At 40.6% G+C, this 144,179-nt stretch overlaps 2 protein-coding genes across 4 annotated transcripts; one reads left to right on the top strand and one right to left on the bottom strand.

The window, feature by feature from the left end:
* Nucleotides 1-1,022: 1,022 nt before the first annotated feature.
* Nucleotides 1,023-45,441, bottom strand: SS18 (SS18 subunit of BAF chromatin remodeling complex). Of its 3 annotated transcripts, XM_076329810.1 has the most exons (11): nt 45,306-45,441; nt 42,014-42,090; nt 40,619-40,703; nt 26,684-26,837; nt 21,063-21,284; nt 12,041-12,208; nt 11,230-11,334; nt 8,958-9,050; nt 8,119-8,241; nt 4,873-5,006; nt 1,023-2,705 (listed from the first exon to the last, which is right to left on the bottom strand). In XM_076329810.1, the coding sequence occupies exons 1-11, from the start codon at nt 45,372-45,374 to the stop codon at nt 2,679-2,681; spliced, it is 1,257 nt and encodes a 418-aa protein (XP_076185925.1). In that variant the 5' UTR covers nt 45,375-45,441; the 3' UTR covers nt 1,023-2,678. The 3 variants fall into 3 exon arrangements, with proteins under 3 accessions (XP_076185925.1, XP_076185926.1, XP_076185927.1); XM_076329811.1 differs by lacking the exon at nt 8,958-9,050; XM_076329812.1 differs by lacking the exons at nt 8,958-9,050; nt 11,230-11,334.
* A 24,929-nt stretch (nt 45,442-70,370) lies between these two features.
* Nucleotides 70,371-143,467, top strand: TAF4B (TATA-box binding protein associated factor 4b). Its single transcript, XM_076332220.1, has 15 exons — nt 70,371-70,680; nt 86,393-86,541; nt 87,307-87,414; nt 91,704-91,871; nt 91,977-92,099; nt 94,299-94,388; nt 97,731-98,309; nt 103,296-103,431; nt 104,034-104,139; nt 109,524-109,696; nt 112,199-112,329; nt 118,039-118,164; nt 119,187-119,243; nt 131,589-131,708; nt 143,100-143,467. Exons 1-15 carry the CDS (start codon nt 70,371-70,373, stop codon nt 143,265-143,267), a joined length of 2,544 nt encoding a protein of 847 aa, XP_076188335.1. The 3' UTR covers nt 143,268-143,467.
* The last annotated feature ends 712 nt before the right edge of the window (nt 143,468-144,179 follow it).

Below are 144,179 nucleotides of genomic sequence, written 5' to 3'. Positions count from 1 at the left end.
TTCATTTGAAACAGTGAGCCAGGTTCTCCGTTCTGTGAGTCATTCACAGAGCAGAAAGGGAAATAAAACCATCTGAAAAGGAAGAGCAAAATACTATGGCAAAAATCACAGCGCTATGATAACTAGAAGTCACTTAATTCATTAACTCCTCCTCTTTACTCTTTGATAAAGAGTTCTGTTCATGTATTTGATTTGCTGTGTCAGTCCCCCTCTTAGGTCTTATTTTCTACATTCTACATGTAAAATGCCAAACGTAGTACCTTTTTTACTAGTCTCCTTTTGGTTGGATTTTATTTAATAAAGAATACTTACTAAAATGAACCTTGTATCTTGCTATTTCATCCTGGTCCTGTCATGCATTCCTGCTTCTTTTTTGTTTAGGGAAAAGGTTCTTTTTTTAATATCTAATTTTAGTAGAAATACTTTCGCATGGAGCTATCTCCTCTCAAGTTGTTCTTCTGGCATAGTATCAGAGGAATAAGGTAATTTTTGTCACCACCAATTAAAAAGTTTTACGAAACAGGACCGTTATAAAACAATTAAACCTTGCAAATGCAGTAGTCTCTAGGAGGGAAACCCTGGAGGAAATTCTGCTTATTAAAATTGCAATTTTAGTTTCCATTAAAAAGGAGAATAAGACAACAGAAGATGGGCTGGCAAGACAAATTATTTCTTAATGTCAGTTGAGCTTATTTCAAATGAGATAACATATCTACACCAGGTTGGGTTCAATACATTTTTGCCTCCTCAACTCATTTATCTAATTCAGTCATCTTGATTATAGCCTCATGGACCTTCATTTTCAGAGGAAGAATTTCGTAACGAACAACCTACACAACATGCTGATTACTGAACAGTTAATTCTAATTAACTTGGCTATGGCAAGAGAATTTTGATAAAGTCCTAGAATGCAAATACAGTTTGGTTATTCTGGCCAAACTTCTACAAAATAAAAACCCACAGCAGAGTCTCCAGACGAGACAGAGTGATAGGGATCTAATTTAAAGAAACAAATGAGAAAATTAAAATCACAAATAATTTATTCTTCCGTTAGAATTGATGGAGTACAGTTTTAAATAGCAATGAAGTACACAGTGGTAGAAAATTGGCACAGAACCTACAAGCATTTCATTCATAATAATGTTCCTCATGCCATATCTGTTCAAACCTTGGTGTGTATTTTCTATCGACTTTAAGAAAATTGTTCTCCCTTTAAAAATGATGAACAAATTGAAAATCTTGTCTTCCATGTATAATGTCATACATATTACGAACACCAGTTGTTTTTCTCCCTCCCCCCGCCCCCCAACATGATCGGAAACTGAAAAAAAAAAAAAAAATTATTTTACTCCTGGACTAATTTTAATTTTGTCCTTTATAGAAGTTGACAGGAATTTTTGAACGCATATATTCCCGCACAACAGAATATCCATTTATCTGATATACAGTTGCAGGACAGTCTCAAAACCAATTTTTTGTGTACTATGCTATTGATCAAGGTGCTGCCTCTACCTCACATGCAACACTATAAGCATTAATGCAGTTCAAAACAAAATTTGGCATTTACCTCATCAACAGGTTTTATATTTGATGTTATAAAACATCCCTTGGTCTCATGTTAACCAATAAGAAAAATGGACACACACAAAAAATGCCCCCTTTCTAAAGATATTAACTCCCAGTTAGGAAAGTTTAGATAGGTTTTACAAAAGTCTTCTAGGCTATTTTGATACATACAAATTATTCAACTAAAAGTTAAAATACACTTATACAATACAGTCCTGTCCTCCATATTCTTTTTCAAGTTCTTTGCATATTCAAGCCAAGTAAAATTAACACCTGTCATTTTCTTTGTTATTGCAATTATTAAGAGGGATTACAGCTTGCTTATGCAAAGCTGTGACAAAACACTTGAGAAATAAAACCCAAACGTTTATCTTGCTACCCCAAAAATGTTGCAGAAAATTGTCAAACTATGTTAGAAACAATTTTTACAAAAATGCTTCACTCAGAAAAATTGGAAAGCTTAAAAAATTAATCTTTGCACAAGACTATATTATACTGTCCTTAATTATGTTCCCGTTTAGATAACTGGGATTCTTATTCTTTGTACATGAACCTATCAGTGATATATGATGCTCGCTCTCTTTTTTCCACTGTTATCTTTACTGTACACCATTTCGAGACTTATACAATCAAGCGCTTATCATGCCCCAACCCATTTCTAACAGTAGTGTACTGTCTTGCATATTCACCCCATGAAAAACATAATATACAAAATATTGCTGCTGTAAAAAGTGTGAATTTCCCCTTTCCCCTTACAAAAAAAATCTGTGGAAAAAATATTAAATTCCCATAACCTTCATAAACATACAAAGCTGTTCGCACCTTTCAGTCTGTAACAGTCTATTTGACATACAGTTCTCAACTCACTGCAAATTGTTATGTCACATATTTTCTGTCCAATATTGCCATCTAGAGTAGAGATGTGAAATCAGTTTCTGAGAATCTACAGTCTTTAACAATTAACCCATAAAGACTGTATACCATAAAACAGCCACAAGATTTTTCCAAAAGCTAGATGGAATGGGAGGTTCTTATCTCAGGAAGATGTCCACAGTGCTGAGGAGACAGTATGGCTGCTAACAGATATTGCCTACCGGAATGTGAGTACTTTTTCACTGCTGATAATTTCCATACTGACCCTAAGAAAGAAATTCAAAATACATAATTAGACCACAAGGCATATTTTCCTGTATTAAAAGCTGAAATCAGAAGACCATCCAAATAAACTAGGATGTTAAAAGGTGGAAACAAATAACATTAAATGATAAACCAGTATGATATACCAATACAGCATTTCATCTCACTAAACATCCTTTGTGTTTTAATGTAAAAGTAAGACTGATGATACAGATTTAAAACCAGGAACCTAATTTGGTCAGAAGAGTATATCTTTCAATTCAATAGACTGCTGTGAAGTTTGCAGAACACTGTCAAAAATAAAAGATGGGAATTACTTCCCAGCTAAACTTTGAAAACGATTTCAAAAAGACAAGGTCACCTAAATTCAAAGTAATTTAGGAAACTAACCTGCTTTCAGAGATACCTAAAAATATTCATATATCAAGCATCACAGAATGGACTGATATATGTATCTCAAAAATCAAGGCACACCCCAGTGAACATGAGGAACTAGTCAACATATCCTGTGGGAATCAATTATTCCATAGATCCAATACATAGAATTATTACTCTTATTGATATTCTCTATTTCTTTTGACAGAACGTCATGTAGTGCAGAGGAGGGCAGAGGTGAAAGCATCCATGCTACATGCTTACCATGATCCTTCACCACAGGGTTCAAGGCTTGCAGAAACAAGTAGCGTGCTACGAAGTGAACATTCTCCAAACTGCCGTCCCACCACCATTCCATGTTAAGTACCATCACGATAAGGCAGTATTTTAAATTCCAGTTTTATGTTGCAATGCCAGTTTTTTCCATTGTACTATGGCAATCAGTCAGGAAGAAGAGTTTCAGAACAGCTGCCAGATGAGAATTTAAGCAGCACAACTGCTATGAGAATGGCTAGTATGAAAGAGAGGTCTTCTATAATTGAGTTTCCCAGTGGAACTTAGATCACACAAACTGGAGGAGTAGAGCCTATCTACAGAGAGGTTATCCATTTCTACTGCAAAGAAAGCTGGAAGAAACTCAGCAAATTGAGATTAAGTTTCCTTGACCCTACATTGGCCACAAGCAAAGCATTTTCCTGTAGCTTATTATTTGCAGGAGGAAGCTGTTAGTTCAGTGCATGAGCATTTTGTTTATCTGTTAAATAATCAGAAGTAATTGCATCTCTAAACTACCACACTGAAGGAGTTTGTTCCTTCTTCCTTGTCTTTTCTAATTTCTGCAGAAAGGAAGCCAACTGTTCTCCTTTTAAAACACAGGCAATTACGGCTATTCACACTTCCAAGGGAAAGTTCTTGAAAGTTCAACTGATCTTCTACTGACATATCAGGATTTTATTTCAACACTAGAACCTCAACTTGATCATAAGGTATATTTAGTTACTCTCCATTTTATTTATGCCGAGGAAAGTAATAGTGTACGTTTTAATGACATTTCTGAACGATTCATATCGCAAAGATTAGATTTTTACAGTTTAGCATCTTCTACAGGAATAAAACCTCTGCTTCATCCTTTAATTAGAAGAGAATTTTTTACAGGAGTCCTCCACTACAACTCCAGCTTAAGAGTTTTGGTGGTTCTTGTTTGTTTTAAACTTATCTTAGTCGTGATAGGAAAGAAGCAGTTGATTTTTCAGGTCACTTCCTTCCCATGTTCAGTGTTCCTTTATACTGCTCAGAGAAAATGTGCGCAAAAATAAGCTTCATGTCTCCCCACACAGCTCTACAGTAGAGGGACTTCATTTGCACACCGGTTCTGCAACTGGAGAGGAGGATTACTGGATTTGTGTTCGTGGAAAATTAATTCAACCATTTTTATTGCAAAGCAGTAATGAAGAATGATCCACCATGAGATTTAGGAACCTCACCTTTCATATTAGTCATTCACCATGAGGCTATGAAACAGATCACCTTAATTTTTAAGGTCCAAAAATATTGTCTGGAGTGCCTCACTTTGCCAAATTGCATTAAAACTTTGTAAACTCAGAAGAAAATGACTAATCACACCTCCAGACAAATGATTCTGGGTAACTTACCTGGAAATAAAATCCGTGAGAATTGTATATACATGCCTGAGAGACCATGTCCTCAAATTCATTAGTTTAAATGTTCACAAGAAACTGAGATTATCAAATGAGCGTGTAAGAATCATAACTTTCTCATCAAATGAAAGAATACCTGGTCATATCCGTAAGGCCTCTGCTGTGGTGGCTGTGGTGGTCCAGGCTGTGTAGGTCTGTATCCCCCATACTGCTGACCTTGTCCTTGTGGATAATTGGGATACTGAGGTCCTGGACCACTCTGGGAGGGGCCTGGAGATCATTAAAATGTAAATGAAAAAAAGAAAAAGAGATTGCTTAAGGTGTTAGGAGGAAGACAACAGTAAAAGCATGGAATTTTACAACTGAGCAGGGCTAAGAAGTATCACTACTGTGCAATTAGGTCTTTTCCTACCTAAAAACATACCAGGGATCAGTGGTCCTCCTCTCACCCTGGAAAGCATCTTAGCTGACAGGGCCTGTGCTCCAACCGCAGAAATGTTTGCCTTTATTTATATATTAATTATTTATTACCAATGCACGTAGTTCCACACATGAGGTCATAGGACAGGGAAGAACAAGGCAAGAAATGACAAATCATAAACATGAGCACTCTCCAGGATTTAGGGAGGCACACTCTCCTCCTGCTGTATGCTGCTCCAGATCCAGAACTTTGTAATGCCAGGAGCAGGCAGATGATCAGCTGCGTTTAGCATTTGGACCTTTTGAAGAGACTAGAAGCGCTGCACTGCCAGAAAGTCAGTTCCACAGCAGGCACACACCACAGCAGGCAATCATAAATGGGATGTCAGGCAAGCAAGTTACATGCATAAAATGCGAGATGTGACAACCAGTAAATGCTATTGTGGGATGGAAAAAAGCACCCTCTCCTCCATACTCCTCTGGTCATCTTAACTTTCCAGGAAAACGATGCGGGGGGGGGGACGGGGGGGACGGGACCAAAAACCGACAAACAACTTTGGCTCCAGCCTTTTTTGGCTGTAAAAGGAAGCAGTTCTTTTGTCAATACAAACTCTTTCTGTTACTATTCACAGGGACTCAGCCTGTCTACTATTGGAAGCTGCACGTTACTGCCATCAGACAGCGCAGACATGTTCCAAACAAAATGAACCTCATCCCCTCCTACCTTGGGAGAGATGGTGTACTGTGTATTTCAGTGACACTCCATACGGATCTTTTGCAGAGGATCTAAGTTAGCTTTTTCACCACCACCCCTTAAAAACTGGCAGAGTCAGGAAGATTTGCAAGTCTTCAGAAGTGCTTTGTTTTAAAACAAACCAACACCTTCCTCCTCCTCCCCCCAAAGAAACAGATCTGTTCTAGCAATAATGTCATTCAGTGCTGGAGAGGGCTAGTTTTAGCTACAGGCGCTGGACATTAAGATGACATCAGCTGGTAACTCTTTCAGTAATTCTGGATCTATGAGACAGTCAAAAAGACGACCTGGAGAAGAAAAGCTCCATAAGCTATTACCGTTCTCCTCAGGCCTCAAATCCCCTTGAACTATGCAGTTTCAGCTTTCTACAGTGGAACAAAACCTTAAAGATTGATAATAATGACTGGGATGCTGATTTATTTTTGCAAATTAGAAAGCAATTAAGTATTAAATTGAGCAAGGATACTACATCCTAAAAAGTGCTGTGTACATCTGACACATGAAACTTGGTTGTATTTATTCACAGTAATCCTTTATAGTTGAAATCTAAATATTCAGTGACAGATTTTATAAAATAAAAATGGAACTTCAATATCTATTTCTGCTAAAAATAGCAATTGAGAAGTATGCTATTTGGGTTTACAGATTACAGTGGGTAAGTTGCTCCAACAGATTTCTTCATCCCTTTCCTCTAGTATTTCCTTAACCTAAATTTTCAGAGTGAGATTTTATTTCTTTACCTACAAAAATTAGAATAGTGAGCTAGATGGACCTTCACTCTGATCTTCATTCTGTTCCTATGTTACGTTTAGCAGAATACAAGTACAGGAATATAATAATAATGTTATAAGGGGGCTTATAAAAAAGACAGCGGCAAACTTTTTAGCAGGGCTTGTTGCGACAGGACAAGGGGGAATGGCTTTAAACTAAAGGGGGGGAGATTGAGACTAGATCTAAGGAAGACATTTTTGACACTGAGGGTGGTGAAACACTGGCACAGGTTGCCCAGAGAGGTGGTGGATGCCCCATCCCTGGAAACATTGAAGGTCAGGTTGGACGGGGCTCTGAGCAACCTGATCTAGTTGAAGATGTCCCTGCCCACGGCAGGGGGGTTGGAGTAGATGACCTTTAGAGGTCCCTTCCAACCCAAACTATTCTATGATTCTGTGATTCTATGCTTCTATGATTATTTTAGAACTATCAATTCATCCATAACCTCCAAAAGGAGAAAACTTGCTAAATCTCAGTGGATCTTCTTAAAACTTAACTCTGTCTCAACATAACTGGAATTTAATTAATTGAATCTGGCATTTATCTACATGGCAAACAAGTTAGCCATGTACTTCCTCGCATACCCACAATGCTGAAAGTTTTAGCACTTAAACCTGCAACAAAGCTAAAAGTTAAAATATATGGAATTAGATTTCAGAGATTCTTTCTTCTGAGATAAATATGTACAGCGTTACAATATGCAAGCAAGTAAACCTTACAAGAGCCGTATTTTCAGTATGCTCTTCTGACCTCAAGTTTTCAGAAGTAATGCACAAAAATTACATACTACTACTTTAAGTTTCTCGTGTGGGAGGCTTTCCTTGAATCCAAGGACTACGTTATCTCACTTGTGGCAGAGGATTTCTCATTCCTGCCGTATATCAGAAGGTTTGCACTACTAGTGCAAATTTATAAGACAAGCTCTATTGAAAGCTACATTGGCAATGCTTATATTCATATTTCCTTATTGATCAGTACAAGCATTTTAAAAGAATGATTCATGTATGTTGGATTAAATTTTAAACTAGTTTTTAAAAGATTTTGTTCTAAATGGCAAATCCAAGGTATGGATACCATTCCTAACCAAATGAAAGGGTATAAATGGCTCTTTGCTATCTTTGTGCCCACCTGTCTGTGTTCACCTACAGAGGACAGAAAATAGCTAATTCTTTCTGGGTCTTTCTAAATTACAGACATCTGTTATAATATTGTCACCTTTGGTTTTCTGTGCTACCACACTGTCCTAGATTGCCAAAAGATCTACTTCCCAAAATACGCTGTCTTCTACACTTTCTTGTTTTGGCTCAGTGAAATTGCGGGCACACAGCTTTTTTGCACAAGCCTGGCCTTTCCACCCAGTAACACAGGGATGGAGTAACATACGAGGATCCCTCTTAGTCTTTTCTGTGATTGCTGTCTGTGTCTTCAGGTTCTTACCATAACCCTGCTGTTGTCCTGGATAGCCTTGTTGGCCTGGATATTGCTGCTGTTGTGGTGGATAACCCTGCTGTTGGGGTGGTCCTTGATATGCATCTTGCTGCTGACCATATTGCGAGTTTCCTGCAAGATGATTGCAAGAAAGCAAAAACTTATAAAGATACCTACTTTATTAGGTTTTTTTTTTCCTTCTAAGATACACAGCCAACAACACAAGAACAAAATGAAAATGCAATACTGATTTCAAAAACTAAACAAAACAAAGAAAACTCAAACCAAACAGAAGGAATTCGGCCAAACAAACTGCAGTTAAAGCCAATTTTGCAAAGTTGAACTGCAGCATTTTCTCTGCCAAACGAGCATTACATTTACTGGAACATCACAGTCATAAGATCATGACTATGCTAAATAAAATTAAAAAAGACAAAATTAAGGACAGCTACAAGAGCACAGACTAGCTACACAAGATCAGCAAGCTGTTTCCTAACGGCACTATAATTATACAAAATATATACACACACAAAAAAATATACAACTGAACCAACAAATTTATGTTTAAACAAAAATTTCCATTGAGGTAAAAAAAAAAAAACCTCTAGAGTGTTTTAGTCATTTTACTGTTGTTAGAAATGGCAAATTGTGGTTATATATTTTAGGTGTTTGCAAGAAATTATTCTGAATGCTTCAAGTTCCCTGCAATTTTCAAGACAGCCAGCAACTAGTATTCTACAAGAGCTTTGCATGGGTATAAGTCGTGTTGTGCAAGAATTTTTGTTCCCGTTGCGGGTGGGGGAGGAAAGGGAATGTATGTGCGTATGTGCGTGAAGGTATATAGATACCTCCTTCGTAGTAATGTTGTGAGGAATCCTCATAAGGCCTATCGTAGCCTTGTTCAGGATACGACGGTTGCTGATAACCGTAATCATTATGACCTACATCAATTCGACAAGAGACAGGAAGAAACGTTAATGGCCTCTGAGTGAAAACCCTAAAAATATTTCATTTCTCAGAAAAATGAAAAAAATTTCAACTGGATATACATGAAAAAGAATTTTCAATTGTATTAGCCAAAGATTTATTAATATGATTTCCTTTCATATTGAATTAACATGTGACAGGAAAAAAAAAAAAGGCTTAATGCAGTAGTTTTAGCAACATCACAGCAAAGGATGGTCTTAACCGTCTGATAATTGGGGGGGGGGGGGGGAAGTACTTTATCTTTCACTCAGAAAAAAAAAGAAAGCATTTAGGCCTTTCACATGTAAATAACCTGAATTAAATTAGAATGAACAAAGAAAGCAATTATCATACTTTGTCTAACACCTGTTCTGCTGATCTCCAATTCAAAAGCATATGCTAAAAGCAGTGTGAAATATAACAAATAAAGCTCAATGAAGTTATGAACCACAGTCTACATTAAATTTTGCTTTTAAGTGACAGAAAAATAACATTCTCAAGGTTTTCCCTACAAACAGAATTCCTACAAGTCTTAAGAAAACTCTTCCCGTTACATTCCAGTCCTGAGTAGGATCATTACAAATGAACCTTCCTTTTCAGAGACTACAGGTATCTCTGATTAAGAAACCAATACGTGCAGTAAGCACCCCACCTGTTGTTGTTTTTAGATCAAATACGTTTTGTCTTACAGATGACCAAAATATATCTTATTGCTAACTTGGTCAAGAAAACAAGCCAAAATTTTGTTTAAATTTGAAATAAAATTATACAAGTTATATACATTTGGAATAAAATTTTGGAATAAAAAAGGAAAGGAGAAAAATAGTTCTAAAACTAAGTGGTCTTTGTAATTAGTTCTGCAACTGTACCATACGTCATTGACTGAATCTAATACAAATACATAGCCATTAACACAAGTCTTATATTCTCTTTACATTCTATATAAGAGTAGTAATGAGGTAATGATAAAGAATGAATCTTTAGAAGGAATAGGTCTTAGAGAAGTAATCTGTGCTGCCACTGAGCTGTCGATGTTAACATCCAATTGCCCTTACTACAGTAAATTGCCTGTAACCATCTAAACTTCATGTATGTAACATAAAAGTTCCAAACTGAAAGCTTAATAATTCTGAGTTAATGCAACTTGTAAAATAACTCTGCACATATATCTCCAAAAATAACATATGTAAGCTTATATAGACATGGCTTGATGTATCTTAAAATCAATTTAATAGAAATTAAAATTCAAACAACTAACTTGTATCCTTTTATTTGCAATGAGTAGTTGCTTTGGCAATTACATAGCTTTGCTTTGTATACAAAATGTTAACATCTACCACATTCCTTGAACTTCGTTAGATAACAATTAAGTTGCACACACGGTTATCACAGTAGTCATGAGTCAGCATCTTTGTTCTCCCAGTCTCTGCTCAGCCTAGACAGGTTAATTGCAACTTTTCTAACTTATAACACAATCCAATAGACTTCAGCACTCTAAATTCCAAGAGGTAGGAGGACAGATTAATGCAATTCGAAGTTATGGTCTTGTCTTGAACGCACTGGGGGGACTTCTAAAGAGGATTCACAATTACAAGCTCCTCAGGGCAGGGACCATTTTATTCCTTTGTAAAAATTAAGCTCAAGGCCCATACCATCCATAGCAGCAATAACACATTTGTGCGACTTACATTAAAACTAAACACTAATTCAAAAAATAGAATATTTACAGAAAAACCACATCTTTTTAACAAGTTTTTCCAGTTCAATAAAATCTTTAATAAAAGGATATTGCCCCCTCTCTTATTTATAATAAAGTTATGACTGTTTTAATTTATCTCCATTACATTAGATATGCTAAGGAACCCTCCATACTTTTAGATAAACCAATTACAGAATTTTCATTTTGAAATACTAAAACTGTTGTTAAGAGTTTCAAATGGGAGTATTACAAATTACATACTTTGAGTAAGTTGTAAAATTAACTAGTCATAGTAACTTAAACTGTAGCAACAATTCTGAATTTGGAAGGTTTTGTAAGTGTGAGGTATGATATCCAATTACTGTTCTTGCCCCATTCCCTAATTTTGGGCATATGACTACATTAATATTGGGCAGGTATAGAAAATGGGAAAGTTAACATTTATGAGAGATTACCATCAGGGTAATATTGCTGGTTCATGCCTTCTGGAGGACCTTGTCCACCATGACTGTATTGGTCCCCATAATAGTCTTCCTGGCCTGAGTACTGCTGTGGTGGGCCTGAAAAACCACAACCAGTCAATACGTAAATAACTTGTTTTCTCTGTTATAAAGCCTGCTAATTTCTGATTTTAGTATGAGAATACTTCTCAAATGTACTCCCCACCCATATCGTTGCATTTCAGACAACATATGTAATCTGGTTTACTTAAAAAAAATAATTAAATATATCTATCTATATATACACACACAGTTGTTTGGCTGCACTAGATTGAGCACATATATATCAAACTTCAGTTTTGAGCTCCTTTTAGGAACATGCGTATAACAGACGAAGGTGTTAAAAATAAAGTTATTCCTTTTCTAAAAGGACTGGGAAAAAAAAAGCAGCAAGATTGTGGAACGCTGTTCCTTTTTTGTAACTGAACGAATTCAGAAGCAAGCAGGTACTCTGTTCCTTTTCTATACCTATCATTTAAGTATCGAAACAGAATTCCGCATCAGCATATCTGAGATGTGTATTTTTAGATACTTTTTGTTGGAAAGAACTCAAAACATAATAAATACTTGTCTTCACGTTTCATGGTGATACCAGTAATCTGTTGCTGCAAGAACCACTCTTAAGAGGGTAACAAAAAGAGTCTGCAAACAAAGTCTGTGACACCCAACGATTTGATTGAAATTTGGTGTAAGCAAGGAAGTGATTTAAATAGTTTTAAAGATGGTTATTTAAAATCAATGTAAAAACACTGAAGTGAAGTCCTACCTTGCTGTGGCGGCCTGTATGGAGGAATCTGTCTCTGACCCATCATGTGATTTCCTTGGTTAACTTGGCCCATCATTCCCATAGGTGGCTGCTGCCCCTGGTAATGCTGGCCACCTGCTTGTGGCATGTTGTATTGCTGGGAGGGAGGCTGCTGGTGCATCATTGGACCTGTAAAAGGAAAAGCAGCAAATAAGTCTTCTGTAACACATCATTTGTGATTAAATCTTTCAACAAGAACACGGAAAACCCAACCTTTAAAAATGGATCAAAAAAGGGTCTGTATTTCTCGTGCTGACATAAGGATTTGTTGTTTCTGGACTTCTGCAAACGCAGGCGATCGATTCAGTAACCAAGTTACAAAATAGAACTCAGCCTAAATAAGGCTGCTTCCTAGATGATTTTTCTTCAAACTACACAGACATTAGTTTACTCGTATACAAAGATAAGTGAAACACTTTTACCATTTTTGTTGTTTGTTTTAAAAAGCATCTGCAAAGAAAGTGTAGATGAAAACCTGATGGTGAAACTTTGATAAGTCACAGAAAAATTATTTAACATTGTGAACTCCTCGGGACATAGTTTTAATACACATGTAGTTGTTGTTACAGTCCATCAACGAGCCACTTAGCTGTTATAAACAAAATAAACAATTTTATTTAGCCTGTAAAAACAAACCACATGTACCAGTGAGTCAGGCAATCACACAACAGGCAGTATGCAGAAAGGCCCACAGGAATACATGCTCTGCCCACCACGGAAGAGTCCCAAGCAGCCAGTAACAAAAATTCTCTTTCATACTAAGCTGCACTAAGTTTCTATGAGCCACAGGAAGAGACCGGAAGAGATCAAGTACCGTCCACGTTTTATCAACTGAGAAAATCTGGTTAAGGCTGAACTCAGAAATGCAAACTTCAGTAATGAAAACAGACAGTTAAGGAGCACCCTACTGACACCATACAGCAGTGAAAATGATCATTAGGCCATTTCTTTATATGGGATTGCAGGTTAGGTTGATATAACTTTTAACAAAGAACAGCTTCCTAACTTCCTCTGTAGTACCACTTCATATTTTTAATACTGGAGTAACCTTCTGAAGAGGAAAGAGTTGTGACAAGGAGCTTAACTTCTTAAACAATGTGTTTTTATGATACATTAATTCAAACCATTTAACACATATTGCACACTTTATAATGGTGAACCCCAAGGCTTATTTTGCCCTTTTTTTTTTTAAATTTATTTTATAAACTACAAAGACAAGTAAGTAGTCTCACCAAAACCAAATCAAATCAAAACATCAAACTAGCACAGCCACTCCTTAGCCCCATCCCAGGAGAAAAAGGAAGGTATCATCTCATTTTCTGTATGCTAGATTTTGCCATTGCATTTAATATTTTTAAATAACTAGGTGCTGGAGCACAAGCAGAAAGTCCTACATAGAAACTGAAGTACTGGAAAGTTACCTAGATACAGTCAATACCGAAAATGGATTTATATAAGGAAAGGAATACATAGTCACTTAGATCCTGCCTATGTGGGGTTATGAGAGGAAGTTAAGCCAAATTAATTAATGGTATGAATTCAAAGTGCGTTAGTTAAATCCCATTAAGCCCCTACGTGAGTAGTAAAGTGGCCTTAGTTCTGTTAAGCTTCATTTTCCTCTGAAGATAAATATTGGCCACTCTTAAAATGATCCAGTTATGCTTCTATCCTTCAGCATGGCAGTGTCTGTGTCCCAATTTTAAAGTAAAAAAATTGTTTAAATTGTGATACTGTAATTACTTTTCACTTAGCAAAAATATATTTCATTTTTTGATCTTCTGAACGAGTAGGTAATTTAGATCACTCCATTTCACTTCTCCTCTGTTTGGAGGTACTGAGAAACAGCAGTTTCCCAAGGCAGCCTTGGGAAAAAAAAAAAAAAAACAAATAATAAAAACTTGTTGCCATAATATTCCTAGATCTCAAGAAAGCTCGTTAATTAACAATATTAATATTAGTCACAATACAATGTGATAAAATGTGTTGAGTCCCCATGGTGCAATGTAGAGGTTTTCTGTTTGCTTTTTAAATTAGAACTTCATTAACGCTTTGCAGAGCCACAATGAGAATTCACTATCCTGTATCAGACTGTGTATTGTGTTAATAACAGAGTGCCTGGCTTCCTTCCAGTTTGGTTCACGTCTCTCTCTTATTAAGAAGATACCTAAAAGAAGAACCATGGTCTCTATCGTCTCACGCAACAGAATCATTTTATGCGGTAGTTTTGAGGGGTGAGGGAACTTGAATTTGTTTTTTCCTTTGAAAAAAATCAAGCCTACAATAAAGCTACATTTATTCATCGTATAATACTTAATATAACATAAAACTAACCTAGAAAACCCCTTCACAAAACTTAAGTCAAAAACTTAAGACCATTAGTTCATGATCTAAGACTTTCTAATATTTGTAGCACATTTTTACAGCCCAATTAAAATACAGCTCTTGAATCTCCAATCAGGTCACAACAAGCCACACTCAGTGGAAGTCATGATCTCTTCCAGACTTGGAGATAAGACCTCACACACAGAAGTTCACAAAACTGTGTGCTGCAAGAGAATGCTTACCGCTTTCAAAAACTCTCCTTAGACACTCTTATTTTTTGGTGAATTTCTAGAACTATTTATTCCAGAGAGAACAAAATATCTGATTTGTACAGAGTCCAAAACGAGTCCAAGAAAATATTATGCAGGACTACCCCTGTAAATATGCAAGTACACAAGCAGACTATTGTCTTTCTAAGAAACTATTTTAACTTTGGTAGTACAAAAGCCCTATAAATGTTTCTGTATATTCAGAAGGCAGCCTTCACATGTCAATATACTCGAAGCGTTCTTGGGATAAAAGTCTGAAGAAAAAGATGCTAAGAAGTAATACTGTAGGTCCTGTGAGAGTGCAAGCAATTTTGGTAGTCATTAAACAGGCATTTGAAAAATGCCCAGTGTAGACCAGAATCAGTCTTATGGAGTAAGTGAATGTATAAAGCAAGCCAGACAATAGGTGAAAACTGAACTGCTCATTGTTCAATTCAATTAAAAAATAGTCTAGATTATCAAGAATACACAACATTTTCCTCAGCTGCTCATTTCAAAGTCTTCTACGCCTACTAAATGAAAAAAACCTGTTCCTGCTCCAGCCAGTGTCTCATAAGGAGGACTCGCGTATATGGAAGAAAAGGTATGTGGATTTAAGTAAAAATGGGCTGGTACCTGATCACCTTATAAATGCAGTGACCCGGTGGCAGTCTCCTGACAAGAAATGACTTCAGGAAACTGACAACCTAGTCTTCAGACATGTAAGATGAATAGAGAGAATCAGAAATGCAAACTAGAAGTGGGTCCCAGATAAACCTAACAAATTTGAGACTAGAAGTGCACTGAGGATGAAAGAGCTGCAGAAAAACTTAGCGGTTTAAAAACGTCTTCTTAGCTTTGTCTCTTCTGCTGAAACTCAGATACTGGTGGCAAATGCTCTTAGACGGCAAGAATAACTGCTGGTTGAAACTTCTGAAGAAGCAGAGAAGTGAGGAACCACACTCACAAATGAACTGGTGGCTCTGCTGTTCTGATTAAAGAGCTATGGGAGCAGCGGAGTATAACCAAAAAGCAACAGTACAAGCTATTGTTTCTTCACTCTTCAAAAATACGTTGGTTTTGTTGCTAAGAAGAGGTCTATTCTTTAGGCATTTCACAGTGTGCACTCATATCGATAAAGCAATCAGATAGCCACATCTAGAGTATCAGCAAAGTACACCATGCCAGATTTACCATGGTAAAACTCGTCATTGTGTCCACTGTTACATAAACAACAAAATATATACCTAGCAACGCAGCAGTCCTCAGCAAAACTTCTTTGTTGTTTTTCTTCACGTTTACAAAAGAAATGCTTGTTTTTAAACGTAAGTGATGGTGATAACTTTTGCAAGACCTAGCTTAGGAACTCTACCATAGGGTAAATTTAACTTTCAGTTTTCGCAAGATTCTTGACAAAAGCTACAATTCAGATGTACTTGGTCAAATGAACCAAAATCTTAAAGGTGTTTTAACGTGAAGGACAGTTTAAACACTAGCTCAAAAGACTTTGAGGATACAAAATTTTTTGCTACTCCTAATGTATGATTTAGGCTGCAAATTAAAGGTAGTAGAAACTTCTCCACACTCGCTTATTCCACAAAGTTCTCATCTCAAACTGAACTGTAATTTCAGGTGTCATTTAAGAAAAAAGTACATAAAAATAGGTCATACAAAAAAATTCCTTAGTTATCAATGTTGCCTTTCCTGTTTTACGCTAGGGAAGAAAGATGAAAGAACAAGCACTGTGGCACCTGTTTATATCTTTGTTTTTTCAAGATAGGAGAACTGCAGTGTCTTCTACAGCTAGACATCCTACAAATCCAGCTACGGCATGATGGCACTTCAGAATGTGAAGGCAATTCTTATTTTTCTTTAATAGGTTAGATGTCCAAAAAAATTGAGACTGCCCTGCTCTGTCCATGACATCATGGCTACTGTAAGCAGTTGAGGTACTGAAACTAACACCCTCTGCTTATATGGGAATGAACAGATGGCAAGACATTCACAAAACGCTGTCGATCTCAGAAATCGTTTTATCTTGATCTGTCATACCCTGAATATGTTTATATTTCAGATAACATTGGATGTTCCTATCTTTATGTTCCGTTATGTGGACAACAAAAGAACAGGAATTCTGCACCTGCCCCATCTCCGCTGTCTCCGTGATCTCTTCATAACTGCTTGTAATTGAAAGAGCTCTGAAACTGTAATGGATTTTTTGTAAGTTTATATAAATGAAACTGTCATTAAAAAAAATCTCAGCACCAGATTCGACAATCGGTCTTCTGCAAATGATCGAGTTAACATGATATTCTCATGTAGAGTTCACATGTTAAAAGTAAACTAGTTCCCCTCCCTCACCCCAAGCAACATATAAGGCTCATTAAATACAGACTGGAGAGTTTGGCAACTTCGCTTCAAGCACTTCTGCCAAGGGAACAGAATCCCAGCAAAAGGATCTGAGAAACAAAGTTTCTGAGATGGCCAAGCATAGCAAAAGAATCCGAGAAACAAAGTTTCTGAGACAGCCAAGCTATGACTTCTTGGTCCTTACTTTTAAAGTATTTGAATTCTACTGTTTATTATCATTCTCTGACTGTGAAAAATCTGTTCAATATAAATAAAAGGAATTTCCATGTAAGTTTCAGGTTCCAGAAAATCATGCTTGCACCTCCCCTCTGAAAAGTCAAAAACTGGCAAGACTTGAAATATTTCATTCAACAGAAGTAGCTTCCCATACAAAAGAAGAAATGCACCCATTAGAAAGGAGTTTCTTCTGCATTCGCTCAGCTCCTGCTGCTTCTTATATTTTCCAAAAAGGTAGCCAATATTCCTTGCAGGTATCCTGGGCTGCTACAGTAGCTTTTTTAATCAAGAGTCATCTACAGAATCTTCCACTTAAAGCATTCTGCTTCTAAGTCCAAAATGACTAAAATTCTTTTAACTGGACTGACTATATAAAAACAATACCGTGAAAATTTTGCTTCTCATTTAACATATTCCTCTGGCTAGCATTTTATAAACTAGTGTAAATCAATAATGACTACAAAGTGGAGACAGAAAGTAAATCCAACAATGGGTTCTGTTACTAGGCATTTTATTTCTGAATTAGCACTTTTTCATTTTTTCTTACTAACACCATCTGCCTCAAAATGTCTATGTACAGCAAGATGTTTTGCTAGAAAACGCACATAAAAAATTGTGCTAAACCCACCCAAAAGTTAGATCAAACCTTTCTGCGTTTTATGGTGTCTTTATCTACATTACATGATAGCATGCTTTTTTTTTCCTCATTCAGGACACAGTAGATATTATTCACTGAAAAGCTATTTCAATACTTTGTTTCCTCCTAATTGTTCATGTGAGATGCCATGCCTAGTCAAACACTGAAGACAGAATTATTAATTTACTCATGGGTTTTCTTATGGCACTCGTAACTAAAATGTCCAAATCCTCATAATGAATATACTTTCACAACACTCCTGTGAAATCAGATGGTATTATAATCTTACCATCAGATTCATTCCTCTACAGATGGGGAACTCATGCAGGGAAAGATTAAGGTCAAAAACATCTACTAATTTTTAACAGCCAACTTGAGATGCTAAGACCTTATCTTGCAGAATATTTAGCATTGTATTTAGCTAGTGCTGTTACTAACTGACAGACATAGTAGGATCTCTCATGCTCCATATGGATCACCCCTTTGTAAGAAACAATGCATGCTCAGGGGCTCACAAATGCCTCTTGACAACAATACTGAGGTTCAGAAAATTTTGGTTCATTTCTGTTTCTGAATGGTAGTACACACTACCAATTAAGAAATCTTCAAGTCACAATCTGTTTATTCCCTTTTTGTTAAACTGCATCTCAATGCATTTCCTAGCGGCTCATTCTTGTTTCTTCACTTAGATGAGAAGCCTGCAGTGTCCATGCTTGGCTGAGACCCTCTGCCCAGCTAGACTGGATCTTGGCTACCTATCTAAATCTCTCATGGTCTCACAGATTTCTCTGCCATTCTCTCCCCTGCTGTCTTGGAGTCACAAGAGAGTGAAGATACAAAAATATTTCCTCTAATTTGTCACCAAATCAATACAAATGCAACAACTAAGAGCAGAAAATGGAGGAAATGTAGTAAGTAGACCCGACTGGGAATATTCTTAGGTCAAAAACCTTACCTACCAATACATAACAAACATGCACATCTTCAGACCTAAAGACTTCTTTCCCCACAGATATTTAAAATTTGACTAATTTGGGACAATATTTTCACTGAAACAGCAAATAGCACCTTGCTGGCATAACCGACAAGTTTCAAAGCCTTGCTCTAAAGCAAGGGGCACCTGCACTCCTACATTTACATATGAAATGCTCTATTTACTAATGTTTTTGTGAGACATTGAAATATTTTAAAGAATGTAATTTTTCACCCCACTGTCAGAAATGGCTCTCCACTTCTGTGAAACTTCTGCAAAAAAAAAAAATCAGCCTTGAAGCAGACATTTGGAATGGAAAAAGTCTCAGCCTAAAGGGTCAAAATTTGACAAAATTAGAATTACCTAATGTGAAAGCTTACTGTGGCCCTAAGCGCAGGCAATCGTACCAGCTCCTGCTCTAACTAGAAATTTTGCTCTTGTTCTTGAACATATAAATTTGGTTAGATACTGCTTTATCCTTTATTCCCCAAAGCCATTTCAGTACTATTATTTGTTCAGAACAGAAACCTTTTAAGTATCTTTTTGCCTAATTTCTATTGAGCAATTTTCACGTTTGACAGAGTACTGAAAATACAGCAGGGTAATGAGGAACGCTACTTTGAGATGGAATAATCACTAGTCCTAAATTGTAAGCCAGTCATACAAAGTAAGTTGTTTTCTGTGGAGCAACTTGGTGGATGGCTCCCTCACACATACTGATACGTATTTATTGCTAACTATCTGCAACTAAGAAATTTCAACTGAGCATGCACAGGACTTTTCTAAAGCATCTTACAACATTTGTAAAATTAATCCATTGTGTATTGCCCAGAATACACAGATAACTTGCCAGTTCAGAGAGACAGTCGAAACTATCCCACTTGTGATGGTTTCTTCTGTTATGTGCCTATCTTTTGTTTCCTCTGCTGTTAAATTTTAAGAAAAATGCCATTAACAATGTGGACAATGAAGGACTCAGACTTCCCACTTTCACTACTGGTAAGAAAACTGCAGAAACAGTTGTTTCGTCTTTACTCATTTTTGGTCTCTCATTAACTTAGTCTTTTGTCTGTTTTGAACCTTTCTGTGATCTAATAAGCAAACTGATCAGTTTCAGTTTTCACAGACATGACCTGGTCTGTTTGTAGATCTTGGGAACAAATGGTATCTACCTAACAAAGTGGAGCTTTGGTCTCCAACGAGAGCATACTGCAATAAGAAGAACCTATGCCACTGGAGGATTATTTTTTCTACGATGACCAGGAAGGAAGCCTTAGAAAAAGAGAAAAACACATTCTCCTACAGCATCAGAAAAGAGATGAAAACCTCGACTCAAGTCATATCCTTCAGCTAATATATCCCTAAGAGTTCATGCATATTCGGAAAAAAAACCCCATACTTGCTGTAAACATGGCAGAAGCATTTTTTTAAAAAAATTCTGCAGCACGTCTTCTAGCAGGTGGTATGTCCAGATCCAATGTAGTAACAGACTTAACAGGTAAACTGAAAATACTGCTTGCTGATTTGTAAAGCACATTTATAAGAATATGCAGTATACATACAATTTAATAATTTGGTCTGTTGTGACTCTAATGCAATATTTTAATTCTGCAATGTCCTTGTACTTCAACAAGGACCATACTGTCAACAGGACACATCATCTGTTTATGCTATGCAAATATCCTAGATACAAAATTAGTTTTGAATTTTACTATATACACAAGGACATCTCCTGAAAACAGTAGGGAGTAGCGGATTTGTTCCTGGAACTAAATTTTATTTCTTTAAGATTAACAGACATTCCACGCTAAAACAGCATGCAGCAGAGAACAAAGATTAATTAGGTACAAAAATCTGAAGGCTACCTGACTTTAACTTTTCAATTTACCCAAGAGACTGAAGAGTAGAGATGTATTTTATCAACTTGAGCAATAGTAACACTTAGACAGAAGTGTAAAGTCTGAGAAAGATAAACAGTGGTTCAAACTTATAACTGACGAAAGCAGATCCATTCCCAGATTCTTATGCAAAACCTGAAAACAGTTCAATGTCTGCAAATAAATAAAAGTCACTGACACATAGGAGAAAGGAGACAGAGTCCTCCAAACATGGGTACAAATGCATTTAGAGAAGGAAATCTACAAGAAAAGTCCTTTAAAAAAAAGTCTGTACCTGAGATGTTTCCTTTTTACAGAAGCTAACAAGCACCTCACTCACCTTGGTTTGGTTGCATGTTCATGTTTGGTCTGGGACCATAGTTGCCCATTGGCTGTCCCTGGCTCATAGTCATCTGATTCTGCACTGGCATACTCTGTGAGGATGGCACTGAGTGATTATAGCCGCCCATTGACCCATGGCTACTTGAAGGCATGTTCATGGAACTGTTCGTCATATTGAGTTGGTTAGGTCCAGGTCCTTGCATAGGCATGTGGTTAGGTCCTTCAGGAAGAAAAATGGGGAAAAAAGGTTCTACACTAAGTATCATAAAACAAGCAAATATAGTCATACTGAATCACAAAACTAAATAAAAGTTATTAAATACATTTACATTAAAACAAAGCTAAAACAGAGTTTGCTCATGATGTCCCAACTTAAATTTAAAAAAAAAAAACAACACAGTCAAAGTTCAGCTCTACTGTGCAATACATTTTCTTTTGTTGAGCAGCTGAAGCTACTAAGACAAAGGTGTAAAATATCATACAGCTCATCTTATCTCCATATCATATGCAAAACTAATCTTTTTAGTACTCGCACAACACACCCTGAATTTCAACCTGAATTGCACAGTATCAAACAGCCAGCTTGGTAGCTCTATCACAGCTACACATATAATTAATTGTTACAATAGCTGTAACATTTCTGTTTATTCAAACAAACCATACTAGACACTTTTCTGAAAGTAACAGTTAATTCCCCACCCCCACCCCCCCAAAAGTCAGGCAGTATTAACACTGAGATGGTACAAATACATGTAGAATAAAAATGGTTGAAGGCATATTCAACATTGTTTGAACATAAAATCTATATCCAATATTCAGCAAATTTACAGATTACTAGTGTGGCAGATGATGACTGGAAGGACAGCCATTAAATTACCAGCTCACCTCTCATGCTTGCAAAGATTCAAAGGAAGAGCAACCTGTTCATATACCCATGAGGCCAACTACATCTCTTCACCCTTTATTTCCCCTCTTCTTGACAACACAGGTTGGAATTGAATTGTTCTCTGAATTAAATCTACTCTCAATGGGTATTTTAAAAAGTATAAACATTACAATACCATCTGATCAGTTTACTCATTACTTCAGCTGGCATAAAGTGAGCAGCTACTAAGAGTAAAATTAGTAAGAGGTGTGACTGGATATAAATATGACAAGTGAAAAAAGTAAATGAAATGCAAGGATTATGCATATGACAAGCACCACATGAAGAGTTTATGAAGGTATGTACAACCAGAGCATGTGACAGAGTAGGTCAACTGTAAACAAGGCAACTGTTGATATATACAGAGTTCATCAAGAAGATGCCATTCTTGCCAAACATGCCACAGTTTTATTGTTAAGCTACAAAAACCTAAGAAATACAGAAAACTTAAAAGAGGAACCTAAAAGGAACCATGCCAGTAGAGTTGTAGGAAGATAGTGATTTGGTTACATATCTCTCCATGGCGGGGGGAGGGCGGGAAGTATCTGCCTTCAGATGTAAACAGCTCCCGAGTCCTCTCCTGGCTAAAGAAATAACTACACTGATCTAGGACAGAATGAAGGCTAAAAAAGGACATAGAGAGTTGTACGCAAGGTCACAGAGGCAATACGAGCTGACCTGCAAGCAAAAAGATGCAGAAGAAAAAGATAACAATGATCAAGGAACACGGCTACTAAAAGTCAACATGAAGAAACAGAGAATACGTTTAAGAATATGTTTACCCTCTTGCCCTTTTCAAGACACCTTATTGAAATGAACACATAAGCTTATTTTATCAAGGAAAGTGAAAAAGCTAAAAAAAGGTATCATACGTGCAGTTCACTGTTCCTGCAAAACAAGGTGAGCACAGATTGCTGAACTGTACAAAGGCAGATCCACGACAAATACAGACAAAAATAACTCAGTGAGTAGGATTATGACCATGACAGAGAACGGTAGATGCCTATACTGTCCCTTCTTCAGTTCAACACTGCCTAACTCTGTAATAGCGAGAACATGGAGACAGTTTAATTCTGAAAAAGTGAGATCATCTCTAACCATGAGATCAATCATCAATGTGTTAAAAGTAAAGCTAAGATGAAGAAAAGCTCCAGACTGTAGTGCCAAGCAACTATTGCAGGACTGCTAGAAGACTACTTTCTTAATTTCTTTCCTAAGAAAGGAATACACAGGGTTAGTGCCAGAAAGTCAGGGCCTGGGAGTGGTTTTGTTCCTTTTTGTTTAAAGGAAGAAATTGTCAATAATAGATTTCAGAGAGCTAGCCAAGCATACAGTGGAATAAGTTTTTAAAAACCGGTAATGTAAGAAGCAAAATGGGGAAGGCAAAAATCATCACAAGAGAGAAGCTGAAAAAATAAAACACCTTCTCTAAAAGGCTGATTTATACTTCACATCTTGGGTAGCACCAAAACAAGATAAAGCACTCATAAGAAAAAGCTGGCACATGAAATGTCAGGCATGCGTATGTTCTGGGGTCAAAATCAGGTAGTTCATTAGTCAGAAGCTAGAAGACAAGGACAGAGAAAAAGCTAAGACCGTAGTATCAAAAAACCTTGAAAATGAAAAATAGCAAGAACACACTTTACAAATAAATTTTTTTATAGTTTGTCAAAATACTTCACAGGGTTATCCTGCACATAAGGACACAACAGTTGATTTTTTTTTTTTCCATACGAATAAATGAAATAGGAAGAACGGAATATGAATGAATGAGACATGAAGTGCGTATCTGCCATTAAAATAACTGCTTTAAATGCTATACTAATTAGATTCTGTGTTATAATAAAGTTAGTGGAGTAAGTATCTATCTTGACTATAAACAGAAGTCCTTCTTCCTCTTAACCACTTACAGACAGTATCTTAGCTCTGAGAAGCTGTAAGCCAGCCTAAGCGCATTTGAGACTACATTTGCAGGAAGGAAAGAAGACCTTGAGAGAACTTGTTGGTAATACACAAGCACCTGTTATTCAGGAAGGTGACCTACCAGTTCCAGGACAAAAGTCAGAGAACCTTACAGCTAGTCTTACCTTTCAGCTTTCTACATACGAGAAAACAAGCTCAAGAAATGGGGAAGGTAACTTGCTGCCAGCACAACCCAGTTCATCATCTCCTTCCAAATCCAGACCACCCTTACTTTGCATCACACAAACTCTCAGTCAACATAACACTTCAGGCAGCAATTTTTTCAGGCAAAAGCCATAATCTGTCACAGGTACAGATAACACTCAATTCCACCATAGGCTGAAAAAGGTTCATCATGACTGTCTTCCCTGGTAAGAGGATACATACACTCATTTGTCAGGGGATGTAATTAAGGGCCTCAGCAGCACTTCAGGTCCTTTATTAACCAGAACACAAGTATGACAAAAATCATCCATTGCCCTTTAGGTAATGGGACAGGTCTACAGCAGAACTTTAAATCAACTCATGCCCTGACCATCACTAGGCAGTTCTTTTAATCCTCCCATCAACTCTTCCACCCATACTCAGTCCTGTGGAAGCCCCTACTCAGGTAAAGCCTTCCAGAAATCCTTAGCTGGTATTTTTAAGAGCCTGCTTTTTATTTCTTCCAGGCTGGTCAAGTCATGGTTGTCGACCCTGGAGTCTCTCGGTTTGTACCTTAGTGACTTTATTCCTTTTGGACAGATCATCTCTTCAGATATTTAAGGTTTTGTATCTGGCTTCTATAACAAAGTGTCTACGTAACTTTAGAGTAAGTGCCCTATAAGCAGAAAGCAAATGCATACACTGCAGAAATTACTACAAATACATGTCTATGAAATACACAAAGGCTCACATACAGGCAAACTAGCAAACACTTAAAAAAGAAAATAATCATTCAGCTATCCACTTAACAAGATGATTCCGTTTCCCCTTCTCCAACGCCTAACTATGAAATGATTTTAGCATGCCTTTCCGATATTAGAGATGCCCTCATCCTAAGCTGTTTATCTTCACATCCTCAGAGACAACCTTAAACAGAGAAGGGAAGGAACAGACATTCAAAAAAGGGAATTTGTTGGAAGAAAGGCTAAATTAAAGCTTAGTTGGAAACTGTATTTAAGTATCTGTCTAGGTGAATACCAAAACAAACCTATTTACCTTTCACATATTTTCATAAGAGCTCTTTTCTTATTCTATCTAATTACAAAATATGTATGTTTAAGGAGTGACTTTTCTCCCCCGTGGCTCTGCAGTGAAGTCATTATGCTCACATTGTGACTTAGTAATCCTTCTCCTTGGAAAAGATCATTATAATAACAATAATATGATTACACTAGAGGGTCAAAGAGACTGATTTGTGAGAGGCAATGCTATTCTCCATGGGAGCTGATGGATCTTAGATGGATAGAGGACTCCATAACCAGTATATCTGCCCTACTCAGGGAGCAGCATATATTGCTCTTTCTACTTCCAAATGCAGACCATGACCAACATGTATGATGAAACTAACTTCTTCTCTAGATCTTTTATTACAGTTCTTGCACACAGCCTCTGGAGGCTATTCAGCTACTCGTCTCAGAAAAGCTGTCACACTATCAGGTCCATTTTATCAAGATTTGCACAGAAATTAGAGACTACAGCAATCATTTTTTACTTCATATTAAGTTTTGCATAGTTATTTACTGTGTTTGCTGTCGTGGAGCTTATCCTTGTGACCACTGAGAGATGAATTTTCAAAGATCCTTTGACAGCAGTTTCCTTTCTTGGAAGAATCAATACCTTGAAGAGCTTTTGTATGAAAAGTTCCTCCACACAAAAAAACGAAGGGGTCCTGAACAAAAGCAATCCTGGGAATGCAATTTTAAGCTGAAAGCCAATTCACATGAAATAGGCAGTATGACTTTATGAGTAGAAATTCTGGAAAGCAGCCTCTATATAAAGAAGCAAGCTTTTCCAGGGCCTACTCCATTCTGATCTGACTGCTAAAGGGAATAGTTACCCCAAAGCCAGTACTGGTAGGTACAACGTGGAATTTTATCATCTCGTTTCACTGCTTTGTTTCTGACTTCCCAAGCACTTTTCTTTTTATTACAAAACAGGATGGCATAAAAACTGACTTAAAATTTACACCTAGAACAGTAATCTGGAGGCCATTTCTTTACAAATCCCTTACGATTCAACACATCTTCAGTAATAAAGAACACAGAGGATTAGTGGAAGCTGGATGACTTTCTGTATAACAGATCTTTTTTTTTTTTTTTTTAACATTTACCCACATTCAAAACACTCTCTTTAAGATGTATCTATTTTATTATTATCTAATTATTTAGATACAATGATTTCACATTATCTTTTTATGGAAGGATTTGCGTTCACTCAGCCACAGGCCAACACCTTTCCCCAATAAGCCTTCTAAAGCCAGCTGTACTGCACGGTTTCAAACAGACTAAATTTAGCCAGTTCTGTTCATCAGAGGAATGCTGTGTGTCAGCTACATCAAAGCCCAAGGGCAGCCTGATAAACACTGAATACAGGTCACGTAGCTCTGTAGCTAACAAACTCTAAGAGAGCTTGTACTCGGGGGCATTCAAAGCAGTTTTGTCATCAACAATCTAGTATCCCTTGAGCCCCCATGTCGTTTCAGTTGCCAGGCAACGCTGGTGTTAATGTCTTAGAGGAGAAAAACTTACCAGGCATCTGGCCGTTCATCTGGTTCTGCATGTGTGGTGCAGGAGGGCCCCCACCTACCATACCATCTGAAGACATGTTGTGCGAGCGCGGAGGCGGGGGAGGGCCGCTCTGACTCATCCCTCCCGGACCCATAGGCATATTCTGTGTGGGTGGCTGAAAGGAGACAGTTTAGTCAAACACGAGAAGCAGTTAGTCTGACAAATATATTATATGTACATATGGTACAGCAGTTGTCTATATTGTTAAGTGGGGTATGAAAGAAAGCACTGAAACGCATTTCTTGCTCTTTCTGATATGTTTAACTCCTCCCAGTATTAATTTCAGCAAAACATTTAATATTTCAATCAATTTTACATGAAGTATCACATGCAGACAACACTACAGCACCTCCAAGCACCGCTTTAAAATAAAAAATAAAAATACAAATCAATGCCTCATTAAAAAATTGTATCTGAACAGTTTAAGATTGCCGGAGTTGCTCCCTCCCACACCTGCAAAAGCTTTCCTTCAAAGCAACATTTGGTGAACAGAAAAATAACTCTTCCTTTATAATTCTCTCACATCAACAATTTGTTGCTGTTAACAGACCTTGCACCAGGACAAAACAGGTACAACAAGAGATGAAAGCCTCTGAATGCTCATAGACTAGCAAAAATTTGCACCTGGGTGTGGTAAAATGTTTGCGATCTCTTCCTCTCTCTCCCCCGAAGCGCTGAAGGCCTAGTTCATAATTTTGTGCCAAACACCCCCTACAGACTGGAAGCACATTAGTGCTGGCCTCCAAAGGTCCAGAGACAGCTGCCTAGAAAGGATGTTTTTGGCAAATTTCCTAATGAAATTGTGAGGAAAATAACTGAATAACCTTGAGAGTTCAAAGAGGGAGAGCAAGAAAAACAGTAAATACAAGGGGGAATTTACTATTAGGTTCTACTCACGGCAATGTAAGGAGACACAGAAACGGCTAGTAGCCAGCTTTGTTTTCCTATTAAAAACACCTGCGAGACTATATGATCCTCCTCACATACCTTAGCCAAATGCTTTCAGGGGAATAAAAATCATCTCTGTGAGAGCGAACGCCTGGGTCTCTGGCTTTTGAGGACCCTCTCTAAAAGGCTGTAACTATTCATGCAAAACCCTTCCCGTGAGACAAACGTGTGTATTTTTCAACATTTCTCTTCACAGAATGAACCAAGGGGGTGATCCCTAAGTACCCATCTAGCCCAGCCCCCCTTATACCTATACCTAGTCATCAGGATGTTCATAAAGACAAGATGTAATACAGTAGAAAAGAGTAACGCTTTCCAAATGAGTGTAAGGCAGGATCCCTTTTTGGCCTCGGAGATGGCAACATCTGGGTAATACAGAGACACACATATCTTCACTTCCCAGGGGGAAGGGGAGAATAGTATTAATTTATTTTCTCACCATTTCTTCAAATACCTCCAGCAGGTATTATTTTCCCCGCAGTATCTTTAAAAATTCCTCCAGAAATTAGTGAAAGGCTTTTTTCAGCAGGAGGAAGGAAGGAGATGAAGGAAAGCGCAAGCAAGTAGATGGCTTCTCTTACTAAATTCCTTTCATTCCTCCATGATGAAGAGAATTACCTTTTATAAGCAAGTTTATTCCTCATCCTATAGCAGAAGTGGCAGAAGGTAGAAAAGGTAAGAGTGAAAGGCAGCTCTCTGAACAGTTCTCTGAACTCTGAACAGTGTGAGTGAACTGCTGCTCCATTTTGCCTGATCTTCCTCCACCACTGAGCAACCAAAGTAAGGCCGCTTCAGTTAAGACTTCCTTCCCTTCACCTTCAAAAAGCTCACTAGCACCCTACTTTTGCATCTAACAGAAATCGTCTAAAACTGATGTACAGAGAAACAAACAAAAAAGAAAACAAACATACTATTTTTAATTTTTATTTAGAAAATATTTTTTGGAATACCAGCAAAACCAACACACTTGGTGCCTCCACACGAGCAGCTAGAGCTCAGAGTGTAACAACAGCCCCATTTCAGCAAAGAGAGCAAAGCCAAAAAACATTCAAGTTGAAATATTTTCAGAATTAAAATGAACTTCTTAGATTCCACGTATAAATCATTAGTAAATTCAATGTTCACACAACATGCTGATAACAAAAAATACTATAAAGTACTGAAAAATACTAGATCATACCTAGGCTTTACCTATCCTGCAGGTGTTACTGCACAAACATGGGCATGCCCTTATGCATGGACAGATGGACCAAAAAAACTCCAAAGGTTATTTGAGACAAAACTATATATTCCAACTCTGAAATTTATTCTGGAAGTTTTCAAAACAGCTATTGTTTAACATTAAGACAAACACTGCAGTGATCAAAAAACAGCGTTGAGAGTGCAAACATTCAAGGACAGGAAAAAAAAAGTATTAAGGATATTTAAAATCCCATTAGATACGAAAACCTGCAAGAGACTTCACAAACCACAGGGAACTGAAAGAACTGAGGGAGTAATTAAAAACACCCAAAAAGGTACTACCAGAAAACAATTTAGCAAGACGAGCTTCTGGATATGGAAACAGCCCAAAGACCTGCGTGAACTCATTTCAGATTCTTGAAAATAATGCAAGAAAAAGGTCCAAGCTGCTAAAAGAGTCAATCTTTCATTAAAATAAACTACCCCATAAGATGACTAGAAGGTAGGCGAACACTATACCTCTTTTTATAAAAAAGTAGTAGAACCAATTCTAGGAATCATAAATCTGTGAGCCTTGCTCCCCAAGCTACAAGTAAATTGATGAAAATAATTAGAGTATTATAAAACTCCAAGGATGATAAAAATAAAGATGAGTTAGTAAAGTGTCAATATAGGGAAGTCATATCTTTCTAATCTATTAGAAATTTTCAAATATATAAATTAAACCACTTAGCTGCATATTTAACAAAAACTTCTTAATACAATTTTTTTGACAAAGCCAGTTGGAAAAATACATTGTCTAGGGGTACACACTTTCACTGATCAGAAACTGCCCAAAGGGAAGAAATAAGCAATAACCTTACATGAAGTTCAAAGAATAAAGGAACATATAGAGGTCCCCTGAAAATATTTGTTAGTAAATGTCAACATTTGAAGATGTTGCGACATTAATTACTGAAAACTGTGGAAGAAAGAATAAGCAAAACAGTGCCAGGTGAAATTCAACATGGCTAAATATACAGCAGTTACACTGAATTTTGAACCACTCTTTCTTCAGGAAGAGAAACTCCTATTGCAACTGATCCAGAAAAAAAAAGAATTGACCACAGACAGTTTGGTGGGAAAAAAAAATTAAAAAATAATCCATAAAAACTATTCAAAATACTTGTGTTCACTTTCCGATTACCTGCAGTACTTGATATATCAAAAGCGAGGTACAATATACAAGAAAAAAAAAAACGTGTTATTTGTGATCGTGATACATGTTCGATTTGAGGAAAGCAATCACAAAAGGATACTGTAAAAGAAGAAGGATTCCAAAGACAAGCAACCAGTGATTAAAGACTGAATGTCTTTCACCTGAAACAAGTCAAACAGGACAGGGTTTTTTTAATTTGCCTCCCCCCTTTTTTTTTTTAACATCAAAAGGAAATGAACATAAGAGGATACGACAGAAATACAATTTAATGCATGATACATAAAAAAGGTAAATCATCCAATTTATGCTTTAACAACAAAGAAAACCCCAGGAGAATGGTCAATAAATTGAGGAATAACATTAAACATACAAGACACCACATAAATCACAAACCTGAGGAATTCATCAACATGAGACGCTAGAACAAAGTTTAAATAAGATTCAGAGATAATTACACATACATATATGCAATCAAAACAGTTCTATTATATGTTTTAAAAGTGTTTTCTATTATATGTTTTAAAAGGCTTCATGTCAGGGTCATAAACCAATCACTACCTGATAGTAATTAAAAAGAAATTTCTCCTGCAGATATAATTATTCCCCAGTGAAATTCCTCCAGAGTATTTTTCTACTGGCTGCAGCCAGAAGAAAGAAAACACGAAAAAATTGTTTTAAAATGGCAACTTCCCTATTTCTATCAGAGTTTATCCAGGCTTTTACAGGTGATAAACATCTTTTAAATCTTTAATTTAAAAAAAAATCCAAAACAAAAAAAAAACCCAAAACCCCCTACAAAACCTGGGTCATTTAACCTTTTTTGTTCTTCACAGAAGTTAAGGAAATTGACTGTCCACAGTAGTATGCACTACGCGTGATAAAGACCTTTTAAAATACAAAATGACCACACAGTATTCAAAAGCCAAATATTAAGAAAAGAAAAAAGAAAAAGAAACCCCCCACCCTTTGTGAAAAGAAGGTTACCCAACATGAACCCTACCCATTCAGTCTAGATATGAAGGGTGAAATGACATTCAAATGTAGTTAGGTTAACAGAACCAAAGGAAAGGCTACTTCCCTCTTTCTGCTGGATGAGTTACAGAAAGGAATGGAAATGAAAATCACTGCTAATTTTATTCCAATTATGAAATAGAAAATGCTAAATATTTTACTATCAATAAGAAGTAAATTAAAGAATTAGAAGTAAGATGTCAGACATAGCTTCACTTGCTACACACTAATTTTTGGCTCACTTCTCTAAACACACAGATTACAATTTATAGCCGCTATGAGCATTTAAAATTTATCAGAGCATGAAAAAAAATAAATTATAAGCTATTTTGTCCAACTCTGGAAATCTGAACTGGAAAAAGAGTGAAACTGACCTGCAGTTGTAACCAAAAAAAGAGACAACAAGAAAACCCATTAGATTTTAACTGACAACTTTCAGCAAACAAAATCCTACTAAACCCAGAAGTTATTTTAAAGCATATGCTTAATTGCCAAACTGCATTTTTTTAAAGGATTTTCTTTTAAAAAATAAATTGGATCAAATGCAAGACAGCAAACAACAAAAGCTGCCACGGTGGAATTGTACACCTGGAACTTTCATCTATAATCTCTTCTCTGCCCTACTTCATACTATCAGATTTTTCTTACCATCAATAGCAGGTTTAAAGATTTGTTTATGGAACATTTATTGTTATAAAAACTGAGATGGAATACCAACTCAGTCGTCAATAAAATGTAAAAGACATGATCAATCCAAATAGCAATAGATATTTAAAGTACACTATCAAAAATACAATTTTCTTGAAATTCTCTCAGAATAACAATTAAAAGCTACATGGAACACAAACATAAAAGCCCTCGGATCTTTCCAACAGAAGCTCTAATTCAGGATTTAATCAATCATCTTTGTTTTCAGTTCTTAAACACCATTTTCCGCAAAGCAAAATATCCCATCCCAGGAGGTACCCTGCCCTGCTAATATCACATTGCTAATATCACAGCACCTGTCCCAGTCTCAGAGAACAGTACTCTGTTGATAGGTGGTGATGGCACCTGCAGAGTACTTACTGAGGTGTCAGACTGGGAAATAAGATCATAAAGGAATACATTTCTGAGATCTGAAAGAGGTGAGATTTATTTAATTGGGTTACAACTCTTCTTCTACAAGGTGCATGGTATTCTAGTACTGAGAGTATCTTAAATGAAAAAAATAAAGAACCTGTATCAATTCTCAGCAAGTGCAATACTTGGAGATAGGGAGGCTTTCTACATGAAAAGCATTTACAATCATGTCTAAATAGTGAAGTTAATTACAAATGTAATTTGTGCTCTCACTATTGGAGTACCAGTTGTGACACTAGCAGTAAGGAATTCTAAATTTAGAATGACAACCAGTTTCTAAATCTCGATTTACATCAGTATCTTCAAAAATCAGAGAAACTCTGACTTAGTATTTGAACAGAATGTTAAAATAGTGCATAATGTACTACTTAAACACTTTGTTTAAAGAGGAAATTGGAATCTTTAGTTGTTTCAAATTGCATGTATCACTGTATAAAAATATTTCACTGTACAAATATTCTTCAGCATCATTTTAATAACCAGAAAATTTAACCCTAAAATACTTAATGTCCACATAGCAATAGCTCTTCTGATACTTAAAAACTAATCACACAAAATTCTTAACTCTTGATATAACTAGAAATTATTTAAATCAAAAGTTAGATAATCTAGTACAAATTCAGATGGTTTTATTTTAAGTTAAATAAGTTAACTGTGGACATTAACTTGGGGAACACTGGGCTATAGAAACTATACAACTTCAGAGGTACTCTATAATTCCCCCATAAAATGCAGTTCATATCTGTCCTCAGAAGCAGGAGCTTTCTGTTCCACAGCTGTTTACCTCCTGCCTCTTTGGCTTTTAAGATGGTTTAATGTCTGGTCCAATATTCACAGGTTTTGCTTGCATTTAGGAACCTAAGAGAAAAATTCCACCTCTATTCCAGCTAGAAGGCCTTATGTAAACTCAGTTAAAGCAGAAAGAATCCTGCAGAACTCTCAGAGCACTTCACTGGGGAAACAGCAAAACCATACAGGCTAAAGGACTCGGTACCTGTGTTACCAGACTGCCTGGTACAGCTTTCAGCAAACTGCCTAAGGTTGAAATAGGTTTTTATTGTGCAGATACTGTACTACAGAGAAGCAAATCGCATCTTCAAGTATGAAAGAATGACACTTTAAAGTACACTCCTAATTCAAATTGGCTGCTATTTTTATGATTTCTAAATCAGCCACAGAAGTTAGTAGGCAACAGAAGTTATTTTTTGTATACAGTGCACTAGCTCCCCATGTGGACACACCTGATTAGCAATACATGCAAAGTAGCTTACAGAAGTTAAGAGTGATCCTCTTATTTAAAGTGGAGTACACTGTGGTCTATGAATTCACTAACATGCTAACAACTTAAATATTCTGATATTTTTTTTTTCCTTAGTGGAATTGTTGGCTTAAGAAGTTCCCTCCAGCGGCTCTCCATTTCCCAATGCTACCCTTTCAGTTGTACCAACGGAGCCATTTACACAGCCCTGCAGTTAATCTGAACTAATCCAGAATGAAAATATCCCCCGTCCCACCTAATTAATCCGGACTGATTCTCCAGATTGGTTCATCATACAACTTTAAAACATCATACAGCAGAACTGCAGCTGATGGGTGTACAGCTCTGGTTATGTCAGCATAACCATTACTATTGAAAGAAAATCTTGTCAAACAACAGCCAAACTTCTTTCCAACGTTTAAAAGCCTCTCTGGAGCAAAATGAACAACCCGGAAAAGCAATTTTTATTGTAAGACCATGGCATACATAATCTGAACGTTCTTTTAAAATGCAGCATACCCAATTCTCTTTTGCTAAAGCAGGATGACAACTATTAGCCCCAAAAGATGCGTATCAACACAAGAACTGGTGTTGTTACAGAGATTCAACAAATAGGCTACAGGAGAAACAACCCACAAAACTTAAACTGTAGCAGATTTGGTTGTTTTGCCTTTAAGTCCTCTAAAAAGCTTGCACTACTGCCAATTTTACAAGATTTCCTTCCCACAACAAGCAGTTTTTCAGTTCCCTATTATAAGCAATAGATATGTTCTTTCATGTTCCACCCAAAAAAAAAAAAATCTGAGTAGCTATTTGTAAAACTAGTTCTCTTTTGGTTAATATCCCATTACCACATTTTTAACATACAATAAACATGTAGGCAATCAGAGCGTTCACTGAGAGGTCAGAAGTCAAATAGCATGTAAAGCCTCAAAGAAAGAAAATGGATATAGATGATCACATGCTGGCCTTGGAGCAAAGACAATTAAGTGATACAGACACACTAGACCGCTCTGTAAGCACTTATACAGCTAGATCATAACGCATTGCTTTTATGACTGGTTATTGCAGTCATACCTAAGAACTAGGCTACTGACAGCAATAAAGAATTAAATCTCATCTCTAACAGAGCCGTAATACTGTACAACTTTAGGAAAAGTCTTATTTACTGTTTTGTTCAAAGTGCTGAGTCTCCGAGATCACTAACACAGTGGTAATGCAGAATTCTAAGAGTAATGTGGTATTACAACATGACCTGAATGTCCCACATTTCCCATTCTTGGAAAAAGAATTAGTGACAATTCATTTAGTGACAAAGCCTAACTAACTGGGGGCTAGAGACTATTACCAAAGGAGGCTTACTCCATGTGTTTCTTGCTCTCAAAACACAGAAAATATTTTTTGCTATGCGAAATCAACATAGCAAATAAAAAGGTAGAGTATGAAGAGTCGGAGGAAGGAATAATTTAAGAAATTATGTTCTTCAGGGAAGATGCAAGCACAAAAAGATTAGCTTCTATCAATTATGGATTTACACTAGCTTGATAGTTTCTAATAACAGTACAGGAATGTGAAGCTTAGCTTCTTTTACCCATTCCAACCACAGTGGCTCTACCTGCCTCTCGTTTGAAGAGCAGCAGGGAAGTTCCTTGGAGTGTACTCGCATAATGTGGTAGGTATGAATGCAACATCTTTCCTCCCTTTCTCAAAAAATCTGCTACCTAATGTTTCTCTTTTTAAAAGTCTTTAGAAATTATTATTTTTGAAAACTGTTTAATAAACATTTAATCAGAGCAATTATTCTTCAAAATCCAAGCTCCACTTCTGACTAATAGCTCACTTGCCTCTTGACGGGAAACATTCAACCTTTCTTTTGCTCTGTTCCCTACTAATTCAGTTTACAAATAGTCAAACTTGAATTTGGCATGGACTTGTGTTCTGAAAGGCTGATGCCAAGTAATACACCATACTGCTTTGTGTATCTGCTTTAAAACTAATTTAATCAACACACTAACATTCAATACACACAGAATTAAGCCAGAGGTTTAAAGACCGACGCCAGCTGTGATCAGCAGGAAAGCAGATACCATGAACAGACTTTCTGCTATACTACCATAGATATCAGACTTTCCGAGGCATTTGGTACATAACTGGACAAGAATTTATTAGTTTAGGATTCCTCTCATCTTCAGTAACAGGAGTTTCATTTGCAAATTTTATTTTAAGCTATTAAAACTGAGCCATATTTTTCTTTTCTGCATGCCATCTTGCTTTTTTCAAGAAAAACAGTATCAAGATAATTCAATTGACATATATATTTTAGACAACTTTTATGTTCAAAATGAAGGCTACTAAAAAAGCAGAGTGCATTGTTCAGTTCCTAAGACTCTGAATTGTTTCTACAAACTAATCATATCACAAGTACATTAAAACCATAGATTGAACATTACCCCTTTGAAAAATACTGAAGTGTATTTAAGATCATATGAGACTTTCCACTGATTGAGTAAAACCATTCTTACATTGAAGACTCCTATTTAGACACACGAACTCCACAGCTTTAAAAAAAAAAATCTTCCAATAAGGAACTTGAAGAAAAGTTTTAGTCAGGTGCTGGTAATGATGTTTAATGGTTCTACCTCTTGAAGCAGTTTCTTTGGAAGTAACCAGCATTTCAGTCTTTGTTGATGTTGGGTGTTTATAAAAAGCAGTCACCATTTTATATAGAAGTGTTTTGTAACTAAAATGGCATGGACTCCGCCCTAATCTGTGTGACAAGTTTGGGAACAACATACATTAAGGGATTTCACTAGTCCTACAAAAAGCTTTAGTTTTGAGAGAAGTATCTCAAGCAAGAAAAAAATCATTTTTTTATTAATAAGTTTATTAATAGTCTTTCCATTATTATGAAATTAAGAAAAACAATTTAATGTGATGTGCACATTTTTCTAGAACTCAAGACACAGTGAGTTTTCTTGGAAGTTGCTTTACATACAGAGTTTAGCTTGCTACTGGAAGAAACTGGCACTTTCAATATGAAAGAAAACTGGTACGTTACAGAAGTGAGTAATAATCATAAGCATTTATTTTCATCACCTTCTTGAAATACACACTGAAATCAAGTGCTCTGCTGACAGAAGGCAAGTTGCATTATGTAAGAAAAACTCTCCCCCCCCCCCCCCCCCAAATCATTTTCCTGTGTTTAAAAAAACCAAATGTTCCCAATCAAATAATTCCTGCAGACCTTAATATTTGCTTGTTATAAAACTAATGCCAAAATGAAAAGGCTGGAGTGCAGGACAAAAGTTCCCCTCTACTTTTCCCAATAAAGTCATGGTCATGGGTTGTTTTCTTATAAATATTTGGCAAAATGAAGACATAGGGGGGAGGGAAAACGTCCAAGTGGAAAAGGTTTTTTTTATTCAATAGTTTGCAATGACTTTTTAATGCCACTAAAACACTCTCTCTCAAGAAAACAAAAAATAAGACTCAGGGAGGGTAAGATGCCTGTTCTGCAGTTTGAGATTTCATGTGTTTAGAAACACACGCACACAATACTTGACTACTATTTTTTGGAGGTTCTCTTGGAAGTCCCCGTAACAAACTTTAACTGCATCTTTGCTCTCTACCGTTCAAGGAGACTAATACTTTGCTGTTGCCTCCCTCAAAAGTAGCACCAATGAAAAATCAAAAGAATGCAACAGTGTTGTGTTCCTCATTATACAAGCCCTTTTTGGGAAGCTAGCTTATCTCATGTGGTGGTGGTAAAGACTTTCGACTGCTGTCCAAGAAAGAGAATACCTGCCATAACTTGGAAAGAGGCAGCAAAAAGTTGGCATCAACTTCACACGTGGACTTAGCCACCACTCTCGTCCAGCTGGGAAGACACTCCAAAACAGCCCTGCCCTGAATAATGCTGCTGTTCAGATGGCTGAGAAAAGACTGGTTGACTCAAGGAGATGAACCTCATACTTTTTGTCTTCTGATGTGAAGGAAGGTCTCTTACCCCAGAAGTCATAATTTAATACTCTAAATTTATCATGCATATAAAGACAACAGGAGCTTTATTATGACACTGGAGTTTCAAAGTCTTTCTAGTTCCCTTCACCCATGCCCTGCAACGCTTGCTTCACCCGTTTCACCTTTTCCTCTCTTCCAGGCCCCCTTTATAGAGCATTTCTCTGCACAACACAGTTGGTTCACTATACTTTTGTTTAGTATAAGATTTATCTTGTTCTCTACAGGCAACACCACACTTTCAGAAAGGATGTACAGTCATTTGATTAAAACAGCGCATTCTAAAAGATGTGGACAGAGGCACAGAAGCTGACTACAAGCATTTTTCCCAACAGTATGAAGCATTAAGTCTAAGGAGTATTGTGAGAGAATACAATGAAATTATCATCAGGTTCAAGTCATTTTAGCTTATATTAAAAATTTCAATGAACCTGATCATTTAGCTCTTTTGTTTGGTGTGAATGCTATCTTAACAGCAGCATTCTCTTTTCAACCTCATTTTATCACATAACTATTACTTTTTATAAAATGCTTTAAGTTGTGAAATTTCTTGAGAGTGTATTTACCCAACTATAACAAAAACAAGATAAAATTTAAACAAAAAAGAAAGTATAGCTTACTAGAGGAACAATCTTCCAGATATGAATAGATCAGATACAATCCAACTTCAGAAGCTATGCAGACTCAAGCCCTCCTAAGTTATGTGGGGAAACTACTGCAATGGTAGTATCATAAAGTTGATGTATTCTACTATTAAAAATAGTAGATGTTTACACACACAGTATCTTGCTCCATATTTAACTGTTGCCACCCACAACCCTTGAATTTAGTAAGACTGTTCAACAGCTGACACAGAAGCATGGTGAACAGAAACATAATACTTCCAAGTCAACTTGAGCCTCATCAGTTCTTAAACAGAAAGCCAATAAAGGAAGAGTCTGAAGTAGTTTATCTTGCATTGAAAAAAAAAAACCAGTAGCTCACATGTTCCCAAATTCTTCTGGCTAAAATTTGTTGGGAAGACAGAAAGAATTTAAAGAACATTTTTCTAAAAACACCAACAAAAAGGTCATTTTATCTGATTATGTTACCACATTTCAGGCAAATCTTCAAAGACTTGACTTGGTAGGTGTCGCGGTAGGTCAGAGTGTCTACACTTAGGTAAGACTGAACATCTAAATTTCATTTTGTATTTTAGTTTGAAAGAAAAACCAAGAAGCTACTTTTTTATTCCCCCTCAGTTGTCGAAATGGGACTTACCCCTCGCAAACAAAAACACACTACGCTATTTTCTCACTACTGTGGAATATTCCTTACATTCAAGATCAGAAATGCACTTCAGTCCTGACCTGCAAAAGCCTTTCCCGGCCCTATCTTCATTTTCTTTTAAGAAGAGAATGTCATCACATTCAACTTCAAGAACAGGGCTGTTCACCAGGGACTAGGATAAGGTCAAAATCACTTCCAGTTGTCATCAGAACCAGGATATGAATTAAGCCTCCAAAAACATATTAGTTGAGTAATACACACAGCCCTCTTAAAGGTTTCTTTCCCTCCCCCTCAGCTACAAGCATGGATTTATAAAAAGAGAAGCCTCTACAGGCACAACAGGTTGGACATAATGAAGCACTGTTTCTATAGTCCTCTAGGTACCAACTTGAAAGGATGCTTCGCTAGTAGCAATGATTGGAGAACACTTCTCCAGAGACCAAAGAAAAAGTAATTCAATTTCAGTTGGTGAAAACTAGTACCTAGGAATGGCTGTTTTATAGACATTCTTTTTAGCTTCATATTACAGAAATGAATCAAGACTATATTAATTCAAGAAAAGTCTTATTACCAAAAACCAAAGAACTTCCTTGTGCTACTCACAATGAATTCCCCAAGCTTTCTGATTAACACAAAAAGCAAACAGAGAGCAAGCTATTTTAGTGTTTGTTGTATCCTTCCTTACTGCTCCATAAAGGTGTTAGAGTGTGTCCAGAGAAGAGCAACGAGGCTGGTGAGGGGTCTGGAGAACAAGTCTGATGAGGAGCAGCTGAGGGAACTGGGGTTGTTCAGCCTGGAGAAAAGGAGGCTGAGGGGAGACCTCATCGCTCTCTACAACTACCTGAAAGGAGGCTGTAGTGAGGTGGGTGTCGGTCTCTTCTCCCAAGTAACTAGCAATAGGACGAGAGGAAATGGCCTCAAGTTGTGCCAGGGGAGATTTCGATTGGACGTGAGTAAAAATTTCTTTACTGAAAGAGTGGTTAAACATTGGACCAGGCTGCCCAGGGAAGTGGTTGAGTCCCCATCCCTGGAAGTATTTAAAAGACGAGTAGATGAGGCGCTTAGGGACATGGTTTAGTGGGCATGGTGGTGTTGGGTTGATGGTTGGACTCGATGATCTTAGAGGTCTCTTCCAACCTTAAGGATTCTATGATTCTACGAACAATGGAAAGGAGGGAAAATGTGAGGTATCTTATAAAACAAGGAGTTCAGGAATACAGATTCAGAAAACGCCAAGTTAAAAAAGAAAAAGATAGCAAGTATTATCCAAGAAATGCTTCATTTGTAAAGTGATGCAGTGTTTCAAGTTAAGCCTGTGCGACCCTACTTCTTGCACATTATCATTATCCACCTTAAAAAAAGGTTGCTTTCTGATACAGGAGAGAGGCAAAGAATGAGACTCACCTAGAGTACAGAAAAGCAGACAAAGATTAACCCAACCTCATTCCACTGAGGCAAAAGAATGGATGATATTCCAGGGAAGGAAAAAAAAAAAAAGAAATCCCATCCCCCCACCTTTCCCTAATGTAAGAGGATAAACGGAGTACTGCTGTAGGAGCTGACTAAAAGCCACACCATTAGAGTTCTCAGTTGGGGGGGGGGGGGGGAATCTAAGACTACCTATGAGGCAGGCCAGATATTCTTGAATTGAACGTGCAGTGCACAGATTAACAGTCTTCAGTTAAACAAGTCAGATTTTGAGCAAGACCTAAGCAGTGAGATTACACCAAATACAGCATGAAGAAACATTGCATCATGTATTCACTGTACAGTAAATCAGAGGCTAAGTGTTTGGTCACTACCTCAAACACTTCTGTTTGGTTTGGGTTTTTTTCCCCTCCAGGAACCCAAATGAAATCTATTCCCTACTTTTACACTATTTTGTACTTACTGCTGGTAGCAGAGACTGCATGTTCTGGTTGGAGTCAGCTATAGTGGCTAGGTAAACCAAGTTTGTATGCAGCATCTGCTGGTATCTATCAAAATAAACAAAAGCAAAACAGATCTTAAGTCACAAATACAATAACATCAGAATTTACTTTGATTCTACACATGTAAAGAAAGTTACCTATGTAAAACAAGATTCAAGAGACTTACAAGAATACCATTATTAGGAATCCTAAGCCTTTTCCCTCACACTTACTTATTACCCAATCTTTCCCAATGTCTCCATCAAATCTGTGCCTATATCTTCTCTACAACTTCTATCTTTCTATGAAAAATCTAAAGCTGGGCGACACTGTTCTCACCTATTTCACTTCCAAACTAAGTCACCAGGAGACATATACAGCGTGTGTGTGGCTTTTTGGTGTTATTTCCATCACAAACACTAAGGAAATAGAGCTCCTTCTGTAATGTCCCCAGATACAGGATATAGATCTACGTGAATCGTGACCAAGAACAGTGCAAACATTTCATCAGGACCCTGAGCTTTGGAAGTTTGCTATGGAATGATTTTTCTGCTACAGAACCACATTCCAGAGTCTCAACATCTAGCCCACAGTCACAAAAATAACCTTGAAAGCAGGAACAGATTACGAATACCTAACTACAGGCTTGCAAACAGCTTAATACAGTAGCTGTGCTACAATAGAAGCATTCCCTTAAAGCAAAAATACCTACTATTTATGACTGCCCTCCTGTTCCCAGACTACCAGTTCTCTTAGTAAGGGACTCAAGCCATACTGCAATGCCCCGTCTGCCACATGACTCCGTATCTGTCCGATTACAAGGGTGCCATGATCATCCCATGCCAGAAAAGAATAATGGGAAAATAATATTCCTTAATAATTCACTCCTTCCACAGTTCTCTCAGATCACTCTCCAGAGACCCCACTAGACAGCAAGTCCACGTGGAATATTCTGGCAAGCCATACTTTTAAGACAAGCTTGTTTGCTCTTGGGTAAGTGGTAAGCGGGTAGTTTTCAAACATGCCATCAGGAAGAAAGGTCCATTCCTACATGATTTTGAAAGGTTTGAGGAGAAAACTACCTCTTTCCCAAAGTGTAATTATGAAGCAGAAGAAAAAGATCTTGGTTATACAGTCCCCATTTTTATGAGCGTCATTATCATGACATCAACTTGCAGTAGGCAAACTGCAACATTCAGTGACAGAAGTGATAGTCATATGGAAAATAAAACCCCATAAATTTTAAGTGTAGCATCTGTAGCAATACTTTTCTGTTTTTCACAGCAGTTCTCCTACAAGGTGAGCTAAACAAATCAAGAATGGTGATCTAGATGGAAATTCACGCAGTCCACAGTAGATTTGGATTAATGTCTTACTGAGAGCATTCAGATGTCTTTCCCTTGTTCTGATAGTCCATTATACACTGAATCAGATGGTTATTTTCATCCAACATCTGAAACGATAAAGAAGAAGTTTGGAGTAAGTTTCATGTTCTTTGTGGAAAGAAACTGAAGATAAGTTTGAGTTTTGCTCCTCTTCTCAGAGTTTTTAAAAACAACAACAAAGTAGTATTGCAGAAAGTTCTACTTTAACCAATTATTTATAGAACACTCTTTTGCTCCCATTTTTCCCCCTCCAATTAGTTTTACAGCTTTCAGTTTAAGGGTTTCATATCACTATTACAGCTACATTTGTGGAGCTTCCCATTCAAATACCTATGCTTGTTCTGCACCAGGTTCTTATGAAGTTTTCAAAGTTTTCCATTTCTTCGTTTGATCTCTACCAAGAAATTTACTTAAAAATTTATGCCCCAAATTCCCCTTCTCCTTCTAAAGCCTGCAAGTGTTCATAAATTTAATAATAAAAGGCAATGAAATTCTTATTGATAGAAACTGAGTTTACCAGACAGGTTTGTTTCAAGGAAATGCACTAAAAAGCTAGGCCATATTTACATGAAGAATCTCTAATTAAACTGCACTTCTTAAGTATTCTGTATAATGGGCACAATAGATCTATTATACTTCAGAAGTGTCCAGGAGTATGAATATATGTGAATTAATTTTCTGACAAAACAAAAAAGTAGTCCTAAAATCATGGGAAATTGTAGCTCTCATGGCTTTCTACAAAAAAACTTACGAATTCAAGGTGTTCCAAGCTCCATAAACAGGAAAAAAATAAAGCCTGGTTTCCTAGAGCTGCACATCCCCCACACTAATGTCTTTTTAACCACTCTCACGCTCCCTGATCAGACAAGAGTCAGCAGAACCACGGCTAACCTGAGCTACCAGCCAAGTTACCCAAGTCAGCTGAACTAAGTGGAAAGTTTACTGCCAAATGGAAAATTTTGCATTGATTTCTCCCCTTGCTTCCTCTCAGTGGAGAGCTAGTTTAGATCCCTTTACTCTACCCAGCTGCTGAATTTGACAAAACTAATAGGATCTTAACCACCTGCAAGACTCTCTCCTTCTTCCAGACATGGTTGAGACTAGCCAAAAGGCTCATGCTTCTACAAGGAAAGCACAAACAGTGTTATTACGTCACCTTTCTTTCCCTAGGAATCCAACCTGAACAAATTCTATACGAGGAGGGGAAAAAAAAAAAGAAAGAAGTACTGACACTTTTTTTCTTCCGATTAATCCATCACTACTATGAAACGGGTATGGAGTCAGAAACCCCATGCAGTCCACTCAGAACTTATATCCATGTAAGAATGAGCCAACCAGCCGAGTCTTCCTAAATTCAAACCAGTAATTTACCAGAACTGACTGGAACAATCACTGAGCAATTATTTTGCCTGAAACCGCTGGATGTGGAAACACTGTATTTAAGCACTAAACACAGACAGAACTGCAGCATTTTGAGTTACTGTCTGAGCCTCAGAAAGTAAACTAGGCAGAACTGTAGTGGCACACTCTGAAGAGGATCACAAACACACTGCTACACAGACATATTTCACATGTACTAACATCAAGTTTTATAAGAAACACAGTGACCATTTTCACCAGAAAAAATAAGGAAAAAGGAGCTAATACCTTTGATACCAAAGTCTAATAAAGCACTTACAAAGCAAGCCTTGAATCAAGGCTCTCCTCAGAACATCTCCCACCTTCCAGAGGAAGGCAGCAGATACTTAAAGCTTAGCAGACAGGTAGACCTTGAGACTGCCAGTTAGATGGTTGCATTCTTCACTGCCACCATGTAAGCTGGACCTCCGGGGGGGGGGGGGGGGGGGGGAAGGAATGCTAGGGCCAAGAGGAAAGAAACAAGAAGGAATACAACTGCATCCTAGACGGAGCTGCAGGCACCGTTTTATACAAGTTTGATTGAGCAGTTGCTGATAGAAAATTGAAATAGTTCTTTGAAAGAGTTATAAACACCTACCATCAAAAGAGAATTTAGTTTCCAGCTGGATGAAGACACCTCCAGGGCTTCTGACAGCTTATGTACATTACAAAGATTCTTCAGCTTTAACTATACTAAGGTTTTGCCAGCACACCACCATCAGATTAATGGTTTGACTACAGCACAAGAAAAACTTAATTGTCTGCATTCTCCATAGGCACCGCAGTGACCTGAAGGCTCTGCTGGCTACCTTTAGGCAGCTTTCCACCCAGTGGGTATGTATTTTTCATCTACACTTCTCAAGCACTGACTTCTGCTACACTACCCTGGAGGCCTCCACTGTAACTCTGGGGTCTTCTTTGAGGTCCCGATCCCTGCAACACCTACCTTGTTGACACTCTCATTCTTTACTAAATCACAGGTTAGCTATATCTACCCTAAAGGCTCCTACACAAGGAGCTCGTAGTAATCTGAAATCTATTTGATTCACGGTTATTTACACTGATAACAGTGCAAGTCTTCAGTTAAGTTTCTAAATGCCACCAAGTTACCAGTGAACTTGAACGTGCTCCTTTGCTTCTGCCGATACCAAACATCGTGGATTATTACAAATCCTATATATGCTTTTCTTTGATTGCTTTAGCGAGTTAACTTGCTCCCTTCCACAAAAGCTTAAATGGAGTCCTCCGGAGTCGCCGTCATTGGCTCCAACCATAATGTTCTTCCTCAGTAACACTTGAAGTTTACGGGGGGGAGTCTTACTACTAGGCCGACCAAGTTCGGGAGGTGCAGTCGCCGCTTACCCCGCGGAGGCAGAGCCCAAAGGTAGGCAGGCTTCAGTAACAACCCAGCTCAACTCCGACTTGCAGGCACCCCTCACAGGAAGGGGTTACTCGACTCCTCCGTTTCCCCACCGTGCCAGGCCGAGCCCTTACGCATTAGTTCACGCCCACGGCCCTGGGGGAGCCCCGGGAGCGCTGGGGGCAGCCGGGGGGGGCCAGGGCCATCGGCCGCCCCCCACGCCCGCGCGGCCTCCGCGCCCCGCCCCGCCGCAGACGGCGCAGCCCGCCCGCTCGGCACCTCCCCCCGGCCGCGGGACCCCCGAACAAGTGCCGAAGCGCAGAGGAGCAGCGCCTTGCCGACCGCCCCCGCCAAGGCCGCCCCCCGAGCGCGGCAAGCGCGGCCCGGTCGCTCCCCCGGCCGGGGCCTTGGCGCTCCGGGGCGCCGCCACCCCCTTCCCCGCGCGGCCCGGCGGCAGGAAGCAGCTGCAGCCCCCGGGGCCGAGGCCGGGGCCGGGGCCGGCCCCTCCTCTCCTCTCGCCCTCACCTTCTGGATGGCGGCCGGCGTGATCTCGCCCTTCCCCCGCTGCCTCGGGGCCGCGAACGCCACCGACATGTCGGGCCGCTACCAGGAGGGTCCGCCCCCGCCGCCCGCCCGCTCACGCGCCCCGCGGAACCAGCAGCGGCGGGAGGCGGCAGCGATCCGGGAAGAACGCTGCGCGCGGGGGGCGGGGGCGGCCGCCCAGCGGGACGGCCCATTCCCGTCCCGCCGGGGAAGGGTTAAGGAGGACCGGGTGCTCCTCCCCCTTTCCCGCTGCGAGGGGGAGCCCCGATGAGGCCGTGGCCGCCTCGCACCGCTCGGCCAAAACAACGGGACCGAGAGTCGGCGCTGCGCCGTTTGAACATGACCTCCCCTTGTCACGCGACCTTCTTGGCTACCCCTTTCCCTCCGCGGCGTTGGTATGTTCCTGCCCAACGCGCCTCAAGCGCCGGACAGGCAGCGAAGTGGTACGGCCGGCGGGGGGGATGGGAGCGCTGTGGTGCGCACGTTACGAGGGACGCGCTCCGGCTGTGCCGGGCGGCGCGCTCTCCTCCCCCCTCTACCCACCGCGACAGTTGGTTGCACCCGAGCAGCCCGCTCTGGCGGCCGCGCGGGGCGGGGCGGGGCGGGAGCCACCTCAGGGAAGCGCCGAGCGGCGGCGGCGGGGGCCGGTCCTGGGCTGCCGTGGGGAGGCCGCGGCGGTTTCGGCGTGGCACCATCGGGCCCGCCCGCGAGGGGAGTTGGCAGGCGTGGGCCCGGCGCTGACCGCCGGGGGAGGTGCCGCTGCCGCCGTGACACTTTCGGCGTTTGCGGCGCCGCTCCTTCGACAGCGCCTGTGCTGCCGCTGCTGCCAACGCTGACAGGTGGGGGGAAAAAACAAACCATGAGGAAAAAGTGGGAGGGGAGCAGCTGTGCGACCCCCAGCTCGTTGGTGTGGGGCGGCCGCAGCTTCCCTGTCGTGAGAACGAAACGGAGCAAAGAGAAGCAGTTACCGCTGCAACTTTAAATACATTATAGACGCTGAAAGTGCTAAAAGCAGGCTTGATTTTTTTCAGTGCGGCCACTGGAGGGAATCTGGGTTTCGCCACAGATCCTCTGCAAAGTCTAAGACAGTTCTTTACAAGGGTGAGAGTTTCAAAGGGTAATGGTACAGTAAAGTCAAAAATCCCTAACTAAAGCATTTTAAATGTGCTTTTTCCCGGGCACATCCCCTGCTCAGCCTGTGTGCTTTGCAATGCTGGACCGCAGGCTGTGAGTACTGTCTCCTTCCCAAGCTGTGGCCTTTTTTAAACTGATGTCTGCTCTTGCAGTTGAGAGAAGCATGTACTGCTGGGGCTGACGGGACACTACTTGGTGACGTGACACCACACCACAAAACGTGAATCTTGTTCCTTACTCGGTGCATTGCTTGCTCTGTTTCTCAGCTGTTGCTGGCTGAAGTCCCTGGCTCTTCCCTCAAGCCCTAACCCTTTTGTTTACGGCACACATTTGTCAGTGGCATCCGTGGCCACCCCGTGGCTGTACAGCTGCTTCCCAACTGGCATGCTCTCTCCTCGGGACTGTTTCTAAGCTGGCTGCTTTCCCCCGCCCCATGGAGATTGCTCTTCCTGGCTCTGCTGTCCTAGGATTGACTGTGACTGCCCATCACACCCTGCTTTATTCCTTTGACAACCAGTTCCCAGGCTGCCGACTCCAAGCTGTTCTTGCGTTCCTACAGCATCTCCCTCTCCAAGGGTCTGCCACCTGGGCCTGATGCTCTCTGTTACCAGAATGGCGCTGCTTCTGCCCTGTCTCTTCAGATTATACAGGACCTTGAGTTGATGTGATGCTAATCTGGCTTGCTCTCCTCCCCAGAAAATGTCTCTGGCCCAGTCCTTGCACTGTAGGTCATGCTAAGGAGGAGGAGTGATGCCAGCATATCCATTAGGCTGTTTGCGTTTCTAACCATTTCACTCATCACCATGGTATCTGGGTCCATTTTTTGTACTCGTAGGGTTTTTTTTTCTGTCTCCCGCACACTTTATCATCATCATCACTATTGTAGGAAACCAAAAGCAAAAAAAGAAAGGGCTCAAGAAACCTATTTTTTCTGAAGTTGATACACTTCGTGGTGATTCATGGTTATTATTGTATGTTCTTGGAGTGCACTCGTAGGATAACTGTTGTAATAGCTCTGTGCTCAAATTGATACTATTTCTAGTTCTTACAAACGACAGCAAAGAATCCTAGGAATGAAGAATGCAAGACAGCCGTGGCCAAATCAGCATGTAATCAGAAGGTACCATCTCCTAGCCATCTGCAAATAGAATCACGAGGACTTAACTTCTTTAGCAGAAGTACATGCTTGGCTCCGGAGAACTGGTGAGGTGTCTGAGAAGTGTCCCAAGGCTGCAGGCATCTTCAGCAACTGGAGGGCAAGCATGTTCTCATGAAATACTCTGAACGCTGGGAATTCCACAAAATGTTTTTCTCTTCCCATAAGTATAACTTACCTTGCTCTCATCCTCCGGTTACCCAGCCACTGTTTATAAAATATTTCGCATTGGGGTGTCTTGGTGATCACAGCATTTGAGACAGTGTGGGTTAGATGTCAGCCACATAAATACTGCTTTTAAGATCTGAATGTTCCACCATATTCTCCCACATTTTCAGGTTGCTTTTGAGTAGAGGAGAAAAATAGCCTTGTGGGATGCCACAGGTGGGGAGCCTTAATATGAAAGGAGTAATTGCCCGCTGTATTTCCCAAAAGTGGTCCAAATTAAATATGAGAAACTTTTCAGTACATTCCTATTTCCATGCAAAATATGGGAGAACAATGTTTGGAATTCAACTCTTTAGAGGAAGATACACGAATAAGACCATTCACTCATAATAACTAGAACCATCTCTTTTGCCTGATTTTGTCTGATGATTAAATCCATTTATTCCCCTTTGTCATGATTTTTCATTCATATGTTTAAAATTTTGGACTTCCATACTCATAAATAGCAACAGATCTAAAGAAACAATGAAAAAAGAGTTTGCGGGTCCATTTTCTACCATGGAAAGGGAAATTCACACTCAAAATCAACATTTAAATAATGGCACAGATGCATACGAGCAGGGAAATAGATAGCTACAATGGAAATGTGCCACATGTCTCAGAACACATAACCACAACAGGGTGTCTCTTTTATGACTTTCTTAATGTACTGCAATATGCCTAGATATCAAAGGACATATGGTATATTTTCTCTTTAATTGCACATTTCTTTGCTCTTGTGAGTTACTCACAACCTTAACATTATTTAATTGTAATTTAGATGCATAAATCTAGATCATCACCAAGAGTTTCAAATGCAAATATGTTTCAGTCAGATCTTCTTCCACCTCTGTTCCAACTTTTGTCAGTGTAGTGTCTTTTTTGTTGATGTGCATTTCAGTATGTCATATTTTTTGGAGAGAAAAGAATGCAGATAGAGAAGGATAGGCCCTTTTCTGAAAGGCCCATGTTTCCAACTCATATTTCTCAGTAACAAGTAGTAGGTAAAGATACAGTGCCTGAGTCTAGAGTCTGGAAAGCATTAACATTTAGTTCCTAGAGAAAGCTATCTGTTTGAAATGAAGTGCTAACAGTAGAGTGATTTTAGTCTTCTCAGGATTGTGTCAATATTCCTCATTGCAGAAGAATTTATTTAGTTTTAGAGAAACCTATAACATTTGCAGTGATCCAGTCTTCCAACAGTTCTGAGAAAAAATGGTAAGTGATCTTCAGTTTCTGTCTGTATTTTCTGCCATTTTTATTATATAAGTTTCCATAAATCCTCTGGAATAGGAGAGAGAAGTAAGAGAAGGAACCCGCAGACATTCCCGTCCACAAGCAGGACAATACAGAATGCTGATTCATCACCATTTTGAAATTTACATTTAAAATTAAAATTTCAAACTTGGCATTTATGAAGCTATATATACAGGAAAAAGAACAGCAAAGAATTTTATGGTAGCACCATCTGCTTAAACCTGCTTGACTAAAGGTCTCGGTATCAAAGTTGAGAATGATTCCTGAGAGTTAGACTGTTAGACTGTCTGTTTCTCAGACAAAGCCTTTAACATGTTGGTGACAGCACCTCATTTTGTGCATTTACTTCAAACTGACAAAAAAAACCCCACTTTCTTTACTACAGTAAGTATGATAGCTCATGATTTACCCCTAATAGGATGACAGGGTGAATTTGAGCCTCTTTTTCAGGGTAGACTACTTTTTCATCTTGCAATTAAAAAAAAAAAGGGATGTTTATGCATGTGTTTTGTAACATCAGCAATACAATCGGGTAATGGAACAGATCCCAAGGAAGGAGCATCTTTTGGTAGATGAAGAAGGAAGATAGGAAAAGGAAGCAATGCTGGTCTTGGTTTAGTATTTCTTCACCAACTGAACTTGGTGTGATCTCGTAACTTTGGTGGGATTTCCTACATGCCATGTCTCCATGTTAATTCATCTTGTTGCGAAAGGGAGCTTGCACCTGAAGGTCTGCCTATGTAGATGGTTGAGTCTTGAAAATGGTTCAGATTCTGTTTATTTAATAAACTATTTTGTTATAAAAATACACAACAGTATCAGACTGTTGGTAGGGTAAATGGTGCTTTTTGCTTCCTAGAAGAGATCACACTAACAGGATAAATTTGCCTTCAGTTTATTCTGTCAGCTTCTTGTCTGTTTTTTTTTTCAATTTTGCCATTTATATTCTGCACTGGCTATTGTAAAGGATATTAATAAGAAGTAGCACCTGAAATGCAAGCCTATATGTTCTGATACAAAGTGAAGTACCCAAACAGCACTGCCCGCTCTAAGGATATTGGTGGCTCTGCCATGTTGTAGAGGGGCAATAGCACCCAGAAAAAAATCATTGGGATGCGAAATTTTTATTCTAGTATCTGTCATTTTAGTCCGCAAATATCAATATTTAGAATAAAGAAACTCACAGCAGGTTCAGCAGTTTGCACTAATGGGAGTAAATGCAACAGCTGCGGTGAGAAAATCTTTCTGTGTCCTGATTTTATTCTTCAAAAGGGAATCTCCAGCTACTAGGAACGTATGCTATAAATAAAGAATAGCAGAACATCTAATCTAAGCCTCCTTAGAGCTGAAAATTCTTCAAGAATTCTTAGAGGTTAATATTTTATTTTAGGACACAGAAGCAAAGCACTGCAGTTCACTAACTTCCTCATTTTTTGAATGTCAAAAGCAAAGCAGAAAAGAGAAACATGAGAAGGCAGTGCCAAGCAGTGCTGAAGAAAAGGTAGCAATGATCTTGATGATCTGAATATTCATACCTGTTAAAGGCAATACATTTGCAGTGGAGAGGTATACTATTCTGGAGATGCTTCTGGGGATTCTCACTTCTGCATCATCTGCATCATCTTCAGCTTCTGCCTTCTGAAGACTCATGACCGTGAAGGACAGAGGAGATGACTGAATGGCTGCAGCACAGTACTTCTACCTTATTGTCATAATCCTAATCAACAACTTGCTGAGGGAATATAGAAAGAGGACCGCCTTACAAAGAGGAATTGAGTATAATTTTCTCTGAGCAACATATGAAACCAGAAAAAAATAGTGACTGTTGATTTCTAGTATTTATTTTGCTTCAAGGATGTAGCAATGCTTTTTACCACTCCCCATCTTTTCCTTTTATTCAGCATGAAATTTTAAAGCATGACTCTAGTCTAAAAAGATACTCTAGAAAAGGCTCACAGTGTTATTCCATAATTGCTATATATGCTTTTGCAAGTAAAATAGCAATGTATCTTACTATTAAATCCATCTGAAAATCAAGCTGAGTTTGCTCTGGATATTAGTAAGAAAAATTCTAAATTAAAAGGCTAATTAGAAACCTTGCTGATGGGAATGTGGGCCATAATAATACCTATGCCTCTCTTGTATTGATTTTATAGGAATAAAAAAGAAGTCTTTTATTCAATAACGTAATCTACACTTTATTATTAAATACTACTAGTCTTTGATAAAATGTGACTTTGCATAGCTTTCTAAATATGTTCACATATTAGTGTGTATATATTTTTGCAGGAATAAGGTACTGTTGCTCAAATAAATTCATTATGCAGTTTTCTAAATGCTACATTCTTTCCTACTCATTCCAAGTGGGCCTTTGATTCTGCCATATGTGATGCATCATTTTACCCTGCTGATTTAGCTATCGGGAATAATTCAGTTTGGAATAATTCTGTTTTGTAGGATTCAGGGTTTATGTGTTTATTGAATATATTAAGTATAGATTTTATTTTTTGTTGATATTTGTCTTTCCCAGACTTCCTCGTAGTGTTTGGTCAGCATCAACTTGAAAAGTTGATTAGACACTGGCACGAACAAGAAATTATAACCCATGAATCAAGAATAGAGGTAATTTTGCTCTCTGGGGATAGGAAACAAAAACCTGAAATTAATCAGAAATTATGACAAAGAGAGCCAAGTGGAAAAGATAGTGGTCAAATCTGGTGAAGAGAAGCAGATGAAACCTCCTATGTTTATTGATATTTATTGGTTCAGATATAATTTTTGTAAGCAAAGTAATAAATTGTAGAGCTAGAGCAGAGGACAAAAATTGTAATGGGATTGAAAATGTAACAAGAAACTGCCTACGAAAACTTTTGCTAGCCTATTTAAAATGGAAGTTATATGAGCTCTAAAAGAAGTAGAATTGATGGCTAGGTTGTATGTACCTTTTGGTTTGGATTTTTTTAAAGAGCAAACATTTTATAGTAGAAGTATGAAACCATAGTCTGTTATTCTTCCTAAATGCCTAAAGATATCAGCTTACGTCTTTTTAAAATAATGTACAGTTTTCTGCATTCATTTATGTGATATTTTACCCTCTGTGTACTTTATATAAAATAGTCACAGAAACTGAGAAGTTTGACGTTGATTGTGATGTAGCAAAGCTTTGGTCTTAGGTAAGTGATAAGGAAAACATCACAAGGAAGTCATGCAACAAAGGGATGAGTTTTGTATGTAGTGTAGTCAAAGAGCTTTTCTTTCTTGAGTGCTGGATAAGTTGATAAATTTCTGCAAGGAAAGGACTACTTGTGTGTTCCTGTAAGCCCTCTTTTGCATCAATTCCTTAGTGTTGGTAGGAGAGCATCTTTGAGGAAGACTGAGAAAGCAAAGGAGGGAGGGGATGCCTATGTGCTATTTTGGTCATGCTTGAGACTTTCAGCTCAAAATCCTAGTTTGTCCTGGTTTCAGCAGAGATAGAGTTAATTTCCTTCCTAGTAGCTGGTACGGTGCTGTGTTTTGGATTTAGGATGAGAACAAAGTTGATAACGCACTGATGTTTTAGTTGTTGCTAGGTAATGCTTACAGTAGCCAAGGACTTTTCAGTTTCCCGTGCTCTACCGACTGAGAAGGCTGCAGGTGCACAAGGAGCTGGGAGGGGGCACAGCCAAACCGGCCAAAGGGACATTCCATACCATGTGACGTCATGCTCAGTACATAAACTGGGGAAAGCTGGCCGGGGGGGCCGCTGCTCGGGGACTGGCTGGGCATCGGTCGGCGGGTGGTGAGCAATTGCACTGTGCATCATTTTGTGTATTATTATTATTACATTATTATTATTACTTTATTTCAATTATTAAACTGATTTATCTCAATTATTAAACTGTTTTTATCTCAACCCACGAGTTTTTCTCACTTGTGCTCTTCCAGTTCTCTCCCCCATCCCACCAGGGGCGGGGGGGGGGAAGTGAGCGAGTGGCTGTGTGGTGCTCAGTTACTGACTGAGGTTAAACCACGACAATTTATCATTGATCATATCGTTTATTTATTTTCTTCAGCCCATTGTCAGACCTGACACAGTGCTGGTCAGTTTTTCTTTCCTTTTCAGCATTCATTGATTTGTGTATTCTAAGAAAAAGGTTTTATGAGGGGAAATGCTGAGTTTCAAACCAACTGAGAAAGAAGCGAAGTTCTCATCTGCTCTTGAAATGTTGACCCTAACATCCTTTCCATTAGTCTTTCTTAGAAGTTTTCAAAGCAGCTGTCTTCATCTTTCTTTCTACCTGTGGATATGAAAGGAGCTTCTCATAAATGTCCGCGGTATGTCATTGTCTACCTTCAAAACTCTTCCCCACCAGAATACCTATGAAACCAGGGACAGCATTTAAGTTGCAGTCTGGCATTATCTTATAGCTAAGTAAACCTCACAGCTAGCTGTTATCAAAAGCCATGTTTTTCCTTTGGCCCCCTCTACGCTCATGGCCACGTGTTCCCACTCTGTCTCCTGTGCCATCACTTTTACTCATCTGATCTTGTGGTGAGACGTTTAAGGAAGCTAAATTAGTAGAAAAACAATTGCTTTTCTATAAAGCAGTTTTCTGCCTATTGAGTTTCACATATTGGGAGCAGATGAGTTTCTATGTTAAAGCAAGGGAAGACAATTACTGGGGCACAAGAGTGGAGCAGCATTACCCTTCCTTGTCAGCAGTTAGCTTTTAAATCAGCTTAGCCATGATTGCACCTATAAACAGCGAGTATACTGAGAATACTGCTTATCACATTGATCTGTGTTGTCTTGCTATGTCCCCGGGCTCTTGTGTCTGTAACCACCTTATTTCCTTTATTTTCTACTTTGGTTGTAAGCCTTTTGTTCAGGAGCTGCCTCTCTGTACTGTATTTGTAAACCACAACTTTTGCAGCTTTGAAACTTTTCACTGTGATGTTTACCGCACCGTATCATCTTTCCTTCCTAACAGATGTCAAACATTATTTATTGTTCAGGGAGGATGATACAGCCTCCACATAGCTGTTTGCCAATGTCCTTGTGAAAAGACTTAGTATTATAACATCATCTCTGCATAACATAAATAAAGTTAATATTGGAAATAAGAAAAAATTCTTTATTCTCATCTAACAGGTTGGAATTTGAGGGGTAGATACAGCTTTGTTGGATACACAGAAAAAAAATCTGTCACCAAGCTTCAAGAGGAACGAACGGTGAGGAAAATGTATGCACTTGATCATGTCTGGCTGGCTTTTGCAGGTATCGTTCCTAGTGTTATTGCTCCACAATTCATTTCATTGCATGTATGGAGTATGTAAAAGTCCTTTAAAGACTGGATTTATCAAAAACATTGTGAAGGTGGACGTGGTGGTTTGGGAGATTGGTACCAGGATATGAAGGCTTGGGTTCCTACATAACTGATTTGAATATAGCTGAAGGATTCTTATGGAGGCAGTGGGAATTATTTTGATTTTTAAAACTTATTGGTCCCTCTTTTTTTAAATCATCTTATGTGGGTCTGTTTGCATCTCATCATCAGGGACAAGCCACTTGGATAGCAGAAGCTGCTCTGTACTGGTTGCAATGGCAATAGGCAGACTGAAAGGAACAAGAAAGGCAAACCTGGAGATCAAATTCACCAAAACAAACCAGGATGATATTGGAAATATTCCTGGAGAGTTGCAAAACAAACCAGGATGATCTTGGAAATATTCCTGGAGAGTTGCAAGACAACTTTGGGCTTGAATCTGTGCTGCCGTCCTCCTCCTCTGCCCTAGAAACTACCTCTTGACATGCGTGTCTCATTTATGAGACACCTTTTCCACATAGGAACTAACACTTGTGAACATTTTCCTCCGCAAGGAATATTTTCCTTCAGATGAGGATTGAATGAAGGCAAAACTGCATGGAAACTCAGCAAATTGGTTAGGAAAACTGCCTAGAGCATACGTCCGATCTCTATGTACAGTTCCATGTGACCACTGAACTGACTGGTCGTGGCTAGTTGCCACTGTAAGACAAAGGTCTTACTCCGGGCTGTGCTCTTCTGTTGTCACTTTTGTGCTGGCTTTGCTGCCCGGCTGAGGCATGGTAAGCCAGGCTGGAAGCCTGCCCGGCAGAGAGATAAGGCAGGAAGAAAACGTTTCTTGCAGTGTCTGACCAAGGTCAGGTGAGAGCCAGTAGAAGCTCAGGGGAAAGGGGAGCAATTCACAGAGGAGAGCCAGCCACAGTAGTGCGGGCTTAGATCAGTCTAAACTCTCATACGAGTGTGTGCTCCTGGATGGTGCCACTTTTTCCTCCTGTCTCTGCTGTACCCTAGGCACGTTCGTCTGCTCCCTGGTGCCCTTTCTGATGCTTCTTTGACCCCTTGTGAGTTGACTCATCTCACCAACCTCACAGAAAAAAACCTCTTCATTTGCTTGTTGAATTGATTCAATGTGCAACTGTATGAACCCCATAACTCTGTGAGGGAAGGGGGGAGTGAAGGAAGAAGTTGGTGGAGGAGATGGAACTGTCCTTTTTTGATAGTGAAACCATTATTAACACCCACTGAGGGTACACTTTGATGTTACACCTAACCTACTCTGCATGCAAGCTGCTACTGAGGAAAACAGTCCTAAACTCACTGATCGGATGCAAAGTGAATTCTTTTTTTGGTGAGTTGCCACAAAGTTGTGTGATTGTTAAATCCAGTTCAGGGGAAGCTGCAGGAATGTCTACGTGGAAGTGGTTGGGAAGAACAGAACTGCTGCTTTTTGTGGCAATCTCCATTTAAGTCATGCTATCAGGATGTGAGACTGTCCTCTTTGCATGCTTTCAGAAGGAACGAAAACAAAACTCAGCTTGTCAAAAAAAAATTAGTTTTGAGTTGGGTCAACACACTGATCGGACTTAACAGCTGCAGAACAGCTCATCCTAACACAGGGAGAGAATGAGAAGATGCAGTGAGGGACAAGAGGTGGGAGAATCTCCTCTTTTGATAGCAGCGTGCTCTTAGATTGGCTGATCCTGAACATGGATCTGCTCCCTAAGAAGGGGATTCCCAGTGATAGAAGAAATTTTCAGCTTTTCATAGTAAATGGGTCATCAAAATGATCCAACTTAAAAAAAATTTAAAATTATCTTTTACTTTTGGAAGCTGAGTATTTTCACTGGTCTCACAAGCAGGTGAATTTGTGGGAGAATGGGAGGATGAAAAACTACACCAGTGAGTGAATAATTGACTAGGAAATTGGGAAATCGGGAACCTACTCAACTGGCTTTACCGTCAGGAAAGTTATAATGTGAAATGTGCCTTCGATTTTCTACAGTAGCTTGTAATGAAGAAGAATAAGGATGTACCTCAGCAACCCTCTCTTCTTACATGCTATTATGGTGCTATAACCCCAATTTCCTGGTACTGTGGGGTGGAGGGAGTTGTACAGTACCGAAACCATGACGTGTGGTATGGTAGGGAGCAGGGTACTTTTCGTATGTGTTTTTGGAGGTGCTAAATCCACCTTTAATTCTGTAAGTTAACTTTCTAGAAACTTAAAAACTGTTACGGCCTGAAATTTACTTAAAATTGCTGTTTCTCCATTAGAATAAAGTTACTTCTGTGTGCTGTTTTGAATTTGTTTCTGTCTTCACCTACATTGCTTTTTCAGCAGTTTCTAACTTAAAAAAAAAGAAGTTGCAATGGTTTGCTCCTTCTTGAATAATAATTTATTGCTAGTTAATAAAAGAGTCTTTGTGATGACTTTATCATTATGATTATGCAGACCTGGCTGCTGGTGCCAGAATAGTGATTAACAGCACCATAAACTGACTCCTGAGAGTCCAGTCTCAGTAGAACGCACCACACACTGCTTTGCAACTTTAGCAGGTAAGCAGTTTGACACTTTTAGGTTTCCGCTTAAAAGCGTCAGATGATCCTGAGTATTGAAAACAAACCGATTGTTTCTATTATTAACTGTAAAAAAAGGAAGTCAGGTTAAGTTTCCTTTGCATGACTTCTTAAAAAAACTGAATATCGCTTGAGAAAAATAACTTTTTCACAAGAAAATAATCACCGTTATGAACTCTTTTATTTTAAGGAGCACCAGCAAACATAACTGTTCTTCATATGTATAGATCTGTGAAGAACTTCATTGTATAATTTGGAAATAATAATGCAGAGACCAAACGATATTACTGTATGAAAGAGTTGAGATTAAAATATAAACTTAAAAAGAAAATGGCAAAATCCTTTATAGAAGAGAGCAACGTGAAAGGCCAAATTGAATGTAAAACTCACAGATACAGATTCTTATTTTCAAATACTAAAGACTAGCAGAACACCTGTGAGCAGGCTGATTGATTGCAACCATCTGAGATGTTCCTTCAAATCTGTTCACAACTGTGCCTGAGATCATGGTAAAGGACAATCTGATTAAGCCTTAATTCCTGTAGTCTGTGTGGTTTTAACAGGGAGTAGTTTCTTTACAACGAAGCCTGTTTTGCCTCAGTTACTTGTGTGTGACTTGAATGGAGTTGTGCAACTAGAGCACTGACCACAAACTAACTTCTGAAGATCAGAAATAAGCTGTTGATGTACTGGAAAGGAAGAGTTTTACGGTGAATACCTGTATCCAGCCTTTTCAGTTTTGTGCTTTGCTTGTGTATTAGGACAGTAAATTTCTTTATTTTCTGGGATGCCAAAACTGGTCAGCTTTCCCGCAGTGCTGCATGCGAAGCAATGGCTGTAGACCTTTTGGTATGTCTGCCTTGACTGTGGGCTTTGATAGCAGCAGGAGTCCTGAACTGCACCAGACAGATCTATCTGGTACCTAGCCGTCTTGGAAGGCAAGTGTCAACTTAATATATGTATATTGTCTGTAAGTATGTAAGTACTGCATATATGGACTGTATGAAGAATCAATTTTATGCATTAGAAGTTTTTGCATAGTCAGTTGAGCTGGTTTTGGCTGGGATAGGGTTAACTTTCTTCATAGAAGCTAGTACGAGGCTATGTTTTGGATTCGTCTCTGACATTGGATGTTGAATTCTGAACCAAACATCAACAGGATCAGAAGGAAGGTTCAAGCTAGGTAGGTCACTGAAACATTCTTGGTTTTGGAAATAAAGCTATAATAAGCTATAGCAAAATAAATAAATAAACAAACAGATGTAAAAGTTTTACAAAGACTTGATACTTGCTGCAAGAAATGGTAGCCTGTTCATACAGGGGGAAAAAAAAAAACATCCACCTGAAATGTGTCTTGTGTTTCTTTGTGATTCTTTTGTTCACTTGTCACTTTTTACAGAAACTTTTCTGTATAGATACTGAAAACTCGCATATTGTCTGTATTTGAAAGAACACAAACAGCAACCATACCATTATTGGAGTTCTTATGCCAGAGAATTTTGAGCCATACTTTGCTCTTGATCAAGGGGTTTTGTAAGTGACTCAAGCAGGGCTGGAACAAATATGGTGAATCCTTCTGTGTACGGTCTGTTGACACTAGAAGCTCTCCCTATCAGCGTTGCAGCTGTGTCTCTGGAAGCAGTAGCAAGAGAGCACTCTGGATGATTATATTTAGGCTTCCATTCCAATTGCAGGGAAACTGTTGAATATGTTGGTTGGTCGGTCATGGAGGCAATGATGAAGAGTACTATTATTATTATTAAATGAAGACAAGTAGAGGCAGGGTTGAGGAAGTCCTCTGGCTAAAGGAGTGGTCACACCTGACTGCAGCTGTTGTTGTCCATACTTTGTACTCAGTCAACCAGATATCTACCGCTTTAATTTACTGGAGTAATTTCATTGCTGAGTTTGTGCCTAGTGGTTGCTGAAAGCCCTTACAATGCATGAGCTCATGTGAGAGAGCTCACTCTTAATTAGTGAACAAAACTGCCAAAGCTCACTTTTTGTCCCCAAGACCACATTTGTACCAGACTGTCCTGGCCTCCAAAATGGACTAGCTGTGTCCTGGCCGCCTGCTCCCGATGTGAGCCAGAGACCATTGCAGCGGTAGAGATAACCAAGCTCCAGTGTCTGGACCCATGCTCTGACAACGTTTCTGTTCTGGCATAGGTATAGCTAAGGCAGCTGAAAGCTGCTGCAGTGGAATTGGCCTCCCCAGTGCAGACAGGAGCGGTGTCCACCTTTACTGCTCAGAAGGCTTTGGATTAATTCTCTTTGAAAGTAAGTATCTTCCAAACTTAGTAGGAGAAGAGGAGGGAGGAAGATAATATGCCAGCATGTTGTAATAGCTTCTGTGCTTTGGTTATGTGTAAATTGGAACAATTTTTCTGTAGAATGGATTAAAACTCCCCCAGACCTGTAAATGTATGTGCCTCGGTGAAGGCAAAATCAAAGATCACATTTGCTTTGAGGCAAAGGGCTGAAGGGCATAAGGATCCTTTTAAGTCTTACGCTAGTTTTATGTATGTTCTGCGTATTTTATGAATTTCTCTCTGCCTTTAGCCACCAATGAAATAAAAATTCCAAAGAGAAAGTTGAATAGTGAGTATCACTTCTGTGTTGACCTATCTTTGTTTCCAAGTGGATAGTTTTATTATATAAGTATTTCTCATTACTGTGTTGATACTGTAAATGCTAGTTTTATCAATTAGATATTTTTTGCCATTTTTCTTACACCTCTTAATGCTATTGATGGCTTTAACGTAGCTGCTAGAACTGGCAAGTAAGTAAACACTTTGCATTGTTTCCATTTAAGAAGCTTTGTGGGGAAAGTTGCCTTTTAGATAATTTAATACGTCAGGTAATAGCCATTCTTGCTGTTAGCATTATCTCCCTTCCAACTCCCTTTCACTCTGAGATTTGAGTTCTTAACTTGGAGGTTGTGGACAAAAGGTAAGGAGAAGTCCTAATTTCTTCTTTCCTCCTTTCTTAATTATTGCATGTTTGTTTGTTTGTTTTTATTTTTCCCAAGGTGAGCATAGAGTTACTTACCAATGCAAGCGGTAGAGTTTTTGCGTTGCAGTCTGCTATTGTTCTATACTGTGATGTGCTCATCACACTGCCACCTTGGTTCCCTGTCCTGCTGGGACCTGCCGGTAGTTGCTTCTTATTGCCTAGTTTTTACCTCAAGGGTGTAGTTAATTGGATGACAGCTCGTGTTCTCTGCTTGATTCCCAAGATCCAGAAAGCAGGGAAGTCCTAGCCACCATCTGCTTTTCCCCCGTCCTGTGGATTTCTTTCATCTCTAATGAACTCGAACCAAAACACAGACCACTGTGCTCATGAGCTATCACAGTACTTCAAAGGCGTTTTTGAGCTAGCTGGGAAAGAGTCCTGGGACATGCAGATAGACATTGGATAGATCAAGCAATGAGCCTGTGAAAAGCTGAGGATTTACAGAATCTGCCAACTGCTTTATTAATGACAGTATTGTAAACATGAAAAGAAAAACAACTTCCTGAATGTACTTCTTCCACTGTAAACAGTGCAAGACACCATTCTTGCCATGCTCATTTTAATTTGAGAAAATGCTGATGGAACCTTGTCTGCAGGATTGGCAGAGGTGTGTTGGCAGCTGGGCCACCAGGAATACGGTTAGTTGACAAAGTCATGGCATGGGTGGAGATGGTCATAATCAGCTCCTCAGTAAACCCAGATGAAAATTCTGCCCACCTTCTGCTTCCCTTTTAAATGAACGAATGTTAGTGATTTTTTTATTATTATTACGTTAGAATTTTTTTTATTATTATTAAACTTCAGAGAGGGGAAGATAATCCTTGAAACACTACAAATATTTATTCACTAGGTATTGCAAGAAAAGGCAATAGCTGCAGCACGAGAAGCCAGTCTTGCCCACCAGACCATGTGCACACTCCTCAATTCACCAGGAAGCTCTGATAGCAGTTTAGATGCCAGTGAAACTGAAAAAAGTTTTGAATTCCATTTGGGAGAAACACTGTGTATGCCTTTTTTTCCTCTCTGATGTAAAGAAATAGGTACCAAACTTTAGCAGTTCTTCCAAACAAAACTTCTTGGGTTTTAACTGAAAAAAACACCACAAACAACATGGCATTTGTAAAACCCTGAATATAGATCTACATTGGTTAGATGAGTATTCTACATCCTGGCTTACTCAGAATGCCTCTCCCATGGACAGAATTTAATTCGAGTTTCTTCAACTATTGCTCACAGGACTGTGTTAAGTGGTTTTGAGATTTCTGTCCTTCCCCTAGCTCTACATCAGAAGAGGTTTTAGCAAACACAGAGTTGCTAGAATAGTTTACGTAAAGAAAAAGATACCCTAAGGTCAATTGAAACATTAGCAGAGTCTGAGTAGAAGCTGCAAGGGGAAATCATTGATCTGGCAGACAGACAAGTTGTGCGCTGCATATTGCATCGTGATAGTGAGGGAGTCCCAGTATGAAATGTACACAAGCCTTTATAAGATTAACTTAACTGCTGTAGTCAATGTATGTTGTGGTGAGATGTCTAACTTTCTTTCTGTCCTCCACAGGCCAATGCAATCGGTGGCAATGCTAAAACTGGGTAAGAGTTTTTGGAAAAGAATTGCCCAGAAGAAGCTACAAGAGCTCAAAAGGACACCACGGAATTAGCAATCAGCTTTGCTAAGAAGTAATCCAGTACAAAGCATGTGATAAATGCTTCAAGAAAAGCTTGGGCTTCTTTCCTTCATGAAAATGTGAGGTGCTTGGTAAATATACTTGGTTTTAATGATTTCATTGTATGCTATGCTGTGAAATCTGGTGGAAAAAACATTAAACTTGCTGTAATGAGGAGAAACCAGCTACCACAGGTATGTGTTAATGACTTTATAGGAAACAAGTATGTAACTGGTATACAAAATCTTCTCACAAAAATTATTCCAGGTGACACCTGCGCATTCAACTTGATGTATGAAATCTCCCCTAGCATCTGGTGGTACAATGTTAGGTGACTTTTGTAGTGTCTCTGTAGATTGATAGTGCTGGGAGCTATAGTGATTGCTGCTAATTTATGATCGTGTGAGACACTGTTGGGAACATTTCATGCAGGAAGCAGTGTGGGAAGGTGTATGGCAACATGCTACTTGTGTGGGTTGTGTAAGACATTATCATTGTCTTTGAAAATGATGAAAATGATAGCAATGTTTTATCCTGTAGTGATCCTTATCACAGTATTTCTGACATGCTGTGGTTCCTTTGTAGCTTAATAGCTTCTGTTTCTATCACAAGTGGAAAATACAGGCTTTAGAGTATATACAAAGATTTACATTAAAAATATTATCAGAATAAAGTATTTTCAATTTTTAGCCTTTAAGTTACTTCAATACTTACTACATACTACAAAGTATTGCCAGCAGGTCGAGGGAGGTGATCCTTCCTCTCTGCTCAGCACTGGTGAGGCTGCACCTGCAGTGCTGTGTCTGGTTCTGGGCTGCCGAGTACAAGGGAGACATGGACATACTGAAGAGAGTCCAGCGAAGGGCTCTGAAGATGATGAAGGGACTGGAGCATCCCTCCTATGAGGAAAGGCTGAGAAAGCTGGGACTGCTCAGCATGGAGAAGAGAAGGCTCAGGGGGATCTAGTCAATGTCTATAAACACCTGAAGGGAGGGTGCAAAGAGGTCGGAGCCAGGCTCTTGTCAGTGGTGCCCAGTGTCAGGACCTGAGGCAATGGGCACAAACTGAAATGCAGGAGGTTCCCTCTGAACATCAGGAAACACTTTTTTTTTTTTTTTTTTTTTTTTTTTTTACTGTGAGGGTGACCGAGCACTGGCACAGGTTGCACACAGAGGTTGTGGAGTCTCCCTCCTTAGAGACATTCACAAGCCGTCTGGACATGGTCCTTGGCAACTGGCTCTAGGTGGCCCTGCTTGGGCAGGAAGGGGTTGGACCAGAGGACCTCCAGAGATGCCTTCCAACCTCAACCATTCTGTGATTCTGTGACAGTTGGTGGAAAAAATGAAGACATAATCTTCAAAACTGTTCATTGTTCCAGTTCATCATGTTTTGGGGTTTGGGGTTGGTTGGTTGGTCGGTTTTTTTCTCCAGTAGCTCTCAGGTGCGGATGGAGAGAAGGGGTGGACTCAAATTTACCTGGCCTAACGACAGGTACCTAGGGTTTCCTATTGACTGTCTCTAGGCCTTCAGCTTGAATCAGAAATTTTAACAATGAGTGTGTTCTTTGAAATTCAGTGTATGTTTCATCTCTCCTAATACAATAGTACAGTAAGTGACTGACTTGGATGTTTAGGAAAACAGCACAGAGAAAATGGGGGAGGGAGGGAACAATATGTAAACACATTTTCCCAAATATTTAAAGAAGTTGAGCAATTAATTTGCTTTGCATTAATGCTTTTGACATTGATTAGACTAAATTTTTAGTTTTAACATTTGTTCAAAGTTTAAAATACCTCTCTGCCCCTTCAAATATGAGAACAGTGGGGGGGAGGGAAGAGAAAGGAAAAAAAAAATCTCAATCTTTTTATTATTCACCAAAAGAAGTAAAAAGATAAATCCGGGTGTTCTTTGCAGGCACTTTTTATTATTGATGAAGTAAACCAGCTTGTTTGAAACACCCATGGAACTAAAAGAAGGGAGCGAGATTGCAGTTCCAGGTTCAGAAGTCATGTATTTCCATGCGTTTATGCTTTGTGTGGGTTAAGGGTGAATCAAATTATGAATTCCCCCTGGCAGGCCAGCAGTTCAGCTAAAAACTATGCACCTGCTTAATCCAAGATGATATGCACGCACAGGGAGGTGGAAATTAAACACACCACTCCAGCAATAGTTTCCTACAACGTGATATTTATGAGGATAAAGGAAAACAAGGAGACAACCTTGTCATTTGAAGGAGAATTCATGATTTGCCCTGATGAAACTGATTTGCTATGTCCTTTTTCCAGTCAGTAGTGCGTGTTTTGGTTTTGTTTTGGTTTTTTTCCCAGAGAAAAAATAACTGTGCTGGAGGCTTATTTTCTCAACAAAGTTGGAGTGCTCACCAGAGAATTAATTCTTCAGTGTTCTGTTTTCTTTTAGAAATAAAAATTTCTAATAGCTGGCATAACTACCTGTGTGTTTATGAAATGCTGATAAACACAATTAAATATAGTCCATATTTTTAAATTTTGGAAAGTACCTAGTGGAGTATAGTTCTGACTGACATCTGAGCTTGTTTAATACTAGGGCACAGCATGAAAGAACAGGAAGACATCCTATATGCTACAACAGAATTCTAGTCTCTGTTTAAGGGGGTAGGTAAACACCAACACCAGTTTTAACTTCTCTGCAGCTGGATTTCAGATTTTACTGGTGTAGGTTGTGTTACAGCTTTCTCTCAGCCTTATCGTGGCTGGTGTTAAGTAGTGAGAAGGGGATGCAGCCCCTTTTAGCCCCTCCGGTAACTCCACTGTGGGTTGCCGGCGGTCTCTTAATTCACCATCACCTGATTTGTAAGTCTGATTCTGACTGTTTGCATCGCTTTGAAAAGCTTCACAAATATTTAGCAGCACAGTTTTTGCTATGGAATGTAACTGAATAGATTAGAGCATCACAACTGGAAATCGGTGGTATTAGTCATTTTGTCTTACTCAGATTTGATGTTGAAATGTAAGTTGCAGAAACAGAGAAGGGAAAAAGAATCTGAAAAGAAAAAGAGAAAAATACCTAAGTCACAGAACAATTATGATAGCTGTTACAATGTTTTTGAAGTTCTAAGAGGCAGTAATTGTCTACAGTGCACAGAGCTGCTGAATGGACTTGTTTCTTCCTAAGCTGAGTTCTGTAGTTTTCCTGAAACTTGATGGAGCTACAGTTGTGCTAAACCCAATGTGCTCGTTCATCCTGCACTGTGCAGAGGCATATATTCACATATTCTTCTTCTGTTCTTGCACATGTATTTGCGACAGAAAGTTACTAATGTGTTTTCCAGAAGCTGATGATTGCCCCCGGTTAGTGTTGGCCCAAGATATGTAAAATCTGTCAGAACCCCTATTTTTTTTTTTCCTTTTCTACTGTAACTTTTTGTAAATGGGATAATTACTGCTCAGTGGTATTACAAGTCCAGTAAAGTTCTGATTTGTGTTCTGCTTCATTTACTAAGTGTTGCAAAGCTGTACATTATTCATGAAAAATAGATTAGCAATGTCACTTTACATAATGCTGTATTGTTATAGGCCACTGCAGCTTCAGTGATAGAACTGCTTTCTTTCAGTTAATTTTACTGGATAGCAAGTGGTATCCAGTACGACTTCTTAATACAGTTATGTAATTCTTAAAATGTTAAGTCTTAGATCTTTTTTTTTTTTTACTCTGTGTTTCATTGCGAATATATTTGTGCCCAATGACTAACCCTTTAATGCTGTGAATCTTTTTTGCTGAGGCATTTTAACTGTACCTATTCCCTGTTACTGTATATTTTCAGCTACCCGTTTCTACTGCTTGTGCCCATTCCTCCCTTCTTTCTCCCTCTGTTCACTTAGTCTTCTGATCCTTCTTCCTCACTCAAAGCCTAGCTTGTGAGCTGCGTGTGCTTCCCTGACCTTCCCACCTCATCAGATCACTTCTGTGGCTTCATGAGGTAGCTTTGGGTTCCCCAGACCAGGAGGAACCTGCAGGTGCGCATCCAGATAGGCTTTCCTCTGCTGGGATTTAACATGCCTCACCGTATGGCTAAGCTCCGTGTTCAGTTAGCTCTCTTGTTATTAGTAGCTCAGTACAGTCCACCAAACTTTATAGCTTAGAACAATATAAAAGTATGTGCCTAATTCTTTTGTTGTACCTTCGTGTTGTACTTTTAAACGTTTTATAAGGTTTTGAAGCTGCAGGGTATTTTACCTCATGGAACAAAGAGTTTGACTTAATTATAGTGTCATGTTTGGTTTGGCATCTGTCACCTGAATGTCCAAAAGAAAGAGGCACCTCTGTAACAAAGACCATCAGTCAAGACAGAAAAAGCAGGGCAGACTGTATCACTGACTATAAATTTAGAAAAAATCTACTCAAATGGCAAACAATGTAGAGGTGTGGTTACTGAGGATAGTAGCCAATCGTGATTTCACTTGATAGTTTTCATTACTAAATAAATTCACATTTGCGATTGTATTCCTATTACTTAATCTTTTTGTTCATATCCTCTATTTCTGGATTTCCAACTAGCTCGTTCTCACTTTTTTTTGTGTGTGTGTGTGAAATTTTCTATTCCCTGATTTTTACTGCTCTTATCTACAGTATCTTCTTTCAGCATCTTTTCCCGAAGAGCTAGTGTTCTTTGTTACTATTTAACGTTTCATGGTAAGCTTTTCATTTTTCCCATTAAAATTAACTATTTTAACTAATGAGATGAAATCTTCACACATATTTCTTCCCTTCATGTTGCAGTTACGTGCTTAAGTTAATTCCGTAGTGCTGCCAAGTCTCTGTCATTTAAGAAAAGCTTAAGGCAAATACTACAAGGTTCGCATTCCAGCTAATTTGCTGTTTGTATTTAATTGATGATTTATCAATCGGAGAGAAAATAAAACTTTTGTAAAAAGGATCACTGGCAGATTAAAAACCCTGAAGCATATTAGATGGATTTTATAGGGTTGTAGGATGCTAAAACCAAAGTGTTGGATGTGAAACTGACTTAACATCTGAGGACTTTATAAAGGTCTGTCTTTGGAAGTGTTAAGGCCTGCTCTCCGGACAGGAATTTTGGAGGGTGGGTAGTTGGTTTGTGTTTTAAATTCCTTATTTGACACCCTGGAGAAAGCTTAGTACAGCAGAGACCGATTCGGTGTGCCCTGTGTAAGTCTCAGCTGTTGGAAAGGGGTCATGCAGACCAAATTATGGGCGGTATCTCACCTAATAGCTCCTGGGAAGGAAATCTGAACTGTTGTTTGCAGTAATGCTTTCTTATGCCTGGAAGGTAAGGAAGATGCTTCTACGTGAATGTCAGAGGAGTCCGTTCATGGGTTATTTGAAGTAGCAAAGCAGGTCAATTCTCCAAGGCTGGAAATGAACAGCTAGATATATCTTCAACTGACTTTTGAAAAGCAGTTCCCCTGCTTATCAGTATGTCCTGGACAAGGTCTTGGGGAAAAAAGCTGTAGACAAGAATGACGACTTAATTCAAAGTTTTTCAATGCATGGGATTTTTTAGTGGTAGCAGTCACCCAAGAAAATAAAGATTAAAAAAACCCAAAACTCCAGGTAGTGACAAAAGTAACTTTCCTTACGTGTGCTGTAACCTATTCAGTTATGAAAATAGCTTCAAAATTCCAGATTCTTCGTTCCTGGTTATTCTGACTGACTTTTTGCATTTCTTTTGCTCTGGGTAATGAACACTGCATATGGTAATATCCAGTTCTCTATTATAACACATTTTTCCAGTGTGAAAAAAGGACCCTTCCTTTTATTTCCTGTGCTGTTTCATAGAATGATAGGTGCATCTGCTTTGTTTGGAGAGGACACTTACGGCACTTTAACTTAGCCCAGTGTGTATATATATATATATATATTTTTTTTTTTTTAAGATACGCATATTTCTGAATCTTATGGGCTTTGGTCAGTGGTGGTTCCGCCCCCCCCCCCCTTTATTATCGTTGTGCATACCTTTTCCTGTGTTGTCTTTCATATCACTTTGTTTGCTCCTTTTGCAGCCTCCGTATGTTTTTCTCTCACTATGCTGTATTTTCTTCTTCCTCTTTTCACGCTCTACTGTGCCTTGCAGCTTTAGTGCATACACTTCTGTCTTCTTCAGCTGTTTCTTTTTCTCTTCCAGATACGCTTTCACTCCTGAGTATTTGCATGGGGGTCTCGGAGACTGCTTCAAAAGTTGAACAGCCCCAAGAAGAGAAAAACTTGGTCTTAAGTAATAAGCCAACCCCGTTCTTCCTGAAGTCCAAGAACAGTGGACAGCGTGCCTTCCCTTGCATCCTCCTCCTTCTGCCGTCAGTCACTGCTGGTCTTTGCTGGAAGTGAAGTTTCCCTGTCTCCTGGTCTCTGAGCATCCTTTGGCATGCGGGAGGTAACTCACTGTACCCCGGTTGTTACTTTGTGCGTGTAACACAGCTTCATATGCGTAAGAAGTGATGTAACTTGCTCAGACTTGGCCGAGCTCTAAGGAGTGCAGAGACTGCCTCCCTCCTGTGTTATCCCATCGCCTCCTCTTCCACCGTGTTCCTGTACCCTGCTCTCACACTTGGAAACTGTAACCATTGCTGCTGGTGCCACTTTGGGATTCTGGACTGTTTGTTCTGGAATGGTAGGCACGGTGAGAGCTGAGGCAAGGCGAGAGCTGCAGCGATGAGGGAGAGGGGATGCTGTGTGAGAGAGCAAATACTGTGTTTGGATCCTAAATAGGGTTTTTTTGTGTTCCTGAATATAGGCTTCTGTGGCACTGTGTTTCTTACCTGGTGTGTTGCAAATGCAGGTGTGATAGGTGCGCTTTCTGCAATCTGTTAAAGCTACCGGTGTAACAACAGCGGTAAAAGCATGGTAGAATGAACTTGACATGCATGTGAAAGATTAAGGCGCTTATCCAGGTCATCCATGCGACTTACCTTCATGCCTGTTGTTACCTGTGCTAGTGGAGTTCGGGAGGGTAGAGTTACCGGTGTTGTGACCACGCTGGAAATTAAGCTGTGGCCATATGCTTTCAGTTCTCATCTCAAGCGATTTCTGTTCTGTAGCTGTTTCAGCTGCTGCTGGCAGCATTTTAAAGCAGCAATACTGTGAAATCGAGCAAGGTTGTGAATGGAAATGGTCCAAAAGAGGAGTGTTTCCTTTGCTCCTCCAGTCTGACAAACCCTTAAGCAGCAGCGCATGTAACTATCAGGGCATGGGAAAAGTGTTGTATGGTTTCCTGCATTCTGTTCACATTTTACATGATTTTCACTGTATCCTCAAGTATTAGAATTTGTCTACATTTCTACCTGAAAAACATAGTTGCAAAGGGTGTTTACTACAAGAGTAATTAAAATGAAAATTATTTTTTGCTCTCCTAACACTTTGTTGGATTTTGTGCTTTTTGTACCGCTATAATGAACTGTACACCAGGCCTTGGTTTTTGTAATCATTACGCTGTGCTCGAGTAGATGAGCAATGCCCCTTAAATTTTATGGGTAAAGAGAAGCACGTGCGTAAGTATGCTTCAAGACCTATTTGAAATTTAGCCCAAACTTAGCTATGATACACAAAAACCTCAAAACAGAATTGCTGAAGGTCATGCTGACGTTTTTACCAAACAAGCAAAAACTTTGTTATGCTGTGAAAAACTGTTTAAAAAAGCTATGTTGTATGTATCCTGTAACGATTATGCTTGCTTTACAAGGGGGGCAAGCTGCACATCCTTCCTCAGCCCTTATTCAAATGGAGCTCTGGGTGTGAAGGTCAAACGGGACAACTTTGTCCCCTTCATCCTTACAGGTAAGCGCTGCTTTCGCCTTTTCGGCCTGTCAGCAAGTTCAGCTCCGGTCCTGAGCTGATGGTGGTACGGGGAACTTCCTGCACTTGCTGGAGCTCCTTTTGTTTCTAATGGAGGCCCCAAGGACACCTGCAGCCCCCGGGTACAGTCGGGGAGGGCTGGCGCAGGTAGGCGGGCCGGAGGATGATACGGCGGGAGGAACAGCACCCGGCCCGCTGGCTTTCAGCTTCGCGGCTCTGCTGTGGTCACCCACGCTCTACCTACTCAAGGTGACTGAAATGGGGGCTCTGAGAGCGGGCGGGCAGCCGGTGCTACCCGGCGGCGGCTGGGACGGCAGCCGGGTCCCGCAGCGAGGCGGGGGCGGCGTCGCCTCCCGAGCGAGTCCCGGCAGGGCCCCGCAGACGTCTCCCCGGGGCGAGACCCGGTCCCGGGGCAGCGTGGGCGCGTCCCCCTCCTCCCAAGCGTGGACCCCGGCCCCCCAGACCCCTGCCGCCGCGGGGACCCGTCGGGTACCGCCAACTTTCTCCTCAGCGCCGGCCCCACCCCGCGCGCGGCCCCACCCGGTGGGGGGCGGGGGAGCCGGGCCTCGGCGCCTGCGCGGGGGTCCGCATGGCTCTATAAATACGGCGGGCGGGGGCGCGCCGCGGCCGGGCGGGCTCTGAGGGGCGGCGGGGCCGGGCCGGGCTGGGCCGGGCGCCGCCGCAGTAGGGCGCAACGGCGGCGTGGGCCCGCCCTCCCTCCCTCCCGCCGCCGGCAGGGGAGGCCGGGCCGGCCGGGCCCACGTGCGCGGCGCCCGGGAGCCGGCAGAGCGGGGCCACCATGTGTTTCCGCGAGCGCACCGGCGGCCGGGGCAGCGCCTGAGCGTCCCCCGCCCGCGATGCTGCGGGGCGGCGCGGGGCTCTACGCGACGCGGCCGCCTCCCGTCCCCTCGCCGCCTCCTCCTCCATGAGCACCTCGGCGGCGGCCCCCGTCAGGCTGATGCCCGGCGGGCACCCGGAGCAGGCGGCCGCCGCGCCGCCCGCCGGGCTCCTCTGCGCCCCCGCCGCGGGCCCGGCGCCCGATCGGGACAGCCCCGTCGCCAAGGTGCCCGGCGGCCCGGCGCCCTCCGCCGCCCCGCCGCCGCCGCGCCTGGCGGCCGCCCCCGTGGGGGCCCTGGTGGCGCGGGTGGCCGCCTCCGGGGGCCCGCGGCCGGTGGCGCCCAAGGGGCCGCCCACGGCCACCCTCCAGTTACCGGCCAACTTCCAGCTGCCCCCAGGTGAGTGGGCGGCCGCCCTGCCGGGCTGCCCCAGCTTCGGGCTGGGTCCCGTGTCGCGACTTCCCTGGCACGTCGCGCTCCCCGCTGCCTGGGAGCGGGTCGGCAGGACGGGGTGGCAGCCGGGCGTCCCCGGCAGCCCGTCGCCCTGCCCTTGCTGCGGGGGACGAGCCGTAGCGAAGAACGGGCAGGGCGGCGGGGGGAACGGCAGCTGCCGCTACGGGAGGGGGAGTTTCACGGGTCTGCCGAAAGTTTGGGGCGAGTTGCTTTTCTGCCCCGAACTTCTGGGAGTTGGGGTGTTTGTCTGTCTTGCAGGGCATTGGAAACGTCAACGGGTTAAGTCATTTAGCACTTGGGATGCTTATAGCATCTGGGGTGCTTATGGCATATCTGGAGGATGGATCTGGAAGTCTCTGGATTAAGGCAACTTTTTACTGTGCTGGATAGCACGAGGAGCAGGAGGACTAACCAAAAACTCAGTGGCTGAGTTACCCTAATTTGTGACTTGAAAAAGACTAATTGAGGCTTTCGTGGAACTTGGGTGAACGAGTAACACGGGGAAGTGTGAACGTGGGATAGCGACTGCAAAGTAACTCCCATTTATGGTGCAAGTCGTACTGCTCTTACTCCCCCTCCAAGCAAGCTGTTCTGGAGGAATTGTTTTCACTGTTACAACCAGGCCGATGTGAACCGTGATTGAAACAAAATATTACCCTGCATAAGGAGTGTAATGTTGAAATTTCATTACGTGTTGTCCTTTGAAACGCTTTTTTCTATAAAGCATACGTGGGAAACGAAGAGTTTAGAGAGGTACCACACTTAAGGATGTACTTCCTATAGCGGTAAAGAAAATACTAACGTAGGAATTGCGTAGTGCTGATAAAGATGGCTTAATACTTTGGATAGCAGCAGAGGGTTAGCCAGGGCTCCTACCTGCACCTTCTCACAAGAGGAAGAAGGTGGTGTTGCTCTTCCCTGTCAGGCTGTATTTAAATGCTATTTGAAAAAGAAAGTGACTTTGATTCAACTGGTCTTGGTCTCACTATATTGAGTCCCCGAGATACGTAATCGCTTTATTGCTATTGTTGCTATAATGATTTCCTGCCAGGACAGTTCCTTTGTTGGAGCATCTGTTGCAGTTACTTTCAGGTAGGATGTTGCTTAAAAGGATGACTGGTTTTACATTAATTCCTGTGCTGCTGGTACATATTTGCATTTTTTTCCCTTTTTTCATTCTCTCTCTCTCCTCTTCCCCCCCCCCCCCCCCCCCATGTCTTTGATAAAGACATGCACCTCTTGAGGAAATATATAATGCTAATGTAATTTAAAAAAACATTGTCTTTAATCAGTAAGTTTCATTGTAGATTTCCCAGCACTCACGTGATGCTATAATGTCTGGGTAGTCAGCAGTCAAGGATGAGTCTAAATTCTTGCCAACTTTCCTCTGAAATGAAGCACGATGGAAATATATTAATTTTTTTGTAGTAGGGCCCACCAGATCTTCAGGTTTTCTATCTAATATTTTGGCTTTCTGAAATGTATTGGCATTCAGTTAAACATCTTTCCGTGAAGGTGAATGCTCATGCGAGTTGCCTGTAGTTTGGGAACTTGACAAGTTAGCAAAACTTCTGTTTTTCCTAGTAGCTTGGGTTTGATTACATCAAGGTATACTGCAGAATGTCATCTGACTTTTATCGTGGCAGTAGGCAAGTGTAACAAAAGTAGCGTTACCCTTCAGTTGCATCAGCTTGTGTTCCTTGCTCCTGGGATAAGAAACAAAGCAAGCAGAGTTTGTACTGGAAGGTCAGAGGTGCCGGTACTGTGCAGCATTGTAAACTGAAAGTAACTGTATGGAGTTTAATGCTCCAGAAAGAGCATAGAAGTTGTCAGATTTCAAATGGATCAATGTTTGAGGGAAACTTGTCTAAATAATTGTCCTAAGGATGATTTAAAAATGCATTCTGGCTTGAGTAAGTGTTAGTATTCTACCTCTGTCTTCTATGTGGATTCAATTTCTAAGGAATAATAAAATCATTCAGAAATTTGAATGCAAGATGAATAGCATTAAAACTACAAGTGTTAGCGTCCTTAAAAAAGAAAGTGGAATAAACCACCAAATTCTTAGGCTTGAAAAGTTTGTATTTCAAATAAATTGCAAAGTCGATCTGTGCAGGATAAAATACAGAAGGGAAAATGCACTTGGCTTTAAAATCGTGGCATTCAACCTGTGGCACCTGCTAAGAAAAATGCATACAGAAAGCATCCTCCCCCTGAGATTCAAAGGGAGATATTTGAACTGGCTTGTTTTGAGGAAGGCTGGACAGCATTGCCCTTACTCGTCATCCTGAAGTACTCGTGAACTGCTTGTGACCTGGAGCAGGCATTGCTCCTGTGCTTCTACAGGGCTGCAGTCTGGGGAAGGAAGGGCACCAGGGGAGCTGCGTTTGCCCCCGTGGCTTGGAGGGCAGTGGGGGTTCATGGAAGTCATGGATTTAGGCCGTTCTTTCTCTTCCATCTCTACCTCCTCCTCCCTCTTGCCCAGAATAAAGCCAGGAGGTGGGAAAGGCAGATGACCAGGTATGACTCCTCACCTCTCCGAGCATGGATTGTCCCTCTGCCGAGTGCCACTTTACCTAGTTACCCAGGAAAGATCACTGAGCTTCGCAAGTTTTCCAGGTCTTGCAGGACCCAGACTTGCTCATGAGTAACAGGGTTTTTTCATCACCTTCCTGTGTTTGCCTCTACAAAGTACTGCTTTTCAGCTGAGTAGCCAGCTGTTAGACCAGTGCTGGTACTCAAAGCATTCCTCCTTCACCCTCAGAGTATCTCCTGTACTAGCAGTCAGGAGGTGTGAGCCCACCCCTGGCTTACGGCTGGCCACCACTGGGGGTTTTAGCACGCAGTAGGACTCCAGCTGGGGACTGTGTCCTTTATACACCTTCAGCTGGACAGATTCTGCCTTGAAGGTTTGGTTGGGGCATTTTGACCTTACATACCATCAGCTCTTAGACTGAACGGTTGGGCTATGTCCTCCTAAATGGAGGGAACTTGTATGATTTACCAAAGGGACCCTTCCTCAGTTGCCCTCTTTGACAAGAACACATTAGCAGCATTTCAGAAGGCTTTGCATGTAGCAGTACTGCCTCAGTCCTGAGCTCTGCTGGTTGTGTGGTCTGTGCTGATGCTCACAAAACTGCAAAATGTCTTGTGTCATGGACCATCTGCTTAACAAGAAATTGTGTCCTTGGTTAACTTGAGCTTAATGTTGGGGGGGAAAAATGGTTGGACTGTGCTATTAACAGGAGGAAATAGTTAAAGGCTTGGGAAGGGGAAGGAGTGACAAGGTTTCCATGGGCCATGATGAATGTCTATAGCTCATCTTAGTGTCTTTGGGCCCCACACCGCTTTGGAGAAATGGAGGGTAGAAAAAGAGCATGAAAATAACAAGGACAATGTTGTTCTTTGGTTTCCTTTCTTCTTTACTTTTCTTGAACTTAGTTTTTTGTCACTTCTGCATCTGTTTTTGTGGCTTTCATTCTATCACTGGCCCTGGAATGCTCGTTACAGGTGGGCGTTGAAAGGACAATTAGCAGATGTATCTGCCTCTCTTGTGGAGGGATGAAAAAATACAGAACTTGACTGGATGCTAGGGATCCTCCATTGTTACCTTAGGATCTGCTTACAGCAGGAAGCTCTTCAAAAAGCTCATCTGATGCCACTGCTGCTGGTTACAGGGCTATGACAGCAGCTGCCGGCGCTCTTCACTGTAGCGTCAGCTGCCTCTGGTGTGTGTATTTCTGTTTTACGCTTTCCGTTATTGCTAACGCCAATGGGCCTGAACAAATATGGTGTCAGCAAAGAGAAGTTGCCCCAAGTCTGCCTTAATTTGCACTAGTAAGCTGGTGCAAGGCATGTCCGCCGTATAAAGTTTTCTTTGCACCTGACTTAGAGGGGAATGGCAGCAGGTACAGGTTCTTGGTTTCTGTTTGCAGCTCAGTTGTCTTCGCTTGGATATTTTGGCTTGTCCCTGGCAGGTTTTCCACTGCCTGCAGCTTATCTGGGCTGATAGTGGCTGTTCAGAAAGCACAACCACTGTTAATGGCCGGTGGCCAGGGCTGCGTGGCAAGAGGCAGGCAGTCGGCATGCGGACACCTGTGGGTGGGAGGGAGACAGCTGATGCAGGTATCCCGAAACTGCGATGGGATGGTACGGAGCCTGGTCTTGTGGGGTTTCTCTTAATTGGATATAGAAACTAAGGTAACCTGAGGAGGTAAGGGCTGGTAAATGTCTGGATGCTGCCGCCTTCTGCTTTTGAAGTTGACCTAATACCTCTCAAGTACAGTACTCTGAATCTCCCTCGTCATGTTCTTGTTATTTCTCGGTTGTAAAACTGCATGAGGAATTTGGTATTTTCATATTTGCATCTGGTCCTTCACTTTGGAATAGGAGGAAGCGCTGATTTTAAAATACTTCTTGGTTTGTATTATGTTTGGGTAAGAGGAGGCTATCTAAAGATGTCTTGTTTCAACAACAACAACAAAAAAACCTAGAAACTCCTTCAAAGTCTGCAATTTCTGGATGTTGATAATCTCATGAAGTCTGAGCATAATACTTGCTGTGTAGGATGACCAGTAGAGGCTAAATAATACATGGTTGCAACCTTTTATATCCCAATAGTGTCCTCTGTTTAGCAGGTTTATCAGGATGGGTTCTTTGCAAACTTTTCTCTTCACATTAGGCGACACCAGTCAACTTTTTTTTCTGAGGACGGGTCAGCAAAGCTTTGGCCAGCTTGAGGAACTAAGTCAAACTTAAAAAATAGTGAGTAAATGTCTTCCACTGTAACAAGTAGAAATTTCAGCTGCTCTGTAGGACTTGATTTTGCTTTCAGGACTGAATGTGTCTAGCAAAACAATGCCTTCATACCATTAAATGCACAGCCCTGTGGGAATTAAGATATAAATCTTGGCAGAAGATATAAAGCTAACTTCTAGATTTATAGTTTTCAGAAAAAAACCCAGATGCATTCTGAATACTGAAGCACTGAAATATGATGCCCAGTAAAATTAATGTTAAATGCTGTACAGATTTTACAATCAACTGGAGTGTACTGCAAAGAATTACAGCTACAGATTGGTGAATAGTAAACTTTTTTTAATCCTTAGAAGAGAGAGAATGCGAGCCTGACTTCTGTTGCTTTTGCAGTATTTAAAGGACCCTTCAGCTTGTAGCAGTAAAAATAGCATCATCTACACGCAAGTGACAGCTGGAAGAAATACTAATTACATTTCAGTATTCTTTTCCCAAAGATGCTGATAAAGTAGGTAAGCTCATGAGCTTGTTTTGAGTAGTTTGCAATACCAGATTTTTTTTTTTTTTAAGTTATCTTAGAGAACCAAGTATTTGTCATGCCATGTGGTAGAAATCTGTGCTGTGCTTAGTGGGTAGGATTGCATGTTACAGTTGTATATGCGAGTTTTGCTGTAAGTTGCAAAGCTTCTGATGACTATCAAAGATGAAGAATTAGTACTGCAGTAACCACTTAAACAAAAACCCAAAGGCAAATACTTTTTCTGGAATTCTTTTTTCATGAAGCTACTTTTCTGAAAACTATGATCACTTTAGAAGAAAAACGTATATAATTTGCAAAGTGGAAAAGATCACGATAGATATTTCTAAGTGGCTTGCTATTCAAATTGTCAGGATTAAGGTCTGTTCTGCCACCTGGGTCACCTTTGGAACAAAGTCCGCTAATGGATCTTTTCCACCAGTGTCTTGAGGAAATAGTCTCTGATCACAACTGAAGCAGGGTAAAAATGGCAGCAGATGGAAGATCCTTGTTGCTAATGAGCAAATCTAGGGTCTGTTAAGGCTGGAGAACTTGTGAAGCTCAGTGATCTTACGGGGGTGATTTGGTGAACTAAGAACAGTCAGATGTTATGATGGCACTTGGTTTTCATAGCTCGTGTTTGCAGACATCTTCTAGTGTACACTCACAGTTTGGTGGAGGCAGAGGAGATGGCTTTGTTAGTCCTGGCTGCTCCTAGGAGTTGCCTGGGAAATCAAAGTTCCTTGTGTGGATGTCCAGGCTAGATTAACAAGTGGGTGAAACAGCATGCCCTGGTTGGCACAACACCTGAAGACTTTCACTTGCAGCTTGCCAAGTGGCAGTTGCTGTCTAGTTCAAGTGGAGCCCTTGAAGCCAGGTCCAGCTGACTGCTTGGTGGTGTATTACTGGGCAGTCTGCTTGGGGAAGCCAATGGTGTGTATTGAAGGGAGTAAGTGTATACAGAACACCTTTATATATGGCTTGCGTACTAGCCACTTGAAAAATATCACACGGTTTTGGTGACAGTTTCCACACCATCCATGTAGAGAGAAGATAATACTTCTGTGAAGGTTTTGGTGTCTTCTACAAGAATTTTTGTTTGCTCCATCCCACTTAGAGCAAGGTGGTAATCAGTGTTAAAATTCAGTGTTAAGCCCTTGCTTGACCTTTTGAAATAAGTGAAAATCCATCCAACAGAGGGGTGAATATGTACTTTTAGAGGAAATTAAGTGGAATTCAACCTTCTGCTGGTCCCCATGTGAACACCAAGGAAACAAGTGTCCCATTGCGAAATTAATCGGGATTAATTGAGTTGATTCTCCTCTTATTTAAAGGAGACAGAGATTTAAAAGGGGCTGATCTTGTCCTTTATGAGAACTCTACCAAGACACCAGTTATGTTTTTAGCATCTCTTGGTTTAAAATTAAGATTTATAGTTCAACATGCTGTAAGTTTCGGATTTCTCTGTAACAGCTTAATAGCTCATGGTGTTCTAGAAATGTAAGTGCAGAGTATTGGCATACCTTCTGGTCCTTATAAAGCTGTGCGCTGTGTGTATATATATATGGCTGCAGCATGCCAAGCATCTAACTTGCTATTTAAAGAATTTGACTCCAGTGAATACTAGGAGTACACAGCAAACTAGAAGAGGGTGTGGTGCCTTTTTCAGTGCAGTAGGAGTTGTCTTGAAAGTAAGGAAGTGTCACTTTGGTTCCTTGGAGGTACTGTTTCACTGCCATCAGCTGAGTCCTCTGCAAATACTTGAAGCTCCTTCATGAAGTAACTTGGATCCTAGAGAACTCTTAAGTCAGATCATCTTATCTGTAGACAATCCTGGAACTGTCTGGTTACTTGGATAGGAAAGCAACCAAGCCTCAAGTAGCAAAGTTGCAAACCACAAAGATGCTGATGGGAAATGATCCCAGTTACTGAAGGACGTGGCCCAAGAACAAGAGCTGGATGTTCTCACGATATCAAATAAGACTCTGCCTTGTGGAACGCAGCGTTGGCCGGGAATCCCGTATGCCTACCCACAATAAAAACAAACTCTTGGGATTCAAGTGTAATAAATATGCTTTGAATTGGAATAGAAACAGTAGTGCCATCTTGGAACTATGCCCAGAAAACATCTATGACCTGTCAGTTATTTACAGCCCCTCCAAGAATCAATGCAATGTCCAGATTTTCTTTAGATGGTTGGTATGGACATCTGTTGTTTGCTATAAATGGAAGGTATACTACCTTGCAACTGGGACAGTTATATTTTTGCACAAGAGTTCTACTATAACTGTAAAATTGTGTGGATATATAAGTATTCTCAAGTAATGAAGGTCAACTGTGCGTGCAGTCGAGGAGAACTGAGCTCTAAAATGTATGCCTGTATTCTGTGAAAAGGCATCAGCAGTATGGGGGCCCAATTGCTAGTCTGTTAAATAGAGATATCCATCTGGGCACCAAATGCACTGATGAGCAGCTAGCCTCCAACAGTTTGGGTAAGACTTACTGATTAAGCAATGTGTGAAACCTGGCTTCAGATTTTTTCATTTTTAGCACTTTATGTCTAGTTCCTGGAGGAAGGATGGGAGAGGGGATGTTGTTTCGTCTCTTAAGAAAGATGCCTGGTGTCCATTATTCCAGACTATTTGAAACAATAGGTTATCAGACAGTGCTCCATCCTGCCTAGAAGAGATATCTTCATCCCCTTCCTGGCTCCCTATGCTTGAAAAGGCTGTGCCTGTACTGGGTGTCTCAGGAGCTGGTGCCCACTGTTAGCACACAACCTTGCCGGAGAAAGGTTGGAGTTACTGGAGGCAGCAGCCTTCGCTGGGGCTGTATGCCCCTCGAGCTGTTAGTGTGACAGAGTTGTGGGTCCGTGGTGGTTTAAAAAGCTGCTCACAGCAACCCAGGCAATCTGGGAAACAGTAATGCTAGTGAAACAGTGCTATCAACTGGACAGTGTTGTCTGTGAGTAAGGCTAGTTCCTGGCTTTGAAAAGGTGACGTGATCAGACATCTGAAGCTGATGCAACCTTAAAAGTTGTAGGCCAGAGTCTCTACAAGAACCTGCAGTGCAGTGTTTGTGCAGTTGGCAGATGCAATCAACTTCTTTAAAGAACTCGTGGGTATAACATTGTATTTTATTTAGCCTGTCTGTGTTCCATTGTAGCATGAAAGCATATTGGGATTATGGCCTTTGAACTTTTCTCTTGACCTGAAAATGAATGAATTCCATATCTGTGGGCAAAACAAGGTGTCTTTCATTGGAACTCAAAATTGGGCATCTCATTGTGACACTGCAATATTTACATGCTAGTCACTGGTCCTGAGCCATTGCTACAAAGGCCCATTAGTACAGAAACTTCCCTGGAACAGAGGGAAAGGGCACAGAGGGTGATTTCTGAGATATATAATTATTTGGTTAGTGATATGACATGTGAACGGAATGAATTGGTTGAGAGCCTGGGTATGTGGTGAGTGATTCTGGTTGCTGCCATAACAGTGTTGATTATGGGTTGATCATTGCTGAATTCCTCTTGCATTAACTAAAACTGACTTCCAAAGATTGGAATGATTTGTCATATGGAGTAAAATGCTTTGTGGATGTAGTGTACAAGCTGAACAACTCGACCCATGCGGTACAGATGAGCCCTCTACCTTTCTTGTCTGGGAAATCTAAGAGCAATCAGAGATGTTTTCCTAAGAAAAGCCCCAAACAGGCAATCTTTGTGGCTTCCCAGAAGATCAGTTGTCCGAGTCAACTGTATTTGATTTAAGAATAGAAGTTAGAGCTCATCACTGGGAGCCTGTGGTGAAGTAACCTTGGGTGGCCACCAGATCTTCATTGCAGCTTCGTTCCTAAGACAGTGAGAAGCACAGCTAGATGTTGCCTCCAGGTTGGGCTGTCATCTTTGTTTCTTCATCTTCAGTACAGAAATCTGCAGTAGACATCTAGGAAAACTCAAGTACCGAGTGAGGGTCATGGGGAATAAGTAGTTCTCCTGCATGCAGTACAGTCCATACTTCATCTGAAAACATACAGCCCCAACATATTAGAAGGGTTATATAAGTCATGTAAAAGTTAAGTCATTTCAGTATCAGACTTAACTATGGTGTCTTTCACAGTATTTTGTTAACATTTTCTGCCTCTTCAGCAGTCTTTTACAGCCAGTCTACAATATAACGCACCTTGATATGATCACTGTCTAAACAGTCAGTGTCTCTAATAATGTCCGTTCTGGATCTGTCTTAAGTCCTGTAAATGTGTATTTGTAACTTTTAAGTGACCTGTTCTGTGGGGCTCAATAAATGGGGTTGAAGAAGAAGAAAATGCATTTTTGTAAAGGATGCCTTTAGAGAGAAAAACTATTTTCAAAGCTGTTGCATGGATTAGTAGTATTTGGCCCTTTATTTTCTGAATTTCAAGTCATCCTGAATAGTCAGGCTAAGAAACTTAAAACCACTATTCCTTTCTGTTGCCATTTAGTTTCCTACTAAAACATTCCTTTTAAAGCTTGGTCTTACCTTGTAACTGCCTTAAAAGCTATCCCTTTGTTTTGAGTAGTTCAGTGAAAGAGTGAGACTTGTTTAGGAATAGAGAGCACTGAAACATTACTGTTGTTTTAAAATATTTTTGTTGTTAAACTGTTCGCTTACTGATTTGGGACCTGAAAGTCTCAATTAGCCCTGTATTTGTAACTGGTGTTAAAGTGAACTTTACTAAGGTTGGCAACATACCTGTGCAGGCACCCCTTGTTTTGAAATAAGATAAACTTACCTGTCCTTGAAAGCAGCTTTTGTAACTTGTGTTCTCTTAAATTAGTTGGATCTAATGCAGTTGGTTCTTGCTTGTATTTTATTTTAGGAGCAAGAGACTTCCTTGCATTTCCTCGTGTTGCTCCCCAGCCAGCAGTTCCAAAGAGCTGTTGTGTTGAGCAGTTGTGTTGGAAACCATGTAATCGAAGTGGTGGCTTAACGTGACAACGTCAGCTTCACGTGTAACAGGGTGGTGAAACACTGGCAAAGGTTGCCCAGAGAGGTGGTGGATGCCCCATCCCTGGAAACATTGAAGGCCAGGTTGGACGGGGCTCTGAGCAACCTGATCTAGTTGAAGATGTCCCTGCCCATGGCAGGGGGGTTGGACTAGATGACCTTCAGAGGTCCCTTCCAACCCAAACTATTCTATGATTCTATATGGTGTATCTCCACCGGAGCATACCTGCTGGCTGTTTCATCTCAGGAAATTCCTTCTGGATGTTTCCCTTAAGAAGTGGCCTTGGGCTTGTCTTATGTGGTAGAAATTTAATGGTGGAAGTTGCCTTTATGGTGGGATGCTCTTAGCATACATTGGTGTTCAGTGCTGCTGGGTGAAACCCTGAGCTTCGGTTGGCAGCACAGCTTTACGTTAACACCAGTGCGGTTTTTTTAATACTATTCCTTGAAATACAGTGAAGCCCATGCAGGTGGCCTTATGTACAGTGGCATAAACAGATCTCTGCCACGATCCCCCAGCATGTTGTTCACGTCTCTGGTGAGTTTTTGGTTCTCTGTAGTTACAATGAACAGGTTATCTGGAAGCTGCTCCTCCTGCTAACCTGTGTTTCTCCGTTCCTGGATTGGATGCTAAACACAGCTACAGCTTAGAAAACTTGAAGTGTGTTATAACCAAGTTCAGAAAAAGCTGTATTTCCTTGGCTGGTGGTGCTGGGACAGCAAAAAATTACAGTGGAGGTATCTCAGGTTTGAGCAGCAAATGGAAATTTAATAGAAGGCCTCTGGTTTTCCATGGCACGCGCTGTTGGTGTGCCTAAGTAGAGGCTGTTCTGGGTGGTAGCTGCCTGAAGCTTTGCAGGAGTGACGCCGGGCGGTCTTTCTGGAGGCATGGTTCCTGGAGCCCCTGTTCCAGGAGAAGGCAGGTCACTGGAGAGAAAGGGTGTAGATCTCAATGAGACCTCTTCAAGGTGAGAAGCTATAGTGTGGCTCCTTCTGTGTAGCTTTGGAGGAAGCCGAGCTGGGTTTCAGTTGTCAGCTCCTTCCGCTCTGGCCTTCCTGCAGGATTGCAGCCGAAGGAAGGTGTGCAGGAAACAAAGGGCTGAAATAGCTGTTTTTATTTTAACTGCCTTCTCTGGCAGTCAAGAAAAATAAATAACTTTCCAACGGATTTTTTTGGTAGGACAGACAGAATTCTAGAGAGAGAAGTCTCAATTCATTGTAAAAAGGGCTGTTTGTTAATCTGCGAGAGACACCTGAGTCCTCCAGTGAAGCATGTAAGTACTAATTGCTGCTGGTAACTGGTCACTTAGGTTTTCTGTTTGTGATCTGAAAATAGGAACAGCCTTGTAGCCCCAAAGGGATTGTGCCTTACTCTTACTGTCAAAGTGCACGAGTGGTGAGAAAGTCTTTCCTGCTCTCTGAAACAACTTCAGTAAAACTACCAAACTGTGTATCCTGTAAACAGTGCTTTCTTGGAAGTGCTGCCCAAAAGAGGGCACCTTTTGGTGTTACAAAGATGCCTGAGTACTGTTCAGTAACTACAGTTGGTGCTGATATTTTGGTGAGAGGTCGCAGATATCTTCTCTGTTTTTAAATGCTGTGCTGAGCGGTGTTAGCTGAAACTTCACTATTTCAGCTGTTCAGAGGTTCCCCCCACCCCCATTTTCCTATGGAGTTGCAATGACTGCGAGACTTGATGTGTTTTCACATTTAGTTTGGCAAAAATTGCCTTCTAGTGAATGTGAAAACAGCTTTTGATAAGAAATATTATCTCTCCCCCCCGCCCACCCCCAAGTGAAGAATGTGGATTCTTGCACTTACTTTCTTCATTTCTGATAGTAGTATTTTGGTAGCTGCACGAGTCTGTTTACATGACCTTTCTATTGAGAACCTCAAGGTTACCATCACCTGCTGTTCCCTCATTTCACACTTGTGCAGCTGTACATGGTGTATGACACTTCAGGCATTGGTTTTGAGTGCCGTGGAACCTCTTGGAGCGGCAGAAAGGAAGTATCAAAAGATTGGGGGTATTTTTGAGTTGTGAAAAAGTACAAGTAAATTGCGGCAACCAGAAGTGAAAAATAAATGCCCTTCTCAACAGCTTTCAAACTGTTTCAGACAATCCATGTGTCAGTTTACTGTCACTTCGTGACATTAGGTTGTAACTGCCCAGAACTGTGTGGTTCATGTTTGAAGTGATGTCTTGTGGCTCTTCACTGTATGGATCTGTAGCTATGACAGTTGTTTCAAATTTGCCTTCAGCTTTATTTGTGCTAGCATCAGGCAGTTATAGTATTAAGCCTACAAAAGCAGTAGTTAGTAGATTACCATAATATTGGTTTTGTTGGTTTTGGAGTTCTAATTTTGCTAGCCATCGCGAAAAGCTGCTGCCATGAAAAGGCTACCACCACATTAAAAATTCTGCCAAATGGAACAAATATAGGGAAATTAATGTTTGTTCCAAGTGGCACAGGTTCTTACCATAACTTACATGGAAGTGAACAGGCATCATCTTAGTCGTATGTTCCAATCAAGGCTATGACCACTGGAGTGGCCTTAGGTGACTTCTTCTGTGGATGTTCTCACCAAGAATAAGCCTAAAGTTATTTTACAGTGTTCTGATGAAGTATGGCTATCTTTGTATTGGTTAATCCTGTTACTAGGAGGAAAGTGGATTTATGTTTCAGGGTACAGTGCTGTTGGGGATCATTGTAGTCATGGTCAAATGTGAAAGGGCTACTGGGACTTGTTAATATTTGTGGTAGTTGTTTTTTGTTTACTTTTTTAGATGTTCGTGAATTTGCATATGATCTGTATTGTGTTTGCATAAGCTTGCTAGCTGTGTTGCTCTTGAGTTAATTTCCTGTCAAGTGGAGTCTGCTGGAAACTCTCCCCATTCAAGTGACTGGAGGTGGGATACTCTTCAGGCAGGGTCTCCATCTCTGGCAAATGCTAACTGAAACTTCAGAGCAGTAGTGCAAGAAAAAAAACCAACCCCAACCCTATAATCGAGTTGACTGGTAACAATGATGTTTCTGGTATGCAGTATGATTCAGAGAAGTAGAAATTGTGCTTCTGACAGTTTGGCTTAAAAGACAAACGTAATGAGTAGTGACAAAATATCCAAATACATGAAAACAAACCACTTAATGCATTCCCAACCTCTAAAGGAATTAAATGATAAATTTATATGTGCCTTTTGAAAGAGTAGAGCTACCAATGACATTTTTAAGCAAGCTTAGAAAAGAAAAGCCTCCAGTAGCAACACTTCTGCCATCCTGAGTGTAAACCTAGAGCAGAGAGAAATGCTATTGCTATCAAAACGTGTTGAATTGTCAGCTTTCTCTCTTGCCTTAGAATCTGCATAACCGTGTGATGTGAATAAGGAAAAAAATGCCCTTTTTTGACTGATGATAAATTGTATGCCATGGATCCCTGTCTAAATAAGATGGCATGAAAAGAAAATTAGAAATCTGATATGTTTTCTGTGATTCCGGGTATTCATTGATTAAATTAAAAGATCCATCTGTACCTAAATATAATTCTAGTCAAGACTTCAGTGGAGGAGGAGAAAGCTGAGTTGTCAGATGGAGTAGCAGTATTTTTCTGGATATGCAACTGTCCTGTGCATCTGCCCCATCTAGTAAAGGCTGCTTGAGAAAGGCGTGAATCACTCTAGATGCTACTCTTGCAGTCTCTGTGTGTGCTATGTAAATGGCAATATGTTGACGTTACAGAATTTTATACAAAGTTTTGTGTTGTCTTGCAATATCCTCTTATGCTTTTAGATGTGGAGGAGAAAAAGCTGTTTCTAAGCATGTAGTTACAGCTTGGTGTGTTTTTTTTTTTTTTTTTTAAACCCCCAGCTCATGGAGCTTATGGCTTTTCCTGTTGTATTCATTTAAACTCAGACAGAAGCAGTGTTTTAGGCTGTACTGTACAGCAATATTTTGACAGCTTGCAGACTAACCAGGTAGTAAAAACACTCATCAATGCAGGCTTGTTTTACACTAGGAAAGATCATAAGTGTGCATAGAAGATCTGTGATTCTTCAGGTATTGGATAACTTGCAAGAAAGTTTAATGCAGTCCTCCAAAAATGTTGAGGTACTCTTATTTACGTATTTGGCATTCTCCTGTACCTTCCCCCTTTCTTTTATGTGAAAGGCCTTTAAGTGAGGTGTTTGAGGACAGCGGTTTTAGTGGTGGACTCTGCAGCAGCTGCTGTTGAAGGTAAAGGAGATGAGGCACTGGCAAAGGTAGGGTGCTCTGTAGCTCCCTTGAAGGATCTGAAGCCGTTGAGACCAGGGATCCAGCTGGCATTTTGTATTCGTGACCCTGAGGAAACGTCTGGATTTTCCAGAGCCTAGCCCTTAGGGGGCCAGGGAGGAGGCGGTGTTGGTAGCTGAATGGTTTCCAAATGCAGGGAAGATGGGACTGTGATGTGGCATCTGACTGATTCTCCTTAGGCTGTTTTTCATTTGAAAGCTTTAGTAAAAATACTCATTGTTTGTTAACTGTTTAACTGTTTGTCGTTATAGCTGATGGGGTAGGAGCAAGGTGGTAGGATTTGAATCGTTCTGGGCTGACATTCCTGTAAGTTTTTAAAGGAAAACAAAAAAGCAAGGAAACAAGGCAGGAGAGTCTCTTTTTTAATTTTTTTTTTTCTTTTCCTTTCCCCCTTTTTTTTTTTCCCTTTCCCAGGAGTCTGGAATCTCGCTATTTGGCTGTAAGCTGCTTTGATTAAAACCATGCATTTTAATGCTTTTGGACAGATCCTTGACCGAGGGACAGCTTCAAATGTCCGAGTGGCCTTGGCTTTCATTGAAGACCACTGCCCTCTGACCAAGGGGGATGGTCTTGATACAGGCAGGTGAACTGGTATTAATCAGGCTTCAGTTCCCATTGCAGGTTTTCTCTAAACCATATCTTCACCTATAAGTATGTGCCTAAACGTTCAGAAAGTGAAAATGCATAGAGGCAGCCAACTGTGATAGTGGTGATGAATTTTGCAGGTTGAAGAACTGCTTGAAGAAATTACTGTTAAAGTAATCCCAGAGTGTGTGTCTGTGGTGTGTTTGCCTTTTTAATGTCCAAAATGTCTTTTTGACTCAAATGATGAACTGCTTTGCAATTTGCATCTTGTATACACATAGTGTTTCAATGTGGCTGTCTAGTTAAAGTTTTTCCCTTGACTTCAGGAATTATTTTCTGTCATAAAATGCAGAGTAAAGCTGAAGTATGCTTAGCTCTTAACATTTCTTGGCAGCTGTTCCTTGGAGTAAGAAACTAAATATTACATTATCTTATCAGTGTGGTCTAGTTATTTCTTCCACAGGAGCATAGGAAAGCCATAATATCGCTTAATTTCTAACAGTCTGGATGTTTTTCTCCAACAGGAACTGTTCTTATCAGAAGCAGTAATGGCCAACTAATGCTAGTATCTCAACAAGCAATAGCACGAGCACAGAGTCAGCCACAAAATAACACAAGCATGAGACCATCTGTACCGACCAGCACACCTGCAATCAGAATATGTGCTGTACAGGTAACTTCTCTCATAGCTTTAATTTGACGTAGCTGTATGTTATGTAGTTATAACAGGGTTTGCAAATAAGTTATGGAGGGTCAAATAAGCATTTGAACGCTTTCTGAACAGCATGATGGTGTTTGGTTTTGCATGTAAACATCACTATGTGCTTTGCTTTCACAGTTTGAAAAAACTGCTAGCCGTTATATATGGTATAGTTGAAATAAAGGAGTTCCTCTCCGACAATGATGTAAAGGGTTTTAAGAAAAAAAAACAAAAAACAACCCAAAATCCAAAAACCTACCTAAATGGTTACTGCTTGTATCTGCAATCTTGCGATCATCTGGTGGGAAACTTCTATGAAGCTGAGGGCCTTTCCCATGTCCCCAGGGTGTTCTTTCTTCCCTGAGCTCTGCTGGCTTTTTGCTTCTGTCTCTTGTAATGTACTCGGCATGTAGCGGGTATTAAAAAAGTAACCATCTGCATAGGTCTCACCAACATGCTCATCCTTTAACTGTTTTGTTCTGATTAGGCATTGTGTCTAAATGTTTCTGAATCTATTCTTGAATATTAAATTGGTAGATGAATAGCTGCTTTGAACAGTGTTTAAACTATATGGGCTATGTGAATGATGCCTGTATTGTTACTGTAAGATTGGGTGTCTTGGTTTGTATCAGACAAGAGCAGGTACTAACTTCAGCATCTGTTTTATCATTGACTTGTCTGACAACTGTTCTCTGCACATGTTTGTTGTTTGTTTTTGTTTTTTTTTTTTTTTTTAAGAACTCTGGCACCCAGTTACTAAAGAAAGTAGCAGCTACTCCTGTGAAACCATTATCTCAAACAACAAATGCTGTGGCTTCTACTGTTCAGCCACCTGCTGTAATACAGGTAGGTGGCAAGCTTTATAGTGTGATGGAGTAAGTGACAGAACTGAAGAAAATACAGATGCATTCTTGTTATTCCTAACTCTAATCTGGTTTTCACTGAGCTGGTAACTTTTGTTGTCCTCATGATAAATTCTTTCCTGAATGTCTTTTTTTAAATGCATAATTGAATTATGCTTCTGCCAGCGTGTGTCAGCTCATCTTCTCTCACTACAGTAGAAAGCGCAAGAACAATGGATAAAATAAATAGTTCAGAGAGCCGTTTCCAGTGCTTTTGTACCCTGTGACACAGCTCCTTCGAGCTCTAGCTGACTCTTTTCTGGGAGATGGAGGCTTCCTAATGCTCTCTCCTGTTTGGGTTCCCTGATTCCTTAGGGGGGAAAAAAGAGTATACCTGGGATGTTGTTGAGGGGGAAATGAGCTGTCTGCACTAGTCAAGCTGTTTTTCAGGTCTACATTTTTTTCCCCGATTAAAAGCTGAAGGAACGTCATAGCTGAAAACCTCTGTTCTCTAATTGAATTTAGTAGACAGGTTCCGCAGATACGACTGTAAATAGACAGTGGTTGGAAATGCCTCATTATTTTTAGGTAGTGTTTTTTGTCTTATTTCTTTTTTTCTGGAGAAAAATGTTGTAGGACTCTTCAGAAGAGGCTCTTGCTACCTGTAGAGTTATGAGACTTCTCCTAGATACAGTTCTTCCTCTGTTCTTGGGGACCAGAGTTCTGGATAAGCACATGTGATGAAAAGAAAACAGCTTCTTTCTACAGCTAAAATATTCTGTTCTCATAATGTGGAGGAGAAATTGGGAAGAAGTGTGGCTTGTATATACCTTTTCTTTTGTGAACAAGAGGTTGAAGGAGACTGGGCTGTAGTGGTTGACCAAGCACTCGGTAAATGAGCAGGATCAGTCATTCAAAAAACCATGCTGGACGTATGTTCTTGACCTTGAGGGTGTTTGAAGGGTTGGGGGATATGTTCGCTGACAGCAGTAACTAACAGTCTGACTTCCAAATTTGTCCTCCTGCTGTTCTTCTGTATCAGCAACTGAAAACTACTCACAGCTCTGTCTGTGATCTTTTTTCCTCTTCCTTCTCACTACAGATGGATAATGTTGGGGCTAAAGGGGAAAACCTGGAGACCTCTCTTAATACATTTTTTATTTTGCTTAGAATAGAAATAACATACACTTTGTGTCTCAGAACAGTAACAGGTATTCCTTACCCACTTTTATTCTGGAATACTACCTTGCAAACCATGTGCTTGTGATCTCTGCATAGACATCTTTAGGATATAAAAGCAATATTCATCTACTATACTACCCTTGCACTGGGGAGAAGAGATGAAGGTAAAGATTTCTTCTATCTGATGGATGAAGCTGCCTGCATCCTCACACTCTCATGTGGATAAACATTGAGATTCATCATGCTATTAACTTTTCTTTTTTAAACTTACATCTGCCTTTGACTGGGTTCTTCTGTACTTTCTTAGTTCAGTTTTGATGTAATCAATTTAACTTGTGTTCTTCTGAGATGTTTAAAGAGGTAGACATTGCAGTATTTTTTTGTAAGCTGTATTTTTTTCTGTTGTAGAAACTTGAACACTTCTAATGAGTATAGGGCTGGATTTAAACAGCAGGAACGATGACTCTAGGAAAAATTAATAGTGCCATTCTGTGTGGAGTGGCTTCCTTGGAGTCCCTCTGTTTTGCAGAGGATTGCAAAGCCCTCTGTACAAGCTCCTCGTACAATAAAGAGTAAGTAGGTGCAATATGGATACGTCTTGCCATCACAGGGCCACCTCACTCCTCACCCTGGGGCAGACAAGAGAAGAGTGCTGACAAGGGAGTCCATGCAATAAGGTTGCAGGAACCGTCTGGGGAAAGAAAGAAAGCGTCCTTGGGTTTGATTTCCTTGGCAGCAGTTCATTCGTCAGTCCTAGAAGAACTTGCTGATGTTAGTCTTGACGGTTTTTTGAGGTGACGGGAGAGGAGTGTTGGTGTGGAAGTATGATGTCATCACAAAAAGTGGAAGACAGTGGAAAGGAAATAATCCTTGGCTTGGTTGTGTATCTCCTATCCTCTGCTAAGTACAACTTGGAAGACTACTGTCTGCAAAACTGTAGTTACTGACTCCAGGATTATTATCCTCATCTACAAAAATATTTCCATTTTTTGACATTCCTGAACATTTAAGCTCTGAGGTTAGACAAAATACCTGCACGCTTTTATTTTTTACCTTCTTCCCAGATGGGGTAACGAAGCTGCAAAGTATCTAATTAGCATCATGCTGAGGTACTTTCATTTAGATGCAGAGCACTTCTTCTCTTGAAATGACTTCAAAATATGCAGGATTAATGCCATTTTTTGTGGTGACTGTTTCTCTGTTGCTCGAAGTGAGAATGAGAATTGTCAGTAGTGAAAAAGGTTGAGGGCAGATGACAGAAGTTAATTCCCATATATTCATCTTCCTGGGAAAAGAGTCCAGCAGACTTCCTGTTGTTCCCTCCCTCAGCTGATAAAATGCCGTTCTGGTCTCGATGTGTAAACACGCTGGAATTTGCAAGAGATCAGCTCCTGCGAACCTCATGTTTTCGGGCTTTTAAAAGCCCAGGGCATTGCAGCTTGACAGATCTTTACTCTGTCCCCTTCCGTCTTCCTCCCGTCCATCTGTTTGTGGGATTCTTGTGCCCAGTTTGCCTCCCTGTGGTCTTAGAGCTGTTGAGCCTCATCCTTGGAAGAGGCAGCGGTGGTGGCAAAGATCCTGCAGAGAGCTATTAAAGTGTTACCAACAGTGGGAGCCTAAGCTGGAAAGCTTTCTGGTAGCTGCCTGCTTCTTTCATGTCAAGCTGGCAGCAGCTTGGGGGGGTGGGCGGGAAACCACCCAGGAAAAAATAATTTATAAGTAAACAACAAAAGTGCAAATGTTTTGCTTTAGCTTTAAATGTTTGCTCACTGATTTTTTTTTTTCCCCCTATCCTGAAAGACTTAAAAGCCCTTTGATATTCTACATGATGTCTGTCCAACTCTGATCAATTTTTGTTTTATCCATGGTAGGGTAAGTTGGGCTCTTGTGCGACTGTCTTATCATTAATGCAATTAGCAAGTTTTAATTTGTGATTGCTGGAATTAACTGTGGTGTTTAAGTGTGTTAAGAGTCAGTGAACGCAATTGTGTTGCACAGATCTAAGCCTAGAATTTGGCCTGCAAAACCAGACTTTCCCTTTCTCTTGGGAGGTTTGGAGGAAAAAGAACACCCAACTTCAGGTTTCAAATGCTAACCTGAAACTCTTGCTCTTCTGTAACCTGCAGGTTCAGTCTGGCTTTTTAGTTTTCAAGTTGAGAAATTGAAAGTAGTGGGTTTTGTAGAGGCCAAGTCTTTTACTCATATTGTATTCTGTTGTATCAGAACTGTGTTGGGTTTTTTGAGTGTGGGTTTTTTGTTGGTTTTCTTTCTTTAAAATCTGAAGTAGAAATACTTCAATTTAGTAGGTTTTCCTCTGGAAACTACTATTTAGCGTGGTTTGCAAAGGAGAGAGGCAATTGTGTTCTTATTTTTTCCTAAACCTTCATTACTCTCCTGTTGCTAGAGCTTCTGAATCTGTTGGTAAATTCCAATGAGATTTTAAAAAGAGGTCTCAAAATAACTGAATTTTGTGAGGGTTTGTGTCTGGGTAGAGGAGAGATCCAAATTGCTGCCCACAAGGAAAAGTCAGGAAGAACTTGTTAGGTGCATTTGCTCAGCTGATTGCTGCTGCTGGCACGTGCATCCTTCCAAAGTGGACATGACACCTTTTGCTTACTTTTGTGTGTGATACGAAGAGTAAGGGATATTGCAGTTGGGAGAGGAGCTGCAGGGGAAGAAAGGAAGATAAATAATCCCTTAAGGTTGTATTTATCTTCAGCATAGTATTGCCTGGCTTAGCATTGTTCAAAATTCATTAGTCTTAGACTATAGGAGCCTGGCTAAGTTAATATATTGGTTTGTTCAAGACAACTTTACCTTTCTCTTTTCACTTGAAGTTGCAGGCAGTGCGTCAGTCTGGGTGAGCCTTTGTAATTTCTTCCCCCTGCCCTTGATTTAAAAACAGAATTATGGCTGTGGGGGTTCTGTCGCTTACTGTATTAAATAGAGCTTCTCAGAGCAAATGAATCCAAACTTTAAAAACAAAGATAAAAATCATTTATTTATGTTTTAAATAGTAGTGTGGAGGCAGGGTGCTACCTTATACACTAGCGAATACAGTATGTTTGTCACGTTAGTCTTTGGTTAAAAAGTGTTAATTTTTCTTTTCAGCCAGCAGCTGCAACAGCTAGTGTTACTACAGTTACTGCTGTAAAGCCTTCGAGTACTGGAACACCTGTAAAACTTCCAGTTACAGGACCACCTGCACAAGCTATCTCCCAAAAGGCAGTCTCTGTGAAAGCAGAGGGCACAACAGTAGCACAGACCAGCGCTTCTACAGTAAGGAAAAAAAAAATTTTTTAATTAAAAATTAACATTCTCTATATTCATCAGAGGTTGGAGAGCCAATGCAACATCTAACAGTCTTCCTTATTTCCACGCTAGGAGATGCTAGAGAATGTGAAGAAATGCAAGAATTTTCTTGCTACACTAATAAAACTGGCATCTAGTGGACCTCAAGCCCCTGAGATGGGGCAGAATGTGAAGAACCTGGTGCAAAATCTACTGGTGAGACTTTTTTTAAACAAAGTTGGTATTATTTGTGTATCGTTTTTGACATTGACTTCATCATAGTTTTTGTTCCTTGTCTCTTTTTTTTTGTTTTTAAACAGCTGAAGAGTTGGATTTGTGGCTGAGTACATCCAACCCTCTTTAAGTCTTACATTATAAATCTTATTTTAACTGGATCCCATGCTGTATTTCCCCCCCCCCCGTTTCATTTTATGCACACAGGTAACTGACAGCAGGAGGAACTGATAGTGTTAACACAGCTTCTTGGTCTGAGCTGCTTTTTTTTTTTTTTCATGTTAGTGTAGTTTTGAGTCCTCAATAGCAAGAGTACTGCTGTGGAGGTTGTAATGTAGTGCTAAGTCTGTACTACTGCTTTACTCCAAGACAGAACTGACTGACAGGTTGATAGTGAAGCTCCAGTGGAACAAGCATGACATTATCTATGTCTTTAGACAGTGGGATGGAGAAAATAACATGGTAGCTGCCAACCTCTCTCTCTCCTTGCAGGTGGCTTCCGTATGCTGCTTTGTGCTGTACCCCAGCACAGCTGGGTTTTCTTGGTAATGATTTCTCCTGCCACTTCTTGTCTTGGCATTTGACCGCTGCTGCTGTTTTGTTGTTCCACCATAGCAGAAGGTTGTGGGCTGGTGGAGCGGGATGGCTTTGCTAGTGGTACCAAAGGACTTTTCAGTCTAGAAAAGCGTGGTGTAGACAGAGGTGTAATTTCAGAGAGCAGATTGTTTTAAGATGCAGCCTTGCAAAAATTTGATTCCTCAGCCTCTGTGTCCCTGCTGGACTATACACCTTGCTTCTGTAGGAAAGTACTAGAGTTGTTCCTTCTTGTGCTTACAGTGCTTTTATTTATTTATTTTTTTTAAGAACCGTTGTTACCAGATATTAATACATCATTAACTATGCACTTGTTTGCTTTTTGTAGTATTTTAAAAATGCTGTTCTTCTGCCATTCAGTATGTGTATATGATTTAAATGCGAAATAAATTAATATTTCATATGTATGAGGGAAACAAGTAAACAGCAGCTGTGAAGTAAAATGGTCCTCAAGGCAGCATCTCATGAAGTGGGTGTCAGGTGCCTTGTATGCACTGAGATGTAGTGTACCAAATCATTGCACCTGTATTGGTGAGACCTCGGTGACCTGTATCCACAGCTCAATGAGACCTAACAGGCAGCAGATCAAATGACTAAATAGGAAAGCTGCTGTAAGTTCTGTTTGTCTGTGAATATACAGTCCTTAAAACCCCTGCTCTGGTCATGTAGCTCCTTAGAACGGTTGTTCCGAAGGAGAACATGGGTGGGAGGAGCAGTTTCTCTGCAGAGACAGAGATCGGTGCTGGGGTCCCTCTTCCTTGTGTGTCTGTACCTTCTTGGAGGAGGCAATGTTCTTGGTGACTCCGTGGCAGGGTCTCACCTGGGAGCATGAGAAAGGGCAGCAGTGTCTGGGGCTACCCACCACCTTAGCCCCGTTGTGGTGGCACCGAAGTAGTGAGTGAGGGGGTCTCAGAAGTCTGCTGCAGCTTTCTAACCCTTCCAAGCCCTTGAGTCAGGTGTTTGCGTGGGGCAGAGCACAAAGCATTAAGAAAGGAGACTGTACTCTGCAAGGCAGAGGACTATTACCATAGTGGTATGCAGAAGTGATGTTCTGATGTTCAGTTTCTCCTGCTTTTGAAAGACGATGTTAAGTGTTCTGCTTTATTATGCTATGTATGCATTAGACTAGAATTGTTTTACAAAAACTACTGAGTTGTCTTTTGTCTCCAGTCTCTTTAAATTGATCTTTATGCAGATAAACTACCTTCACAGGAAAAAAAAGTAGTTGTAGTGGATTTTAAATATCTCTGCATAACAATGAGGTACTCAAACGGATCAGTGCTACTTACGAACTTGTTTCTATCAGTTCACTTCAGTGAAGGGGTGTTTGAACAAGTATCCTTAAGTGTGTTAACTGCCTGTAGTTGAAGAAAGTAATTCAATTTGATAATACTGTATCTAAATTACAACATAATTTTATCCTAAACCCTTTTATTTAAAAATAGGGGAGGGAAAAAAGCATTTGAGTACTGAAATTGAGCAATTCCATGATAATGTAAATTTCCATGAATTTTTGATACGTCTGGGGGAAAAAATATGGTAGATTCATAGTTATAATTTACCGTTGTAATTATACTTTCCTCTTAGGAAGCAAAAATTGAACCAGAAGAATTCACAAAAAAGCTATACATAGAGCTCAAGTCATCTCCACAACCGTATTTAGTTCCTTTTCTCAAGGTAAGTGTCTGATTGTGGAAGTATTTAATGAGGGGGAGGGAGGAGGACCAGAAAAGAAAAGGAAAGAGGCAGAGCATTCAAATAGGTATTTGCTCAGGTCAGTTGAGGAAATGGTGTTTAACCTAGCCCTGTGTGACTGTTGCTCTTGGAAAGACAATTTTTTGGGGGAGGGAGGATTTCAGAGGAGTAATTTATGCTGTGTTCTTAAATTGGAGAGTAATTACCCTCTAGTCGTTAGTGGAGACTAATGTTTTGGAAGCTGGTGCATCTACAGTAGAGCAGCTATACTAAGATGAACTCTTACTTTCTCATCAAAACTTTCTGTATTAGAACTCAGAATGTTCTAGAAGACTGACAACAGTGGCTGTGCACAGCTTATGCAGTATTTAAGCTCAAAGAATCTGCATGAAGCTATTCATCTGTCTGCTGGCTTGTGTTTAACTGGGGGCAGAAAAAAAAAAACCCACCCCTTTCTCCAGACGGGGTCTGACAGGACTACTGCAGCTTAGGAAATGTAACCCAGGACAACTCTACCTTCAAGCAAATAATCACATAAATTAAAAAATGCTCTCCTAACACTTTTAATCATATGGTAGAATGGTATTAACAAAATAAAAATGAACATCTTCATTGTACGGCAAGCATTAAATCCCAGTGAAAACATGGAAAACTTGGTTACATTTATTTAATTGCAATGTACACAGTATTCTTAGGCTTGATAGATCTGTACTTTTCCTTGGCATTCATTATAGGCATTGTGGAGAATCAAGGAAGAATAGTTAAGTGGTAAAGCTGGGACAGAGGTTTTCTGGAGTTTGTCCTCTTTCTTAGTGTTTGACAGCACATATAACAATGCATATGATAATGTTGATATTACTCTAGATGGCTGGTGTTAATCTGTTCAAGTGTGGGATGAATATTTTTGTTACAGTGGCAGCCTTTAAATGCTTTGCTAGCAAGTTTGCCATGAGTCTAGAAGGCTATGCTCATCTCTGCAGGGCTTGATATAAAATTTTCATATTGGTCACTTATTTATTCTCCGTTTAATTCCCTGGAGGCTTCTTAAATGCCCATGCAAAAGCTAGAAAAACAAACAGCTCAGAGTATGGGCTTTCCTGCATCCAGTGCAGCTCTGGCTGCAGAAGTGCTGGGCTGTGAGTGCAGGGTCAGTGTGACGGGCAGAGGTTTCCTGCGAGCTGCACGGAGTCTCAGCAGAGCTCTACTAACTGCCAGGGCAAGTTTGGCTTCAGAAGTAGCATAGCTGCCTTCTGCAGGGCCCTGGCTGATGAACCCCACTGGATGTGGGCTGGCTGCGTGTGTGTGGGGCCAGCTTAGGTGCTGTTGTGCTGTGTTCCCAAAACAGCGCAGGTGAACCTCAGTAGCTCCACGCAGACCCAGCCTAAGTCTGGCACAGCTAGATCTCGTCAAGGGCTGGTGAGCCCTGACAGCCCTGGACTTGTTCATGCAGAGGAGCTGGGCCAAGGGGTAGCTGTGCAGCACTTGCTGAAGCTTCTACCCCTTTGGGTCCCCTAAGGGTTTATTAGCTCAGGCACAGCACTGTCCTCATGCACTCGCAGAAGTGCTTGGCCTGAGTTAGTAAGCCATCCCACAATGTGGAGAGCTGCTACATGTGGTGCACAGACCTTGAGGCGGTTCCACAGGAGTTAAGTTGGGTTCGTCAGTGTGGGTCAGACCCTGACCCATCACAGCAGAGCCGTTGCACGTTTCTCCTGCGGCATGCTGCCAGGTACTGGTATCATCTAGGCTTTCTGTTTTGGGCAGTATCCATACCCCATAATCCTTGACAAGGTGCTCTCTTCCTGTTGCATGCTATATTAACAACGAAATACTGTGACTTCAGAAATGTTGCTTAGACATTGTCATGGTCAGTTAGCTGACTCTGTAGTGTTACCCATTCTTTAAAACTTCGTGCACCCTGATTTGCTTTTTTCCAAAACGCCTTAAGGATGTGTCGTTGATACACACCAATTGGGTCTGGTCTCTTAGCTCTGAGCAGCTGTGACAGGACCGAGTGCCAAATGGAAGGTGACTTCAGGAGCACTTCTCTAAGGTGCTATGAGGATCGGTGCTGGCCTTGTTTGTGGGGGAAATGCTTGCAGCTCGAGTCTGGAAAGACATGTGATAAGGCTTGTTGCCACTTCACTTTTAGCTAGTGAAGTGGAATTTTAGGGAGGACTCTCTGGAGTTGTCTCTTATCTTTGACCTGCAGGTTCTTGATGAACTTGTTGCATGTGTTTTATTTTGTCTGTTCCAATAGGTGGAAAAGTACAGAGACTTTGGCTGTAAAGCCTGCTTGATTTTCAAATCTGTGCTAGATGCTTTTGGTAAATAAATTGCATCAGGAGCATGAGGAAAGCTGAGCAGCATTTTAAAAGAAAAGGAAGTGAACATTAATGACAGGTGTGCCGCAGAAGGTCTAGATGTCCAAACAATTTGTTCACTCGGTGTATTAGCACGTGAGACAACATGTTCCTTTTGCATGAAGCCCAGAACAACAGCACTGTACTGGAGACTCTTACAGACTTCAAAAACTGTTGGGGGAGGGGGAGGAAAGGTTTGTGAGAATATACAGGTAGCTGCAGAACTGATTTCCCTTGGTTCTAAGTCATATCAGATTGTAAATAGTCAAGGAGAAAAAACTGTAGAGGGCTTGAAGATTATTCTGTCCATTAACCTTCTCAAACATAGCTGTAGTAAAAATGAGATGTTGCCAGATACCTTTACTAATGTTCTCTTGTTGCAGAGAACTATCTGGCTTAAGTTGTGCTGCTGCAGCTATACAGGCATTATTAAAGTGGTATCCCCCCCTAGTGTAGATACAGCTGCATTGGTATAGAAGTGCTCATATCTTCAGAGCTTGTTTCTGACTTTATTGGCTAATTTGTAGCTCTCTGTCAGACAGGCTCCATGGAATAAACACAGCTGTTACAATACAGGAGGTTTTTTTTTTTTTTTGCAAAACAAAATTTTTTAAGGTAGTAAAATGGTTAAAATGGTCTTTTTCTAGAACACAAATTTCGAATTGGGAAATCTAAACAAAAGAACAATGTTATGGGTGAGTTTCCGGATAGATGGGAATTGCTACGTGCAGTGAAGCTGTGGTGACTGTTGGCCTTTGCTCAGCCTCTATTGGTGATTCTTGTGGTCTTCACTGAACAGTATTGTCGTCAATTTAAGGGTGCCTGAATTCTAGCAAAACTTGTTTGGAATAAGCAATTTATTGTCTCATGAAAAATTAAATTGGAAGATGAGGGAGAAGACTCAGTATCGGTATTGTGGAAGACTGATGTTACGTCTGGTGTTTTTTCATTTTTCTTCTAGAAAAGCATGCTTGCCTTACGGCAGCTAATGCCCAATGCTCAGAGCTTCATCCAGCAGTGTATGCAGCAGCCAGCTCCAACCCAAGGAGCTGTTTCGACTTGTACCTCTGCAGCACCAGCTCCTTCGATAGCAGTGGCAACCTCAGCTGTAGCAACAACTTCTCTTCCAGTTATAAAACCAGTGTCTGCCTCTGTGACAGTCACAGCCTCTCCGGTTATAAAACCAGTCCTTGTCAGTGCGTCGGCGACAGCTTCTCTGCAGACCGTGAAGCCTGTCCCTGCCTCTGCAGTAGCGACAGCATCTCTTCGGCCTGCAGCTTCAGGCCTTGCCACAACGATAGCAACATCAGGGCTGACTGCTATCCAAACTGTCAAGCCAGTCTTCACCTCTGCAGCAGCAACGTCCTCTCTCCAGTCTGCAAAGCCAGTGCTGGTCTCTACAGCGGCATCTTCAGCAGCAACCCCTCTCCAGCCTCTGAAACCAGTCATTGGAACCCCAATCAGTATTAAAATCTCACAGCCAAACTCCATCGTTGCGCAGTCAGTGGGTGCTCAGCAGGTGGTTAAAGTGAAACAGTTGGTAAGATGAATGTCTCTGCTTCTCTGTAACTGCGCTTCTTTTGCTTTCACTCTTACCGTTTTGTCAAGAGGATACCAATTTGGATCTTAGTGGGGGTTTTTTAACATATGAAGCTAGTCTTTCATGAGTTAATCAGTTATGTTTGTCGTAGTTAGGGATGTTGAGCCCTTGCTGAAAAGGTGAATCTAAAGCCAAACTGTAAGCTCGGTATCTTGCAGAACATGCTGACCACCATTCCACCAGACTGAACATCCAGCTTGAGACACGAGGGAATATGAGTCTGCATGCAATGCATGCAACTTGGCTAGGTTGGCATCTGAAAGAAAAGGCAGGAAATGCTTGTGTCAGAAACAGAAATTGCTGATGGGATGCTTATGTTAATTACTATTAGATACCTTGTTAGGGCTGTGCCTCAGCTAGCCGCCAGAGATTTCAGTCTCTAGCTTGGTAGTTCCTACCCTGGATACTTTGCAGGCACAGGTGGCTTGATGGTGTTTAGTGATATGTTAAATGAAATGTACGAACTAGCTCAAGGAGCTTTTCAGAGCAGAGTTCTGACCTCCAAATTTACTAAGACATGTTAATTATGAAGTCATCCAAAAGTGAGCTTTTTCTGTCAGGCCTCATTAGCTAACAAATTCCAGGAGGAATAAATGTCGTCTTAACACATTGCTTTTGAGGGTATTGTTTTAACATTTTTTTTCTTGGCACAGGTTAACTTCTTGCTAATGTTAATGCTAAATACCAACAAACTGTGGATCACAGGTATACCCAAAAGAGCAATGTTGTGAAATACATTAGGTTTGGTTTATGGGTGTTTGAGATACCAAGTAGTATGCTGTCTGACTGGTCTACCTGCAAGTAATGTTCTCAAGTATTTTGAGAGAATAGTCTCCCTTTGGCAGATAAAGAACTCGATTCTTGAATAGGACTTCCTTGTAAAGATTTGTTCCTTAAAAAGAGGGGAAAACATTAGACTCCCTATAAAGCTAGGTGTACTTTCCACAGGTATAGTAGGGCATCTAGTGTGTGAATTTCCTTTGTAGTTCATTTATTGTGTATACTTGATTTAACAATATTCAGACCCCTAAAATGTTTTGCTTTTTTAGTTTTCTTCCTTTCAAAGTGCTTAAGGTGGATGTAATACAAGAATCCTGCATTCTAAATAAAGAGCTTATGCTACCAGGTTTTCACCTTTTTGGACTTGCTTAAAAAGAACAAAGCACTCAACTGTATGGAGGGGGTGGGGGCTCCTTTTTATGAGTGGGTTTGTTTCAAAAACAAACAGTTATCAAGCATATGCATTAACAGTCTTTGACAGCAGTAGCTAAAGCCAAATTGGAGAAGGAGTTGGTACCCTTACTGTCTTTGAGGACTAAATTAGAAATTCCAGCCAGAAGAAAATGAGGGCTTCTTAGGTTGTACAAGGGCTGGAAAGCAGTTTGTTGGCTACACAGCAAGCCATGTAATCCAGGGGAAAGGTTGACCATCTGTACAAATAGACAAGGAAGCTTAACTCTACACTGGGGAGTCAAAACACTTCTTGAATATGATATTGGTGAACTCAAGAAATGACTTCTGCCTCCTCCACTACTGCAGTGTGGCAGCCTATTGCAATTGCTTTTCTTCGCAGTGCCTTGCAAGCATTGAATTGCATACAAAACATGTTTTTATCTTCATTTGGGTAGATCCCAGGCACAGTGATTAAAATACTTGCTCTTCAGAATACCTATTTGATTGTGGTCTTGGATGTAGTTGAAGGACTGAGCTGACCACTTGGCAGCTTAGCCATGTCCAGAGCTTGGTGTTTGTTCAGGCAACCTGTTAGCACAAAGAGTAAGTTAGTAGAAGTGGCTGCATCTTCTAGGGCTTCCCTGGTGCATTTCCTTGAAAGGACAGAGGGTCTGTTTTGTCCCACAAGAAAACAAATCTGGACCTCGCCTCCCTGAACAGAAGGGTCCTGCTGCCAGCTGAAAGGAAGCACATGCCAGCTGTGCAAATCTGTCCATACAATGCTGCCAGCAATTTCTTTCCCTTTCCAGCCCTTAGGGTTGTCTGATGCCATACACTCCCTCTGCATGCCCATTTCTAATTTAGGTCTCTCGTGCTTGAGGAATGTAAAGCAAACTTTCATGTGCCAGCTCCGATGTAACATTGGTGCTGCTTAAGAATGCAGCGCTGCACTATTTTAATATCAAAATTGTGACTGGAGTGATGCAACATGTAACTGTCTTTTCTGTGGCATGATTATCGAAACTCTGGGTGAAAGCTTGTCTTGCTGAAGTATTGCTTTGTCTCTTGTTAAAGCACAATAAATGAAAATTTACATTACCAGCTGCTGGCTTCCAATGGTGAGAAAGCTGCTGTGAGACTACAACTTCATTTTAAGCATAAAGAGCAAGAGTTTTATGGTGTAGTTCCCGCAATTGCCAGTGGGACATGCTCCCTGGACGTTGCTAGTGGTTGAAGCAAGGAGTGAAGTGCTTGTGCTATTCCAGCCACTTGTTCTTAGTGAGTTGTTGTTAGTGTCGAGTCCTCTGAGCTGAGCTTTCTTGAGCAGAGAATCTCCTCTGTTATTTTTCAAGAGGTGTTTTTTTTTTTTTTTTGTTCTGGATGTATATTTTGCATTCAGCTGGTGAGGCTTCCTCCATGAAGCAGTACCACTTGTAGCATGTGATGATACCTTACCATCTCTCCGCTGATCTCTGAACTTTGCTTTATGAATGCAAAACAGGTTCAAGTAAGGCTAATCAAAGTCTCTCTCAGGCAGCTGTCCCTATGCTGTCAGCTGGATGTTGCATTGCATTTTTTTTTACTTAAGAATATTGGTGCTTTTTATTCTGATGTCTCTGTCAACCTACTTAATGGGGCACAAAGGAACAGTCCCTCATCTTTATTACTTCTTGCTGCTAACCTGAAGAAAAGAGCCAATAGCTCTTTCTTACAGATATTATCTATTTTTTAATACTTTTTTCTGGCATTAGATCCTTGTTGAAATTTCTAGGATTGTTGCCCTGTTCCGTTGCTAGTCCCAAGGACTTCCAGCTTCTGTTAGTCTAGCAGCTAGAATAGCAAACACAAAATTAGTTTTACTGCCAACACATCCTTTCTGTTTCTCATTGATGTAGTCTCCTCGGTTACTTGATTTACTTCCCAAACTCCACCTAGGCTGTTGATTTAACACTGCCTCTCTCTGTTCTTTTTGTCTGACGCACTTTCATCTTGAATGCTTATGTTTCCTCCTGTGCTGTTTCAGTGTTTTGCATGGTGAAGATGAAGCATCATTCTCGCTGGTGGTAGGGAGGATCTCTAGGTGCGTGTCAGTGTGGGTGCTGGTGGAGCCTGTGAATAGTTTGTCCAAGCTGGTTGGTGGCTCAGTAATTATCTGAACACATAAATGATGCTCTTAACATTATTTGCAACTTCCAGCATATGGAAGCTGGATCTTTCAGAAAGATCAAACTGCGCTTTGGTAAAAACACATAGAAGCAAATGTTAGTGTCTGTACTACTTCATGAGGAAATGCTGCCTGTGTGAGCCTTGACTCTGTCCACAGTCTGTCCCCGTACTCCCGTGGTTCTTTCCTCTTATGGATCTTACGTTTCTTCTCAAGAACTGTCTGTTCATTGTCTGGTTCTCAGACATCACCTTCAGCTCAGTTATTCTATGTTACTGTTGCTATGCCAAACCATGATGCTATTAATATGGGGGTGGGTGGGGTGTATCTTGACTATTTGATACACAAAGTACCTCTTTTTGTGAATGTGTGATGCTTATGCTGATGATGTTTACTGATGAATCTGAAGTTAGATGACAGAATGAGACAGCCTAATTTCTGAAGCATAATAAATGTCAGTTATTTAATTAAACTTGTGCAGTGTTGCTGTACAAGCACTCTTTAGACTTTCTGAAGTTAGAATAGAAGATGTAGAGGAGAAAAAGTGGTTTCTTGACCATGAAAATTCCTTTGTATTAGCTTTTTGCTGCTAAAAAAAAAAATAGGATTCAATCTGAAGATATTGATGATAATTTGTGCTTTGGTAAAAGCGTATCTTTCTTCTATTTGTAATCAAGAACTCTTCCAAAGGATGTATCAAAAGCTGCAGCCGATATTCTGCTAGCTAGGAGGCTTAGAAATGAGGCTTTTAGGGATGCTGCAATATTATTACTTTTCTTGCATTTTAATAGCTGCCCCTGAAGAGGAAGAATTAGTATTTATGGGCTGTGCCTGTAGGTCTGTGTTGCGATGACATCCTGCTCTCTGGTTTTGTTTCTTTCAAGAGCCTCTTTAAACAAAACTGTCAACCCCCTTCCTTTTTACCCTTCAGCAGTGTACTGATGTCTTTGTGCAGAGGCTCTACTCACTATAGGTCTTGCTAGATGGTACTTCATGCTCCTGCTAACTGATGTGTTCAGTGTACTTTTGCTTAACACTTTGAAACGCAGCATCTCAATTTACAATTGACATTGCGGCTCCAAAAATGCATTAGTAACTTTATAGTGTGTACTCTAATTCTTGACAGGAAAAGGATTTCATGCAAGACTTGTAACTGTTTGTTTTGATGTTCTCTCTTTTTAACTAGGTGTATATGGTACCTACCCTTTTGAACTTACTGTCAGGCAGACTCAATATTCAGTTGTTAGTCTGTTAAGCAAGACTTATGGAGAGGAAAGCCTCTTAGTGTAATGGATTGTGTAATACTCAGTGAAACTTGTCTAATATTGTTATCAATAGAGAGTAGGGGTGAAGTGTCTGTTAGAGCTCACTGAATGAGCTGGAGCTTAAAGCTCACTACTGGTTGTTAAGATTTCTTGTCATGAAGGAAAAAAAAAAAGTGAGGTTTTTCTGAGCATGCTGTTTGCTTTAAAAAGCTAGACATGCGTGCATGCCCAGCAGCACTTCTGGCTAAATGAACATGTTGATACTATTTGCTCCTCTGTATGTTTAGCTCTTCTCACTCTTGATATTGGATATTTCACTTCCAGGTAGTCCAACAACCATCAGGAACCATTGTAAAGCAAGTATCCACACTCCCGCAACCCTCAACACTGACCCTACAGACATCTGCTGAGAAAAGGATGCCGCTGAATACACTTGTTCAAACTAACCAGTTTCCTGCAGGTAAAGTGGAACCTCTTTAATGGAGAAGGCAGAGGACTGCTGAGGTATAGAAATAAGTGCCGGCTGTTGGTAGACTGTAGGAACGTAAGAAGGTAGTTGTCTATTGGGAGCAACCAGCTCTGTGCGATATGTTGAACATCTTTACTGTCTGCTTGGAGTTCTGATGAGAAACTCAGTGCCATGTCTACTTCTGGCACCTGTTAAAAGCATGTCAATCAAACACTTGTACTTGTTAAAATACTGCGAGTAAGCTCCTTGCAGTGAACTTCCTTTAAACCGTGATGCTTTTGAGAGTCTTTTCATCAGACTTTGCTTTTTCCTTCAACAGGTCCAGGGTGATGCATAATGTGAGTTTGTCTCAGCCAGCCAGTTTTCACTAAAACCTTTAACTGGTCAGCATAGAGGAGGATGTTTGCTGAAAGCGTGTAGGGTTTTTGGCCATATAGAACATGTAGAATGTAAGACTCGAGTGTCTGGTTTTCAAATGGACCTAATTGGTTGTTATTGAGTCTGCCAGTAGCCTTTGCTAGAAACATGAACTGATTAAACAGTTATCTTAGCATTTTGCTTTCTACTATGGCATGTTCTTTGTTTTGTTTTAGGTTCCATTCTGAAACAAATTACCCTGCCAGGAAATAAAATTCTGTCGCTTCAAGCATCTCCTGCTCAGAAAGCTAAAATAAAAGAGAATGGAGCAACATCCTTCAGGTAAAAATAAACAATATAAGAAGCTTACTATAGGAAGGAACAAAAGGAACAGACAGCAAGTATAGAGGTGGGAATGGAGCCCAAATAAAAGCAACTTTCTTTAGAAACTTGTTCATGATAGGTGTTTTTCACGTTATAATACTAATTGGCAAGGGGGAACCTAAAAATTTTGACCTCATAGCAGCTCTTAATTATTCTTAATGTAAGAAAACTGTCCTGATGAGAATGGACTTTCATCGTGCTATCACAAGAGTGTAATTATATAAACAGTGTGCATCAATATGTATCAGTTTTTCACTTACAGAGGAGGCATATTGATCTCCATCCTATGAGTACTATTAACTAATCTAAAGCAAAGTTACCTTGTATTAAAAGCTCTCCATAGGATTAAAGCAGATATAACCTCTGTTTTTTACAGATGGCCAGATAGCATTGAACTGTTATTTGGACGGGCTGGTAACTTGTCTAAAGCTCTGTGCTGTATTTCAAAATCTTTCATTAGCTCCTCTTACAAGCTTGTTCCTGTAGAGGTGAAAGTCTTTGACTACACCTATAATTATGGCTTCTGGCATATTCTCTAGGCCTTTAGATTACAAGAGTGCTTAATCAGTTACCAGAACTAAAAGCTTTAACTTTTCAAAAGCAGAAATTACTTTTGTAGCTCTGAAATGTGATGATGGAACAGGGATACAGACTGCTATAAGCATTATTGGTCTTATGACTTTAAGGCAAGCTTGAAGTTGCTCTCCCAAGGATAAAAGCAGACATGTCAACTGGTCAACAGGACAAAGGTGTCTTCTCATCTCTTGAAAGCTACAGCTTTGTGTGCGCTGATATAGACAGAGAGCTGTTGTTGTTTACAGTAACATAGAGTATACAATGAACACTTGAAACACTGGTAGCCAGAAGTTGAAATGAAAAGCTGATGTTAAAGCAATAGCTCTGTTCAGCTGCCTCAAGCTCTTACGAAATATACTTCAGAATATAATTTGGGATGTAATTTGGGTAGTGATGTTTGGGAAAAAAAAATCACTCATAAATATCATAATTAAAACCACAAAAAACTCCTACAAAAAAAAATAGAAACAATTTCTTTTTCTGTGATCTTCCAATTGGAATATATCAACTGTCTTACATGAAAAAGTTTGAATTCTTGACGTTCCTTCCCTGAATTGTTAAATTCTTAGTGTAGGAAAAACTCTGCTTTTATAGTGTGATCCAAGATGGATTTCTGTTCTTGCTTTTGGATTATGATTTTCAAAGTAGCTTAAATCCATGAGAATTAGATTTGAAATCTCGAGCTCACCTTAAATTTTTCTAGTAAGTCTCTTGTCTCTGAAGAATTTATGTCTTTGGATACACCCCTGGTGCTTCTTTATTTGCTGCTATAACCAAACTTTCTGACTTTAAACACTACATAATGAGAATCTTCATATATCTGAACCTGGGCAGCGTGTACCTGAACTTTTGGCTTCCCTCAGTCCGGTATCTGTGTTCTCCGAGCAGGTCTCTCACCACATAGTGTTCATCTGGCCTGGGCAATAGATGTTCCCTGGTAAGCCGTGAAGTGGTTTGCTCTCTTCTGTCCTGACTTTCAGTATTCCCAGCACAGCTATTCTTTGTGACCTGTGATCCATCAACAGCTGATCATGTGTGAGGCAGAGAGAAGCACCACGGCCCCCTTTCAGGTTTTGTGATGAGATTCGTTATGGGCAGAGAGCATGTCTTGTAATTGATGCGGTTATACATGTGACACTTCAAACTGTAGTCTCTCATTGCAGTTTGTCATTGAGCCTGACTCCCTCTGCCATTGTGTGACTAGGTTAGGTTAGGTTTCGAGAATGTAATACTCACTAAGCTGTACTTAATAAGCTGCAATTTGACCTTGTCTGCTCTTTAATAGGCTGTTTTAGGTTGCTTGAGATGAGCAGTAGAAAAAATGGCGATTCACACACACACACACCCCCACACCCGCACACACCCCATTTAAAAAAAAACAAACCTTCTAGAAATTATTTCAGCTAAGCAGGGGCATCACTGGCACTTGATTGCCCCATGGCATGTATTGTAAAGGGCAGTCTGTTTTAAAAGCATCAAGATTTTTATAAACTGCTCTACATACTTCTGTAAAGTATATGTTAGAGCACCCTGGAAAAAATAAGACACATTTGCATCTTCAAATATTTGTTTTGCATCTATTCTATTTAATAGAGTTGTTCTCCAAAGCACATAAAACTCTGACTTGTGCATTTTGTCTGGAAGGTACCAGCAATCTCAACTAGCAGACAAACAGGAGTGAGACAGCAGAGTGGAGAATGTCTGGGCAGCTGCTCCTCCTGTCCCGTGGTGGTGGGGAGCGCTGGTGGTTCTTGCTCAGCTGGAATTGTTCTGTCCCACATAGTTGTCCGTGATGGTGCACGCAGGTTTGGGTTAAGCGTGCCTTTCTAGTTTTCCCTTTGACTGTTGTTTAAAATGGAGTAAATAAAGATGGATTCATAAGAAGAGATGTGTGTTGGTCAAACACCAGAGGGTGCCACAGACTCACTTTTCAGCCAATATGGGCAAATTCATAGATGTGAGGTGCATCTGCATTGCTTGAGCTTCTATTCCAGTGGAATATTCAATGTAAATGTCAAACCTGACTTCATGCAGGGTAATGCTCAGAACTCTGTGTTCTGTTTTTCCCCTTGTCCTGATAAGCTTAAATCACTGGAGACTTATAGCAGCTGGGAGAGTTTTTCTTGTTGATTCTGAATGTGACATGACCAAATGCAAAAAGCTTTAAAGGAAGTGGTGTAGAAGAGGGGCTTTATGGAGGGATTGCTGAAAATGAAAGCCAGTACGTATCCAACAGAAATGTCTGTATGTATAGTCTGGAATATTTTAAATTTATCACTTTAGTAGAATGACTTTTATAGCTTACTTGAAGTACATAATACCTTCCTTAAAATGATTGAGGTTTGTTTGAGCAGCAAGGAAAAAAGAATAGTAAAAAGTACAAACTTAACATGGCTTCTGAAACTTAGATTAATCTTTAGTGAGCACTTCGAAGGAAATGTAACGATAGTTTCTTTGGGTTAAGTAAAATAAGTGCAGCAGTGTTTTCATAGGTGCAAATTAATCTTTCATCAAGGCTAGTGACTCAGTGACTTAATGCAGACTTGTATCCCACAGTGAAGAAGTTAGAATTGGTCTTTAAAAACAGTACAGGTAGAGATGTCTACTTGCATATAAGCTCTTGTATGTGTGTACTCACAAGAGAGACTGTGTGCATGGAAATATTAAAGAAAATAGTAACCTGATAAAGGCTGGTTTTAGAGAACTGAAACTTGTGTATGTAGAAAGGTGGATAGATGTATAGTATAGAAGTTTACTTCCCTCTTGCTTGAGTATTTGGAGTATGTGGCCAGATTAAAAGCTAAAATGACTTACTGAAACTGTGTGCTATACAGTTGTACCTGAGGTGCAAGCATCCTTAGCTGGATTCCATAAACAGCTCTATCAGGGTAATGTCAGGTTCCAGTATCTGCAGCTCTGATAGTTTGTGGTGTATGCTGTTGGTGCTAGTTGTGCTGATTTTGTAATCTCCTTTATCAGCAGGTCCATGGCAGTCACTGCATTTCGGTGCGATTCTTGTCTCTGCCACCAGCAAAGACTTCTCTGTAGTGGTCATTAAGAAGAGGAAACTGGAGTGTACTTAGGAAGATCAGTTAGCACTCAATTAGCATGCAGCAAAGCTTCATTTACACACTTCTTTAAAGATCGGGATCTCTGTTAGGCTGATAAGAGCATGAGTATACGCTTGGAACTGCTCAGTTGCTGGTTGTGAAGGGGTAGGAGGAGGGAAGCTGTTCTGGCAGCAGTGACTCCCTGAACAAATCGCGTAGAAACTCCTAGCCGTGAGGGCACACAAATGAATGGCAGGAGGAGTAGGGGAAGGCTGGACTCCTTTCCTAGGCAGGCTACTCTCTAGAAGTTTGTGGGAGAAGACTTGGGCCATAGAAACCTATTGAAGCCCAAAGGAGAAAATGCAGCTATAGTTTAAGAAAAAATCCCAGTGCTTTCTTGTGTCTTTTGAGTATTGCTCAAACCCAACCCATGTTCTAAGAACTTCAGCTTCTACCTATTGCCAGTCAGAAGACAGCCTCCAAGAGATCCCATTTCACCTAAGAATGGCAAGTTTGAGTAACCCCTTGTTCAAGAGTTATGTAGGCCACGCAGTATTTTCTGAAGATGAACTTTATCAAACCTTGCCAGCGAATACTTTTAGGAGGGGGGTGGTGGTGTGGTTTTGGTTTTTGTTTTCCAAATCAAAAGACCTTCAGACTGAGTGCTTCCACCTGTCTGTATTAATAATGCTGACTTGTGTTCTGGTTCTAAACCCTTGAAGCCACTATTGGGGCCTTTGTCACTCTGTGAAGCAAAAAAGGCTTTCTTTTGATGATCTAAACTTAATTGAAAATAACTTGGGTATTTTCATTGCTAAAGTCTTGCAAAAATTTTCCCATATAAAATTCATTCAGTATTTTAACTAAAATGATCTTCTTTTAAAAAAAAAAAAAAAAAAAAAAAAAAGCTGAGGCACACAGGCTATTTGCTTAACATGAGCTTTGCCATGATTATAGCTAGTCTTAGTTATGTTAGCCCGAAGTATGCCAGACGAGTTTTTCTTTTGAACATGTAGACCAAAGCTGCTACAGCAGAATGCAGCTAACGGAGGGATGTTGAGAACTAGAGCTCAGCCGCTGTTCTTCAGAAGCATAGCGTCCTCCCCGCTACGTACATAAGTACTGTATGGTAGGACTGATTCAAAGGGCAAGGTCTGATTCATTCTGTATACTACTGACAAGGAGAGTTTGTATCTTATTTTTTAAGGGAACGCACTAAAAGAAAAGTGAAGATCAGGTTTGTGCTAATATGCTTGTGCTGTAAGCTTCAGTTCATAGGATAGGCATCTCAGAAAATGGGCTTGTTTATCAGTTCAATGAGTCAGTATTCGACTTTATTCAACTCTTGGTTCTACCTGGTGAATTAGAGTTTTGGAACAAATTTCAGGCTGTAAGAGCAGTGGTGCAGGGTAGGGGGCTTGTGGGGACTTTTAAATCCAGGTTTACCTCAGTCCTTCGTTTCCGAGCTTGCTCAAAATTTCAGTTTCATGTAAAGGATTTGCATGCCTAGCAACTGAGGCATTAGTCAGGCTAAGTTTGAGAGGCACTTCACTGAAGTGTGAAAGCTTTTAGGAGCCACCTGTCCCTGTCCACGCCCATACTAAACATGTACTGTATAGGGGTAGCCTCCAAGATACGTGAATGTGGCTGATAGTTGAGAGGCTTTTTCTTTGTATCCATTCCGAACGAAGCATAAAATGTTGGTTTTCTCTTTAGTAGAGATGAAGATGACATAAATGATGTGACTTCTATGGCTGGGGTCAATCTTAACGAGGAGAATGCGTGCATTTTGGCAACAAACTCTGAGCTCATTGGTACAGTGATCCGCTCTTGTGCAGATGAACCTTTTCTCTCCTCGGAAGTGCTTCAGAAGAAGATCTTGAACATAGGTGAGAACAAAGCGTACATAACAGATATGTATGGATGCAGTATTTCCTTGCCTGTTTCGTTAGCCAGCCTCCAATCTTTGAAGAAGGAGCTGGAACTATTAAGATCTGCCATCTCAATTCATGTGTTTCTACCAAACTATACTGAGTTTTTACTTCCCCTTCTAGGAAACAACTGTTCTCTAAGTTTTTTACATGGAAATAGACTGAAGCACAACCAGAAAAAAGAAACTGATGCCACTTTGAGAGCTGAGCAACTTCATTACTCTTAAAGTTCATGGAATACATAACAACCATAGAGATGCTAGTGCCAAATCAAACACTTAAGCGTGCTTTTCTATTTCTGCAGCTCCAAACTTGATGCATTACACTGACTTGCCTAACAGCTTTTGCATTCCACAGCCTGTTTCAGATATATGTACTCTATTGACCAACATTACAGATCCTTCCCATGTGATTAGGAAGAAGTTTCAAACTGCCAATTTGCACAGGGCAGACCTTTGTTTATGACTCCCTCTATGGAAAAATCTTCATTAATTTTATGCAAAAGAGATGTTAAAGCTGTTTCTATCAGTGAATAATACTGTGGAATGTATGTTGAATGGCTGAAACTAAACTGTAATAGGAAGTTTTTAATGTATGTATCATCTTAGCTGTTAGTTTCTGAGCAAAATAATAACTGTTGCTTAGCAATGTTGTATTATGTCAGAGCAGGGAGCATGCATTTGTATAGCACCACACTGATAGGTACCACTGCCGTCTACAGCAAACTGGATGAATGTTGCTCAACTCCTTGCTCCTGCTCTCTGCCTGGTAGCTTGCCATACTGGAACAGTGAGTTTTAAAGCTGAGCATTCAGGAAAGTCTGCAGTTCATACGTGCAGTCATAATTCTGTCACAGTGGTTTAACTACACGGTAACAAAATAAAGAGCTCTACAAAAACAGAAAGGGAAAGTACTTCTAGAATAATTGTCTGGTTTGTGGTGTGAAGACAGTTCACTGAAAGATGGAAAATACAAGCCTGGCTGTTTCATGAGTGGCATGGTAGCTGTTCCACATTATTAATAATAATTATTCATGTCATAAATGAAAAGTGTTTTGATTGCAAGGAAAGGAATACTGTCAGGGAGTACAGCAATTCAGAAAATGAACACTTCTGCTCTTGAACCGAGCTCTCTTTGGTTTAGGAAGAGGGGTTGGGGGGTGTGTGTGTGTGTGTGGAGGGAGGTCTTGAGGTTTGGGGCGATTTTGTTTTGGCTTTAAGTTGATGTTTCAGTATTCTGATAGTATAGCGGGGAAACTGCTGAGGAAGTGTTGAAAGGTGCTTGAGCAAAATGAGCTTTGCACTCAGCTAAGGTACAGGCCAGTGCTTACTGGCCAAGGTCAAACTGTGGGAACACTTTGATCGTGTCTGGGAAAACATTGTAGATTCTCCCGGTCTTGCAGGATTGTTACTCATTTTCAGTTAGAGTAGCAAAGGCAAATGAAATAGGCGATTAGTTTTCTTTACAGTGTACTGTTTATCTATTCTTAACACTCCACTTGGCAATAAATACTGAAATGGGTTTTGAAGGCGTGCTGTGTATTGCATCATAAAGTATTACAGCCACTGTAAATGCAGTGAGGAGCAAGGAAAAGCGCTTCTGACAGGTACGACGTATGAAGTGTGTGAAACTGCTGCCTGCCTTGCCTACCAGAGAAAAGTTGCTGCTGTCCAGGTGTCTTGACAGAGTTGCGTTGAGTGATCGATGGTGTAAACCACAGGAAGGCTTCTCTGTTGGCAGCCTGCAGCCACAGGAAGGCTGCAGAGGTGATGCCCAGCTCTGGGCATGGGGCTGGGACAGCTTTGCCCGGAGCTGTCGCCAGCCTTGGTTGCAGCTGCTGAAACGCAGAGAGGCAGCGGCAGGCCGAGGGAAAAGGCTGAAGGTGATGGCATGATGACGCTGGCTGGACTTGATCTGTGTTGTCCGAGCTGCTGCCGTGGGATGGTTGGGTCTGTCTGCTCCATGCCAGTCAGTCGAGGCAGGTGAGAGGGTCCTGTGTGCCTGGAGTGCGCTGCAAAAGCCACCCCCACTCATCGACTAAATGTCATGAGTTGTTAACAAGCACGGTGTCAAGCAGGGCAAAATGTAATTCTCTATTTTTTTTAATTACTGGAATTAACAGAATATGGCACTAATTTCTACAGCTACCGCTTCTCCCCCTCCCCGAACATGAAGCTTGATTTGTGTTCTTATTAACTTTGTCCTACAAATGACCTTGCAAGGAGAGTGGTTCTGGAGGCTAAGTGAAACAATGTCTATATTTTCTGAAGCTCCAGGCTAAGTTTTATTAATGTAATGTCTAAGATCTTTGAAGTTGTGACTTTACCAGGAAAATCATAATCTCCAAACCTTTATTCATAATGGGTATGACTTCCAGGGGGAACAGAATACCTGCTGTGCTAATTATTTCAATTATCAGCTACTACTAAAACACGTAATGGATTTTCTCTGCTTCCACAGGTAAAAGGCATGACATTATGGAACTTAACTCTGATGTTGTGAACTTGATCTCCCATGCTACACAGGAGAGATTACGAGGGCTCCTAGAAAAACTAACTGTAATTGCTCAGCACAGAGTATCAACCCACAAGGTAAAGGAAATCATTAAGCAAGTTTTGCACCAAAGTTTTCCTGCTTTGCAGCCTTGAAGGTAAACCTCTTCCAAGTATAGGCACATCATATGCAATATGTGCATTTTCAGTATCTACCAAAGGCTGGTTTTGTTTTAACTGTTTATAGCCTCTAACTATTCCTTACGTTTTCCATTCGACTTGTTGGATGAGCGCTCTTAAAACCCAGCATAAGAGTAAATGCATGCGTTTCTCCTCTTCCACAGAAGTGGTGGCTGTTACACAAAATCTGTCTTGCATGGTAAATGTAAAGCTATTTTTGAATGCTCTTGGTGGTCAGGTTGATTTAGGGGCTTGTGTTTGCTTTATGCATTTACTGTTGGTGGAACTGCAGTAGCGGCTCAGTAAAAAGCCTTGGGAAACTGAATTATTTTATTTTTAGGAAGTGCTCCATGCGAAGGCAGAGACCCCTTTGATCTTAAAGTGTCCGGAACTTTTTTCTGCCGGTGCTACTTAAGATTCCCTCCCCTCCCTCTTGTATTGGCTCCATTCAATAAAAAGTGTATTGGGTTCCAGTGAGCCAGTATCCCTTATGATGCTTGAATGGTACAAATGGGAAGCAATAACTTACTAGTGGCCAAAATAGCTCTTTGAGGCTTTTTTTCTCATTCAATAATAAGATATTAGTCCTTACTTTCTTCAGTATCAAGCTGTTTTAGAAAAGAATTGGAAGTTACAAGCAGATGTATCTGTCAACTCTTAAGTTCTTGTTTGGTTGGGTTTGGTGGTTGTTTTTTTTTTTTTACAGGAATTGTATACTTAATGAAATTTAATAAGAGCAACTAACTGATGGGGTAGGAGTTATTTTTGTAGTGAACACTTTTTATAGGCTTTTAAGCACTGGAGAAGCAATAGTAAAAAGCAGGAACTATTTGGAAACTTCCAAGTATTTATAGTGATGTCTGGAGCAGTTGGAGTGTGCTGTTCTTTGCCAGAAGAAGATGCAATAGAGAAACAATCAATACAGAAAAGGTATAGTGTTTTTTATGAGAAGTCTTTAGAAATCTGCACATGTTCTGCGTTGTCTCTCGAAAGTGGGAGATCCAATAGAGCTCGTGAGCAAAAGTGAGGTGGAAGCTGAAGTCCTGAGTAACCAGTAGGACTTAGTGTCTTGCAGACACCAGGAGCACAAGGGAATGTTTTTGGACGGCGGGCTTGATAGGGCTGATTTCTTTCTCATTGAACTAAAGCAATAGAAAAACTGATAGGTTTTTGTCTGATTGAATTGCCAGAAGCAATGATAAGACTGTAAGACTGCAATAAGCTTGCTTTCTTTTCCTCTTTTCTCAAAAGCAAAACAAACAAACAAGTAATGGGCATAATAATCCTAGAAGCGCAGGTACCCTCTTTTGTTAGGAAGACGGTATTACGCTACAGAGGAGTGTCCTACAGGATTGCGTTTGTGAGTAATATTATTGGGAGAGATGCTGACAGGTTTTTAGAAATCTAAGTTCAAGAACAGAACACTACAGGGTTTCAGAGCCCTGTGTTCTGTCTCCCCCAGTGCTTACCCCTGCCCCCTTTTCCCTCTAGGCTATTGATCAGTACCAGTGTGCAATGTGGGCTCCATGTATTTCAGAGAATTATCCAGAGCCTTTCCAGGAGGATTGGGTAGTTGCCCTGTAAGGCTTTGTATTCACCTATCTTCATTACAAAAAGACGGACAGTAATAGGGATAGGTGTGGTGAAACCAAGGTAATTATTGTTAGGGTAGAAGTTGGTGTAAAAAGCCAATAATTCATGGGATCATACTCAGGAAACTCTTCTTCCCAGTTTGCTCAGCTAATGCCTAGCAGCTTACATCTGATGGGTGGGCCCTGCAGAAAGAGTGAGTTGGCAGGGTAAAAGCTTCATACCATGCCACGAACTTTTGCCCTTTTTTTTGCTAAACTGAAGGGAAAGGAAAAAAAAAAGGTATATAATTGGAAGTTACTAACTTAATTAGGATAAAACTGTCATGGTGGTCTCTTCATCTGAAGTAGGAATAGCCTTTCAGATTGTTGCAAGCTGCTCTCTGTGCTGTGACCCTTGTTGCAGTGCCTTTAGAGCCTTGGTAAGACCATAAAGGCAATTAGTTAGCTTGTTTGGTTCCTCGGCTGCTTCCCTCCTATAATCTGGAGGACTGCTGAAGTGTAAGAGTATGTGTGTGACATGGTGTGATACCCAAGACCAGAATTAATAATGGTAACTAAACATTACAGTGGCTGAAAAACATTACAGTGGCTGAAAAACATTACAGTGGCTGAAAAACATACACGTGGGTAGATTCAGCACAGCGTGAGGTGACTGCCACGTGCCTGTGTTTGGAGCCCATGAGCGCGTGGCTTTGAGAGGCATGATATGGTGCTGTGCTATAAACATTGCTCCATGAAAACATTTTCCCCATGTGCAATAGCAGTAAAACACTGCAACCCTAAACTGCGCTATCTGTAGGGCAATATGGTGTGGCAGCTGCATTGGTTTAAGGGGTAAGCTCTAAATGTAGTGAAGGAGTGAGCACTCCTAGATGTGAAAACAGCCAGCCTCCTCCTACGCACCCCGTGCCGCCATCAAACTGCAGAGTGCAGAATTAACTTATCAGAAGCTATTCTGTTATTAACTTGGTTTAGGGGTTGACTATATAAAAGCCAAAGCCTAATAGGTTCCCACATAGTGTAGCTGAGCCTTTGCAACTGCCTGCGTTCCTGCTCTATCCTCAGCAAGGCTGTTGAACATGACTTAAACTGTTCAGATTTCATGGGAGAACTGGTTTTTGTGGGATTCTTCCAACTTCTTTCCTGGTGGGCTGAAGTGGAGCACAGCTTCCCTGTGTGTGGGTTTTTCCTTTGTGCCCCTGGACATGCAATACGTTCCTGGTGCTAAACCACAAGTGCCTTAGTCAGGTTTCAGATTCATTTACAGGTATGCGATAATCTAGGAAGGAAGTTGCAAATCGCAGACAAGGCATATAGCTGTTCTTGAATTTGTTGCCAGTTCTCTTCTCACTAAAGACATACCTGGGAATGCTTTGCTTCGATGCTGCATGTTTCAAATATGTGTAAACCTAACATAAAAATTTTGGTAGGAATTGGCTGTGCTTTAGAGCGCGTCTGTGGAGAAGTCTCGAGTATGTACATCTCTCTCAAAGAAAAAAAAACTGGAGGAATAAATTTCATAACGTGATTGTATAGATGCACTAATGTGCTATTGTTGTGTGAAAGCAATAGCTTCTTTCAGGATAGCGAAGTGAACTGCAGGTTAAATTTAGCTCAGTTAAAGTAAAAATGGGTTTTTAAGTCAGATATACAAGTTCAACTTCGGCACATACAAATCTAACCACACTGTATTGTGGTTAAGTGCTTTATTTATCACTAAGTTAAATTCTGTTGTATATTACACTTGTAACTTTAGTTTTGTTGGGATTGCACTGTTGTAGCTGGGGACAGTTTGGCCTTATGTGAGGAAGTTAAATTGTTATATGGACAAAAATTGAATCCAACTTGCTTCATCATAACAGTAATGGCTACAAGTTATGAACAGGTATACAATATAATGTTTTCTGTCTAAGCAATTCAGTGCTAAATGATCAGAGAACAAGTTTATTGAGTAGCACCAAATTTAACTGCAGGTGTTCCTCTTCTAAAAAGACCTGAAATAAGGTATCATCAACAGTTGTTGATGAACTGAAATATTGTTATGAATGCACCCATTTCTTGTCCCATGTAAGCTCTTGGTAGTGCATTGGGGTGCTTCTGGTTTGCATTCCTAATTGGCATAGGGTCTTGGATTTGGCTTTAAAAATGCAAGTATCTAACTCGGACTTCGGGCATTCCAAAGCAAAACACTTCTAAACTTTGGAAAAAATAATCTTCTGGTAATATGGCTTTCTTCTTTGTCCCTTTAAAAGGATTGCAGCATGGTGGTGTATTATTATAAACTGTTGCTTCAAAACAAATTGTACTAATGTACTGAGACTGACTCGAAGTAGCGTATGTTTTGTGGGGAGCAGTAAAAAAAAAAAAAATCTCGAGCAGTAACAGAAGCGGGGGAAAGGTTTGTTAGACTTTTTTGCAGAGCCACAGACTCTGCTTGGGAAAGAAAGTCTCCTTGGTTGCAACACATGGTGTGGTGTGAGCCACACACAGTTGGTGATACATGACAATGTGGTGGCTCATTGAAAAGGACCAAACTTAATACCAGAAGAGGGATCGATTTCATGCTCTGGCTGGGCTGTGAGAATTCAGATTGGGAGACAACGGTGCCCCACAAGAAGACTTTTACTTTCCTCCCAACTTTTAAAAGTATGTGACTGGGTGTGGGAAGAAGAGTCTGAGTATAGTGTGTTTGAAAACTAAAAATTTAGCAACTGAAGTCACTGATAGTCCATATGCTTAAAATATACCCTTGCCTAAAAAATATAGCTGTAAAATATGCTGTGCTTCTTCCAGAACAGTTGCGTGTCAAGGTTGCTTCATTAAAGCATGAGATTGGGGTCAGGTAGAAAGAAAGTATATAGTGTGTTTGGCTGGTAAAAGCCCAAGGATAAATTTCTCAGGAAAAGACAAGTTCACAAAGTAACAGAGAAAGAAGATGACTCTAGGACGTGCATTAAGGAGTGGTACAAAGAGGTGGCACAGACGTGCCTCATCTAGAAGGCTCCCTGCCTTGTTTTGCCTAATGCCCTCTGGCCAGCGCATGGCTTCAATAGCCTGTCTTTGGAAGAGCAGAATAGTAAAAACAAGCTTTTCATTGCCAGCTGACCACGTTTTAAATCTTTCCTTTCTCTGTCTTCTTTCCTAACTAAAGTAAAACTAAACTCAGACTTTCCAGTGAGGGCAAAAATAGTATGAAAAATAAACTACTGATTGTTATTTTTTGACCAAAAGGACTGTAGTCTTGTTTCAATGCATGTGTGTCCAGTTATTGTTGGAACTATTTGTTAGTATTCACTGGCCCAGTTTTGCACAGGTGGCTGGACCAGGTGACTTCCACAAGTTACCTTTCAACATAAACTCTTCTATGACTTGAGAGCATCCACTGAGGCAAAAATATGTATTCCTAAAGCTATAATAAACCATATATAACTTATGTCACTTTCCCCAACCCCAAGATTCATTATAACTAGTTCTAAACCACCCCTCCGCTCCATTAAACCTCTTTTTGGAAATACCAGGTGAGGCTTATTTCAAATTCTGGATTAAATGGCTGAAACTAGAACACCAAACACTAGAAACTTAAAATGTCAAATTTTATTTTTTCTTCACCCTTTCTCTTTAAAGGGGAAAGGATATGATGTTCTGCTGCTTTACAGTTTTTTGGGTTGTTTTTTTTTCCCCTCAGCTTGTCCAGAAGACAGTCTTGTACATATGTTGACTGGATATGAAGTTGCTGTTTAAAATAAAATTTTAGTCTTCAGACTTAGACTTCATTGTTGTTATAGTCAATATGGACTAGATGTTGTTAAAGTCACTTGTTCAATAACCTCTTACTAGTCACAGATGCCAGGAAACATGCTTCAGTGGAAAGGAGATGTGTAAATGACAACCTACCACCTGAAGTCTTTCTAAAACAGCCTATACTTTTCAGCTCTGAAAAAATAGTGGTGTTCTTTTCAGGTTGTTCCCATTGGGTTTATTAGCTCTAGTGGTGTATATAAAAGTCTGGTTGTCTATAACAACCTTCTCTTTCCAGGGGAGTGATAGGTACATCGTATCTAGTGACACCAGAGCACAGCTGAGATTTCTTGAAAAGCTTGATCACCTAGAAAAGCAGAGAAAGGATGAAGAGGAACGTGAAATGTTGCTTCGAGCAGCCAAGGTAAGAACTTCACTTCTTGCTTTCCAAGGAAGTAGTGGTGTCCTTTAGACTGGTGAACATCTTCAGGTTTCTCCTATTTCTGCTTTAAATGTAGTAACCATTAACCCTGTAACTGGAAATCCGTAAAGTTTAGGATAGCTTAGGCTATACAGAAAAGGATTTTAGCTTTTTACTTTCTATCAGATGCGTGGTGGGGTGAACTCTGCTTTTGAGATTATTCCTACTGGTCAAAATGAAATAAAAGAAGTATTCACGTAACTGTAAATGTCCTTCCTGGCTCTATTTCTGGCTCTGAAATTGGTATGTCTTTCTCCATATCTGTATATGGTGCTGTTTGAAAATATGAGTTCACTATGCTTGTTCAACCTGGAGCCTGGTGAGATCCACTGCCCTGCCAGATGCATGTTTCCTGTAGTCAGATCAGAGGGCTAGCTTTGGGGCTGGTACCCTAGCATCTGCAAACTCCTGATGGAGCCACTGCTAGTACAGAATAAGTACCCTTCTTCCCCCTCCCCTCAAGAACAGGAGCAAAAAAAAAAGTCAGTAGATGTTGCTCCATCAGATGTGATCATCTTGATCATCTTCTGTTTGTTGGGTTTTTTGGTTTTGTTTCAAGCTGAATTCTGGAGCCCCTTGGGTGGAAGCCTAATCTAGACTTGAAAGAATCGTGTTGTACTTGCACGAGTACGACCCCCTTTCTTTCCTATACTTCCTGTCCTTTTTAAGTGTCTGCTGCTGACATGAACAACATCATGCCTAGACTGGACCTGACTGACAGAGTTAGCATCATTTTCAGCTTAATTTTGCTTCAGGCTAGAGCAGAGGCAGCCGGCCCAGATGAGGAGGGGGGTGCGCGTATGTGTGTGGAGGGGGAGGGAAGCCAGTCTGGTTTGAGGCATTCACCCCTGGAGCTAAATCTTGCAATCACCAGAGAAAATTGTCATTTATTAAATATTTAACGGATACGATGGTGTTTGGATGCTGGTAATTTCTACTCAGTCTTTTTCCTCTTCCTTTGGTAGAGCCGTTCCAATAAAGAAGATCCAGAGCAACTGCGGTTAAAGCAGAAAGCGAAAGAGGTAGGACTTTCCAGTTACCATGCTTGCCTTTGTGTTGAGAGAAGGTTGGCAGCCCTGTCCTGGCAATTAGGTCAGGGTTTATTTTGCTGCTGCATACCATTTGCAGAGGCCTTGGGGAAGGACAGGAACTGCCACAGGCAAGGGCAGTGCTTCAAATGAGGTCAATGAATTATGAGCTCTCTTTTTTAACATTTTATTTTTGTAGTTTCAGTCCTGTCTAGAAACAGTCCTTTGTAAACTGCAGCAGTACACTTGGTAGTAGGAATATAATGTGGGATTAGAAAAAAAAAAAAACAACTTTGAGATTTAGCATCTGGGACTGTACAATAGGCTACATTTTTCCAGGGTAATTGTTCGTTTTGTAAATCTGATACTGCTTATAATTCTTTGGCTGGGAGGCGGTACTGGGATTTAGTTTTAAATGGAAAACGCCTCTGGCTTTTAATTTTCTGGGCCCAGCAGTTTTCTGTTCTGGAATGGAGCCCTTGTTTCACACAGTTCATGTTTAGCTGCAGGGGTTTTAGTTTATAGCTTAGACTGGTTAAGCTTTTACTCCCAGAGGCCTCTGCATAGCAACTGTAGAAATCAACAAATAAGTTCATTTATGTCTGCAGCCTCCTCTCAGTAGCTGACTTTTTACATTTCCCAATATCCATTTCCTGACTTTTCTAGCCTGAGAGAAAAAAGCTCCACTAATTGGAGCTTATTTTAATTGAGCCTTAATATTGGATCTCACTGGAGTTGCCCCCAGAGCTACTGGGAACAGAATGAAATGAAAGTACCTAAGGTTGAAGATGTGTGTGCGTGCGTGTGTGCGTGTGTGAAATTTTTCACTTGACCTACAGATTCTTTTCCCTGCTGAATAAATCATCAAGCCTGTTCACATTTCTGATTAAGGATCTGACAGCAGACGATAATAAAGACAATTGAGGTGTGAGACGTGTGATACAGAGCTGAAAAAATTGGTTTCTATAGTTACTTGACTGATTTCATGCAATTTTTAAGGATCTTTGTGCTAAATGAGAGTGATTTTCTGAGCAACCTTTTTCCTTAACTGTGCCTCTTGAACTATGAAATTTGTTGTTGCTTAACATCACTGCACTTGGCTCCTAGGTGCCAGCAGCAGCAGCAGGTTATTTATGAATGCTTTAAAGGCCCTTATTGTTTGGATTAATGTAGGAGCCCAGGCAAAACAAATGGAAATCCAGTAAAACAGTATTAGAATCAATGCTCTGGATTTGCACCATAGTAGAAGAAATTTGTAAAATAAAGGGGAGAGAAGGAACTTGCTTTACTCTCTATCTTTTAATTCTTTCTTTCTGTTTATAACTTTTTTCATGCTTACAATCTGTGAGTACAAAGTTGCCCTAAAGCCCTTCCCAGTTTGCCTCTAGTGCCACCAGGATCAAAAAATCAGTGGGTGATGTTAATTTGTCTTGTTTTGTAGGTGGCTTTACCTCTGCATCATCTGATCGTTTCTAGAGGTTTTCTTTTAATAAAACACTGCAAAGCGAGTCACTTATGCAGCTTCTTTTCTCTTTTCCTCTGAACAATAATGTGTAGGATCTCGAAAAATATTCCATGATTCAGGTATTTAGAACAGAAAGAAGTTAGGTATGTGTTTTGGGTCTTTTTTTAGATTGGTTGGTATTGGTAATGAGATCTCTTTTAAAAAGTGGCATATAGGTGTACAAAAAAGGAGCCAACAGAGTGAAGAAGGCACCTAAGTTTAGTGCTTGGTGTTCTACTAAGTGCTTGAGTTCACGTCCTTCAGTGCATCTTATCTTGTGCCAGACTAACACAGCCTTCATTGCACTTGTCCTGCATTATTTCTTCATGCTGTGCCGCTCCCAGAGTGACGGTCTCCCAACTGCTTCACCAAGAGAAGAGGAGGCAGGTGTGCCTCTTGGGCCAATGCAGATCTTTGTGTTGCTTTGCCCTCTGTCCTGCTGCTTTCTACCATTTTCTACCATTCTCTGGAGAATGAGGTAGCCAGAACTTCTCCAGGCTTCATGTGCCACACTGGGAAACCCATCTTCTGTGCCAGGGGTGCTTTCTTACGTGTGAGACCATCTCAAGCTTGAGTGGAAATGAGCCCAAATGCAGCTGGTCAGTTTTGGCACTTCATTGACAGTTTAGAGGTAAATGGTCAGCACACATTTGCATTAAAAATGCAAACATGAGTAGAGCTGGAATAAGAGCAAAACAAAAATCAACAGATATCCCAAGGCTGAAACTGGTAATGCAGAAGCACAGTGCATACTGGGATGAAAGCCTGAAAAGGCTCACCATTGTCTGTCTGTCTTGTCGTGTTGTGACTGTAGCCTGCTCCTAAGAATCCACACTTGGGAATTTTGATACCTCTGTCAGCTGGAATTGGATCCTTTCCAGGCCACTCTGGTTGAGTATCCACTGGGAAAGTCTGATCTGATCCGCTTAAAGTTCTTTAAGAATGAATATGGGCCTTCCTTCCTCAAAGATGTCTTTTATGTGTTGATGGTGACCCCTGGGAGAAGGGAGAGGGTGTGGGGGTAATGGCACTGGAGCGTGTTCTAAAGCAATGTTTCCCAAAATGCAAAGTGTACATCCTAACAATGAATACTTGTAAGTCCAGGATGTGCTGTCATCCAGCAGCTGGAGGCAACGTCTTAACATCGCTGGAAGTACATCCAGAGACTCGGCAGTGGATTCTTTTATCCAAAAGGCTATACATAATTGCTGTGACCTTTTCATCCCTTTTTGCAGGACCTATTGCCTCAAACTTCCCCTATGCTAAGTCATTTACTTTCCTATATTCTTAGTCTATGTAACTTGCTATGAATTAAGTCTCTATTTACTTCCCCCTTTCACCTGTTTCAGCAGATTTTAATACCTACAGAAAGTGTGCATTCCTTCTGAGGCAGCTGCAAGGCTTGCCCCAAGCTGCTCCTTTGTGCAGTCAAGAATTTTGTCTCACCTCATGGGCCAGCTCTTTGTGCAACGGCGTTCCCAAAGTCTGGGTAAATTACCCCTGCCTTTCATTCAGCCTTATCTGCCACTTCAAGCTGAGAGGATACAGTCCTCGCATTGTCCCTGATGCTTGCGCTTTTAAACCATAACTTTTTTTAGGTGCTTTCTGCTATTTCCTGTTCTACTTTCAACTATACTTCCAGTTACAAAGAAAATGTTCAGTCGATGCAATTCTTGTAGCTGTATTTATAGTTTATCTCTGCCTTCATCCCTTTTCTGAAATGAGCTTACTTAGATTGAGTAGGTGTAGGATAGTGTCAAATGCACAAGCATGCCATATGAACAGTGCAACCCAGAAGACCTGTAAAAATGACAGTATTAAAGAGTCTGTACTGTAAATTTAAATATAAACCCTGATCTTTTGTACTTCTGTCTCTCGTCTTCAAAAGTGACTGTGCTTGTAGTATGGCTTCAGGAAGCTTAAGGCTGAGGCTGGGCAAACCTTTCAGATTGTATTTGTGCAAGATTGCTGCCTGGGGTTGAGCAGGTGAATGGGTATCATATTGATAGCATCTTTGCTTATTCCGTAGTAGTTAGCTTCATCTCTGCTCTCACCTTGTGGCACCTCGTAGCACCTATCGGTGGATAAAGGTGAGTAGCCGCATCTTGAACTAGGGGAAGGAGCGTGTGGAGCAAGCACCTGATGGACAGCAGACTTGCCTGCCCTATTCCTTGCTCTTCCAGCAGCTCTGTTCGCTTACGACTGCACAGGTCTTCCCAGTCCCTTGTTCCTGCCTGCTTGATGCACTTGTACATTTTACTGTTATGATTTTGACACAGATGTCACAAGGCGGCAGCAGATGAGATACTGAGAAAATTCAATACCTTTAGTATCAACTGACTGGGAGGAAAATAGTAAACCCTAGGTTATTTTGTAGAGACAAAACAAACCCCATCAAAAACATTGGAAAAAAAAGTCTGCATGATTCCAGTGAGTTCCTGGGTGCTATATAGTAATGACTGAAATTTAGTTGTTCTGTAGTATCTTTTTTCAAAAATCATCTTTTTTTCTATTTCATGTGTCCATCCTAACTCTCTCCCTTATTTCCTCTCACGTTTTCAGATAACAAGTAACTGTAACCTGACTCTTTGCGTGCTGCTCTCCCTACTGTCTTCCACCCACATTTTCAAGCTGTTTGTTTCCCTTTTTCCCCACAAAGAGTTTTGCCTCTTGGGCTGCTTCTGTATTTAGTCTTCTGGACCTAATGGTTCAAATTCTTTAAGACTACTCTTGTGGCAGGGGAAAAGGAAACTCCCTAGTTAACCATAACCTCTCAAAAAAGCAAACAAGATGCTGCGAGCAAAATAAGATCTCATCGTGATCAATTGGCTTTTTATGAGCCTTCAGTGACATCCTGAGAGCTTCTGCTTAATTATCTGATTTATATTATCTTTATTGTTCTGTAGTGTTTCTTACCTGCTTCTGCATGTTTTGGGGGAAAAAAAAAAAAGGCATGATTATTGAACAGGCGTAAATTTTGTTACCTGCAGTGTAGCCCTACAAATAGCAAAGGGCTATCATCAGAGATTTGGTATGTTGCAAGTCTTGCAGAAAGTCAGGGATGGAAGTCCTGTAAAATGTTAGGTTATTGAGCAAACTGAAAAGTGAACCAAATCCCTGTTTAAGTGGCATTCATTTTGGTGTTTTGAAGGAGCGTAAGAAAAGAGCAGCTGAGATACTGCGTCGGATACCCTAAAACCAGCTGACTGGAAGATGATAGCAACTATCTCTATCTAGTGAAAAACAAAAGGCCCCCCCAAACTCCATTAAGCCTGTTCTTGGATTTTTCAAGTAGCCTTTTCTAAGTTCCTCTGAGACTCTATAGTGGACGTGTAGCCAGCTGAAAGTATGGCCTTGGATTAGAAACTTGCTGATAGAGGAGATTTTAGGACTAAAAGTACAACAAAAAGATGATGATGGAGAGCCAGAGTTCTGTGCCAAGAACGAGTGTTGGGTGGACAGCATGATGAGATGGAGAAACCTGCAGGTGGAAGATGTGTCTTAAACGTTCTCTAGCTTTGAGACCTCAAGAGCGAGTAATGAATATGCAGTGTTACAGCAGGTGAAAGTCGTTCAAAATATCATGCGTTTGGAAGAACTGTGATTGGTTTTAAAGTAATGTTTCGCAAGGGCTGGACACTGTCCCATTGTGATAATGCAGGTCTGCTGACGGTCATTGAGCAGTCTTCTCACACGTGATAGCATCTGAAACAAAAACTACAGAATATATCGCTTTGGTGTGGTATGCTGAAGCCTTCTCTTGGCCTTGCAACAAAAGGAGCCTGGACTGTGTCTGAAAACACACATAAAGAGAACGTGATGCTGGATGCTAGACAACCAGGAGCTTCTCTGGGCCTCCCAAGTAAGGCAAGTTGATGAGACTGCACAGGGGAAAGCGTGCTCCAGGTGTTCTAGAATACACAGACATGCATCAATAATTGTTAAACAAAACAAACTTGTAAAAGGAAATACACATTCCACACTTGAGAAATTCTTAACAAGAATGGGCAAAATTAGGAGTCAAGAAGTCACTGTACCCTGGACTTTTTTCTTAAATTCTGTGGGGACCTAGTTACTTATATATTAGAGAATGTCAAATATCAACTGAAGGATTTTTTTTTTTCTCTGGGTAGATTACTTCATGGCTACCTTGGAAAAAATTTCTGTTGTTCTCCAAAACATCTTATTGCACCCTTTAGTTCTGGACAGACAAGGCACCTGGTCTTGGGGGACGCAGCCACGGTAGGGGCTGTTCTGCCACTGAAGCATGTATGTGGAATGTTAACCTGAAAGAAACCTACAGTATTACATACAGCCCTATAATAAGTTAGGACTGCATATCAAACCAGTGCATGCTATTCTGCCTTTCTGCTGTTAAATCTAAACTACAACAGAGGGAAAAGTCAGTGGTAAACGAATTGTATGGCTAATTAAAACAGTTTGAAAGGAAGCTGTTGCAAGAAGAGAAATTGCATTATAGGCAAGAGGAGACGATGATAAATGTTTAAATACGCAGCCCTCAAATGTCAGTTTTCCTCAGAGAATGTGCCCCGTATGAGAAGTCTGCTATTCAGCTGCATTCAACCTGTAGGGCAGAAAATTTTGTATAGGAAAGGTAGAGGCTGGAGGCAGTAATGCTCATCGAGCTTTATGACAACCAGTGTGAGAGGCTTGGGATTGAAAACAGATTTTTAAGGTTTATTTTTCATTTTCGTCACAAGTTCCTTAAAATGCTTAAAGGGAATGCGAAAAAATTGGAGTTCTTTTTTTCCAAAGACAATGAAGGGAGAAGTGACTGGGAGCAGTAGAAAACTTTCAAAGCACTAAATGGAGGACACAATGAAACCCAGTGAAACTTTGAAAAAGATGGTCAGAAAAAAGAATGGATAGAAAGAAGAGAGAGAAGTCAGTTCAGTGGGATAAGTGACCCCACTTAAGATACCTCAATATTTAGTTCTTTAAAAATATATAGTAAAGGGCAATAGTAAAGATCCATGTAGGTGTTAAGGTTCCTTTTTCACTGATGCAAACTAGAAGAAAGTAAATGTTGATATTTGGTCACTGTTGCTTTGACTTACTTTGAATTTTAATATTCATTAATTTATTGTTTAATTTCTTTATTGTGGAAGCTGAAAGAATCAGGGGCTTCTGCCTCTCTTGTATGCTTATATTCCTTGCCTTTTTTCCCCCCGCAAGTCTCATACAAATTCTTGTTCATCTACTTTAGTGCTTTTATTACTCCTGATGTACTTATTGCTGGATAGCACACATAACCCTTAGGCATACATTAACTTGTCTTCAGCCTTGCCTGCTTTCCTTTCCTGCCAGTTCTTCTGTTACTTTAAATATTTATTTAATCTGTCCCATACTCTGTCAGCCTACGATGTCATATGTGGAGACATCCCCACTTTTTTCTTGATATTAAACCCAGTATCTTGCACATATGCTTTTTAATCTTTCCCTTACATTAATTATAACCAAGTCCAGAATTGTGGTGTTTAGCTTCCCCATCTGTCTTACCAGCATTTCTTCTGAGCTTATTTACATCCATATGGCTGTATTTATTTGTTACTGCATTGCCAAAACTATTTTTGGTTTTTGGTCCCCATCCCCCCCCCCCCCCCCCGTGTCCCCCCCCCAACCATAAGTTCCTAGCACTTAAATCTGAGAAGTAGAGAAAAGAAATCTCTCCATTTATTTCCTAAATACTTTACATATTGAAGATCCCACGGAAGTGGGCAGTGGTATGAATTTCTTGAGATGCTGGACAAGTGCCACCTGTTTGGCTTTTCTTGAACCTCAGACCTGTTACTGCTCTGTGAGCCCTGGCTAATACAGATGCTTAATTTCTTGTCTCTACCTTTAGAGAAATCTTCCCTGGTAAAACTATTCTTGAAGATCTAGAGAGTAAAGGTTTCACGTGCTTTGTCTTTTGTGAAAGGTTATACCAAATGCCCTGTTCTGCTTTGGGTACTTTGTGACCAGATATGAGGGGTTTTGTTACTCCTTTTCAAAGGTGAACGTATTTTCAGCTAGGTAGCTCTTCCGTTTCCCCCCTTTCATAATACAGCCACCTGCTGCTGTACACATCATGGATTAGCTGGTGTGAATTAGTTGGCTTTATTTGTAGTAGAGTATACTTTTTCCCTTCTTCAGTTGTGTTTAAGGGATTCTTCCTTGCAGTGTTCAGGGGAAATCTTGTGAGGTCTGCGTAACTTGAATTATTGGAGCTCTGATAATGCTAACAACCACGTATCATGTACTTTGTAACTGAAACGGTTTAAAACCAACTTGCAGTATTGCTTTAAAAAAAAGTCAGCATCTCATAGCTGAGGTACTTCTTGTCATCTTATGCAACTTGAAATTTAATTTTTAATATTAAAATGCCACAAAAATGTCATTGGTGTAATAGTAAAAATAGATTTTGCATATTTTCTGAAATGTGGAGCATGAGACATAAGTGAGATATTTCTTTTCCTGCTCACAGAAATTCTGTTTTTCTCAGTAGAGGATTGAGTGAAGAACAGAGAGGTCAATTTTAAAACCTTTCATTTTGTGTGATTACAGCCAAGCTGCAAATGCCATTTCACTGTAAGGGAGGGCTTTAAAACATACCTTACTTCTTGATTTGTGCTGCAGGTCAGATTAACTAAAATGGTTATTGTGTCACCCTAGAGATTCCTGCTTGCTGCAAGACCAGACTTTAAACCCTATTTTTATTATTAAAAAGGCCAGCAGCAACAAAGACTATTTTACAAGTTCTGAGACGTTTTCATAGCAATTTGATCTTTATACACAGGTTTTTAGAACTCTTTGTACTGCGATTCTTAGCGTATGTAAAAAACGGAAAGGGGGGAAAAGGAGCATGAACATTCATTTGCCTCTTGCCTGGAGACTGTCCCCTCTCAATATGCCCTTCTTGAGGAATGAATTTTGAACAGAACATGTGTTGGACTCCTGTGTTGTGGTGGAACAGCAGCATCTTTCAGCAGATGAAGTAGGTCAGGTTGAGGGGAAACCTGCTAGTTTGTGGGTCCAATGTATGGTGCAGGTTCCCCCTGCTTCTCTTGAATTGCCATTACACACTTCTATCTTCAAGGGAGAAAAATAATCTGTTTTCAAGATACAAACCTGGGTGTGACAGTTCCTATTTGTATCCTATTTTAGTCAGAGACACCAGTATTAGTAAAACTGGCCCCTAGAAGGGAAACAATACTAGATGCAGATTCTCTTTGTTATATTTTAATAAAGTGTATATACTACTTTTACTGTCTTTCACTTGCTGCAGTGATGTTTCTGCCCTAACTTATGTGCTAGAAAACTGTCTGTTAAAGAAAGATTTGACTCAACATAGTTGCCTCTTGCTCTTTCCTAATCTTGTTTAGGAAAATCCGGCAGTAGTTAGCCAGCCAGTATCCTCGGGTATCCCTTGATGTTATCTGCCTGTCTTCTCCTTATCCTGTGCTTTTAACTGCTCATACCATGTTTGGACATTTAATCTCACACTTTTTAATGGAACAAAACTTGATGAAAAGATGGTTTTGCTGGCTTCAGCAGGGTAATTTGGATGCCTGCCCATATCACTTAATGGGGATCTGTTAAGTCCATTATGGAGATTGAGAGTTTAAATTCATTTGTCTTAATTATGTTCTCAGAAAAATCCCCAAGACGTCTAGAATGCAACAGGACTATGATTTCTTCTTTTCTTTTGCTCCAAAACCCTGGTGAGATTCTTCCTGATTTGAAAAATCCTTTGACTGGTTACGAGGTGGAAAATGTATTGGGGAGAGTAGATGACAGTAACAACATGGGTTTCCAGCATTGTCTTGGGAACTGCGTGGTCAGAGATGCATCAATTCTGTTTCTAGAAAGCGCATCTTTTTCACACTGTCCACCAAGTGTCATCCCGTCCTTTGTATCAGTGGGTTTTCTGCCAGCCCTGCCCTCCAGCAGTGCTCGCTCTTGCAGGGCGTCTGTGTCGACAGCACACTTTGTCAGCTTGAATTGCGTGGGGTAAATGGTGATGGTGCCCAGGCGCTACCCAGTCCTCAGCCAGAGCAGCGTTCTGGTACTGCACCAAGAGGTGCTTAACCCACCCAGTCCCTTCCACTCCGTGCTGATGCCAACCCAAAGCCCCCTCGGGGGTCTTATTTCAGTGCTGCTTCAAGCCAGTGACCAAATGTTCAGCAGCCACCTGTTTTTGACATGTCTAACTGCACTGAAGCTGGTTTTGCAGGGCTGAGGGAGAGGGGGGATATGTTTTCTAATGACTCCCAGGGATGGAAGCACAAGGTTAGGCTAATAAAGGCTTTTATTTGGGGCTTTTGTGTTTTAAGTTTAATGGTTTTGAAAGTCCTTTTCATTTTAAGTGTAATGATTCTTAAAAGTAAAGCAAATCATCTTTCCCCTTCTGGTTTTCTTTGCCACTGGAGCCTTTTGGAATTTAATCTGCCCCCAGAGGGATGCCATGTGCATGGCATGTTGTAATGCCTCATGGCAAGAAGACTGTGGCGCACATGCGACCGCCCTGATGACTGAACTACATTGCTAGCAGGAAGGTGTGCTTCTACAGGGATGCTCCGTAGCTGCCTGTAAGTGGGGGTGGTGCCAGGTGTTGGAGGCCTGGGCAGCTGGGGCTGGAAGTCAGCATGTACCTCTGCCAGAGAATCTCAGCGTTTTATTGCTCCCGATTAATCCAGGGAGTGATGAAGAGATGTCACATAAAAATAGTTTCTGAGCCTCAGTGTTTCACTGAGTTCGCGAAGTTTCAAGTTACTTTTTCAGACTTAGTCTTATTTCCCCCCATTCCTGATTGGTTGCAATGTGTTCCTGAATATAAATGTACATATTTAAGACTGAGATTAAAGGGAAGTTTATCTTAAACATCATATGGAAGTAGGCCAGCTGGAGGTAACGTCAGACAATTGCAGAACTGTAATTTTCAAGTTTAAGGGACGTAAAGCCTTACAGTCTCTAAAATATTCTTGAAAGCAATACTATATACTTTAAAAAAGACAAACAAAACCTGTTCAGAACTGAAGTAATTCTGATAAGTAATGGCTACAAATGTTTACACTGCACACAAAAGCAGGAATAGTGTGTGTGTGTGTGTGGTAAGTGAATGATGGTATCTGGCGTTGAGAAAGTACTACTACATTTCTGTAAGGAAAAGCCTACATAGTGTGATCAAAGCTGACTTGCAAATGGTGTTGTTTTTGTAACTGAATCATTTGTCTCCTCTTCAAAAAAACCAACCAAACAAAACCCCCCCAAAAAACCCAAAACCACACAAACCCCACACCAAACAAAAACCCAACTACTCTCAACATATGTATGTCAAAGTCTTGCATTCCCTGCTTTCTGCTGAAAAATCTTACGCTTGTGTGTAGTTTGAGTCTTACAGGGCAGGATGCGCTTTTAGGAATCTTGCACCGAAATACTGTTTTTCTTTAAATAGCCTAGCTGGCTGCAGTACTTGATGTGAAGCTGCCAGCATCACTAAAGTAAGAATGAGTCTACTGATCTGAAGTAAAATACCAGACTTGCCAAAAACAAAACAAACCCCCCCCCCCCCCCAAACTAAAAAACCAAACCCCAAAAACCAACCCAAACAAAAAACCAAACTCTCAACAACAAAAAAAAGTCATGCGCCCCTTCCCCCTCCCCCCAAAAAAGGTATTTTTTTTAAATTGTGGATTCTTATTTAAGTAGTAGCAAGTGAGGGATTAATGCTGTGTAGGTGCTACAAGCTCAGTTGTTAACCAGCTGAATTTCTGTTCTCCAAGTGGGATCTCCAAGAGCTGAAAAGCAAGCAAAAACATAGTGTATTGCAAGCTTAGTAAGCAAAATATCTGTACTGACTGAATGAGGAAGTCCAATTAATTTTTTTTAATGATTTGCAGGGTTGAGGGAAGGGAGGAGAGTTGGATGCTTTGCTACCATGTTATGGCTGTACTTTCTTTAAAGACATGGACGTGCATGAATGTAGAGAATTCCCTTCCAAACAGATTCTGTTAAGTCCTGGGAGTGGGGAGAGGATGGGCTTAAGGAGCTGTTCTAGTTGCATGTGGGATCATTTAAGGATTATCATCAAACCTAGAGGTTTGTGACAAACTCAACCTGAGTAAATAGAAAAGCTTCTTTCTCTACAGAGAGAGAACCCAGGTAGGGGTCGTTTCTAAGGATTTCTGTGTGTTGAACGGTTTTTGGAGGTGGGTGAAAATAAATATATATAGTGTATCTCTGACTTGCTTCAGATATGCCTGAAGATTCAAATATGTACTGGGAAAAGAAAGAACATCAGTGAACTTGACAGCATCCTGTTATGTTGGGTAATAAGCTGTTTCAGAATGGCAATATTGGGTACTGGGTTCAGGTAATACAGCGTGAAGAAATGGAGTGTCTTGCTTGTGCAGTCATGAATTGAGATTTTGAATTAAGAATATGCCACAGAACTTGGTAGCTTCAACTTTTAATACTAATCCAGCTTCATAAACCAGTTCTGATCAATATTTTCTGTTAATCAGAAATGGCAAAGTTTATGAGCTGAGGAACCAGCAGCAAGGCTCCTGTTAAGGCTGCGATGATACCACAGTGTGGTCTCCATAAAAAGTGTTACTTACACAGTGCTATCTATAGGGCCGTTAACAATTCAAGGCTCTAAGCACGACTGAGTATTGGAATCTGTCAAAAGTGTCCAGAAAGACAGGAAAAAATGCTGTGAAATACATTCTTTCAGTAGGGACTGCAGAGCTGTCTGAAGCTGCCATAAAGAGAACAAGACCTTTAGGATATTGTATATCATAATTAATGTAGGTGTTTTCTTTTTAAATTAGATGCAACAATTGGAGTTAGCACAAATGCAACAAAGAGAAGCCAACCTCACAGCTTTGGCAGCCATTGGACCGAGGAAGAAAAGACCATTGGATTCACCAAACGTTGGATCTGGGCTGGAGGTATGGAGATGACTTGCATGTTGTTGTATCTTCATACTGAACCATTTTTATCCTTCCCTGTAGGAAGAAGTGAGAATTCTCTTGCACGAAATGGCTGGTTCCGTACTGTAAGAAAACTAGCCTTTGTGCTAGATACTTGAAAGGATTGTTTCTGGTAAATTTGATGGGGATGTTTAATTGCGTGTTATAGGAAGAACTGTGGATAAGAGCACTGTGTGTAAAGGCCTGAATGAAATGATGGCTCAGAGAAACTTCTATCTGCAGTGGAAGGTAACGAAGCTGTGGTGGTCTTACACAGCAGCTAGTTGTCGTGGCCCCTCAGTTGAACTCACGATGGCTGATTTGGATGGCTTTTGAAATGGCTCTTGCTTTGACATTTTGGCTGTGGACTTTTTTCCATGCACAATGCGTAAAGACTCTTTTCAAATATACTGTGAGTTCGCCTTGGCTAGATCCCCCAAAAATGCAATAAATAAAGCTAGACCATTCAGTTCCTACACTGAGCCAGATCACCTTTTCTGGCTCATGCTGTGTTTTAAAAGTGCCTGAAGGTGCTTTCAACAAATCTTGGTCTGAACAAATCTCTTAATGTTGTGCTGGAGATTAACTGTTTCTGGGACCTGGGAAGCTTATGGGGCTGCGGAAGTTCTTTCCAAGGAGACTGACAGCCTACTTCTGTTAGAGATTATCATCTTTGCTGGAGACAGGAGAAGTGTGTTGCGGGCTGTCATTCAAGCGTTGTTGCCAGTTTTGCCGCTCTTTCTCATGAAGCCTCAACGTTGCTCAAGTGAACGGCTGGTTGGCTTGTGACCCAAGCACAGTGAACAGAAGCCTGGAAAGTAACTCTTGCGTGGAAGAAGTGGTGATAAAGTTGTCCTTTCTGATAAACCTTAAGTCTTCATTCTTGTGGCCTAGGAAGCTTAAATAGATGCTAGGATTGAAAATACTCCAGTGGTTTTGCATACTGGAGTCTGGAAGGACCTTGTATAAAGCTCAATTATTTGCAATGTAACTGAGACAGTGGTGGCATTTGTACTGTTGGTTTTCCCCTCAGCCTGGACTGTGACAAGAGACCTCCCTAGGGAGGTGAGGTAGACTTGTTTCTCTGATTTTCATTCCCCCCCCTCCCCATGTAGAGACACAATTAGCTCCTTGAACACTCCCTGTTTACTGCAAGTGAAGTGAAAGAATCCATATCTAAACAAGCTGCAGAAAGCAGCGTTCCCAGCTTTTGAGCAGCTATTCTTCACTTCTTTGAAGTTTTTAATGCACTTTCACATGAAGCTGAAAGTATAGTTACTTTTTTTTTATAATACCACTGGGAAAACTTGAAAAAATGAGTCTAGCACAAGAACAGTTTTCCCCATGCTTTTCTCCTCTTCCTGCAAGCTTCTATCGAGTAACTATTCCTGTTCTTCATAGTGGCTTTCTGTAATTATTGCCAGATTTGTTTCTGAATATTTAAGAAGTCTGCCTGTTAGGTACTTTTCAGTTATTTCTTGTTGTCTGCAGTGTGGTGTGTCTGCTTTATTAAAAGCTTCATGAGATTGTGCCAAAGTGAGACAGATAACAGCCTTGCTATTGAAAGGTGGTGATCCATTATTTACATTGCCAGTTTAAAAGAACGTGGATGTACTGTGCCTAAAACTGACCATAAACCTTGATAGCATTTCACTGTCACAAGTTTACCTGCTGTATTTTAAGATGTTTCTCATATAGGTTGCCTTACTAGGCTGAGTTGTAAGGGCAGTAGGTGAAAGTAATTCTGCCAGTGAAATTACTTCTGTTTCTTGCATGCAGTCTTGCATTCCAGTGCCTAGTACTTAGGCTTTATGATACCAGGAAGCAATTCTCTGCAGACCTCTTTTCTTTTTTGTGAAATTATGCAGGATAGCAAACTTCAGAAAGATGTTTAGACTTAGACGTTTAAGTGTCCCAATATATCTGAGCGGGATTTATAAAAGGCTTAAGACTTCTCATGTAGAATAAAGAATGATTTTGACAAACACTCTCTAGTTCAAGAAGCAGAACATTTGTAATACATTCATGATAACATGGCAAAACATCCTGAGCAGTAAACAACATTCCATTCTTCAGAGATGAAAGGAGGTCTTTGAAACTGAAAGCAAGTACAATATAGCCTTAGGCTGATACACATTTGGGCATCTTTAAAATCATCTTTTTGGGCAACCTGTCTGAGAATAATTTAAACAGGCAGGATGTACTTTCTCATTTCAAATTGCAAATACAGACAGCTTTACTCTCAAGTAATCTTAAATGTCAGAACTTCCTGACTGTGCAATGGCAAGGAGTAAATCTGTGCATAATACTCCTGTGATCTTTTTTTTTTTAAAGCCTAATACCTTGGTAGACAGGTATGATGGAAGAAGTTATTCCTGAATATGAATGATCCTTTGACAGTATTGAATGAAATCACTGATGCTAACTGCATTAAGTTTTTTAACTAAGACTTCAACTTTCCTTCGATAATGCTCTTTGTACAATGTTTGTATCTCTTATATCCGTGTTAGAACAAAGTTGACTCTCTTCAACTTCTTTTTATCGTTGCCTACTGCAATAATTAAAGGAAGGGAATTGTTGATGTAAACTGAAGCCCTAAAGTATTTGGGGAGACAGGGAAGAAATAATCAGTTACAGTATGTATTAAAAAAGTGAAACTCTGTAAGCAAATTTGTTACATATTTGCCTTTCTTTATTGAGTACCAAAATGTAATGGGTACTGGAAGAGTGCAGCTCAGCAGACTGAGTTGGTATGGATCTGCTACCTTCTGTTGCAGTAACAGTAAGTGTGAAGGGCTAAGAGCAGCATTTTGTTAGTATACCATGTTTCCTTTCTCCACAAATGAGCATCTGTGTTTAACTGGGATGGTTCTTCAGCCCTAGGTATCAGTTTCTCCACACTCTGCCATGTGGCTTTGCCCCTCTTCTGGAAGGTCTTTTTCCTGGGATAGCTGAGTGCCTGATTCCTGCACATTCGTCCTATCTTGTTCTCTGAAATTCTGCTTTCTTTACTTGGTCTTTGAAGGACACCTATTATGGATTATTTTAATCTTGGAACTAGAAGGTGGTGACATGAGCATGTGCTTTACAGCACATGCTTCACAGCAGGCTTCTGCCTGCATACCAGCAGCCACATCACCTCACAGTGTGGCGGGTAACAAAGAAAGAAAGAGGTTCTTGCCCAGAGGAGTGTCTGTCAACTAATTTGGACCTAAAAGCAATATAAAAAAAGGGTAAACTATATCTTGCCGTGATTATTGCTTATGTATTGCTAAACTCAAAATAGCAGTAGGGGCAACTACATGATGATCTTGGAATGAAAAAATAAGGCTAATGCTCTAGGCCTAATTAAAAAAAAAGAAAAAAGCATCAGTGTAATGGGAATTCTTTTCCCCTTCTCATTGGAAACACTCATTTGGGTAGTTTTGCATGTTCTCTTCACTGCAACTTAACATTTGAATGGTATTGTTCAGAAAGAGTAATTTGAGAAAGCCCTGGTAAGAAAATCCCTCTATTGTGAAAATGTGTTAATTGGTGCTACTTGTATTCCAGAGGTGGTAATATCTTCATCTCTCTCATTCTGGTCCCTCTGGACGCTTTTGGATACAATGAGGGAGAGAGGCCTTTGGATTTGATTCATACGTGTTTTCAGGTTTGTGTTATTTGTTACCCACCTCTTCTCCCTCAGTTTGGGGGCATGTGGTGAACAGTAATGAATTAAAGGGTGGGAAGAATTGAAAAATAACTCATCTTGAGAAGGGAGAACACTTCTAAAACAAATCAGAAAAAAGTAAACTTGAAGCCACAGACTTATTTTCCCGATTCTGTGTTCTGTTTCATAGTTTTATGGGGCATGTTACCAACCAATAAATGTTTTCAATGCTGAGAAATAGTCAAGGATTATTTTCGACTAAGTTTTACTGCTTTTCTGATGACAAAGCTGTTTTGGAACAAACAGCTTTGTCTCATTCTCACTGTAACCAGAGTCTTAGAAATTTGAAAACCCTTGCAGATATTTAAAGCTTTTTTTCTGTGAGGAAACAGGCTGCAGTTCTGAGTCCTTAAGCTTTCTTTCCTTCTATCCAAAGGTCTCTCGGGTCCAAGGTCGTCTTTGGCCTTGAACTGAGAGCAATATGTTTGTGCAGTATCACACAGCAGGGAGGAAAAAAAGTCTACATATGTTTTTGAAAGTAGAGTTAGGAGGCTGGCTGTTACTCTTATGGTCAGCTTCTGAAGACTGTGGTTGGACCATTCTTGTACTTTATACAGGAATACTTAGTTGGATGCCTGCACTTCTGTGTAATTTTTTGGGGGAGACTGCTTGCTTCTCATCCATTTTCTGGCTCAATGATAACATATGAACTACTTGGAAGTGATGCAGTCTGTCTTGCCCCGAAGTGCCGTTGATGGTGTGTCCTTCACTTGCCTCCTTCCAGGTTGGTCACATTGACTGACATGGGTAAATCTTGTGTCTTTTTTTTTTTTTTTTTTTTCTTTTTGCCTGATCCAAAGGCAGAGGAAACTTCCTCCTTTCAGAAACTGCTTGTGGCTGTTCTGTCTACTGCCAAGACTGGCTGCTCTGTTAGTAAGTGTGGGTCTTGCCTTGCCACCCATAGTCTAGCTTTGCTGTGGAAACTTAGGCTACTGCAGGTAGCTGTTATAAGAAGTAAATGATGCAGCTGATATCCTGGGGTCAGTGCAGAGCCATTCCAAGTACTTTCTTTCTGTCAAACTCCTAGCTCTGGCCAACGTACGTAAAATAATGTGATACTTCCAGGGTGATGCACACCTTCTAATACAGCAGTCCACACATAAGCTTGTATTCTCCTTCTAGGAAGAAGCTTGGCAAGAAGAAATGGGAGAAATGTCTTGTTTTCTACACTGGTCATTGTTCCATTTTTAATTTTGATTGTGGGTGGAGAAAACAAGCTTGTCGCCTTCTCTTCTAGAGCTAGGTGTCTGCCACATCTGGTCATTATTAGCAGAACTTAAACTTGCCCTTCTTGCTTTACAGGTTAGAATGCCGGTATGCATGTTGATCAAACATGTTCTGTATACGGTGTTTGTTTAAGCTTTGGAAATGCTCTTTAGGCTGACCTAGGAAGAACTAAGCCTTTGAGCAACAAGTCCTTTTCTGCAGAATGAAAGAAAACCCCAACTCTTCCAAATGATTGGGGAAGAGAGATGTTTTCTTTTTTCCACTGTGTGACAATCAAATCGCTTTTGTTTTTTTGGCGTTTGCAGGAGGGATGTGTGGTAGTTAAGGGGTATGTGGCTTTACACTCTTATAAGCGGTAGCTGTAGAAGTTACTGCTGCCTTTTTGGCCATAAGCTCTTCTGATGAGAGGACACGCTAGCATAATTCATCAACTTCAGTATTGGTGTTAAGGATGTGACCGTGTCTAAATGTGAATTAAACACAGAAGTTGGCTCTGTAGTGAATGACGGTAGGTTTGCTGCTCCCTGTATATCCATGGGGTGCAGAGAGGCTGCTGGCTGGTGCTTGGCATTGCTATGTGATAGTCTGCTAAAATATTTTTTTAAAAGCTGCGGAAAATGAATTTAAAAGCAATCATTTTAAATTGGACCTAGACTACCTGCATGTAAGTAGGTGTTCAGAGCCAGGCTACAAAATCTATTTCTACACTTGAGGGGTTTCCCTCTCTTTCTCTGTGTCTCTTTCTGTCTCTGCCACCCCTTCCCCCGGCCCATAGGTCTAAAGTGATACAGGAGGGGTTTTCTTTTTTCTACTTTGCATATGCTTAATATATGCAGACTCTTGATTTCAGTTTCTGGTTCTTATTCAAGCTATCGGACACTTGAAGAGTCTACAGCGTGGTCATACCTTTGGGGAAGAGGGGAGCTAAAAGTGTTACTGCAATTATAAAATATGGCTTCAGAATTTTACTTATCTGCTGCAAGACCTAAGCACAGCCCTGTCAGCTAGAGAGTTTCAATTTCGGCGCTGAATTTCCTGGCTGCTGTCAGTCTAGGCCATACACTTGATGTGAATTTTTTTCCCATGTAAATAGGCAAAAAGATTCTCGACTGCCATTCACACACTTCAGAAATACAGTTCATTGGCCCATATCGTGCCTTCTCTGTGCTAGAGATGAACTTAATTCTTCTTATGTGTGAAAGATATCTGCAATTTAAATGACTAATTGCATTGTAGCTTTAGGCTGAACATATTGGTAATGCGCAAATGTTGATGACATGTGAAGGGTCAAGAGATTTATAATTTAGTTGACAATACATTGCTTAAAATGATGTGGCAAAGAGCCAGAAAATTTCAGCTTAATAATTGTCTATTAACTAACATGACATATTTGTGTAGTATTCATTACCTCCAGGTACAGATTAAGCATCTGATGTAGCCATACGAAGTGACATGCGTACATGAAACTTGGGCATAATAATGAATAAACTGACATTACATTTGCAGTAATTTGTTTCAATATGTAAAACATGTTGTTGCCTACATTTGAAAGGATTTGTAGGAATGTTGCGATGAAATCTGAGGAAAAATGCATAGTTGAATAGTGTTCTCTGTTATATAGATCTGACAGCTTTGTGAGGCTTCTTTGTAGACTACAGATAACATCATAAATATACATGTTTGTTTTCAGCTGCACGAGAAGCAGCCTGGAAATAGAGATCTAAGCCTTTCAGACATTGGGTTGATCTACACTGATGGTCCACCAAAAAACCCACCACCCAATGCCACCAACTTTATTTTAAAAAAAAAAAAAAAAAAAAATCATATAAATATTGAGTAATGTAGTATTTTAGTATTGTGAATGTGGGAGTACCTCTAGCAGACTGAGGCTTGTTAGAATAGGCAGCATCAGTAGGCTGGCTTGTCACTAAAGTAATACCAACTTCTTTCCACTTTAGTTTCTCTGGCCTAAATTATGCACTTACTTGTACAAGCAAAACTTCCACAATTCTGACAGGGTCTCTTCCTTCCTCCTTGCTGCTGGGAGAGACCCAGGAAAGTGTTGGAGCACTCCACAGTGCACTAACGGCTTTTTAACCCTTTTTTCCTCCTGTGAGACAGGAACGTGTTTTGTGTTTTACAGCTGGGAAACTAATGTACAGGGTACACTCGGTATCACAGACCTTAGTGTGGCCACAGGTGACGGAGCTGGGGGTTGAATCTGGGTGCTTTTGCTCCGATTCGCTAGATGCTTTTACCATCTTCCAACGATGTCTTCACTGCACACAGCTGTAATTATTCAGTGTTTGGAGATGTCATTGAAAACTGTCTCATGACTTTGCTTCCTTCTGGTGGTGGTATTTTTATAATGCGCAGCAGAGCTGCAATGACAGTTTGCTCTCTTGGGATCTTGGCTCCGAGTCTGGGATGAGTTTATGCCACACCAAAAATTAAAATGAGAACTCTTGGCTTGACTTTTTAACATTTGACGGAACACTTTGCTCCCTTAAAGTGCCCCCCTCTTACGAGTTTAAAATTTTGGATGCGATTGGTGTGAAGCCATTGAATTTGAGAAGGGAGAGCGTACTCTGCCAGGAACAGCTCACTGAGCCTGACCTGGACTGGGTGGGAAGGAAGGTGTCTGCTCACCCCTCTGAGCTTTGTATCAGGGCCTGTAGACTAGCTCTGAGCAACTTTGATATCCTTGTCAGTACCTGTGATCCAGACTTGTAGATCACATGGTCCAGATACCTTGGAGACTAGGAATAAGGTGGTGATGGTAGCTCCGGTAAAGGAAGAGCCTTGTCCTGAGCTGTGGCTCTGTATCACTTCACTCTTGCCTTTTCAGAGTTGGTATTTAATTCTCAGTCCAGCCACTGGAGAGAGCTCTAGAGATCTTAAAACAGGTTTCAGGAGCAACCTCTCAACAAAACTAGCTGCACAGCAGGCGTGGGACTACTGCAGGAGCTCCACAATGTCTTCTGCTGCCAAGATCAGGGAGAGTAACTGATCTCTGTCAGGCATATATAAAAGGCTCCGAGGATCAAGAAAGGGTGACAGCGTGTTGCTTTAGTAAAGTTGCTGATTTGATTTGACTCTGAGGATAGGCCAAAAGCAGGACTGCAGCTGTTGTGGCCTCCTGGGGCTGGTTTTAAGGCAGCTGGTGGTCTCGGTACTGTGAAGGGTGGTTTCCAGTGGTGCAGAGCCACATTGCCGCAGTACCTTACCTGGCTTACGAACAGGGTCTGTCAGCTGTTGATACCCAGGTTGTTGATACCCAGGTTGACTGGCAGTATTTATGCTGGTAGTTACCCATCCCGGGCTGCATGTGTCTGCGTTGTTTCTTTTTCGGAAGGAAAGCAGGGTGCTGGGGGTTCAGTGAAAGGCAGGAACTTCAGGATATGGCTGGCGTCTTCCAGCCTCCCCTGCGGAGGAGTGTTCCCAATTTAAAAAAAAAAATTAAAAAGAAAAGCTGGTTAAGGCACTAATAATTAGATGTTGCAGAAGGGGGGTGCAGGTTGGTTGCAGTACCCTTTGCTAGAATTGGTTCTACAGGGATGCATTTTATATTCACTTATCTTTGTACTTGCTTGTGACCCGGTTGAAAAGCAGCACTTTTCACTTCCCCTCAGAAGAGGTTCACAAAGCTGTCTTAGGGTAAGCTGAAGACTTTTGCAGTGAAGAATGCCCCAAGACAGCAAGATGCAAGCGATTGCTGCCCAACTGAGAGGAACGCAATAGAGATGTCTGGGAGCAAGGAGTGGGCTGGTGTTGTTCTAACCAGGTTATTAAGGTCTCAAAAGCAGTGTGGGGGAGCTTCTGTGCAGGAAGGTGTATATGAGATGTAAAGGAGAGGACTGCTGACTGTTGCCTAGGGCCAGACAAGATCGACCTCCTGCCCAAGAGGAACTTGTTCAAGAGGAGGCTCTGAGAACTCAGCAGCAGAGGACCCTCCCCTAAAGTGTCCCTTGTGTCAGCTGGAGAGCTCAAGAGTTGGGTACTTCTTAAATAAGGTCTTGGACATTAACAGAGGCATCTGTGATGGTTCATTTTGATGCACAGATGGCATCTTAACTTCAAGTGTTTTCACTTTTGGTTCTCTAAATGTTTTATTACAGAAAGACAGGCAGTACATCACCCTCGACTGCTTGGTCCAAAGTCCAAAACAAAACCATGAAAGACCAGTGTTTCGATGCAGCTGTAGGGGACAGTAGCTAAAAGGAGTTAGTGCTCACCCTCGTATAAACTTAGTTCAGAGTGAGTTCCCCAACACAGTCCCAGTCTGGACTGGAATGACCTAGGTTGTCTGTTGGCTTCTTTAGTTTTAAACCATCAAGCACTTTGAGAGAAGGACCTTTTCTTTTAACTTGGATGTGGTAGCAGCTGTTGGTTTAGATATGTTCAGTAACTAGTCAAAGAGCCCCTGGCCCCTGAAATGCTGTACTCAGTAGCTCTGATAAGCTGGTGTGATGCTACGTGAAACTTAGAAGTATGACCTGGCTGTCTTGGCAAACTGGAGTCCAGGATAAGCTTTGGCTTTGGATGTGATATTACAGCATAACATCGCTTTACGTCTCTGCACTGGGCATGATGGGTAAGAATTTAAGAATAAACAAATCCACAACTCTCAAACGCAGGCAGCTTGGCGCTTCTGCCCTATTGTAGCATCTTGCAGCTCCAACAGCTTCCAAAGCAGGCTCGGGGATTTGTGCTGTCTGCCTCCTTTTTGTAAGGGAGTGAACAGGATTGAGGTGGCTTTGTTTGGTGTCTTTTTAAAGGTAAGACTTCTAGTCTAATGACTATTTAGAGAGAAAATACTTTCACCTCCATAAAGTTCTTTGAATTATAAAGGACATTGCTGCTGGGTTACTGAAAACCCTTGGGGTTTGTTTCATTTATAACATTGCCTCAGGCCTTCTGCTGCATCCTGTTGGATTGACCTCCTTTTCAACCCGTGCTGGCAGCTGCATTGCAGAGCTATCTTTTTCCCTGGATCCTTCAGGGTTGTCATATGACAAACTTGAACTGTGACCCTTTTGTGTCTTACCAGGACAGCAGTGCCCTCTCTGTGCGATGTGGCCAGCAGTCTTCCCCACACACACATTTGTTCCAAGCCATTTAACAAACTGAAAGTTTCAAATGATGGCATTTCATAGTGTTTAATAGTATTGACTGTAAAGCAAATGAAATGGTGCTGAATACCCTGCATGCTGCTAGTAAGAAATACAGCTTCCATTTCTGCAATATGCCCTGGGTTTTCTGTGGTTAGTGCGTGTTCTCTGGTGAATCTGTCTATTTTTTTAATAAATTTCAATGCTTCTCCCCAACAACAGTAGCATTCACTACTATAGATAGTCCAGCACTGGTATTTGTTTCTAATATATAGGTTTTTTTAACCAGATTTCTCTAAGCAAAGTGGGCAAAGTCATTTTGCTGAAGTCTTGCAGAGAGTGTTAGGGTAAGAATTTATATAGTTAACACGGCATCCAGGCAACACCATCTCCAAGTGGTGTTGATGCTGGCAGGCATTGCCTTGCTGAAGTTACAGAGACTGAGCACTCGTATTTGTACAAATTGCATTCATTACCAAGAACCCTCCAGTAGTGATAAGAGACTGGCTGTGTAGCAGAGATTGGCTCCAAGATAAGTAGCCAGTCTATTGTGCAGCTCATGGTAATCTTCCTCCTCCCCGCCCCTAATAATAAATCTTGGGGCATTTTGGAATGCGTGGGGGTTGCTCATTCCAGTAGCCTGAATGTATAACTATTAAACATCATCATCTCCTACCAATTGTGCTTTCATAACCAAGCGAGGCAGCCAACTGAGATGGATAGGCTTGGGTACAGTGTTCTGAACACGCGGATGCTTCGACTGTGTGTGTTTGTTGCTCCCTTAAAGGACAAATCACAGGTGATGGCCAGGGTAAGAGTTTCTCCTGGCCATGTTTCAAGGCTAGAGCCCACTTGCAGTGATGGTTTTCTTCAAGGAGAGATGTGAACATCTGGAGCTTAGGTGTTTGCAAGTGGGAGTAAGAGCCTTGCACGACCTGGGGCTCTGCATAGGAACTGTGGCAGTACCTTCTTCGTAGTTAGCTTGTCCTTTCTCAGTGCCAGTGTTTATGTAGTATGACTTCAGTGAAACGGCGGTCATTTAGCTTACCATAATAATACCGTTTTTTAAAAAGATAGAATTTTTTTACTAAAAGTTTTTTCATTGCTTTGACTGAAATAAACTATTAACTGGCAAGTGCTTGCTTTGTCTTTTAATGTATCTAATGTGCAAGGACTCCTGGATTGCTGGTTTTCAACATGTAAATCTGAACATCAGCAGGCTAGTTTTATGCAAGTAGGCAGTATGATCCAGCCGGTTTAGTTAAAAATGTGTATTTACATGGAATTCTAATGTTTTTTCTCTCTCCTTCCCCCACTTAGGATTTGAAAGGCAATGGAATCGCTCCTGGATCATCAGGTTTTAGCCTTACGAAACAGCTGCTCTGTCCAAGAATAACCCGCGTCTGTCTCAGGGACTTGATATTCTGCATGGAACAAGAGAGGGAGATGAAGCATTCTCTAACCTTGTACCGTGCTCTTCTGAAGTGATTTGAATTTTACATTTCAACTTGCTGTCTACTGCCAAAGAAAACACTGAAGCATTGTTGCACTGTCTTGAAATTCCAATTTCTGGAAAATGATCCGTTGTAAGGATAACTCTTGTTTACAGATAAACATTTTTATTAAATACCTAACTTAGCACCTGTAGGGTTTTTAATAATACTTGGCTTAAACCAGTCTGTAAACCAGTGAAAACACTGAGCTGCACACACAGGCACCTGAATACCTGCTTGTATTTAACTGTCTTGCAGGCTCTGAGGGCTTGATACGTGTCCCTAGTTTATGTATGTCGCTTGCTTCAGTACTCTAGAGTCTGCAACATCTGTTCTACGTGTAGTGCCTTCTTCTAATCCAACCTTATTTAGGGAAACAAATAACACTTTAAAGGCATGGCATAGCATGGCAACTGTATTTAATCATGAACCAGCAGTCAGTCAACATGCTAATGTATTGCCTATCTGACTCAGCATCTCCTTAAATTTTCTGGGTTTAGGATTTCTACTGGATGCTCGTTTGTGGAGAGCAAAGTAGCAAGCAAAAGGAATGAGGGGTACTTTCTCGCTCCCACCTCACCTCAACTGCCCTCCCCCTTTCTTCTGAGAGAGTGACTGAGGGAAGGTGAACAAATTGGTCGTACTTGTGATTGAAGTACATCAGACAGTGTAGTTAAGGCATACTTCAATGTTCGGGGAAAATTTGGAGTTACTAAACTTGAATACAAGGAGCGAAAGAGCCTAAAAAGGAAGGGTAAACAGAAGAAACAGTTTATCTTTCTGTAGATATTACAAATAGCATTGAACTTGAGCATAGATGTAGAAAGAAATGAACAAAAGCAACCTGTGCTGACTGCAAAAAAGGGAAAACTTGAGATGTATTGACACTTTGCAGCTGGAGACTCTC

This window comes from Aptenodytes patagonicus, chromosome 2, assembly GCF_965638725.1.
Source record: "Aptenodytes patagonicus chromosome 2, bAptPat1.pri.cur, whole genome shotgun sequence".
NCBI lineage: Eukaryota > Metazoa > Chordata > Aves > Sphenisciformes > Spheniscidae > Aptenodytes > Aptenodytes patagonicus.
Note: the sequence above shows the minus strand (reverse complement) of the source record. Positions and strands in the feature narration are given on the sequence as shown.

Coding starts and splice junctions, on each gene's coding strand:
- SS18 (XM_076329810.1), bottom strand. CDS start 45,374: ATGTCGGTGGCGTTCGCGGCCCCGAGGCAGCGGGGGAAGGGCGAGATC. Junction 8,242..8,957: donor ACAACATTACTACGAAGGAG/GTATCTATATAC, acceptor ATCATCTTGCAG/GAAACTCGCAATATGGTCAG. Junction 5,007..8,118: donor AGGACAACAGCAGGGTTATG/GTAAGAACCTGA, acceptor AATGATCTCCAG/GCCCCTCCCAGAGTGGTCCA.
- TAF4B (XM_076332220.1), top strand. CDS start 70,371: ATGAGCACCTCGGCGGCGGCCCCCGTCAGGCTGATGCCCGGCGGGCAC. Junction 91,872..91,976: donor CACAGACCAGCGCTTCTACA/GTAAGGAAAAAA, acceptor TTTCCACGCTAG/GAGATGCTAGAGAATGTGAA. Junction 98,310..103,295: donor TGGTTAAAGTGAAACAGTTG/GTAAGATGAATG, acceptor TTTCACTTCCAG/GTAGTCCAACAACCATCAGG.